At 37.5% G+C, this 144,179-nt stretch overlaps 1 protein-coding gene across 1 annotated transcript; it reads left to right on the top strand.

Annotated features, from left to right (window-relative positions):
* Positions 1-35,683: 35,683 nt before the first annotated feature.
* SDHAF3 (succinate dehydrogenase complex assembly factor 3) lies at positions 35,684-100,944 on the top strand. Its single transcript, XM_025930018.2, has 2 exons — positions 35,684-35,986; positions 99,757-100,944. The coding sequence occupies exons 1-2, from the start codon at positions 35,693-35,695 to the stop codon at positions 99,958-99,960; spliced, it is 498 nt and encodes a 165-aa protein (XP_025785803.2). The 5' UTR covers positions 35,684-35,692; the 3' UTR covers positions 99,961-100,944.
* Positions 100,945-144,179: the final 43,235 nt, after the last annotated feature.

Raw genomic sequence — 144,179 nt, 5'->3', positions numbered from 1 at the left:
TTACATTAATGTCCACCACACCAGCCCAATGAAGGAATGGTTTTCACCAAAAGTCTTACAAAGATGCACAGAAGCATAAATACAAAGGAGGAAAGACAATTACCCATTTCTATACCATCTTGGCTCATTCTTTCACAGCATTAACCCAAAAAATAAGTTTTCTCTTAAAATAATAAAACTAAAACTGTCAATGCCCTTTGTTCCTGGGTTAAATATGATAATTGTATTAAGTGACAACAGGACTGATAGACCTTTAGGTACAGATAAGTCCAGCGTGAATGCAATGATGACAGATTGGAAGAAAATATAATATATATGAAAATAATCAAAATTGGTATGTGATTTATTTTTATTGCTTGCTATTTACTCACTATTTTCTTAACCTCCTACTTCACTTAGAAGGTCAGAGTTATCAAACTTTAGTGCTTTGTGTGCATTCTATTCTATGCCATTTGCGTCTAGATCCATTTCCTTTCTGCACAATTCTAGTTCTAAACCTCCATTTCTCCATTCCTTCCTTTTCTCAACATGTGTGTATTGTTACCCAGTGTTTGACCAGGAACTAGGTTAGTGCTTTTAGCCAGTTTCACTCAATCACTCTCTCAATTGTTTATTTAACAAATATTTGTTAAATGCCTTCCATATCCTGGGCACTATGATAAACACTCTGGCTACAGCTGAAGACAGGACATAGTTTGTTCCTGCCTTCATGGAGCACACAGTGTTGACACAGACACACACACACTGAATGTGTGATGTGTGTTGAGAAGGGAAGTAGAGAGTACTGTGGGGCAAATAGCTGGGGAATCTAAGCTAGTGTAGGGAAAACTGCCTTCCAAAGGAAGTGACATCTGAAATACAAATAAAAGTTAGCAGGTACATGTGGGGGGAGGAGATGAGGCAGATATTCCAGGTAGAGGGAATAACATGTGCCAAATTTCAGAGAGGAGAATGAGAGAGCAGTTGTGTTTATGAATTTACATGTTTTAGGAAACTACCTTAACAGGCCTTTTTTTAAAAACCAGGATTTGGGGCACCTGGGTGATTCATTCAGTTAAGTGTCCAACTATTGATTTCAGCTCAGGTCATGATCTCACGGTTTGTAAGTTCAAGCCCCTCATCAGGCTCTGTGCTGACTGTGGATCCTGCTTGGTATTCTCTCCTTCTCCCCCTCTCCCCCTCTCTGTGACCCTCCCCTGCTTGTGTGCTTACTTTCACACACGTGCTCTCTCTCTCTCAAAAATAAACACTTAAAAATTTTTTTAAAGTGGGATTGGACAGGGGTGCCTGGGGGCTCAGTTGGTTAAGTGTGTGACTCTTGATTTCTGCTCAAGTCACGATCTTATGGTTCAGGAGATCAAGCCCTGCCTTGGGCTCTGAGTTGACCATGTGGATCCTGTTTAGGAATCTCTGTCTCCCTCTCTCTCTCTGCCCCTCCCCTTTCCCCAGCCACCCCATGTGTTCTCCCTCTCTCTCAAAATAAATAAATAAACTTAAAAACATAAAATGAAAATAAAAAATGGGATTGGACAGTGTTTCCACACAGCCCCTTACCATTTGTAACACTTGCCCCAGAGACACAGACTTCCACAGGAGAGAGATCTACATCTACAGAAAAAAACCTATTCATAGCTACATGCACCCCATAAGTGTTATCTACTTGTTTTTTTTACAAGCTTTTTATTATTACATTACATCGATACATGTAGAAAGATTGCTGTTATGAATTCATCACCTAGTTTCAGTGGGTATCAACATGTCTAATCTGTTTTATCTATGCACCCCAGTCCCCTTACCCCCCACCATGTCATAATTATTTGGAAGTAAATAAGTGGCTTTGTTTTTTTTAATTTGAAATAGTGTTTTGTGAGCCTGTTCTGGAGTAGATGTTAAGAGATTATTCTGCGTAATATATATTAGAATTATTGAGTTTAGGTTACAGATAAGAACTTGGGAGAGAGGATCTGCCCTCTTAGGCCTGAAAGAGGAAGAAATTGGAAAAAGATGTATGCATCAAAGAGAAATACTCCAAAATATGGTGGAGTGTGGAGCCCAGGAAGAAAAAACTAACTTTGGGAAATTCCCTGAGTCCGGGTTGGGGAAGAATATTTAAGTTTTAAAAAATTCCATTGAATGTTATTTATTATTTGGTGCTGATCTGTAATTTGTTTCCATTTTCCTCAAATTCTAGTAAAAATGTGAAGGTTCATAGAGTAAGTATGCAAGTAGCAAACAAAAACCTACTCTGGATAATTTAAACAGAAAAGGAAATTAGTAAAAGGATATTGATGCCAGAACTAAAAAGCCATGGCCTCCAAAAGGATGGGAGTTGGAATATATGTAGCAAGGATCAGTGGACAGTTCTCAAGGCCCCTGCCATAGGGTGAATAACTTGAATTTATTTTTGTCTTTGTGATTTGCTCAGGATTCAGATTCCCGCAAGAGAGTTTCAGATTGGGCTAGCTTGGATCACATGCTCATTGCTTTGATGTAAGTCCTGTCAAGACATATCCAATGGATGAGGCTTGGTATCCCAAAGAAGAACAGTTAGTGGCTGCTGAGCTGGCAAAAACCACAGATGTGTGCTTCTCAAAAGCATTTTCTTTTACAAAAATATAAAATGCCACATAAGTAGCATTTCTGTTGTACCGTGCACAGTGATTCTTGAGCTTGAGATTTTGATTAAGATTCATGAATGTGAAGCTATGATCTTTGTGGCTTTCCTTTTTAATGCATCAGAACCTGGTTCTAGATTCTAATTAATATGGCCTAGAATGCAGACACCAAAGACAAAGGCACTTCTATATCAAACAATAGTCTTATATAAATGCAAGTCATATGCCTACCTTGAAAACCAAAATAAGCCAACAGTTTTCTAGAGTCACATACTAAAATCTTTTTTAAAAGATAAATCCCAGTTGTAGTCAAGTTACATATAGGGCTAAAAGAGGAAACAATCATCTTTTTGGAACTTGGGGTCAGCCTTCAGAAGAAAGGAGGGGAGGGCGGAGGCAGTCTTGATATGAGATCATGTCTTTTTAGATTACGGTAACGATGATGGAAATGAAGACAAATATGTGGACTCAAGAGATACTTTGGAAGTCGATTTGTATGATTCTACATCATAAGTACTTTTAGAAGTGAGAGTCTGAAATGACTGTAATACTACTGCTGTTTGCTTTTCAAGTCCTCTTCCCTGGTAACCACAAAACGTCCCTCGGAAAGTGACATTATTATCATTCCAACTCTACAAATACAAAAAGAAGACCTGCACATGTTTAGTGATTTATCCAAGATGAAAAACAAATCCTGTCACTTCGTTGATTCCCAACTTGTTTTATATCACATTATGGCATATGTGGCATCTCATTTTTCTTAACTATAGGTTTTCAAGGCACTTCCAGGTACCTCGATATCTTCCAAATCAAGATATCTTCTATCTGTCTAAAAGGCCCCATTTTTTAATGTTGTTCATTTTGGAATGGATGACAACTGTGTGTGTGTTTTGAATAAGGAAACGGACAACATATCACAGAAATCAGGACCTTTTCAAAAACCTACTTGGAAATTCTACTCCTTTTATATCTATTTTGTCATATTTTGTTCACTCTGACAGTAGTTAAGATGATGACAATTTCCATGAAGAATGTTTGTTAGGGAAGAAACCAATCATGATTTCTTTTTACCACATCTACTATGTGGAGACTGTACAATTGCAAAAAGACAGATGGCAAAAACCATGTCTGCTCCACTGAAAACATGAGGTTTCTTAGCATTTGTTTAATTAAATACGGCTGCTTCCACAGCTTCTGAACTGATGTTTTGAAGAAATAAACTCTCTAAGAAGAAAAACTTATTCATTTCATTTTATTTGCGCAGTTCATGCCAAGTTTTCCAACCAACTCACTTTGCAGAGCTATAATAATATCCAGGAGAGCTCAGGAGAATATGTGAAAAACGGATTGACTCCAGAGTGTTTAGAGTAGGGATTTGGGGTCAGCTCTGGGTGCTCACTAGTTCATATTTAGCACTTACTGGCTGCATTTACAGTTTGCTTGGTTTCTAGCCATTGGAATGTACACCCAGAAAAATCCAGTTGCTGAGGTTATGATGCTTGTTGGAAGGATTTAGGGATTAGACTGGAGGAAACAGGATTCTGGTTTCTGGCTCTGCTCGTGATTGTCTCTGTGTGACTTCAGACCAGCTCCTCAGCTTCTTTGTGCATCCTGCCTCCGGTGCCCTGCACCTTCCACTCCCCACCCCCCCAGCAATGAAAGGAGCAGTGAAACATAGAGGTGAAGACACTTCAGGGCCAACATAAGTAAATCTGAACTCATGCTTTATGATACTTGGTCTCTTTGTGATCAAAATGTGAGTGGAAAAGAGTATGATTAAGAAGATCTAGGGCACCTGGTTGGCCCGGTCGGGTAAGTATTTGATTCTTGATATCAGCTCAAGTCACGATCTCATGGTTGGTGAGATCGAGCCCCACATCAGACTCCGCACTGACAGCGTGGAGCTTGCTTGGAGTCTCTCTCCTCTCTCTCTGCCCCTCCCCCTGCTCTCTCGTGCTCTCTTTCTCTCTCAAAATAAATAAATAAACTTAAAAAAAAAAAAAGACCAAATAAGTAAGAAGTAATCGTATGTAATAGGGTTCTTTTGTTTACACTTTCAGAGAATCTGTTTTGTTTTTATTTTGACACACAATATTAAAGGTTCAGGTGTACAACATAGTGATTTGACATTATATACCTTGGGAAAAATGGTCACCACAATAAGTCTCGTTACCATCTGTGTCCATACAAAGTTGATACAATGCTAGTGACTACATCCCCATGACTTATTTCTTTTATAACTTAAAGTTTGTACTTCTTGATCCCTTCACCATTTTGCTCCCTCCCTCAACCCCCCTCCACTCTGGCAACCACCAATCTGTTCTCTGTGTCTATGAGTCTGGATTTTGTTTTGTACTGTTCTTCTAGATTCCACATATAAGTGAAATCATTCACTTTCTATGTCTTTCTCTGTCAGACTTATTTCATTTAGCATAATACCCCCAAGGTCCATCTATGTTGGTGCAAAAGGCAAGATTTTTTATGGCTGAGTAGTATTCCTTTGTCTATAGTGTGTGTGTGTGTGTGTGTGTGTGTGTGTGTGTGTGTATCACATCTTCTTTATACATTCATCCACGGATGGACACTGTGGTTGTTTCTATCTCTTGGGTATTGTAAATAATGCCGTAATGAAAATAGGGGTGCGTATATCTTTTCACATTAGTATTTTTGTTTTCTTCAGATAGATACTCAAAAGTGGGGTTACTGGATCCTCTGATAGCTCTGTTATTAATTTTTTGAGGAACTTCCATGCTCTTTTCCAGAGTGGCTGCACCAAAGTACATTCCCACCAACAGTGCAGTAGGGTTCTCTTTTCTTCACATCCTTACCAACATTTGTTATTTCTTGCCGTTTTGATAATTGCCATTCTGACAGGTTTAAGGTGATATCTCACTGTGGTTTTGATTTGCATTTTCCTGTTGATGAGTGATGTTGAGCATCCTTTCATATGCCTGTTGGCCACCTGTATGTCTTCTTTGGGAAAATGTCTATTCAGAACCACTGCCCATTTTTTAAATTGGATTGTTTGTTTCCTGGTTGTTTAATTGTATGAGTTCTTGAATATTTTTTATATTCCTCTTATAGGATATATGATTTGCCCTCTCTCATTCAGTAGATTGCCTTTTCCTTTTGTTGATGGTTTCATTCATTTTTCAGAAACTTTTAATTTTGGTGTAGCCCCAATAGTTTATTTTTGCTTTTGTTTCCCTTGCCTTTGGAGTCAAATCCAAAAAAATATCACTAAGACTAATAAGGAGCTTATCGCCTATGTTTTCTTCTAGGATTTTTATAGTTTCAGGTCTCACATTTAGATCTTTAATCAATTTTGAGTTGATTTTTGTGTACAGTGTAAGAAACTGGTTTAGTTTTATTTTTTAAAGTTTATTTATTTATTTATTTTTAATTATTATTAATAATTTTTACACCCAACTTGGGTGGGGCTTGACCTCACTAGCCTGAGATCAAGAGTCACGTGATGACTGAGCCAGCCAGGTGCCCTGGTCCAGTTCCATTCTTTTGCATGTAGCTGTCCAGTGTTCCCAGCACATTTATTGAAGAGACGGTCCTTTCTCCATTGTATATCCTTGCATCCTTTGTTGTAAATTAATGGACCATATACACTTGGGTTTATTTCTGGTCTCTCTATTCTGTCCCATTGATTTATGTGTCTCTTTTTATACCAATACCATACTGTTTTGATTACTATATATTTGTAGATAGTGTGAAACCAGGGAGTATGATACCATCAGCTTTGTTCTGTCTTTCTCAGAATTGTTTTTGCTATTTGGAATCTTTTGTGGTTCCATATAAATTTTAGAATTATTTGTTCTAATTTTATGAAAAATGCCATTGGAATTTTGATAGGGATTGCATTAAATCTGTAGATTACTTTGGGTAGTATGGACATTTTAACAATATTAATTCTTCCAATCCATGAATATCTTTTTTTTTTAACTTGGGTCTTCTTCAGTTTTTTTCATCAGTGTCTTACAGTTTTCAGAGTACAGGTCTGTAACCTTCTTGGTTAGTTAACTTTATTCCTAGGTATTTTGTATTCACAGAAGTCTTTCATTGTATACTTCCCTGCATCGTTGAAATTCTAGATTTCAAAATTCATTTCAATCAGCTTCTCATGTTTTGTATCTATCTGAACGTGACAAGCTGAAAATGTATCTCTAAAAAGATATACTTTTCCATTATTATTTTTTACAAAGGTTTTTATTGTTCTATTTCACTCTAGACAGATTTTACTCAGAGGAAAAGATAATAATGACTGATGTGTCAAGGGAAGGTTTGTTTAGATGTGCATTAAGGATACAACTTGATGTTTTCATAATATACTGTGTACAGTAGATCTAGCCCAATTCTTGCTTTTAGCAGATGCCTAGTTCTAAAAGGGAGCATTAGTTTTGTCTGTGGGAAGTTAAGTACTTGATAATTGATTACCTGCAAGTACATTCTGCCTTTTACAAATGATCACTTTGTGATTATTTATTCTTCAATTCACTTTAGCCCAGGAGAATTTACACCCAGTTGAAGCATAGCGATACACTAACACCATATGCCGTGATATGTCTAAAGTTAGGGACTGTGTAGTTTTCCTTGGTCTGACTCAGGGGCTTGTGCTGGGCAGTGGTATCTGTTGCTCCCAGCTCAACTGGGCTGGCTCCATCCCCTGGCGTCGTGGTTGGCACATGAGCTGGGCCTCACAAATGAAAGTCCTACTCTATCCCTTGCCTACAGTGACAGGTTCAGGATCATATGTCTTATCCTGTCCAGGCCAGTGATAATTTGGGAAAGAGAAGTTATTTTGGCACTGCTATGCTGGTAGGATGTAAACCCAGAGCTATCTGGCCATCGTTGCCATCATAGCTTCTTCATTCTCATAGGAAGACATAAAGACAATTTGCTAAAAAGGTAGTAAAGGTGAGTAATATTGGTCTTATTAGTAATCAAAGCAATGGAAATTAAAACAACGATTAGGCATGATTTACTTTTTGAATTGGAGGGTGATTCATTGACTAATTAGATGATAAATCAAAGTGTAAGAAGGGATGCTGTAAATGCTAAAGGTTGTAGGGGTAGAAATTTCTGTGATGTTTTTTAGAAGCAATTTGAATGTGTATCAATATGAAGCCACTTAATATCTAAAGGTAGGAAAATGGTAAGTAAATTATAGCAGATATACTTGGGGTATGTTAAGGTCAAGTGAATCAAACAGAGTACAAAATTGTAGGTTCATAGTCTTTTAACACCATCTATAATATAATTATAATTGATTTGTTATATATGTTTTGTCTCTATGATATTTCCCTTTAAAATATGTATATTAACCAATCATTATTGAGCACTTTTAATATCTTTCCCCCTCTGCTCCAAGTACTGTTGTATTCTCTCAGCTGGTAAGACCTAGTAAAGTCTCTTAGGCCAAATGGAACTAGCCTCACCTCTTCCACACTGAGTGTATCATGCAGCGGGTGCTATTTATTCTTCTAGGGTTTCTCTTCATATACTTTGTACTTCGTGAATAGTTTTGCCTCAAAACGGTTGACACAATGCATGCAAGTAGTAGTGGAATAACCATTTCCCAGCATCAGATATTAAAACTCAACATTACTGGAAGTTTGAGGAGTCTTCAAGGAAATGGCAGAGGAAATAAAATAAATAAATAAAGTAAAATGAAATAAAGTAAATAAAGAGGATCAGGAGGTTAGCGATTGGTGGAAATCCTTCAACTTTCTGAAAACGTATGAACATCACTGCCAATCAGCAAACTTTTTCAGGACAGAATTCCTCTTTTTCTTTGTGGGAAAACAATTCTTTCTTACTACAAAATTTACAACACATGAGAAAAACATAATAAAAACTCTACATAATACATACATAATACTCAACATAATAAAAACTCTTTCTGCCTATGTAATTTGTAAGTCTCAGTGCAAAATAAAAATGTGGAGCCTTTGTTTAAAAGGCAGGGGAAAAATGAATAAAAAACAAGGGGAAAAGTGCTGTTAAAGGTACATATAAAGCTTTTCCCTTTTTGCTGGGGTCTCTGTCTCGGCCTGATTGTCAATGTTTTTTTTCTTTGTTATTTAATGTCATTCTAAGTAAAGAAAATTTTGAAATTTCCCATTTATTTTTATATGATGCAATGCCAATTTTAAATGAAAATATCAGAACACAATATAAAAATGAAAGGGAAATGTTCTGCCTCCAGGGATCCAGTAGAGAAATATAAGCCCTAATCAGGCAGGGTGGAAGAAGTAAGAGAGGACCCCCCCCACCCCAGGCAGGAGCAGGACATGCTTTTGGGGTGAGTGCAGACCCTCACAACTGTCCAAGGGCATGGGTGCTCATGTGCATGGGCCTGATGGTTACCAACTTCTGCTCCTGCCAATACTGAACCCAGGCAAGGAACCTCAGCATTGGGGCACCGGGGGAGATCTAGGTAAGTCCACAGTAGATGGCTGATCCCCAAGGTTCTTTAAACCTCAGGGCCAGATATGCTGACAATCTGGATGGGAAAAGGGAAGAGGCATGCCTCTGCCCAGACGCAGCCTCTTGGCTGGCTGCCCAGCAGATGTGTGTTGGTGCTTTCAGCCCAGGCTGGGTGCTGACCACCACTCATCCCTTCCCTCTGCTTACACCCATGCTTCTGCCAGCAGTGGAAGATGGAAGCTGTCATGGGGCAAAGGAGAGGGAGAATGGCTTGTGTGCCGTGCCTAGGAGTAGAGAAGCAAGCCACTGAGAGCCCATGCATCCTGTGGGGAGTTGGGAGGAGGCGGGATCTCACCAAGCTGAGGCTCCAAGATCCTGGTGCATGCTCCATTGTCCCATTGGACTTCACTCACAAAATTCAAATCCAAACATAACATTATTAAGAACTTCAGGACAGTGACCACAGAGCACAAAACTCCAGTATGGGGCCCTTCTGAGCACCTGGCCCCACGTGACTGCCCTGGTTTCACCTCACAGCCCTATATGAAGGACACACCTAGACTTGCTGTCGTCTCCCAGTTTCAGGATATGTGACTCCAGTCTAGGTCATATTTCTTTCTCTGTGTGTGCTTATTGAGCTTAAGATTATGTAACTGAATTCAGTGCTTATTTAAAAAAAAAATTACCCAAATAAAACCACTGGACACTAATTAATCCCTTAGTGTGACAAGACTGATGTGAACCTTACTTACTTTCTTACATGAGGGTTCTGTCTCCCCAGATGATTTGTGAAAACCCTAGAGGGCAGAGACCCTGTTTGTACCTCTTGAATCCCTTTGCCCACCATCATCACTCCCTCATTGCCTAACATGCAACTTGAGTCTTCTATTTATGATGGTGATAACTTGGCGTGTTAAGTTTGCTCTCTCCAAATGAAGTAATTACCTTGTTTAGAATAATAAACACGTGCCTAGTCCTAGGTACTGTGCTATAAGTGTTTGCAAACTCATTAAGAAAGCATATTGAATCATCTGATCTTAAAGCTGGAAGGAAGAAGGCGTTCACCAGTGGGCTTGCACTCCTGGTCTAAAGTCACACAGCTCATTACTGACAAACCTGGGACTAGAAACCACGTCACCAAATTTTCAGTTCAAATGCTTTTTGTAATACATGGTACTCCTGCTAAAATTTTAATTAGCAACATACATTTTTTAAATGTTTGTTTTATTTTTGAGACAGAGAGAGCACAAGTGATCACAAACCATGAAATCATGACTTAAGCCGAAGTCAGAGGCTCAACCAATGGAGCCACCCAGGCGCCCCGTAAGCAACATATTTGAATACTGATGGGGTGCCTGGGTGGCTCCATTGGTTAAGCCTCTGATCTTAACCAATGACTGGTTCAGGTCATGATCTCACGGTTCGTGAGTTTGAGCCCCACGTCGGACTCTGTGCTGACAGCTCAGAGCCTGGAGCCTGCTTTGGAATCTGGGTCTCCCTCTGTTTCCCTTCCCCTCCCTCACTCATTCTCTCTCTCTCTCTGAAAAATAAATAAACATTAAAAAAATTTGAATACTGGGAGCCCATTGCATTACACACAATGGAGAGATGGCTTGTATCTGACAATAAGAACAAATTGTGAGAATTGTGAGAATAATTCTCATTCTCAACTTGAGAAGAATGATGAGAAAAAAGGAACGGCTTATTCACATGATTTAAAAAATTCCACTGTTTGTATTTTCCTGTTAGGTCTCTATTGCTTCCACGTAGTTTATTTATTCTCGACCACCATCTTTGTGGTGGAGAAATGGAAAATACAAACTCCAGACCAGCTCCCCAATCATTCTGCACTTGTCTCACAGCCTTTCTTCACTGTACACAGCACCAATATTAACCTTAATCTGCTGTTCCTCAAAAGACACATCAGTTGATTTCCTGCAGTTATTCAGTGCATTTAACTCAACACATTTTTGCTGCAAGTCTATGCTGTGTTAGAGAACTGCAGAGGTTATAAAGGTAATTAAATAAACAATAAAACAAACCGATCCTATTTTCAAGGAGCTCAGAAACAAGGAAAGGAGACACCAGTTTTCTTTGCTATTTTGTTTAATCCAAGTCACTGCTACCTGTTATTATGACTAATCAAAAGTTGAGGTGTATTAGAAAAAACAAACACCAGATGGGGAAGCTGGAGGCCTTGAATCTAGTTCTTACTCAGCTTTTAATTAGCTGTGTGACTTTGGGCAGGTCACTTAATCACACTGGATCTCCATTTTTGTTTTTTCATCTCTAAAATGAGAGGTTTAGATGGGAAATAATTTCAAAGCTCCCTTCGAAGTCTAAAATCCCAATTTATGATTACAATATATTTATGTGAACTAGCAATCACCTAATTTATTCCAGATTATGCCAAAATTAACTTATAATTAACTGATGTTACCCTCACTTTAATTCAGAGTACTGAATAAAACTGAAGTTACAAATTGAAATCAAAATGAAACAAAGCTTTTTAGTGTTGGTGATGTTGGCAAGGAAGGCAGTAGTGAAGGTTTAAATGGCTATATTCTTTTTGTTTAGCTTTTGCCTAATTCAGAGTTGCTGGTGGGAAAGCCCTACTGTGTCTTGTCTTTTTATTTTAAGGTTCAAACGTGCGTGCGCGCGCACACACACACACACACACACACACACACATCTTATTGAAGTGCAAAGGAAGGTGAAAGAAGGTATTTTGGCTCAGGGCTTACAATTCACCTATTCTTTGCGCCAAAGGGGGGTTTCCTCTTTCAGCTGTGGTTAGTCTTGATTTCTGTGTGAAGCATTGGGCAGACTGGTACATACGCATATACAACTTTGCCACAGATCATGCCCAGAAGTACTGACAGTTAAAAACTGTACATTGGTGGTCCTGACCCCTAAGACCCTTGTTTGACAGGGTGCAGTATAGAACTCACATTCTTGTAAGTGTCCTCAAGGTTGGCTTTTTTTTTTCTTAACATTTCAGCATATCTTTGCTTTCCTTTGATTCTTCTGAGGTTTAAGGGTGGTCACTGGCAGAATTACACAAATAGAGTGTTCACAGCTCAGCAGCCCTTGGATCCACATTTGGAGTTCTACGTGGGTGGCATAGGAATAAATGCCAATAAGAATCCAGGACAGATCTTTTAACAGAAATTAAATCACTCAGGATACAGCTCTGAAAGCTTCCACTAAAAGGCCTGCAACACTTAAAAATTATAACAGTAGAAAAAAGCCAAATTAAAAATTGCTAATAGTGTGAATTTACTGACCTTTTACAAATATCTCTTTTCATATGTCTACCAATTAGTAGTTTTAATAGTTTTAAAATTAAGAGGCCAGGTAGCCTTTAGAATTGAGTTTAGCTTCACATTAGATTCTTAAAAATTGAAGCTAGCAACAAAATTTCTTTGTGTTTCTACTCTGGCAAAAAATAGGGTTGTGGAAACAGATTGGAAGACGAGGAAAATATCACCTAAAGTATTGCCTATTTTTCTACGTTTATATCTCCTATAGGATGTCATCAGTTATTCTGATGCAATCAAAATCAATTTCACTGAATTCAACATTAATTATACTTCCAAAATTCTAATAACTGTAATATCAATGATGTGTGCTCATCTTTCTTTTTTAAGATTAATGATCTTATTACTATTAATGACTAGCATGCTCAAGATTTTCGCTCAAAAATTACTATGATTGAGCAATTCATATTGCATATATGTAAAAGTATAGACGTATTTTTTTTTCCCAGAAAACAATCTCAATTTTAGCTTTTAGGGTAGCAGCTATTTCAGGTTCTGGTTTTGTTTGTTTAGAGGCGGGACCAGTATCTGAATACACAGTGAAATAATTAACTTTCATTATTTTCCTTTAACTATTGAACATTAGAAGTAACCTAGGTTAAGAACTGTCCCTGTAATTCCTTCCTGCCTGGTTGTTGGGCCACCCATGCTGAGCAGCCGCGGAGCCTGATTTTTGCATCAGAGCAATATTTTCCTCCAGTAGTCACTATACTGTGCTAGGACTGGCATTAAATAATGGCCTCAGACAAGGCTTTCCTGGGACACAGTTATATGTTCTTCCCTGCCTCATTGCCAGGGCGGTTATTCTCAGGGAAAAGGTATTTCCAAAGAAGATTATGAAAGACTGCTGGCTGCCAAGCGAGGAATTTTGAAAAGAGCTGTGGGGTTGGAAGAAATGATTGTGATTGCATATGTTCCCTGGGATCTCACAGAGAGCAAAAGCTTGTAAAAGGAGAAGACTACTGCTTCTACCAACCTGAAAAGCAAAGGGGCCTGCCCCTGTGGAGTTGTAAAATACAGATATAGGATTGGAAGCAGCATTCCCCTCTACTGTTACAGAAGGGCTAGTGCCTTTATTCTGTAATATAACAAGCCAGAAGGTAACTGACATTTAATTGGAGCCAGTTGACACTATTGAGTCTGTTAGAGTTGCAGAGGAGGAAAGTCTATCCACCAAATTGTTGCCAATTTCATCCAGCTTTGGCTTCTTATAAGACTTTCATGAAGATGAATGGGCAGGAGGAAATCAAACCCCAGGTAACATTTCTTGAATGCTTTCCTTGGGAGGATTGTTCCTATGGTCTCCTGTTGACCCTTATACTCTTCCTAAGAGCCACATAGGCTCTTGGTAGATGTGGAATCTGAAAAACTCAAGCGAATTACTTAGTTATTGTTTATAAGCAAGTGGGAGCAAAGAATAAAGACCAAGACTCTTGAATCCAAACTCTGTGGTCTCTATGCCAAAAATCTCAGGCTGCAGGGGTTCTGGTCAGCAATACAGTTTTTTCCTCACAGCTGCAGAAAAATTGGGTCGTGAGTTCTATACTTTTGGTGACTATTGTAGTTATTGATGCTGTGTAACAAACTATCCCAAAATTAGTGGCTTAAAACACCGACATATTTTATAATAGTCATGTTTTTTATGGGATAGCAATTTAAGAAGGGCTCAGCTGGGTAGTTCTGGCTCAGAATTGCTCATCTGATTGTTGTCAGACAGTAGTTGGAGCTGGAATAGCAGATGGCCAGAACATCTGAAAACTAGCCAGTCATCTCTCTCTTAATATCGTATCTGAGGCCTCTCCCCATGGACTCTCTGTGTAGCTTTAGTTTGGGCTTCCTCGCAGCATGGCAGCCTCAGAGTAGGCCTTCTTAACATGGGATCTCAGGGCTCTAGCACAAGTGCTTCAGCAAACTGGGTGGAATTATATCTGCGATTGAGAGTGAAGAGATAAGCAGCTATGCATATGCAGATATGCTGGTTTCTGTGATTGGAACTCTCCTTCTTGGACCCACATTTTTTTCCATTTTTTAAAATTTTTATTTAATTCATTTTTTAAATTTACATCCAAGTTAGTTAGCATATAGTACAACAATGATTTCAGGAGTAGATTCTCTAATGCCCCTTACCCATTTAGCCCATCCCCCCTTCCACAAACCCTCCAGTAACCCTTTGTTTGTTCTCCATATTTGAGTCTCTTATGTTTTTGTCCCCCTCCATGCTTTTATATTATTTTTGCTTTCCTTCCCTTATGTTCATCTGTTTTGTATCGTAAAGTCCTCATATGAGTGAAGTCATATGATATTTGTCTTTCTTTGACTGACTAATTTTGCTTAGCATAATACCCTCTAGTTCTATCCAGGTAGTTGCAGATGGCAAGATTTCATTCTTCTTGATTGCCGAGTAATACTCCGTTGTATGTATGTGTATATATATATATATATATATATATATATATATATATATATACACACACACCGCATCTTCTTTATCCATTCATCCATCGATGGACATTTGGGCTCTTTCCATAATTTGGCTATTGTTGATAGTGCTGCTACAAATTGGACCCCAGTTTTTAAGACATTATGTGTTACTAGAGAATATGCTATATGGTAGAATTCTTCCTTGAACTACTAGGGCATTAGTGAAAAAATCAAATGTGTGCATTCATGTAGCAAAAAGTGATACTTAAGTCTGTGTTTGGCAAAAGAAAGACAAAATGAGAAAAGGCCAAAATTTGGTGGACTCATCCTATAGAAACCACACTCTGTAACTCAAATAAAGCAATAGCTGGTGAAGGTGATGCGTGCGCCATGTCTATATTATTATGACATCCTTAAATGGCTTTGTATATTGAAATAAATCCAGACAGAAGCATGGAGCCTGTGCATAAGCTTCTGGAAAGTAAAGTATATGGCATAATCAAGGGACAGAGGTTGATCTTAACAAGCCTTATTTATCTGGAAAATATCCATATTAATTAGGGTAAAGGCTAAGTGATTCTCATAAAGAGATTTGAAAATGCCATGGTTCAAATGAGATAGAATGTTCTATTTCCTTTATATATCAGTCCAGAATTAATTGGCAACTTAGGGTACGTAGGTGGTTCTGTTTCATGAAGCAATTCAGGGACTCAGGGTTCCTTCTCTCTTGTTGTTATGCCATCCTTTAGGTGTTGTTATCTTCAAACTTGGCTCATTAGCTTTATGCTGTGCACTTGAGCCTGGACAAGGGGAAGGAGTGATCAATTAGATAGAAAAGAATTCACACATTACTTTTGTTCACACCCCACCAGGTGGCATTTAGTCCTATGCCTTTGCCTAGACACAAGGAAGACTGGACAATATGATGTCAGCTTGGCAGCCATGTGTTCAGTTAAAATGTGAGCTTTCTGTCTTGAGAAGGGAGTAGTAAGGATAGTAACAGGGGGCAGTGAACAGTCTTTGCCACAAAATTCTCATGGAATTATAGAGCCTGCATGGAAATGCTGGTAGAAAAGATAATTATGCTGAAGACATTATTCTCTCTTTATTCTCACTTTACTCATCTGAGCCACTGCAACCATATCTAGTTTGAGTACTGCTGGAGAATACTCAGTCTGTAAGAGGGATCTGGCTGAGCGTCCAAAAGGAATGGAGCCAGAGAACTGATCAGCTCCAGATTACAAAGCAAGTTTTTTACTTGTGGCATCTCTATGGAGCCACTTTGTCACTGATAGTGTGGAATAAGAAATCAAGAAACAGATATCTGTGGAGCACCTACTATGTGCAAACTGTTGTTTTGGGAGCTCTGTTAGATAAAAGGAGTATGAGATGACCCTTGCCTCTACAGACCACAACGTCTACTTGGGTAGACACAGTCTTGAAAAGTTGAAGAGCAATGAGATCATAAAATAATGGTTTAATATTTATTTGATTACTCATTGTGTGTTCTATAACCCAAAAGGACCATATGGCCCATTGAAGATCCATCTAGCTTCTCTATTAGGTAGGCTGTCTTATGAAGGCAGGAGACAAGCAAAGCAAAAACAACAACAGTACTGAATTGTAAGGAGCTATAGAGAGAAGATACTCTAAGAGTGTGTGGACTGGGGACTGACAGTCCCACTCAGTCCAAACCACCTAGCCCCTTATGTCCACTCATGGCCTAGTGAGTTCTATAGAGAGAAGCACAATCGAGTCCAAGGATAAAGGGCATTCTGGGGGTTAAAGTCCTCTTAGGGAATTTCCTGAAGAAGTAAATGTCATCTTTCATTGGGAATGGATAAAATGGAGAAAAGAAAGGGAGGTTTGGGGATAAAGAGACAAAAATTAAAAAGTGTGAGGCATGTTCTGGAACTATCTAGTTGTGCCAGTTGCCTAGAGTGGAAGGTACAGAAACAGATTGGGGAGGAACCGGAGCTGGGATCAGTTTATGAAGGACTTTAAATGCCTAGGCAAGAAATCTTTTTAATGTGCTGTCTTTTGTGGAAAGCAACAGGGTGGGCTTGGCAGCAGATGTTTTTAAATAACACGCTACACCTAGACAGTGAAGGAACATGACTTAGCTACATTAGAATTTAAATGTTAGCTGGAAGTTGCTAATCACAGTGGTTTCTTCTGGAACCTGGGGCAAACACAAAAGTTCCATTTTGGAGATCTATATTTAACTAGCTAAGCATCTTTTACAGACTTTGGTCTTCGGGTGTTTAATCAGTTTTTGTTTATTGTGTTTAATGAGCCTGGTCTCAGACAGCCTCCTTTGGGGCTTCCTAAATATGAGTGTCTTCAGGAGGGAGAGGAGCAGGGGTTCACTGAGGCCTCTCCAGGTTTGCCTGTCCCTCAGAGGAGTATGAAGGCTTCAGTATCATTACTGGTTCTGGGCACACAGCCATGAAAAGATGGACGTGAGACTATATATTTGTGCTTTCATGGCTGAAGGCAGGTACTCCTGTAACATCAGGTGACATCACTGTAAAGATCAAAACAAAGTGATAAAAAAGCTTGCTTGGAGTAATTCTATTCTCACTGACAATAAGGAAATGAAAATAAAGAGAAATTTAGTAGAGGAGCCTGCATTTCTAGCACCCTTCCATAGGACAATGGAGAGCATTTGGTTAGATATTTGTTTCATGAAAACACGTAATGTACGTATATTAGCACATTCCCCATGCCAAGCACAGTGCCTGGTACCTAGGAGATTTTTAATCAGTTATGTTGAATGATGGAATTAAGTAATCATGTAAAATAGTTGTGGAACAAGTACCAACAAGAAAAATTGTTAATTATGCATCTGCTTGTAGGATAGCCTTTTTGTTTGTTTTGTTTTAAAAGGTTCAGAAATTATGGGGGGAAGGAGAAGTAAAGCACAAAGAAAATAATGAAAAATCACTTCTTGTTTCACTTTACCAAGATAATCACTTTAACATTTAGGTGTATTTCTTACATTCTTCTTTCTTTGTATGTCTTTGTTCATATATAAAATTTAGTTTATTTAAACCAAGTACATAACCTGGAAAACAGAAGCATAGATTAAAGAATACTGTGTGTACTTAGGTTTTTTTCTCTGCTGTTGTAAGACATGAAAAAGATATGCAGATATATACCTACATCTTCTATGAGTCATCATTAGTTTTTTTTGTGAAACAAATCTTACTTAACATATCAGAAAATCACTTAGACATTAATTAATATTAAAACAATGATTGAGATCCTTATACCCTTTTTAATTTTATTGTGTTAAATCTTGGCTATCTGATGTGTACAGCTGACCCCTGAACAACATGGGTTTGAACTGTGTGGATCCACTTAAACACAGATTCTTTTTGATGAACACAGTCCAGTACTGTAAACATGTTTTCTCTTCCTTATGATTTTCTTTAGAACATTTTCTTTTCTCTAGCTTTACTTTACTGTAAGAATACAGATACAATACATATAACATGCAGAATAGGTGTTAACCAACTGTTTATTTTATTGGGATGGTCAACAGTAGGCTACAAGTAGTTAACTTTGTGAGGGGCAAAAGTTATACATGAATTTTTGACTGTGCAGGGGTATGCTCCTTTTTGCTCTAGATTTTTAGCAGCATTCAACTGAGGTCTAATTAATATTAAACTAAAAGGAAACAAAATTTAAAAAATAGACCAAAATTTGAAAGGTTTTGAAGCCATTCAGCTGTGTGTGTCCATTACTCAGAACTTAGCTTCTTCGCTGAGGCTTTAACAAAAGGAAAAGAGAAGTTAGAGGCATATTTATGATTGCCCCCATATTGGTTATTTTGCCAAGACATGATTGCAGCCTCTAAAACTGGCTTCTAGAGGAGCCTCCAGTCAAGAGATCTATGGTGAAGATAGCACTTAGGCCAGGGAAATATTTTAATATATTGGTATTATATAATTGGATACTATCCTTGTTTTCCATAAGCCCTGAAAGGCTATCCACATACTTGAAGTTTAATGTTTTGAGTATCCTCTACTGTATCAGTATGCCAGGAAAATAATGGGCTTTTCTTAAGTAGAGTAGAAGGGGGCTTCTATGGAAGGCATTTATTGTGCAGTTGGGATGTTTTCCCCTCCTTTTTTCTTCTGCTTTCGTATTTAGCTGCACAGGAGGTACGATTAGGCGCCTGGGAGGGGCAAGGAGAGGCTGGTATGTGCTCTCCCAAACCTTTACCACAAACCCGGCTGCCTAAGCTGAAGCAGCCACACAGAGAGCTAAGGAAACTTTAAAAAGTTAATTAAGGGAAAAAAAGCAAACAAAATAATACTATAGTGGATTTACTGAGTGCTGTAGCCTTGCCAGGGAAACCGCAGAGCCTGCATTTATATGTTTCTTATATAAGACATATCTAATTAAAACAGGAGACGAGACAACAAGCTTTCTTCTAAGTTCATTTAAATACATGTTTATGTTTGTGTTTAAATTCCCTGTGGGTTAATGTAACGCTGATCCAAAGGCATAAAAGCAATTTGATTAGGCAACTGTAGGCCTTCGTGAATACTTTTAGCCTTGAGTACTTAAGACTTAATCCCTCCCATACCCCATACAAAAGCTATCTACTGAGGCTGGGCAAGCCCTGAACCTGAAGATAGTGCTTCCTTGTTTGGACTGATTCATCTTCACGTTCATAGTATCCTTTCTCTCCTGCCATGGCCTTATTAATTCAAAGATTATTATACTTGAGCCTTATTTTTGCTCTTTTCTGTTCTTGATTATTTATGCTACCCTTTCAGATGATATTTGACTCTTTTTACATATCATACCACTTATTTTTTTAAGCAATGAAAGTACTTTAGGTTGGACTTCAATTTGGAAAAATTGTAGATAGTTGCAAGTTATCCAAAGTATCCACATATACATATCTGAGTAAGAAGATGCAGTTTGGGGAAGTAAAATGTCATTCTCTATTAGCTGATGATACAGATTATGTGTTAGCACCTCATTTCTTCAAGTGTGGCTCATGGTCCAGCAACATCAACATCACCTGGGAGCTTGTTAGAGCTACAGAATCTCAGGGCCCTCACCAGACCAACTGGATCAGAATTTGCTTCTCAGCAAGATACCCAGATGATTAGTGAGAAGCACCAGTGTAGGATAAATGTTCTTTCTGGACAATTCATTCTTCCCTCAGGCTCATCTTCTTGAGACATTAGTTTTCTCCAGTAGGAGGACTTTGGAAAACGTTGTGTGTGCTCAGGTCAGAGTCATCCTTAGGCCATCTTGAATGGCCTTTTATGGACCCATGAGGAGTCTGTTAAGTAGAGTAAAAATGAAAATTACTGCATAAGATTTCAAGCCTCCCCTTTAATTATGTGTGAATTTAATTTTTAATGGTGCTGGACTATAATTATTTTAAAAACTGATTTGTTTTACATTTGTGAACACATTTAAATTGGGTACTTTTGAGCAAAAATTTTTCTTTATTTTTAAATTTTTCTTTATTTTTTAAAATTTCTTTTCAAAGATTGTAGTTTTAAGTAATCTCTACACCCAGTGTGGGACTTGAACCTACAGTCCCGAGATCAAGAGTTCTATACCCTACTGACTAAATCAGCCAGGTGCCCTCCCAAAATTTTCTTTAATATCATGCACCTATACATGGCAAAATAAGTTCTCTGTAAAATATTTCTTCTCTGCTTGAGAAAGTCTGTAATTCCATCATATATCCATAAAGGAAGATTGAACTTATGTTCTTTTAAAAATTTTTGTTAATAATGACTCTATTTGATCTAACTTTGAAATGTGTGTTTCATAACCGGTCGCATATGTTGTGACATTCTTGAGAAAGGCTATAATTCCATGATATATCTATCTTAAAATAATCTCCTCTGCTTAAGAATATTATTGTACTATCCAAAAGGCCAGTTGAGGTCCAATTAAATAAAGCAATAAAACAAATTATGATTTGTTCTACAGTTGAGCCTAATTCTTAGACATCTGTGATATTTGCTATTATATTTTTAAAGAAATCCTGTAAACATTCACTGCCAAAGTCTTATTTTATGAAGGAAGAACAAATGTTACTTTGCTTAAGCACTCTTAATGAAACCTTGAAAAGAATTTCTAAGAAGTTACTGGTTCAGAATAATGTAGTGTCCAGAATTATCCAGCTCCTACTCTTCATTCTGTAGATAAATGATCCTCCTTCATCATCATGACTATAGAATGGTAGGTAGAGACTAACCACTAATTTTCACCTAATTTGTCATTCTCAGCCAGCATGAATAGTAGCAATTCAAGTGAATTCACAACACAAGTCCAAGACTAAAACGTTCTGTTCCTATCATTGATGCTGAGAGTCTGTCAGATATTGCAGTATTTATCTTGAATCAGTAAACTCAGTGCAGATTTATAAGAGATTATCTCTTCAAGAGCAACCATCCTTGTTTCTCAATGGAAGGTCATTGGGAAATAACCTTGCGTATGGTAGGCGCTCACGTGTAAACTCTGGTTTAAGAATTTAGGTCGTCACCTACATTGCATTATCTTATTTCAGTTAATTTAAGTTTCATACATCTAAGATGTTATGTCTAAAGTGGGAAAAGTTAAAAAAGACTTCTTAAAGTAAGAAGTGCAGCTTCTATTGGCTATCAATTTACATCACCATCATCATTGCTAACACTAATCAGCGCTTCCTATGTGCTGAGATCCTTTTTACATATTAAATCATTAAAGCATGCAAGAGGCTTTGAGGTACAAAATACCACTCTCATCTTTAGAGGAGAAAACTGAGACCCAGAGAGCTTCAACGTTAGTCCAGGATCATGTAATCAACAAATGGCAGAGCAGGAATCTAAGCTAAATATAAACATGATTTAGTCACCTTGAATTTGTGAGGATGAAGAACACATATTGTGAACTTACTCTAATGTGGTGGTTGAGGGAAAAGAAATGACTTCCCTTTTCAGACAATTATTTTTTGCATTTGTTTATATACTTAATTACTTTTGCTTTCTGTAGGTTAAAAGCATAATGGCATTATGAAATGGAAATATTTGAATTTATCATTTAGAATTTTCCCCTTCAATTTTAAGAAAATTGTACAATATATAATTGTACATTATAATGTTTAATATAATAAAAAATATATTTTATATTATCATAAAAATACTTTTATACATGTATAATGAGAAAGTAGATTAATAATAGCTCAGCTGCAAGTTTGCCTTTGGTTTCCGTGTGATTTAAAATTTTTTTAATGTTTATTTATTTTTGAGAGAGTGAGAGAGACAGAGTGCAAGCAGGGAAGGGGCAGAGAGAGAGGGAGACACAGAATCCAAAGTAGGCTCCAGGCTTTGAGCTGTCAGCACAGAGCCCGACTCGGGGCTTGAACTCACAAACCATGAGATCATGACCGGAGCTGAAGTAGGACCCTTAAGTGACTGAGCCACCCAGGTGCCCCTCAGTGTGATTTTTTTTAATCTACTTTTATATTCTGCAGGCACAGACTTTTACCTTGAAGACAATGGGAAAGGTTTGAAGGCTTTGAAGGAAGGAAATCCAGTTAGATCCAATTGTGTAATCATTTAAATGAGGGCAAGAGTCTAGGCAGGTGGGTCAATAAGGTAGGGGAAAAGTGACTGATTTACAAAAGAAGTCTCAACAAAAATTCCTCAATTACAAGATAGATGAGGAGAGTGAAAGACGTTACGGGTGTCTCTTGAGTAAACTGAAGAATGGTAGAGAAAGAGGTCTTTGGAGAAAAATGTTGAGTTTAGTTTGGGACATAGACTCTAAGGAGATGAAGGGACATCTAATTTGAACTTAACCCATGGTTAGATAGGAGGGCTGAAGCTATAGAGAGGTCACAGGTGTGTGTGATTTGATAAGGTATCCTGGCACTTTTCCAGGTAAGGGTACAGCGAGAGCTTCCAGAGTGGTTACAATGGGCTTGGCCAGGTGGGGGCAGCAGAGCATCACCAATTGCTGGAGACAGCTGGACATGACAAGGGCACTCAAGTAAAGGTGATGTTTGACTGAGCCTTTGGATGTGTTCACATTTGGGGATGGGAAGAAGAACTGCAGGTAGTTAAGGACGCACAGGAAATAGGGCCCTAGAGGTGGGATCACCTGGACGGTACAAATGTATGGCAGTCAAAAGATTTGATTTTGAGAAAGATTTCTAGAAGGTCAAGAGAGAGTAGGTATAAAAACTGAAGGCAAATGACTTGTGACTTTGAAGAAAGTGATCTTAGAAGAGTAATGGAGCCAGGAATAGATTAAAAGGGATTAAGTGGGGGATAGGAATGGAGACAGAAAAATATGTAATTTTTTTCAAGTTTGCCAATGAAGGAAGCAGAGTGATAGGATGGTAGTTTGAGGGTGAGGTAGAATAGATGGAGAGGTTTATTTTCTTCTTCTTCTTCTTCTTCTTTTTTTTAATGTGAAGTATTCTTGTAAATGTTTATGAGCTGAATGGGACAATCTCATGAAGAGAATAATTGAAGATGCCAGTGAGAGAAAGAATGAGTGGATAATTATGAAGCCACATCTCAGAAGGATTAGGATATAATCAAGAATACCGGTGGAAGTCTCGGGTTGGAGGAGAGTAGGAAGGAAGAAGATACAGTTAATGGAGATTTTGTGGATCTTTATTAACAGTGCCAACTTTGTATAAGTAAGCTGTGTTCTTTTTCTTTTTTTTTGTAAGTTTGTTTGTTTGTTTGTTTGTTTATTTATTTATTTATTTATTTATTTATAGCACACCTGCACATGTGGGAGCAGGAGAAGGCAGAGAAAGGGAGAGACAGAATCCCAAGCAGACTCTAAGCTGCCAGCATACAGCCTGACTCTGGGCTTGAACTCACAAACTCTGAGATCATGACCTGAGCCGAGATCAAGAGTCAGACATTTAACTGACTGAGCCACGGTGCCCCAAGTAAGTTGTGTTCTGAATGTTCATTAGTTACTTGGAAAGCTTACACCATGTCCTGAGAGAAACACTCTGGTATCGTGGATGTGGCAAATGGGAAGTGGGACAATTCTGGAGTGAGCTCCTTGGGCAGCCCTGAGGTTATAAATCACCTCCTGCTGTATAATTGTGGATGCAACCTAGAGTTATATCACTCTCCTTTCACTCTTACATCCTCTTCCTAAAAGACAATTTTTGCTTTCATGGTTTAGAATATTGTTAGCTATATAAAGTCTCTATTCCCATGATTGCAGAAACTCCTTAGTATTGAAGTACAGGATATTTAGTAACCAGTTTTGAACAGTGTCTTAATATCTTAGGCACTTTTCCCAGAACCTAAGTGTCTCCAAGTTGGAAATTTAGACCATTGGTTCTTAAGCCTGCCTGCACATTAGAATCAATGGAGGAGGTTTTAAGCAATATCAATGCCTCATCCCACTCTCAGAGATTCTGATTCAGGTGGTTTGGAGTGGGCTTGATTATTAGTATCTTTTTTATACTGGTTTCCCAAGTAATTGTAATATACAGCCAAAGCTGAGAACCATTGACACAGACCAATAGTAAATTCTACTGATACTATTAGCATCTTTTCAGTGCATCCTGTAGCATAGGCTGTCCCTTCAAACTCAACGTGACTAAAGTACAGTGTATTTCCAAAAGTAGTTTTCCCTCCTGACTTTTCTGTCTTTATCAGTTGTATTACCGAAGGGAAACCAGGGATACTCTTTCATTCAGGCAATTGTCCCATTTCCCCCATCTGGTTTGCCCCTAAATCAAGTGTCATTCAGAGTCCCATGACTACTCCTACTCCTACCTCAGGCCATCAACTCCTGGCAAACTCAAGCACAGACTCATGTGTAGACAGTTGAGTTCATCATATTCTTCTGTAAGTGGCACATTGTAGTCATGGGTTCAATACAAGGCCCCTTTTTTTTTTTTACATCTGAATGAAACCTTTCTTTCTTTCTTTCTTTCTTTCTTTCTTTCTTTCTTTCTTTCTTTCTTTCTTTCTTTCTTTCTTTCTTTTTTAGACATTTGCTTATTTTGAGAGAAAGAGAGCAAGCATGTATGAGCAGAGGAAGGACAGAGAGAGAGAGTCCCAAGAAGGCTCCCTGCTATCAGCACAGACCCTGACGCAGGGCTCCATCCCATGAACTGTGAGATCATGACCTGGGCTGAAATGAAGAATCAGACGCTTAACCGACTGAGCCACCTGGGCACCCCTCATTTATTCTTTTAGCAGAGTATTTTGCACATGGCTGCCAGCTTTTCCTTTTTTAAGCACTGCTCTCACCATGTCCTCCTGGCTCAAAATTTCTAGTAATTTTTTATTTCTTACCCTCTAAATGGTGAACTGTGGGGGCAACTGGCTGGCTCAGTTGGTAGAGCACTTGACTCTTGATCTCAGGTTTGGGGTTCAAGCCCCACTTTGGACACTGAGCTTACTTTAAAAATTTTTTTTTTCAACGTTTATTTATTTTTGGGACAGAGAGAGACAGAGCATGAACGGGGGAGGGGCAGAGAGAGAGGGAAACACAGAATCGGAAACAGGCTCCAGGCTCTGAGCCATCAGCCCAGAGCCCGACGCGGGGCTCGAACTCACGGATCGCGAGATCGTGACCTGGCTGAAGTCGGACGCTTAACCGACTGCGCCACCCAGGCGCCCCGAGCTTACTTTAAAAAAATGGTGCATGAGTTGCCTTTTAAGGCTATCCATATTCTAATCATTTTATTTTTTTTTAATTTTTTTAACTTTACTTATTTTTGAAGGAGAGACAGAGCGTGAGTGGGGGAGGGGCAGAGAGAGAGGGAGACACTGAATCCGAGGCAGGCTCCAGGCTCTGAGCTGTCAGGACAGAGCCCAATGTGGGGCTCCAGGTCACAGCCATGAGATCATGACCTAAGCTGAAGTTGGATGCTCAATCAATGAGCCAGGTGTCCCTCTCTATATTCTAAATCTATTCAATTGCAAAGTCACTTCTTTGGTCCCAGTTTCACCAATTGTTTAAAATGAGACATTAAGAAATACATATGTATAACTATATATATAATTATAATTATGTATAAAATATATGTATAAAATACAGGTATTATAGGTATATATTAAAACATATGGATATTCTTTAAGCTCCACATGTTTTATTTTTTAAGACAATTTTCTTCTACCATCCAGATAATTCACAACTCTAATCAGCTTGGTTTCTTCACTGTTTTTATGACACAAGTTCAGTGCTGCTTCTCATGTTGTTTTTCTCTTTCAAAGAGCACTCCATCTTTCCTTAACCCTTCCATATTGTATCTGTCATTCCAGGCCTGGCTTAAATTCCACTCATCTATAATCTCTTCTTAGAAGAGCAACTGAGTATATGCATCATGAAAATGATACATGCAAAATGAAATTCATGTTGTTTCATGTCCTTCCCAGTCCTTCAGTGCCTCTTCTTGATATTTTTTAAATACTCTGTTACGTTCCTTTTCTTTGCTCTAACATTTACATGAGAGAATATTTTTAAACTTCCAAATGGTTGTATTTTTCTCATGTAAACTTTTGTTATGATTTTCTAATTTCATGTGTGGTGTGGTCAGAGAACAAGGTCTGTGAATTTCCTGCTGTTTAAAAAAATTCTTTGAAGATTTTCTTTACGATACGATCTAGTTTTTGATCAGTTTTTGTAGAGATTTCATGCAAACTTGAAAATAATATAAACTCTCTTTTCAACTGCTTTTATCATTTATTATTATTCTTTAAAGTTTAGCAGAGCGAGAGAGTGAGTGCACGCACGGGGGAGGGGGCAGAGAGACAGAAAGGGAGAGAGAGAATCCCAAGCAGAGTCTGCACTGTCAGTGCAGAGCCTGATGTGGGGCTCTATTCCACAACCATGAGATCAAACCGCCTGAGCCAAAATCAAGAGTCAGACGTTCAACTGACCAAGCCACTCAGGTGCCTCTCAACAGCTTTTAAAACAGTAATGTAAAATGTATTTTTTATATAAAAGAGATAGAGCTTGTTCAAAATTGGAAAGTACGTCAATAATCCTACCAGAAACAACAGCACTGTTAATATTTTAAGTATTAATTTCTAGGTTTCCTTTTAGTTAAAAAAAATTACTATCTTATCTATCTATGTATCTACCCATCAATCTAATCTCCTGCTTTTGATGCCTAACAACAATTAAGATGTACTTTCTCACACTAAATATCAACATGGGCACTGTTTTTAAAAGCATATTAAACATTCCATTGTGTAAGTATATCATAATTTACTTAATCAGTTTCCTGATGTCAGACATTTAGATTTGATTCCGTTTTTTTACAATTATAAATAATGCTTTGTACTTCAAATGTTAAGATAAAGACCAGAAAAACAGTATAGTCATTTGTTCCTGTTAATCCTTAGAAATGTGATAAAAGATATATTTTTTTTATAAATTTTTTTTTCAATGTTTATTTATTTTTGGGACAGAGAGAGACAGAGCATGAACGGGGGAGGGGCAGAGAGAGAGGGAGACACAGAATCGGAAACAGGCTCCAGGCTCTGAGCCATCAGCCCAGAGCCTGACGCGGGGCTCGAACTCCCGGACCGCAAGATCGTGACCTGGCTGAAGTCGGACGCTTAACCGACTGCGCCACCCAGGTGCCCCAAAAGATATATTTTAAAAAGCTTCGAGGGGAGGGTGGGTGATGGGCTTTGAGGAGGGCACCTGTTGGAATGAGCACTGGGTGTTGTATGGAAACCAATTTGACAATAAATTTCATATTTAAAAAAAAAGCTGCAACTGGATTAGAAAAATAAAGGGATGCATGATGTTCTAGAAACTGTGAGGAATCCCTGAGAAAAGGAGAGTAGCTGGAATCTCCTTTAAAAAGAAAATTCAGCCCAAAAGGTATGCAGAAGAGTAGTGCCAGCAACAGATGAGAGTGATTCCAGGAATGGCCACTCCTGGGGAGATACAAGGCATGCAGGGAGGGTCCCGGCAGCTAAGAGGGTGATTAGTTAGGGTGCTACAGCAGGAACAGCCAGGTGTCTATCTGCAGGTGAGGGCAGTGAGTACGAGAGCTTGGATCACAGAGAGAGGTGAGTGCCCTTCTGTGGCTTGACAAGGACCCAAGGAGAAAGGAATTTCTACAAGTTGAAGACTGCCCACTGAGATACACAAACTGGCATGACAGCCTAGTGGCACATCCTTTCCACGCGCCGACTCCTACCGAAAATAGGTGGGCATTCAGTACTTAGTAGCTTATCTGGCTTTTCCCTTGAATAAAGCAGAAGGAATAGAAACACTAATAAGGCATCTGAATATGAAAGTAAATCCCCAGTCAGAATCATCCACATTTGAGGAGAACCAACATCAGGAAAGATAATGAACTTTAACTGAAGGACCTACACCTCAGGAAACAGTTAACAGACAAGCAGAACAGAGCTTTAGAATAAGTAGACTTTTGGATAGGAGTATTCAAGAAGAGAAGAGAGGATAGTGCATCATTAACCAAGAATAGTGAATGGGACAAAAAACTTAATGAATGAGCTGAAGGCAGATGAACACATCTGGAAAGTCAAGAAATTCTTCTAGAACAGAGAACCAGGGGCTATAAATATGGAAAGTAGAGATAAGTAACATTTTGGCATCCATCCAGTATAAATTCCAGAAGGCAATAGTGGAGATAAGAGAGGGGAGGTAAATTTTAAAGAAAAACAATAGTGTAGACTGTCCCAGAGTTAAAAAAAAGTCATGTGCCCTCATTTTGAAATGAATCAAAATTAAACCAAAGCAAATCAAATAAACCCAAACTACCAAAAGCTTATTCCCAGATCCTGAAAGGAACTGAGGAAGAAGAAATGAAGTACAAAAGTGGTGGTGAGGCAAGAAACTATAAAAATTAATGTTAAATTTAAATATGTATTGATTGTTAAGAAAAAGTACGTTTAAGAGTACTTTTAATTGAACCCACAATTCCAGCTGATAACAACAGAGGACTTTGCAGAAGGTAGGCAGGGAGAGAAATAGAATCATGCCAATGTTCTGATCTTATTTAGAGGAGGACATAGCTACTGATTAACTTTACATGTTGTTGGAACAATGTAACATTATGGGTATGGGTTAAAAATTCAAGAGTCATAACCAGAAACACAGATATAGAATGTAAATCTTTCCAGTTAGTAGTTCAATAAAAAGAAACACAGTAGAAAAGGACCATTAAACACAATCAATATGAATAGGCTAAACTCATCTACTGAGAGTGGATTATAAACGTAAAATCTAGCTACAAATAATGAAGAGGGGACAAAAGAAAATGACAGATGATGGTTGACAATAAAAAGGTACCTGAAGCAAATGGTAACAAAAGGAAAGCAATTGTAACTATACATTAATATCAGACAAAATAGAATTAAGACAAAAATATTTAAAGGGTCCAGAGGAACTCATTTCTAAAAGGTACAAGAAGATATGACAATCATAAATCTTAGTATGTCAGACATAACTGACTTTAAAACTAACTTTTTTTAAAAGTTTATTTGTTTATTTTGAGAGAGAGCAAGGGCAGGGGAGTGGCAGAGAGAGAGAGGGAGAGAGTGAATCCCAAGCAGGCTCTGTGCTGCCAGTGCAGAGTCCAACACGGGGCACGATCCCATGAACCCTGAGATGGTGACCTGAGCCGAAATCAAGAGTTGGACAGTTAATCAACTGAGCCATCCAGGTGTCTCTCAAACCAACTGTTATATGTAATCTAACATTTAAAATATAGAAAGGAAAAACAGATATAACCAGATAGACAAACCAACAAATCCACAATCATACTGGGCAACTCCGATGCTCTGCTTTTTGAAACTGAAAGATAAAGTAGGCAAAAATTTAAAAAATAGAGAATTCAAATAATGTAATTAAGCTTGTTCTGAAATATATTTCACATATACATTTTGTACCTACAAAATAGAAACAACATATTCTCTTTTCAATTTACTTTTTATTTTTTTATTAAGTTTTTAATTTTACTTCCAGTATGGTTAACATACAGTGTTCTATCAGGTTCAGGAGTACAATATAGTGATTCAGCGATTCTGTATATTTCTCAGTGCTCATCATGATAAGTGTACTCTTTAGTTCTCTTCATCTATTTCACTCATCCCGCACTCCCCTCCCACTTCTGGTAACCACCCGTTTATTCTCTTTAGTTAAGAGTCTGTCTCTTGGTTTGTCTCTCTCTTCTTTTCCTTTGCTCATTTTTTTTTTCTTAAATTCCACATATGAGTGAAATCATATGGTATTTGTCTTTCTCTGATTGTCTTAGTTTGCTTAGAATTTTACTCTCCAGTTTCATCTGTGTTGTTGCAAAGTTTCATTCTTTTTTTTTTTTTTTAAGTTTATTTATTTATTTTGAGAGAGTGAAAGAGAGAAAGAGAAAGAGAGAGAATCCACTGTCAGTGCAGAACCTGATGCCAGGCTTGAACTCACGAACTGGGAGATCATGACTTGAACAAAACCAAGAGCTGGACATTCAATTGACTGAGCCATCCGGGTGCCCCAAGATTTCATTCTTTTTTAATGGCTAGGTAATATTCCAGTGTGTGTGTGTGTGTGTGTGTGTGTGTACCACATCTTCTTTTTTTTTTATTTATTTATTTATTTTTTTTATAAAAAATTTTTTTTTTAACGTTTTTATTTATTTTTGAGACAGGGAGAGACAGAGCATGAACGGGGGAGGGTCAGAGAGAGAGGGAGACACAGAATCGGAAACAGGCTCCAGGCTCTGAGCCATCAGCCCAGAGCCTGACGCGGGGCTCGAACTCACGGACCGCGAGATCGTGACCTGGCCGAAGTCGGACGCTTAACCGACTGAGCCACCCAGGCGCCCCTACATCTTCTTTATTAATCTATTGATAGACACTGGGGCTGCTTTCATAATTTGGTTCTTGTTAAACAAGACTGCAATAAACAGGGCTGTGCATATCCCTTTGAATTAGTGTTTTTGTATTCTTTGGGTAGATACCCAGTAGTGGGACTACTGAATTATAGGGTAGATCGATTTTTAACTTTTTGAGGAACCTCCATACTGTTTTCCACAGTGGCTGCATCAGTTTGCATTCCCACCAACAGTGTATGAGAGTTATCTCCACATCCTCGCCAACACTTATTATTTCTTGTGAAAACAACATATTGTTTTAAGCATACTCAGAACCTCAAAAAATTGTGTGGAAGGCCCCCAGGAAATTTGAAGAAATTCCTTTTCTCTATAAGTTGATAAATTACAACTGATTCATTGACTATAATGCAGTAAAATTAGACAACAGTTATGAAAGAGAGGCAAAAATCAATTTTTACATCAACTAAATAGCTTTTAGGAAAGGAGGAAATATGTGTAAGTGATGAACTATTGCATATGAAACTCACAGTGTATGGCCAAAGCAGCAATCATTCTTAAGGTTTGCTTTCTATATTAGCATTAGCTTTTAAAAAATTTCATGTGGGGCACCTGGGTGGCTTAGTCTGTTAAGCGTCCGACTTCGGCTGAGGTCATGGTCTCACAGTTTGTGGGTTCAAGCCCTGCATCAGGCTCTGTGCTGGCAGCTCAGAGCCTGGGGCCTGCTTTGGATTCTGTGTTTCCCTCTCTCTCTGCCCCTTCCTTGCTCATGCTCTGTGTCTCTCTCAAAAGTAAATAAACTCAAAAGTTTACTCAAAAGTAAATAAACATTAAAAAAATAAAATAAAAAGTTTATTATTATTTTTTTTCTGTGTAAGATATTTTCACTGCTCAAAACAATAGCAAAGTATAAACTTAGGAACATGTCACTTCCATTCCTATCTCTCTGCCTGCTCCTCACCCAAACTCATCCCTGTAGGTAACTTAAAAAAAAAAAAAAAATCAGTCTTTGGTTTATCTTTTTGCACAATGAGGGAAATATTATATATGTTCTTTTTCCATTCTCTTTTATGCAAAAATCTTGCCTACTGTATCAGATGTTTTCCTATTAGCTAAGGTATTGGATTTTGTGTTGAGAAATCCATTGATTTCTTTTTTTATTATTATTTTAAAATCAGAAATGGGTGTTGAATTTGTCAAATTTTTTCCAGCTTCTGTGGCAATGGTCAGTTTTTTTCTCCTTAGAAAAAATTAGTATCGTTAGTACCTTAAATTATTAAACATGACAATTTATCTCAACTTTGGTTGATTTTCCATCCTTATTTATCAATAATTGTAAACATTTAAAACATTCCTTATAGTTAGATCTTTCTCTCTAGGTATAAACACATTTAGTTCCTCTTTGATATTTCTTGTGTAACATGTTTCAGAAACTTAGAAATATACCAAATGAAGACTAATATGTTTTCCAAAGTGACTTTCAAAGAATAGACTTTCCATGAATTTATTTGCTTCTCTCATTCCTGAACTGTTATGTTTAAGTTTGAAAGTTTGGCTTTCAAGATGATCTGCTTCGTTACCATTGCATTTCAGTAGTTAGAGATACTCAGCTACCAAGTAAAAATGTTTAAAGAAGTCTTTCCTCTTACATTTTCTCCTCCACGTAGTGATGTTCCTATTAGGGACTCGAAGGTAAAGCAGAAAATGAGAGAACATTTCTGATGTTGTTTGGGGGACTATAGGTAATTACCACTGTTAAATCTAGGTTGTTCATCTCTCCAGGCCTCTAAGCATATGAAAGTTGTTTGGACCAAAGATATATCTTGTTCCAGGCATTTAACTTTTCATTATTTTTGAAGATTGAAAATTTGGCATTTAGTAGCCATAAATTAAAAACTGAGCCACATGTGCAACCAAATCCAAGCCTGAGGTCGTGTTTCCACACCTAATGGCATAAAGCAGTTTCCAAATCTTTTCTCACTAGCCTCTCCGATTCACCAACCCTTTCTCATTCTGCTGTAGAGGAAAAGGGTTTAACATTATTTGCAAGTAAGAATTATTTTCAACATGTCAAGGTAAAGACTGGGGCATACTACAAAGTAATAATGCAGTATGCTCCTCACAGGTGTTTTCTTTCTCCTTCTTTCAGTTAATTTTTTCTTATTCATTGATTTTTCCCTACCTCCTTTGTCCTCACAGTTGTCTGTTTGTCAAAAAACTTCTCTAGCAGCTTCTTCTATCTTTTTTTGTGTGGGAGTTCTGTACAAATTCCACACTGCATACTTCAATTGCTGGGTATACTGTGGTTGTTATAGTTTGTGTACCCTGGAAGGCTTAGGGGATGTGTTCCACATAGAGTTTTGAGGAGTTTCCCCTTTCTCTTAAAAGTCTTTTCAAAGCAATTATTCCAGAATGGATTATGTGTCTACTTCTACCTGCACAAAAAAATTTTGAAGGGAATCTGGGAGAAATCATGATTAGGTCATAGATTTGGAAAGTACTGAAAATTGCCTAACCTAGCATTTGACATGTAAGAAAATCCAGGCACAGAGTGGTTGTGTGACTTGCTTAAAAACACACAGGAAATGGGGCGCCTGGGTGGCTCAGGCAGTTGAGCGGCCAACTTCGGCTCAGGTCACGATCTCGCGGTCCGTGAGTTTGAGCCCCGCGTCGGGCTCTGTGCTGACAGTCTGGAGCCTGTTTCGGATTCTGTGTCTCCCTCTCTCTGACCCTCCCCCGTTCATACTGTCTCTCTCTGTCTCAAAAATAAATAAACGTTAAAAAAAAATTAAAAAAAAAAACACACAGGAAAAAGAAACACATGGAGAAAGGATAAAGGAAAGGCCTGCATGTGTTCTGATCTGGATTAGTGACCAGGAATACAACTCAGATCTTACTTTCAATTCATGGCTATTTCGACCACAAGAGGAAAACTGGTCAGCCTAAATTGGAAGGTCAAGGAAACAGAGAAAGTTTTGTCCTCAAAACATACCTCACTGTCCAGCTCTTTGTAGAAAAATAATAATAATAAAAAAAAGGTCCTCTATCATTATAGATGTTATTGCTTGATTCCTCTTCCCAAGGCCTAACCACTATGTCTTGGCTTCTTTTTCACCCATCATTTGCCATTTCTGAGTATTGATTGCCCAATGTTCTGTGGACCTTTTCCGCTCCCTTTAGGCTGAATTAAATCTTTTATTGTTATTTTTTATTAATTCATTGGCAGAATGTTTTTTCCACACTCTAATAAGAGCTTTGGCTCTGAAAGAAGTATTTATTATACATGTAATTTAGCCCCAAAGGAAACCAGAAAAAAAGCAAACTGGAACAAGAAATTAATTTTCAATTTATAGGGATATTAACAGATGAAGTATGGTTAAAAAAAATTCCTGAAGTAAAATAACCACACTGCCATTCAATCCTTGCCATTAATGTGGTTTGTCATAATACCAAATTAAATCCATTTTTTAAAAATGTTCTGTGCTCTTTTAAACAAATATTTTTTTTCTAAATTTTAAGCAGAAGGAAAACGTCCATTCAAGGTAATCAATATTAGAGTACTTACTATTCGTCAGGCACTGTGGTCGGCCCTGAAAAGGATTCTAAAATGAATAAGTCCTTGCCATTGTTAGCCTGTGCATGTCTTCTTTGTCTTTCAAAATGTCTTTGCACAGAAAAAAGTCTGTGAGGGAATCACACAAATTCCTACACTGCCCCTTCATCACTAGGTCATATGAGTCCCTTGACACCCTCAAAATCAGAAAATGCCTGCCCTCATGGAATTTGTATTCTGGGGTATGTGTAGGGGGGAAAAGACAATAAGCAAATAAGCAAAATTTGTGTTTTAGAGAAAAACAGAGAGGGGCTTAGGGAGTTCTTGGCATGGTAATGTTGCAATTTCAAATACAGACGCCAGGGAGGGTCTTAGAAGGGGACCTGAAGTAATGAGCTGAGTGAAATGAAGATGTTAGACAAGAAGACATCTATAGGGGAGAGCATTTCTGGCACAGGAAACACCAAGTGCCAAGGCCCTCAGTTAGGCATGTGCCTGGCCTATTCAAAGATGAACTAGGAGGTAAATGACCAGTATGGCTGGAACTGGCCAACTAGGGAGAGAGCAGTAGGAGAAAATTTAGAGAGCTAAGAAGCGGAGAGACTTTGGGTTTTTCTGGAGTATTTTGTTGAGCAGAGGAGTAACATGATCTAATTTACAGTTTAGGTGGATCATGACCAAAGTTGATAATGGCCAGAAGCAGGAATACAAGAAGCTACCACAATGTTAGGAGGTATTGACTGGAGAGAGAGACGGTTGTAATGGAGAGTATTGTGAGAAATGGTCGAATTTGGCACACATTTTGTTGGTGGAGTTACCAGGATTTGCTGAAGAATCAAAGGTGTGATGGGTCTGAATGAGGCCAAGTTGCTGCCAGCTTTGGAAACCAGTCACATTCTCAGTATCATCTTTGCAAAAGGTGGAGATTTTTAAACGTCCTGATTTTATGTTTTCATCTCAGACTATCTATTCAGCATCTCCAGGATCGTGGCCCTGTAATTAATACACTTAAATGTTTTTCTGTGATTTTTCAGCCAATTTGACTGGAGCTAATGAAACCTGGTGGTTTAGGGCTCACTTGAAAGAGGCTACATTCAGGGCACAAATTGCGAGCACATTGCTGTGCAAAGTATGTGGGTAGGTGGTCTCGTGAATGTACATATCCCTCTCTGATCCCTCTCAGAGAAGAGAAACACTCGAAGACACCTGAAGTGGGTCGATCCAACCACGGAAGGCTTCCTGGAGGGGCCCGACTTTGAAAAAAGCTTTCCCAGGCCTGTATCCGAGGGTAAGAAGAATAGAAAAGAGAGTGTGGCGTGACTGAGGGGTAACAAAAGGCCCACGCCAGAACTCCGGTTGGCTGCCATTCTCCCGGGAACAAATTGGGCTTCAGTAACCGCGCCAAAGGTGTAGCTCCACTAAGGCCACGCCTCCTCCAGGCAAGGACCCGCCCATTTCCCCGTCCGCCACTGCGGCTCAGGTTTCCGGAAGGTCCTGATTTTAGAGCGGACCAAACCGGATGAAGGTCGCGCGCCCTCTTCCGCCCGTGTTCCGGTTCACAAAGACCCCTCTTCTAAGTGGGGTGGGTACGCGTCGTCCTTTTGCGCAGGCGCGCGGTGTGAGGTCCACGCTCGCCTCTATGCCGGCAGGGCACGTCTCGCGGGTCCGCGCCTTGTATCGGCGCATCTTGCTGCTGCACCGGGGTCTGCCCCCAGACCTTAAAGCCCTTGGTGACCAGTACGTGAAGGACGAGTTTAGGAGGCATAAGACCGTTGGTTCTGACGAGGCCCAGCGTTTCTTGCAGGAATGGGAGGCAAGTGAATGCCACCTTTTCTTTGCCCCAGACCCTCAAAGGTGTCCCGGTTTGTCCCCGTGAGAGACCTCCTGTCCCTGCTGGTTTCCCGCGGGCTCCACGCAGGATCGAACAGCGGCAGCCTGTTGCGTTTGAATTAAACAGCGCAAAGCTGTTCAAACAGTACTTCCCAAAGTTACATCACCTGCGGGTCTATTTCTGCCACCGGTTCCTGGCAGGAGCAGATCCCGTTATATCAGCGTCTCCAAAACAATTCGTCTTGAGCTCATTCCCATGCCAGGCTCTGGAGGAATGAGGATGGGAGGTTACAAAATTGAATAAATCACCGTCAAGCAGCTTGTTGCCTCTCCAGTACCTTGCACGTAGCAAGCGCCTATTAATAAATTAATGTTTTCTCGTAACGTAGTTTTCAGACTTAGAGGCTTGTTTCCATACTGTTTTCTAAATGTCCGTGCCCTTTCTCGGGTCTTAATAATGTTCTCAGTTGACTGATAGCAGATACCGGATACAACTGCAAGCAGTGGAGGAGAAAAATGCTCAGAGTTAAGTCAGGTGAAAGTTGATTTCTCGGGAATTTCAAGTTTCGTTACTTTGTTGCATGCTGTACTGTACCATTGCATTAAATCTCAGACACGTGCATTGGGGATTAGCCCTTTGACTTCCCATCCCTTTTTTAGAGTAAGGCTATTTAGAATATTTCGTGGAGTTAGGGGCCTAGCATAACTGCCTTAGTTATGATTTGCAAATATCAATAAATGAATGGATTGGGAGTTAGAGTGTCATCTCAGGTATTTGAAAGCATGAAACAGTGTTAGTAAAAGAACAGAGGTAAGTGATTCTTTGAAAGCTTAAAAAGTTGATGGCCAAATTGATGTCGGGTTTTTTTTTTTTTAATTATAAAGATTATGGTTTGAGTGAACACAGAACGTTTTCACTGAATCTCAGAATTCTTGATTGTAGTTTGCAAGATGGTTATTTAGACAATGGTGAAATTTAGAACTTTTATAAAAATCATGTGTGTTGGAGGTAATTAGACTGCATGGAGCCAGGGAAGTTGACTCTTAAATGCAAATTGCTTTCTTTTAATATGGTAACTTGGTCTTGGAGCCAGAACTGGATTCAGATTCAGGTTCTGGAATTTATTAAATTTCACATCGCTTAATTTTTCCTAGTCTTATTTTCTTATCTGTAAAATAATAACAGTATTTATGCGCCTCTAAATTAATGTCTGTAAATTTATTTATAAGCACTTTTTAAATTGCTAATTGCAGTGAATCTGTAAGAAATTAGGGTGTTTAAGTGACATTTTAAAAGCTAAGTCAGTTTGTGACAGGACAGAAAGGAGAATCTAACACTGTGCTGAGAAGATATAAGGGCACTTTGAGAGGTCCTAAAGTGTAAGAACTTGGAAGTTTTTTAGCAAGAGTAAAAACTCAGAATAAATTGATAATAGGCTGGAGGAGAGAGGCATAAAAATAGAAACAACCAGGTAAATAAAAAATGTGTTGATCAACCTACGAGGCTTGGTATCAGGAATTCAGCCTTTTTTTTTAAAAAAAACCTGTCGAAATAATCTTAGGCTTACAGAAGAGTTTCAGAGACAGTACTGAGTTCCCATATATTCTGTATCCAGCTTCCCCTTACATTAAATTAACATTGTACATAACCATGGTGCAGTTATCAAAAATAAGAATGTAACGTTAAAAAAATAAGGAAATTAACATTGCCACAGTGATGTTAACTACAGGCCTTATTCACATTTTGCCAGTATATCCCCTAATGCTCTTGTTCTGTTGCAGGATCCAATCCAGGATCCCACATTGCATTTAGTCATCCTGTCTCCTTAATTTTCTCTCGTCTGTGACAGTTCTTCAATCTTTTATCTTTCATGTGTTTGACACTTTTTTGAAAAATGTTGGTAAGTTGTTTTGTAGAATATCTCTCAGTCTGGGTTTGCCTGATTTTTTTCCCCCTCATGATTAGATTGATGTTGTGCATTAGTGGGAGGGTGATACCATAACAGTGATGAGTTTTCCTCAACACATCATATCAGAGGGCACGTCATACCAACATGACTTATTGTTTGTGATGTTAACTGTGGTCGCTTGGTTAAAGTGATTATCTGCCAAGTTTCTCCACTGTAAAGTTATTATTTTCCCTTTTGAAATTACTGTATCTATTGGGGGATACTCTGAAGATATACAAATATTTTGTTTCTCCTTAAAGTTTGCCAGTTAGTTTAGCATTCATCGATGGATCTTGCCATTGAGTTCTCGTTGTGATTTTCTATTGCCCTCATTCCCTCTGAATTTATTTCTTGGAATGTTTCTGTGGGTAAGCCTTGTCCCTTCTTCCCCATTATTGATCTAGCATTTTCATTTATTTTTTTGGAATGAAGAAAAGTGTATTTTAATGTGGCTAGGGCCCTGTAATTAATGAGTTCGCAGCTGGGTAAAGATTAGTTTAAACCTAGTGATCTAACTATTTGGGTAAAGTAATAATTCTCACAGTTTCAAGGCAGCTCAGTCTTTCTCAAGTCTGGGAGTTAGAAGGGGGGTAGGGTGGATTCTGCCAAGAGAGGTAGTTTTTCTTTTCCAAGGATGAAGACTAGAGAAGATTCTAATGACTTGGAGGGGAATAGAACTTGGCTAGCACAGTGATACCAACAAGTGATATCCTTCAGCCTTCTGGGCTTTTTTTCTCTCCTATGTGTTCTTCAAAATATCTGATTTATGATTATGTTATATATGATGCTACTATTTATGGCATGGGTTTCTGTTGTTTTGGTTAATGATGATTACATATTTGGCACGCATAAGTATTACTAGCTTGATGCTTATGTTTATGTCAAGCTAATTAAGAGTAACACAGTTGTAGACTTACTATTCTTTGTGGACTTTGGATTTTGATATTCTCTCATATATTTCTAAAATTACTTAAGAACTTGAATGTATTCTGAATTTGCTTTACTTTAAAGGGTAAACTTGGGTATGGGTACCACTGGGGAAAAGAGAAAGGAAGGATCAGGCATATTAGAGGTCCCAGCATCAGGAGGAAAGTTCTCTGTTCCTTTCGTTTGTAATCATGGAAAACTGGCAAATGATAGAGCGAATTCAGCTGGGGAACTTTCTGTTCAAGGACCACTTAGGGGAAGGTAGGAGGAAAGTACTTCATGTTTTCTAAGGATAAAAATATATATGCTTACATACAGAGAAAATAGTGAATTTATATAATATCTTACCATAAGAGAAAAAAAAATGTAGGTTCAGGAAGAGTTGTTGGGAATCTGTTAGGGAGAATGTGTGTTGTAATCTTACCTCAGATCTTTTATTTTTTTTTTTATTTTTTATTTTTTTAAAATTTTTTTTTTTTCAACATTTATTTATTTTTGGGACAGAGAGAGACAGAGCATGAATGGGGGAGGGGCAGAGAGAGAGGGAGACACAGAATCGGAAACAGGCTCCAGGCTCTGAGCCATCAGCCCAGAGCCTGACGCGGGGCTCGAACTCACGGACTGCGAGATCGTGACCTGGCTGAAGTCGGTCGCTTAACCGACTGCGCCACCCAGGCGCCCCAACCTCAGATCTTTTAGGAGGCAACTCTTAGCAGTGGAATTGGGGCTGGGTAGATGAGGGGTCTTACTTATTATTGCATTTTTAAAGTTCTAACTGCTCAGTTTTGAAGAATAACTGATTTAGGTAATACTTTCCTTTTTTCCCCCCCTCTCTGTCTGCCCTGTTGTGGCGAGAAGGACTATTCACCACTTATTTTCTGGGAAATCAGAATAAACGTTGAAGATTAAATAGCAAGTAAAACATGGTTGTTATAGAATGTGAGATGAAGAGTGATAAACTGCTGTCAGGACTCACTCTGAACAGACTCTGTGTGTTTAATTTTTCCTTTTCTGCCCCATTTGTTTATGTACATTGTTTTCTTGTCAGGTTTCTTTGTTTTTCCTAAGTAGCTGTTTTGCTCTGAGTCTGTTGGGATATGTTTATAGTAGAGGTTATTTCTGGAAAGAAGTTGTTTCTTTTTGCTTACACATTCTATAAGTAGTTATCGATCACATTATCGATCATAATATCCATCTTATTATTGCCAGGCAAAGTGCTAGGCATTGTGGCACACAAAAATGAATAATAATTGTATTTTATTTTCATGGTGTCCAAAATTTAGTAGCGTATATTAGACAATTGTAATACAGTAGAGGGGCGCCTCAGTGGCTCAGTCGGTTGAGCATCTGACTTTAGCTCAGGTCACGAGCTAAAGTGGGTTCGAGCCCTGCATCAGGCTCACTGCTGTAAACACAGAATGCGCTTCAGATCCTCTGTCTCCCCCTTCTCTGCCCCTCCCCTGCTCACTCTGTCTCTCAAAAATAAATAAACATTAAAAAAATTCTAATACAGTATGAAAGTGTTAAATGCGATGGGAGCAAGTAGGGAGTGGAGACGGTTGAGGGCCACATATAATGTCTAGTTGAGTCTTGAGCAAGTCAAAGTTACCATGTCAAGAAAAAGACTTTCTCAAAAGTGGGAATAACATATACAGAGGTATTGAGGTCAGAAACAGTGTGACTTTTTCTAGGATTTGCAGCGATGTATTTAGAATTTAGTGTCGTATATGAGAGATTAGGAAGAGATAAAGTTAGAGAGGTAGCAAGAGCCAGGATATTCTCCTAAGGATTTTAGGAGTCCCTGAATTTTAGGATTATTTGGAATTCCTGAAAGATTTTAAGCAGTGGTGAAATGATTCGAATTATATTCTAGAAAGATCACGTTAGCAGCAATATAAAGGAATGATGAAGGATGAGTAGATTGAAGGTAGGGAGTATTATTAGGAGAGATGTTGTAATCCCAAATATATATGTGCCCGAACAAAGACAGGTGTTGAGAATGGGGAGTATGGATTTAAGTGTTATCCTTTATAATGTAGAATGGGACTTGACTTGGTGACTGATGGAGGATTAATGAAAGAAGAGGAAATAGAATGGATAACTCTCAGGTTTTCGAACATGATACCAGTAACCAGAGTAGGTCTGTAGAAAGGGCAGATGAAGAATGAGTACAGTATGGTACATTTTGTGTTAAGCATTTTGGTGGGACAGTCAGGTGGAAATGTTCTGAGGTATAAGTCTCATACTTAGCAGACAGGTTGTGGCTGGAGATAGAGAATTGGAATTCATTATCTGTAGTTAGCTGGTCGTTCAAAGGTATGGTTGAAAGTGCCCAGGTTGGGTAAAACCTGGGCGAAGGTAGGCAGAAATAGACCACTAACATTTAGGAGTTAAGAGAAAGAAGGTAGTAGTATAGTGCTGGAACTGTTTAGTTCTTTTCTTCTGCAGTTGGTTGGTTCTGGCCTCTTCTGCACAGGAATGTACTTTTGTCCTTATGTTTAATTGTGTAGATTTGTATGATGGTCTAGATATTATGTAACATTTGCTTTTTTGTTTTATTTTGTTCTATTTGAGAAGAGGATGTGCTTCAGAGTTCATGTAACCATCCATTTGGAACTCACAATATCCTTGTCTTAAAACTTTGAAGTAGATCATCAGATAAAAAATGTATGATTAAGTTGCATGTCACCTATATTTAGAGTTTCCCTAACTTAGGATAATTAGGCTTGAATGGGTATTTTGCAGTTTTTATAATTGTATGCCTTTCTTACCTGATTTGGGGACCTCATTTTGTCGCTTATTAACATCCCGATTTGTGGTTTGTGTTTGAGCTTGCAGAAGAAAAGGAATCCTCTGTTCCATAGATGGATCGTAGATGTTGGGGGATGCATCTACGAAGTAAGAGAGAGTCATTTGTGAACTTCTCAGTTGTGCTGTTCATTCAGCAAGTTCCTCAATATAGTGTTTTTGTGATGGTTTATTGGATGGTGATGGTTTATTGAACGGTGATGTATGTTTTCTTCATTAAGCTTTACCTTTTAAAAATTTTTAGCCATATTGTGATCCTTATCTAATGTGGAAGAGGGGATAAAGGAGAGGATATGAAACTGTCTATCTTTGGAACATAAATTTTTTTCCCCTTTCTGAGGTATTTGGCTTTGTAGTGATGCTTTTAAGATGTTGTTTTTATTTAGGAATATTTAACTTTTATTGATGTCACGAGATGTGTTATAACAATGCTTGTGTTATAAATAGCTAAAAGTATTTTAAAAATCCCAATTTGATCAATATTGCATGTATTGACATTACTGAAACATAGAGGTGTATTTCTTTTATTTAAATGACTTAAAATTTATTTGATTTTTCAGGCTTAAAATAATGGTAGTATAATAATATTAATATGCTAGTGGTTATGGTTCTAAAATACATTTCTACACCCAATGTGGAGCTTGAGCTCATGACCCCAAGATCAAGAGTCAGGTGTTTTACTGGGTGAGCCAGTCAGGCACCCTAAAAAAATAAAGAAAAGAAAATAGATCTGTATGTGTGTGTGTATACATAACACACAGTCTTAAAAATTTAAAATAAATGTTTGCACAGAATTTAAGAAGATAAAGGATTGTATATGCATAGGTTTACTGGTTTAACATACTATTTTTTTTTTTGAAATATATTTTACAGTTGCTTAAGAAGAATAAATGTCTGAAATTTTACATAGAGAGTATTAGAATTGACTGAAAGGGAGCTTTGGATTGCTAAAATAAATTCATTTTTTATTTTCAGTTAATGCACTTAAAAAAAGTCAAGGTAATGTACGCACATGGTTAAAAATTAGTATAGTACGGTTATAATAAAAAGCAATATTTTTTTATTCCTTATTTATCTCTGTAATTGAACTTTTTTTATTTTATTTCATTATTATGTCTCAAATACCTTGTGAATTTTGGTCATCTGTCCTTATTTACAAATAAAGCAGTAAGAAACAGAATTCTGCATACAGATAGGCTTGTTGATTGGAAACTTACTTTCAGGGTTAGACTTTCAATTAATCTCCCTTAGATTTGCTTCTCACTCCTAGTTTCTTTACCTACCTGTATTTGTGTTCAGTTGGTTCTGGTGGTTTGGCTTCATGTTCAGCTATATTCTCTGCTCTGTATTCTAAGCTTTGGCTCCCTGTATCTGCACTGTTTTATGAGCTATACTCTGCTACCTGCTTTCTGTCATGAGAAATGTACTGAAATCTCTTGGCTGGTAATGGCTCCATTGTTCTTTAGTCATTATGGATTACTCCTTCTAGAAATTCTTTACTATCAGGTTAAGGAGGTTTTGAAGGGGAGGAAATAAGAAATAACGCTGCTGCTGCTGCTGCTGCTAGGATTTCTCCAGTCTGCCATCTTAAACTGGAACCTCCATTCTTTCATTTTTAAAGATAAAGTAACTAAGGCTTACAGAAGTAAAATGACCTATTTGGTATCACACAGCTAGATAGGACAAAAATCTTGTGCTCTTACCTCATGAAATTAATGTTTCGAAAAAATATTAAACTTTTGCAACATAAAATGTTTATTGGTGTTTTTCCTTTGAATTTTGCTTGTTTGCTTGCAACAGTTTATTTGTATATTTGATTCTTCCTCCAGTTTTTGTATTTTTCCTAAGGGAAAGAGAAGCTTCTTAATCATATTTTTATCTTCTACACCTCTAGCATAATAAATAAAAGTTTAATTATTGTTACATAATGATTTATTTTTAAGTTTATTAGCCCAAGATGCTAGTTGCCACACATTTCTTTCTCAAAATTTTTTTCAGTAATGAAATGAGAATGGAAGTTGCTACGATACATCTGTTAAACTGTTGTTAAAGTTAGGCACATACATTTTTCTGTAATTTTTGGAAGGTTTATTTAGGCCTCAGTGGTCTCAGTAAGAATAGTATTTTATCCTTGAAGATAGGGATGGACCAATACATTTTTTTACCTCTAAGATATGCTTATATTAGATGAGTTAAAACTGTATCAAATTGGCTTAACTTATTTACACTTTTATGGTAACACTGATTTTTCTGTCTAATCTTTTCTGTTGGTTTTAGGGTAATATGTTTTTATAGTAATAGAATGGGTAAGAAAAAAACAAAACAAAAACATTGTATTTGTTTTTTTTAAGATTTAATGTTTTTAATTTTTTTAAATTATTTTTTAATTTACATCCAAGTTAGTTAACATATAGTGCAACAGTGATTTCAGGAGTAGATTCCTTAATGCTCCTCACCCATTTAGCCCATCCCCACTCCTCCAACCCCTCCAGCAATCTTTGTTTGTTCCCTATATTTAAGAGTCTCTTATGTTTTGTCCTCCCTGTGTTTATATTATTTTTGCTTCCCTTCCCTTATGTTCATCTGTTTTGTATCTTAAATTCCTCAGATGAGTGAAGTCATATGATACTTGTCTTTCTCTGACTAATTTTGTTTAGCATAATACCCTCTAGTTCCATCCATGTAGTTGCAAATGGTACATTTTGTTTTTGTAATACAGTTAAAATTAATATAAAATTAAGAACTTCTTAATTTTAGAAAGTTAAAAAGGCAAATGGAATATATTTGGAATTAATGTGATATATGATTAACAGCATTAATATAAAACACTTATTAGCTTGGATAGTGAAAACACTAACAGCTTTAATAAAATAATGGGTAAAAGGGACTCTAATATGAGATCATTCTATGATTTATATACAAGGATGTCAATTGTGCTGCATGTATATGGTAATAATGAAAAATCTAAAGCAGTGTAGATATTCAATGATGGAGGAAGAATGAAATGATAGCATAGCCATATGATGGATGGGTTAGTATGCAGCTAGCAATAGCATTTCAGAAGCATTAACGGCATGGAAACCTGTTCATGATATAATTAACCAGAAACAGTGTTTATCTTTTGGTGTCATGGTTAAGGATGATTATACTTTTCTTCCTTGAACCTCATATTTTCCAGATTCCAGATCCAGTTTTGTAAATGCAATGAAAAAAACTATTCAACATTGTAAATGGCCAATGAAATAAGATAGAAGAAATAAAAGGTATCTGGATTGGAAAAAAGGAAGAAAACTGTGTTTATTCACAGACAATATGATTATGTAGAAAGTCTGATGGAATCTACAAAAAAAATCTGGAATTAGTAAGTCAGTTTAACAAGATTGTATGATAACATGATCAATACACAAAAATTAACTGTATATTTATATACTAGCAGTGCAAACTTGGAAATTAAGATTTAAAAATACTGCTTACCATAAAAAATATTAAATACTCAGAGATAATTCAGACAAAGGATATACAAACCTGTACACTGAAAACTATCAAATATTGTAAAAAAAAAAATATGTAGGCTCAAAATTAAACCTTATCTAGTTACTAACCACTAGAAGACCTATTTTAGAATTGTTAGTGGTCTAAACTGAGATCAGAAAAGAATCATCAGGGCCATTTTCTGGCATAAAGTTTTTTTTTTTTTTTTTTTAAAACAACATGAAGAATATTCTCCTGCTTAATTTCCTAGAGATCATACTTAACTATTCATTGATTCTCCAGTAACTTAATTTGATCAAAATTCAGTTGCTACTTAATAACTGTTAAAAATCTATTGTATTTTAATTTTTCACATTTTCTTTTTTCCAAGTATTGTAGAAGTTGTACCAGGCTGACAGGACTGAGAGGAGAGATTGGTTAACTGTTGGTTTGTCTGCTAGTAGGTCAGTCAGAGAGGATGAAGACTGGTGAGTGGGCTAACTTGGTGGCTTGGAAGCCAGTAAGTAGGTTTAGGACAGAGATTCCAGGTAGGAATGTGCTCCCCAAGATTGTGATTATAATTCCTGGTGATTGATCTTGTAGGTCTGGAATTGGACTTTGTGTACCAACATACCAATATACCCAGAGACGATCAGAGATGTTGGCATCAGACTCATACTAACTAAATTTATAAATATTGAAGTATGAATCAGAATGATGATTGAAGTATAAACCAGAATATTCATTTCTGTGGGTGGGGGAATGGGGACTGGTGAAGGGGGCTCTTCTTTTCCAGGAGTCAGAATATTTATATTTAGACCCAGGGATCTCTCTCTTTTTTATTTATTTTTTATTTTTTTTTTTAACGTTTATTTATTTTTAGGACAGAGAGAGACAGAGCATGAACGGGGGAGGGTCAGAGAGAGAGGGAGACACAGAATCTGAAAGAGGCTCCAGGCTCTGAGCTGTCACCACAAGCACAGAGCCTGACGCGGGGCTCGAACTCACATAGCGCGAGATCGTGACCGAGCCGAAGTCGGACGCTTAACCGACTGAGCCACCCAGGTGCCCCGACCCAGGGATCTCTTTTACAGAGATCTCAGAATTCAGAATTTTTTAGATTTTTTAGAAAGGTAAAAAGGAGTATGACTGAATTTTATGAAATACTCCAGTGGAATCTGGGATCGTACCTGTAATCAAATATGTTAATATTTCTATAGTAAAATATTTGACAGTTAATATTAAATAGAATAAATAAAGGGCTCATGTCCATTTAGGTTAAGATTTGTTGCCTGATAAGTTCTGAAAAAGCTTTTGTTTTTTTGAAACTTTTTTGACATCAGAATTGTAAGTGCAGGATTGTGGACCTCTATTAAGCTTTCTGGGAAACTGAATTAGTATTTAGAAGGTTGCCTGGTAAACATGGAATTAAAATAATGGGAAGTGGGTAGGCATGAGAAATTTTTCATCAGGCCTCACTGTATCTGCAGCAGAAAACATCGTGGGTTCTATTGCTTCACTGCTTTTTTTTTTCCTGGATAGTGCTGAACGCATATCAGCAAGTTTGCCCCCTCTGAATAGTTTATTATTTTATTATTTTCATTGTAAGCACTTTATTTCTGTCAAAGCTTTATTATTATTATTGCTATTAATGTGCTAATAGATTCAGCTACCTAATTTGTCATCTGGGCCTGAGAGAATGCAGATATTTCCCATTGTGTGTTGATTTAATTAGCTTGATTCCCAAGGGAGGATCATATTTATCTTATTTACAAGTTTTTGCTCTTCTCAACTTGTAAATCACTAGAGCTTGGAAGCATTTCCAAAATAAACTGCATTTTGACTTCTGTGCTCTCAAAAAATAAGTATTTATGCTTTATTTGAATAGAACTTAAATACACACATAAATGTTTTATTTTCCTTCAAAAAGATTTCATTATTATAAACAAATAAAAATAGAGTATTATATACTGTATGTTTAAGTAACAAAGGTTTCTGGACTTTGATGCAGTGACTCTTCATTTTGCTGAAGGTGAGGAGACCTACAGCTTGTTTAAAAACTATCGCATTGAATAAAAAAATACATACACTTCTCATAGAGACTTTCCCTCTTCCAAACTAAGACTGGCAGTAGATGGCAAGGCAAATACATATATACATTTACCCCAAAACAACCACAACAACGTCAGCATGTAGCATCAGTGGGCCTAGTTTCATAGCACACATTCTAAACCATGACTCCTCCAAAAGGCATCTTGTTCACTGCCTCACACTTCCCAGCATGGGCCGTGATAGTTTGTGTATGTTACTTAGCCATTTCATAAGCAATGGATACATACATTGATAGCTCAGGATTCCTAGCCAATGACCCCAGTTAATACTGCTTATAAAAAAATACCATGAACATCTTTAAATGCCTTTACAAAGCTAAGAGCAAGATGTGCAGAGTGAGAAAAACTTATTTTAAAAAATTTGGAAACATGTATAACTTTGATAATAGTGTCTGAGTGCTCTAAAACCCTTGGCTACTTCATTCATGTAAATCAGTTAATACTTCCAGGATGCTTTTAGAAAGTGCAGTATGATTCTGTTCTAATTTTGTAATTAAATCTAATGAGGGTAGAGACAGAGGTCTATACCACGTTTTCTTCACTCTGGAATTCATGTGGAGATACTCAGTTTTCTCTATCCTCCGCTCATCCTCAAACCCCTCCATCTCCCCCTCCTCCTGTCATCCTCTTCACTTTCTTCCTCTTCCTCTTTTTTTCTTTTTTAGGCAACAAGCTATCTCCTTTGTACCATCAAGTTTTCCCTACTGGCTAAATTCTTTTTCTTTTTTTAGCCTCACTACCTTATTGTGAGGCTGTTTTTTTTTTTTTTTTTTTTTTTTCAGATTACTCAACATCTGTTTGGTCTTCAGTGGAGATGCTAGGGCTTTTGGCTTTGATCTTAGGGTGCACTCTGAACAGAACAGAAGAAATTAGCCAGTAATGGCCATTTGGGGGCGTTAGGATCTTTCCTGCTTCCCCAAGTGGTCCAAAATGCTCCATTTTTGGATCATCAAATTTGGATTTCCTTTCCCTACATATTGTCTTCTATATCTCAGGGCACTTAGAACACTGCAAAGGAAAACAAAGCAAAAACTACGATGCTTATTGGGACCTCTGGATTTTTCTTCTTTTGTACAGATGCTGCTTTACCTGCATAAAGTAGGCAGCTGGACTGTTTGCTCTGGGCCACCTTTAGCCATATTAACTATGCCAGCCTCTGCGTATAGTTTTAAAGAAGAATTTGGTAGTTTAATGATTATTATTAGGATAGTTACAAAAGTATATAATTAAGAACTATTTAAAAATATATATTTCTATGCCATTTTCAGCTATTGTATTTAATCTATCAGTTTCATCTAGATTTGTCAAGCTTTGGGGACAAAGATTGTAGTGATAGAAGTTTCTGAAGCTTGATACTTTTGTAACTACTTTTATACTATATTTTTGAAAAGTTGTTTATAAATCGATTTTTTTTTTTAATGTAACTATACTTTAAATATACTGGCAAACTTACTATTAAGTAAGGGAATTCTTTGTGAATCCTTTTGGGGTGAATAATCAGCCCATAATTTGTTTCTTTGTGTAAACCTGCATTTGCATACATCAAATGTGTTTTAAATAGGGTGTGTCTACACATGTCGATGGCGTGTGTCTAAAAAGAATAAAATTTAATTTCTGTTTGATGTGAAGAACAAATTCAGATTTGGCACTTTTGATGAGTGAGACACACCAGATTATTTTAGTTCTATTCTTTTCAACTAAATGCTATCAAAATGTGCTCTACACCCTAAATTAAGGAGGTGGCAGTGTTCATATAGTAAGATTGAACTACAGTATATTTTTAAACTATATTTTCTTAAATATTCACTGGGCTAGTGTGAAGTTATCCAAAGTTTAAAAAGTTATTTAGTTTTTTTCTATCTTAAAAGCAAACTTTATCCCAAATCCTAATATTTTGTTTTTCTTTTTGTTTTATCTTTGTAGTCATAGTAGTAGATGTATACGTTGCTTTTTAGTTATGTTTGTTAGCTTTCTACTCTCTGTAGTTTGATTCCCAGTAGTTTATTGCTCTGCTTAATACTTGGAAGATACTAATGATAATGTGTCCTCCTTTTGTGGATTTTAAAATGGTGTTAACCAGAATTAGCCGTAAACATCTCTTTAGTCCATAATATAGCATAAACATGGTATATTTATAGTGAAAACATAAAATGTATTTGCTGTTGTGTAATATTCTAACTGCTCTGTGGTTAAATAGACTTTTTCTGCAAGGCTGTCTGGGGAGCCTAACTACTATTTGTTACATTGTTTCTCTGGGAAAGTTATACACAAATCAAAGCTGAGAGCGTTGGGAACTTGGCTGCATCTTTTAGATCCTTTGCACAGCCTACTGGATAGTCAGTCAAAGGAAAATCCTCTCTCGATTGAACATGGGTACTGTTGGGTCCCTTGGAAAGTAAAGCCTTTCCTTGACAACTGGAGGAGTAGTCAGTGGGTTAGGGAACCTTTGGAAATGTCCTGGGATTTAGGAGAAAAGCCTTTTGTACAAAAATAGAGCCAAACATTTGTTTTTCTATGGTCTTTACAAATTGAGTGTATTGAGGGATAGTCCAGAGGACATTATTAAGGTCAAAAACTGGAAGGGAAGTAAAGAATCAGAAATTGTTCCAAATATGGGCCTTGAATTGCGTGAGGATGTTGGTCACACGATGTCAGGGAGGACTAGATGGAAGCAGCCCATCTGAGTTTATTGGTTCACTCATTCATTCAATGCCTACTCATTTTCAGGGGATTCAGAGATTAATACATGGTCAGTATCTTTAGGGAGTTTATTAAGTTGGCTACAAGACTGTGTAAGATAGTATGCGACACATTGTACCTTAAAGAATAGCAGCTGGAAATGTTGGTCTTTGGGCAGTAGGGCAAAAACCTGTATGAGTACAGGAGGAAAACTCCTTCAGCTAATTGCATCAATGATTAGGCAGTTTTCTACTCAGTGTATCTACCTTGTCTCTTGATGTTCCTTCATAGGGATCCATTCTGTTGTATTCTAAAGATCTTTTTATCTTTGAGTTTCTTTTACCCCGGGGCACCTGGGTGGCTCAGTAGGTTAAGTGTCCGACTTTGCTCAGGTCACAATCTGGTGGTCCGTGAGTTGGAGCCCTGTGTTGGTCTCTGTGCTGACAGTTCAGAGCCTGGTGTCTGCTTTGGGTTCTGTGTCTCCCTCTCTCTGCCCTTCCCCTGCTTGCTCTGTCTCTCTCTCACAAACATTAAAAATCTCCCTGTGGGAGATTCCATTGTAAACTGTTATCAGTAACACTTTAATGATTATCTGACATTGACTAGTCCAGTCACATACCCTGTGACCTTGGATAATTTGATTAACCACTCCAAGCCTGTTTCCTCATCAGTAAAATGGGAATACCAGCAGTAGTTACCTCTGAGGTTAAGGAGTCAGTAAGATAATGTATTCACAACGGTTGCCTTGAGCCAGAATTAGTTCTCAATAAATGCTAGCTACTTAACCTCTGGTGTGGGGTAGGAAGGAGGCAAGATTTGTTGACGGTGCTAAAAACAAATTTTGTGATTTCATTTTTCTTAATTCTTCTTTCTCTCTTATCTTCTATATCCAATTAGTTGGTAAATTCTGTTGATTTTGTTTCCTATTACCATATCAGAACCCTGACCTATTTGCATTCTCATTACCTCTAGATGTTTATAGCAATATCATAAATAATCTTGCCTCATCTCTTTTAATTGTCAGCTTATAAAACACAACTTTGACCGTATCATTGCTTTTGTCAAAAATCATCATTGTTTTCCCATTGGCCTCTCTTTAACCTAGAGTTTGAAACTCTGCAAAATCTGGCTTGAATATATTTTTCCTTCCATCTCAATATTCTCTACCATGTAGCCTACGATCCAGTCACATTTGACTGACTGTTGTTCTCTAAATGTGACTTGAAGTTGTTTTGACTTTCACTATTCATTTGGTCTAAATGTTTTCCTTTTTCCATATGGCCAAATCCTAAAATATCTTTTACAACAGCTTCAGTACTTTCATATCTACTCTTTCTTAATTAATTCTTCAGTATATAGCAAAACTCTATCTTCTAATTTCCTAAAACATTCTTTTTTTGGCATTTTTGTTTTGACAATGTTTCAACATTGTAGTATAGTTATTTATGCACGTTCTTTTGGCACTAGTAGATGGTAAATCCCTTGAGGACAAAAATTCTGTTTTACCTATCTTTGTGTACTTTTTAAAGCTCCTGGGACAGTGTTTTGCTTATAAAAGATGTTCAGTGAATCTTGTCTTTTTTTTCCCAAAAGAAAATTTGTGTGATTATATTTCAGATGAAGACCAAACATACTAATAGCCATAGTTAGATTAAAAAATTAATCAGTCGAATGTGTGTAGCCTTTATAAAGATTAAGAGTTATGCAAAGTTTTTTACCCTGATACGAGAATTCTTAAATTGTATTTCATAAATACATAAGAATTCAGTGTTAAATTTCATAGGGTACTAGGCTTAGTCCAAGCAGTTTAATTCATGTTTTTGTCTAGATATATTGATCAGTCACTAGGCATATGAATGTAGGTACAGTTTATAATTGTGTTGTTGTTGTTGCTGTGTAGCTGTTACTAAGCTTTTGGTCTTTATAAAATTTATAACCAACATGTGTGGTTCTTAATTACTCAGGACAAGTTAAAGTAGTTTTATATTCCTGTTTCCTTTTCCATTGAAGATAGTTTTTAAAGTGCCTAAAGTGGGGAAGAGGTGAGGAACAAATATTTAAGGAATTTAAGATCATGAACTGCAAGAGACCTAGGATAGCCATAATTGCTAAGAATCTTGGAAACAAAAAAGAGGTTGAGTGTCCGTCATGCAGTTTCCTTAAGCTGCAGTCAACACCATCTTCTCTCAGGAAGAAGAGAGGAGCTAAGAGCAACTGTGCATAATCATTTTCACTAAATTCTTCTAAGAATATGTATCTTGTTTATAACTGGATTCTAATATTGGGAAACAAATCCTCTACCGAGACACTGGAATTTTCCAGTATCAGAAGAGATACTGGTATTTTTTGTGAAGTGTAATTTCAGAAGTTTCCACATGATGGCAGAAGATCCTTATATCTGGAAAGGCTGTTGAATGAATTTCAGAAAAGTTTATTTCAATTTTATCAGAAATAGGGGCGCCTGGGTGGCTCAGTCAGTTAAGCATCCGACTTCGGCTCGGGTCATGATCTCATGGCTCCTGAGTTCAAGCCCCTTGTCGGTGTGTCGGGTGGCCGTGTTGGGCCGTGTTGGGCCGTGTTGGGCCGTGTCGGGCCGTGTCGGGTTCTGTTCTGACAGCTCAGAGCCGGGAGCCTGCTTCGGATTCTGTGTCTCCCTCTCTCTCTGCCCCTGCCCTGCTCACACACTGTCTCTGTCTCTCAAAAAGTGAATAAACGTTAAAAAAAATATATATTAAAAAAACTAAAAAAAAATTTTTATCTGAAATAGTGTTTTGTCTTTTCATGTTGCAGCTAGTAATTTTCCTGTTTGTATTGTCTCATATAAATATGTATATCTATATCAAATGTTCTTGCCATTTAAAGGATTTTAAATGTTTTCACTAATTTTAAAGTAGAACTTTTTTTCTCTTTTCTTGTATACAGGTTTAATCCATTTTTGAAGGTTTTATGGGTTTCCCCTGAATAGTGTTTAAAATAATTTTTTTGGTAAGTGTATTTTTTCTTGATTAGTCAGTTTAGGGGAAATTTCGCTTGGTTGTTTACTATTTATAAATGTATCAAACCCAGTATGTGGACTTTTATTTGACTTTATTTTAGAAATTAAGGAATTGATGCAACATACATTCTTTTATGTTAACTTGCTTAGAATTTTGAATGGTTGTCTCAGGCTTACTGTTTTCACTATCATTGTCAGATCTTCTGTGCAAGTGCCCTTGTCTTAATTTAAGAAATTCATTTCATTCTGTAAATATTAATGCTTGCCATGTTTCATATACCACTGTAGACACTGATAATTCATAATCATAAAAAATTTCACCAGGTATAATCTTTGTTTTCTGGAGTTGACAATCTTTCAAGGCAGATAGCTACCAAAATACATTATTGTTTTTGAGTTAATATTTGTGATTCTTACTAAAACAGTGTACTTTTAATAAAAATTTAAAGGTCATCATTTGACCTGAAAAAGATCAAAGTAAAAATTTGGAAAGTTTGTGGAAATTTTGTTTTGAACATTAGATGATTATCTAGTTTGAAAAAAGGGAATGGCATGGCATTTTTTACCTGTGGCTGGAAACATTATGGCCTTTTTCAATGTGCAAGTGTTTTTTTTTGTATTGTATAATTTGTCAAAAGTGAGATACCTGGGTGTAAAGCATTAAAGTAAAATTGTACAACACACATACACATATATAAAAGGTATATTTATTGACCTACAAATTTGGCTTTTATTGATAGACCTGTACAATAGTTCTTTATGAAAACTTTCCAAAAATAAATTTTCAAAATATAAAAATTATATGTATCTGTTTACTTTAAGGCACCTCCCCCCTTTATAGTGATTATATGAACAATACAAAAAGAACATAAGTAGGATAATAACTCTTGGGATATAGTAATATCCTTTCTTTTTAGCTGTTTCTGTCTATAATACTGTGTCACTTTTTTCCTGAAGAACACAATTTTGTCAATATTGTTTTGTTATTTAAAATTTTTCCTTAAAATTGCCTGCAAGCCTTTTCAAAGTTACATTTTATCATTAACAGCTTTGAATTGTTGACTTCTTTGAGAAAAACATCTTTCTGTAGGTACTGAGATATCAAAGGAGCTAAAGGTAATTCTGCTCAATGGAGGATTTCTCAAATTAACCTTTTTTTTTTTTTGTACTTTAAGGTATCACTATTTAAGCCCAAATATTTTAACAGGTACTATCTTTTAATCTCCATTTAGAGTAACTTTCTTTGACAAATATTTTTACAAGACAGACCTTGTCAGATAAGTTGTCTTTATGATTATTTTGAATGTTTTGCCAAATTTAGATGCTCGAAAATCATAGGCCTTTTCAATTTTTATCCATTTTAGTGTGAGTATAAATATATCCATTTATAAATAGCTCCTTTAAAAGATGGCTGTCAAAAGTTGTAATAGATATGTAATGGTTGGAATTTCAGAATTAAATCTTATATGCTGTTTGTGCTTTTAAAATTTAATGTTTCTTTTAGTAGCAACGAATTTCAATCTTCTTGTTTACAAACTTTGTTTTTTAAAAATGCCATTTGTTGTAAGTTAAAAGCTTAAACTTTTTGCTTCTTTGTCTCATAAAGAATTCCTACTGATTTGAACAAAATGCAACCAGAATTTAAAAACTTGTTTACAAAAATGTTCAATATTATTGTAGAACTCTTACGTTGATGTACAAGTTAGTTTTTTTAAAGTTCCAATATTTTTAAAATTTTTAATGTTTATCTCTGAGAGAGACAGAGTGTGAGCAGGGGAGGGGCAGAGAGAGAGGAAGACAGAATCCAAAGCACACTCCAGGCTCTGAGTTGTCAGCACAGAGCCCGACGCGGGGCTCAAACTCAGGGACCCCAAGATCATGACTGAGCTGAAGTCGGGCGCTTAACCGACTGTGCCACCCAGGCACGCCTTTACATCTGTAGATAATAGGCAGCACAAACAGAAAGTTGATACAACTGTGCTGAAGCATTGCATTCAGTGTCAGCCTTGTTACAGAATTTTGTGGATTACTTTTACTGTGAAACTACAGATTCGTAAGAAGTGTTAGTTTTAACAACAGGTACTGTTCTGATTAGAATATCACAGTTTGGGCACAGTTATAAATTACATACGCACCACAACTAATTACAAATACCGTACATTCCTTCTCTAAGAGTCTCTAAATTTAATAATCTCTGTTTCTTTGGCACTACACCAAAACATACTTGTATTATCACTGTAAAAATGATGTTGAGCTTTTTAACAGAATTTGAGTAGCACTGACAATAATGTCAGATATTTTACCTCCAAGAGAGTGAATTTCGGTCTACTCTGGACCAGGAAGTTATGAATCTGGAGCGTTTGTGTCTGAGTGCACTTGCTTATCAGTCAGGCCTTGCATGCCATCTTCAAAAAGAATATGTTACTTATACTGCATCAGGAAAGGGTTAGGCAAGAGTTGTGAATTATTAATAGTCATCTTCCAGATTTAACCACTTAAACTGAGAGCTTATCTTTGTTGCATCTCTGTCACTACTAGACTCGACTGGCTGAAGTCGGAAGTACAAAATGGAGGTATGCCAATACCACCCCAGCTGTCTTAATGCAACTGCTAATATTTTGGTAAAAAGTGACAAAATTCAGGACACATTTTAAACTGGATGAAATGTGAGAACAGTGGTAATGAACCAGGATGATCCTCTAACCAACCAGAATGTGTGGTTGTTATACTTTTATCCACTTAAAGTTTATCAGGTGATGGTTTTGGTAGGGAAGTGGTATACTGTAGTTTTATGAATAAAGTACTGAATTTAGTCAAGATTTTTTTAGTTTTGGACTCTGTCCACTGATTTGCTCTATCACCTTTGTTATGTTTCATAGTTTATTCTTTACTTTCTCCATCTTCCAAATAAAAAGAATATTTGCTTTAGACCCATTTTGCTAGAAAGTACACATTAGACCTGGCAAGATATTTGGATCTTATAGAAATCTAAACCTAAAAGAATTATTGGCCACATAACGTGAAAAGTTAGGGCTGCCAACAGCACTCCTAAGAAGTACCCATGAAAATGTTCCACTAAGCTTAAGTAAGAGCTTAGATCCAGACCTTGCTGGAGGGGGCAACAGCTATAACTCACTGGATGACAGAGAAGTTGCCGTGGTGCCGTGCTGGCAGACCTTGCTAGAAATCTGTCATTTGGAACTTGCCGGAAATTAGCACCCAAGCTGTATACAGGGAGATGCCTCACTGAAGAGGGGAGCTGTTGGCTACTGGTGGTTTGGCCACCAGGCACTGTGTGAGCTGAGAGTTCTGGAGGCGCCCTGCTAGATCAAGCGCCAGGAGGCAGAGCCCTTTACCCAGGCAGTATCTCCCCTGTGCCCTCTACTGACAAAGTGTAGCACTGCGCCAGCAGGCAGAAGGAAAGTATTTAAAGGGCCCAGGTCCGTTTCACAAAGTAGGCTTTTGGTGAATTTGGAGCAGAGCGGCTATAAATTAATAATTGGCACAAAACCAAACAGCTTTCTCATTTTGCTCTGCTCTAGTAAATTACATTTTCCATTCATCATGAAATTTGTAATAGCTTCTTCCAGTTCTTCTGGCTTTTGGATCTATTCAATTCTGTATAATTCTGCATTAATATGTCTTTCTTTTAAATTTAAAGTTGTCCATACTAGAGTTTTAAGCTGAAACAAATGTAATTATATATAATTTTTAAAAGAGGTATTTTGACTTAATTACCAATCGATAGTTATACTGTAAGTCATGCTGTCTTGCATCAAGTATTCTAATGTGCATGACATTAGAGATCACTTGAACTGAATCGGTCTGTGGACACTAACTAGATTAGCTGTGTGCCTGTGTGTAGTGCTACAAGTAATGCTTGCACTTTCCTCCCCTAGTACAACACAGTAATATCTTACACAATGCAGTTGTTAAAGTAAAATGTTTCCTATCAAAACAAGAAGTTTGTGTTTACTGGGAAAATATTTTTTGCTGGTTCAGGTTTTTTTTTTTTTTAACTTTATTTTGAATTCGTTATAGATTTATAAGAAGTTGCAGAGATACGTACGGGGGGAGGGGGTGTTAAGCTACCTTTGCCCAGTGTTAACATTTGTATAACTGTAGTACATTATCAGATCTAATTGACATTGTTTATACCCCAGATGGTTTATTTTTATTTCTGCAGTTATAAATGCACTTGTGGCTGTGTATGTTGATCTATGCAATTTTATATGGGAAGTCTGTGTAAGCACCACCACAATGATGATACAGATCTGTACTATCATCACAAGGTTTGGGCCACCCCTTTGTAGCCACACTCGCCCCATCCCTTCCCCATCCCTAATCCCTGGGGACTACTAATCTCTTCTAGATTAGTAGTGTAATTTTGTATTCAGGAATGTTGTATAAATAATCATAAAGTGTGGAACTTTTTGAGATTTGCTTTTTCACATAGCATAATTCCCTTGAGGTTCATCCAAATTGCTTTGTGTATCAATAATTTGTTCTTTTTAATTGCTGAGTAGTATTCTGTGGTACACATGGTTCCACAGATGGCTTAACCATTGTGAAACCATTGTCCATTGAAGGACATTTGCATAATTTGCATTTCTTGGCTATTACGAATAAAACTGTTGTGAACATTTGCATATAAGCTCCTGTATGAAAATGTTGTAATTTTTCTGGGAGGAATCCCCAAGAGAGCAGTTGCTGGACTTGCAGTGCAAACCCATTTGAAAGGAATTGTCAAACTATATTCCAGAGTGACTGTACCATTTTATATACCTACCTGTAATGTATAATTGGCTAGTTTGTGTGTGTGTGTGTGTGTGTGTGTGTGTGTGTGTGTGGCCATTTTGATAGTTGTGTAGTGATCTCTCACTGTGTTTTAATTTGCATTTTTCTAGTGACTTAACGATGGTGAACATCTTTTCATGTGCTTATTTGCCACCTGTATATTGTCCTTGAAATGTCTGTGCATGCCTTTTGCCCATTTTCTAATCGGATTTTTTTTGTGTTGTGTTTTGAGAATTCTTTATATGTATTCTAGATACCAGTCTTTTGTCAGATATGTGGTTTGCAAAAATTTCCTCTAGTCTATAATTTGTTGTTCATTCTTGTAACAGTCTTTTTCAGAGCAGAGATTGTTTTTTGTTTTTTAATTTTTTATAACATTTATTTTTGAGAGAGAGAGAGAGACAGTATGCTTGCATGTGAGTTAGGGAGGGGAGGAGAGAGGGAGACAGACTATCTGAAGCAGGCCCTGGAGCTGTAAGCACAGAGCCGGATGTGGGGCTCAAACTCACAAACCTGTGAGATCATGACCTCAGCCGAAGTCAAGAGTTGGCCGCTTAACTAACTGAGCCATCCAGGTGCCCCCAGAGCAGAGGTTTTAAATTTTGAAGTCTAGTTTATCATTTTTTCCTTTTATGGACTATATTTTTCGAGTCAAGTCAAAAAGTCTTCACCTACTCCTAGGTCCTGAAGATTTGCTCCTATGTTTGTTTGTTTGTTTGTTTTCTGGAAGTTTTATGGTTATGTTTAACATTTAAGCCAGTGATCCATCTTGAATTATACATGCACTGTAAGGTTTAGCTCAGGGTTCATATTTTTTTGGCCTATGGATGTCCAATTGCTTCAGCACCATTTGTTGAAAAGACTATTTCTCTTCCATTGAATTGCTTTTGCACCTTGTTAAAAAATCATTTAGGCATGTTTGGGTGAGTCTGTTCCTTGGTTCTCTAATTTGTTCCATTGATCTGTATGGCTGTCCCTCCATCACACTGTCTTGTTTGCTGTAGCGATATAGTAAGTCTTAACATCAAGAAGGGTGACTCCTCCCATTTTATTTTTCTTTTCCAAAATTGTTTTAACTATTCTAAGACCCTTTTTTCCATATATACATTTTAGGATAAGCTTGTCTATGCCTACAAAAAGCATTTCTGGGATTTTGATAGGAATTGTGTTAAACTTGGAGAATTGATCTCTTTACTATGTTGAACTGCTTCAGTCTTAAATAAAATTAAGAATTCAGGTTCTCAGTAGTCCTATTTCAAGCGTTCAATACTCATGTTGGCTTATGGCTATACTCTTGGACAACATAGCTCTAGACTTCTGTACATGCTCGTCCCTCTTTCTGGGACAACTTCCTCCTATTTAGCTGACCACCTTCTTATCCCTTGAGTGTCATCTTAGATGGCACCTTGTTCCGGGCACATTCTCTGCCTCATGTCTCATTTCTCAGCCCAAGTGCTCCCATTGAACTCTGTATTCATTTCTATTTTTGGCAGGTGTTTTCTTACTGTTTTTTATTACATTGTGTGCTAATTACCTTTTCACTTGTCTGTTTGATCACTAAATTATAAGCTGCTTTGAATCAAATTGTATGATTGTCCTTGTATCTCTAGCACCCGATGTTTAATGTGTATCACATCTAATTACTCATAATTTTCTAGAATTGTGGTTTTTATGCTTTTGGGGCATAGATTTATATATACTTACTGTTTTATAAATTCTGAGTATGTCTTACCATTAGCTAACATTTAAATCACAATATGCATTTAAGGCAAAGTGTTCATCATTAACAGTTGTGAATGTAAATTTGTATTTCAAGTCTTGTTGCTTTTGAAAATTTTGGGCTGAGTTTTTTAGACTTGATTATATTGCCATTTTTCAAAACGTATGGCGTATTTGTCACAACCAATGAACCAGTATTGTTACACTGTTACTAACAAAGTTCATCCTTTATTCATATTTGCCTAATTTTTACCTAATGACCTTTTTCTGTTTCAAGATTCCACCTAGGAGACCACATTGCATTTAGTTGTCATGTTTCCTTAGCCTCTTCTAGACTAGGAAAGTTTCTCCGATTTTCTCAGTTTTTGATGACCTTAACAGTTTTGAGGGGTGCAAGTTGGGTATTTTGTAGAATGTCTTCCAACTTGGACTTGTCTGATGTTTTCCTCATGAATAAACTGGGGTTATCAGTTTTGGGGAGGAAGACCACAGAAGCAAATTCGATTCTCATCACATATCAAGGGTACATTTTTACCATTATTTTTACTTCATTAATCTGGTCGAGATACTAGTAGTACATGTACTATTAGCATGATGTACTGGCATGGTTACAGCAAGGCAATCCCCCAGGGTAAGGCAAGAAGATAGTCAGAATTTCTATAAGGTTCTCATTGAAAAAATAAGGGACATTTTGTTCTATTGGTATTTAAATTACAGGTTGTCACTGGCATCCTCCTAACTGTGTGACAGGATCTTGTAGGATTCACTCAGTAAATGAGGTTAGTTCTCCAGTACTTCCAGGCCACCCAAACTGACAGAGACCTCTCCCTATAACCTCTACATCTGTTTCTGGTGTATGGTGTTTGGAGTATATGTTTGGTATATGGTATAGCAGTAGGAAAAGTGTCTCTTCTCTCTTATTTTCTTTGCTGGTGCATGTGTTATTAATACTGTGTTCAACCAGAAGATTCTTTATAGGCATCTTTTAAAGCCACCTGTCCATTTTATGGATGAGTTTAATTAAACTTGATAATATAAATGGAAAACCTATTTAATTGGCTTACCAAGCCAACACATCCAAATACCAAATAAGATATTTTCCAAATAAGGAAAAGAAATTCATGATACTTTTAAATATGGCATATGGCAACATGCTCAAGGAAGTTAGTATTTTATGTGTATATGATATTTTTTGAGATGCAGTTTCTGAAATTTTTTCTGTGTATTTTTGGAGCATTTTATAAAACTATTGTTACTTTTTTGTTAAAAATATGAATTCAAGATGAATACAGGTTTGGGGCTTTGGTCATTCCAGGTAAACCGTGCACAATTGCATGTTTTTCATTTGTTTCTTTGCCGTCCACAGCTTCAAGTGATTCTCTTATTATTCACAGCTATTCTTTGTCATATATTTCTCATCTGAAGCATTATTATTCATAAGAATAATTGCATTGATTTGAATACAATTTGAATAGATTTGTATTGACTCTATTACTTTTCATTTTTAGCTTGAAAGTAGTTCATAGTTGTTATTTTCAGTTCTTGGTCCCAGATGTTAATGCTAAAATTCTCTGAATGTGGTGAAACTCACCTTATAAAATAGATGTATTCTAGCAAAGTTAAATTTGAGTGTATGTAATTCCATTTACATAACAATATGTTTTATGTAATTTAAGATATGGTGGGGGGGTAGCTGCCATGCGCTTATAGAAGAATACGCCTATATACACATAGGAAAGCAGCCTATTTTTACGTTTTTCTTGTTAATGTTTTTGTTAGTAATTCAGCAATATAAAGAAAATATATTTGTTGATAGCCAAAGTGAACAGAACGTAGTATAAAAAGTCACTTTTCTTTAAGCAAATTCTTCACTTTACAGCAAAATAACACACGTCTTCTAGGTTCCTTAGATTCTAGGTCTGTATTATTCATATAATTAATGCCAATTTCTGTAACAAATAATCCCAAAGTCTCAGTGGCTTAAGATAAAAATTTATGTCTTGCTCTTGAAAAGTGTGTGTGGATGTACCTGTTCAGGCAGCCCTCCCCAAGGGCTCTCTTCTAAGCAGTGGCACAGAGTCTAAACTTCTTCAACATTTTAGATATATGGCCCTGCATGTGACCTTTTAAATTCCCAAAAATATGTGGGTGCTTTTTAAAACCTTTACTTTGCAAAGCATCTCATTCATTAGCCTTTATTCCAGGTTCTTTGGTTAGTCTGTTGTTTGTCTTAACTGTTATCTCTTGCCCCAGGCATCAATAACCTGCCTTACAGGTTTTTGACAAATGTCCCTGGGTGGTCCCCTAGCACTGGGGGCGTTCTGAGAGGAGGAATTAAAGCAAGGCCTTTGAGCTTCTCCTGTAAGGAGTCACCAAACAGATCTCAACAACAACAAAAAAAATCCCAATTGTTTCAGAATAAGGTCTGTTCTGTTCCCTCTGATACTGGATACCTGTATTGGGAACATGAACTTTTGTCCTCAACCACTGCCCAGTTGGAGAACATGGGACGGGACCAGAATGAGTTAAAATACCACAGAGCTCTCTGACCAAGATTTGACTGTTTTTCTTGGCTAACCATTTACTTGATTGCTACAAGCTTTCCATTAATTTCCAGAGTTCTGAAAAAGTTGGTTTTGACCATTTTTGCTAGGAAATTTATTGCTTTTGTGGGGGGATGAACTGTTGGAGTTTCCTACTCTGCCATGTTTGGTGACATCTCTTTGTATGATTTATAATGTTTGTGAATGGTTCGATTCTGAGGATGTTGGGAAAGACAAGGACATGTTACCCACTGAGTGCTGATGGAAAAGTATCAAATGGAGATGAGCTCTAGGCAGTTGTAAATACAGGATTATAGTGAAAGGCAGAGGTGTCAAGGTTTGAGATTAGATTTTGGATTTGGTAATGTTGAACCTCTGGAATTTAGAAGTGAATTTGTAGAAAAAATAGCCAAGGGCTGCTGAGGCTTTTGTTTTGGAGAACTGTACACAGTCATTGTATAAAAGGAAACCTGTGTAACTGGTATAGTAGAACTTTTTTTTGAATGGGAAAATTATTTTTGGAATTTGGTATAAACTAACACCGTTTGTCATCTTTATTATTTATTTTTGAAATTTATTTATTGAAATATCATTTATTCATTATCCTATTAGTTTCAGGTTTAACATCCCAATGATTCAATATTTTTATATATTATGAAATCCCCACAATAAGTATAGTTACCATCTGTCACCATACATAGTTATTACAATATTATTGACTGTATTTCCTATGCTTTACATTACATCCCCATGACTTATTTATTTTATAACTGGAAGTTTATCTCTTTAACGCCCTTCAACTGATTTAACCCTCCCAACCTCTCCCTGCTCTGGTAACCAATAGTTTGTCTCCTGGATCTTCGAGTATGTTTCTATTTTGTTTGGTTGGTTTTTTTTAGATTCCACATCGAAGTGAAATCATATAATGTGTTTTTGTCTGACTTATTTCACTTAGCACGGTACTCTCTAGGTGGATTCATGTTGTCATAAATGGCAGGATTTCATTATTTTTTAATGGCTGAGTAATATTTCATTATCATCCTCCCTCCCCCCACTTCTTTATCCATTCGTCTGTCATTGGACACTTAAGCTGCTTTCACCTCTTGGCTACTGTAAACAATGCTGCAGTGAATGTAGGGCCTTTGTCATCTCTTAAAAGAATAACTAGAGTGTGGTCTCCAGTTAATAATTAGCTGCTGTTGGTTGGGATTGGAAGAAGAAATGATTACAATAGCAGTGTTTCTCTGCTTAGTTTCTAATCAGAGGATCACTAATTTGTACTAAATAAGAAAGACCTAAATAGTGCCTTTATTTTTGTTACCTTTTTTTCACTTTGCCAAATTCCTTCTTCCTTCCAAAATTCAGGTAGCTTATTTCTAGTTACTATTGATACAAGGGCTTTTAAATCTCTGCTGAATCTACTTTGAACAACCAATTTAACAAATACTTTCTACCATCCTGTCTTTCAAGTAATCAAACTGATCTTATCCTGTTTTATTCTTCTCCCTCCCCTTTTCTCATATTTAACACTGTTACAAGCCTGCAGGCATTTAAGAAAAGGCAATGAGACGAAATCTGTCAAAAATTCCAATATACTTTGCCAATTTCCAGGGTGGAATAAATACCAGAGGTTTTAATTATTTGGAGCTGCCAAAAAAAAACCCATTAAATTTCAAAAGTGTAGTTCATAAATATAATATTGACTGAATCATAGCCTCTTGGGAATTTCAAAATAATTTCTCTCTAGTGACTTGTAGGTTATTTGTCTTTTAAAAATCAATCCATAATTAGACTGGAAAGGGAAGAATCTATCATGAAAGTTTTAATTGCTCCCTTAGTGTATTTTACCAAAGTAGTAACATTTTTTTTTTTTTTTTTAATTGGGAAAGGAGGACAGTATACTATAGACTGTGTTATTGAAAGTAGAAGCATCAGGGCGCCTGGGTGGCTCAGTCGGTTAAGCGGCCAACTTCAGCTCAGGTCGTGATCTCGCAGTCTGTGAGTTCGAGCCCCGTGTTGGGCTCTGTGCTGACAGCTCAGAGCCTGGAGCCTGCTTCAGATTCTGTGTCTTCCTCTCTCTGACCCTCCCCGTTCATGCTCTGTCTCTCTCTGTCTCAAAAATAAACGTTAAAAAAAAAAAAATTAAAAAAAAAAAGAAAGTAGAAACATCAAAAGCATTTTCCCTAGCATAATGGTTTAGATAACAATTTGTGTATCTACCATTGAAATGTAGAGATTTTAAGGAGATTCTGTTTAGGGTTGAATATTCAATTTTGTGAAAATGTATTCTTTAAAATATTCTTGTTCTATCATTGTATGAATTTAGCATAAAAACTTATTTTTGTACATTGGAGATTATGTACACGCTTTGGAAGCTGGTCTCATTATAAGGCCAGGGCCTAGCTCTGTGAAATGAGGAAACTTGTTAAGAGAGATAGGAGCATAAATCCCACGGAGTGCAGCATCTCCATTTCTTTGCATTTTCTGACTGTTTGAATATGACCTTACCAGAAGTAGAGCATGCTGGCCGAGTTCCCCTTTACTCAGTAGGCAGTGTGGGAGAAGGGTCTAATGTACTCAGTCACTGTCTCATTCCTGGAAACCTGCAGTGATTAAGGTTCTTAGTAACTGCAGTGTCTGATACCCGCTTGTTTAAAACTATAGTCAGGCAGGTCACAGTGTTTTTGGAAAAATTGTCTAAAGTCCAGTTCAGCTGAGTGGAGTATACATCAAATTTAACCATGCGTGACTTGTATTATCTTCATTATTTTATCTCTTCACTCTTATGACTGTTAAGACTATTTGCTATGGAAATTAATAATTTTTTTCATTTTATTGATTTTGTGGTTGTATTTAAGAGCCTTTTAAAAATTGACTCCTATTTCTGTTTGAGGAGTTATTTTATTTAAAAAGAGTGGGTAAGATTGTATTTGAAATGATAAATTTGTTTTGTAAAAGAGAATTATTTTTCTTAAGGTGATTCTACTATGGTGTAACATTGAGAAATAAACCAGAGTTTACAGTTGGACTTACTACAATAGGTATAATATATAAGAGAAATATGCCAGAGCTTAGAGTTGGACATACTATGTAGCCAGATGCATTATAAGTGATCAGAAATTATATCTTCATAGTTTGCATTTTGAGTCATTTTAGGGATTGGCCATCATAGAAATGTGTCTAAGTTTTCTTTATTTTGATTACAGTCTAGAATTCTTAAGGTGAAATTATTTGCCATATGTAACACAATATGGATCTCTTGTCTCTGGTAAATACAGGATTAACATGTTTAGGTAGATGAAATTTCCCAGAAACTTTACATTGCTAACTATGTGATATGTATAAAACTGTTTTTTTTTTTTTTTTTTGCATAATATTTTTCTTAAGTTAATCAATTGTATGTCTGTTATTTTCATCCTGAGATCAAATTGAATACAGTAAATTTCCATTTTAATATAATGAATAAAGGTTTTATTGAGGAAAGTAACCCTCCTCCAGGCTCATACGACCTGAATATATTATTTGTGTTTATTTAAAATTGCTTGAAGTTTAAGATATACCAAAGTAGAATAAAATAACAAAAAATCTTGCTAAGACTCTGACCTTTATAGTCACTTTAATTTTAATACTGATTAATTTTTACAGAAACTAAAACTAGCTACAAATTATGATTGCTTCCATTGAAATTTACTTTGGTACTAAGCTAAGCTCCATTTAACCATATTACTTTCTTCTCTAACAGACATTCAGTTGATTTCAGTTTTGTTCTAGGGTCCATGTTAGCTTTTCATCATTAGAATCACAATAACAATTGCAATTTATATATTGCTATGAAGAATTGAACACACTATATAACATTAAAAAATACTAGTACTTTTATTTGAATCCTTTATTAAATCTTAAGATGTCTTCCTGGCTACTAAAAATTGTTTAAAATTTAATTTAAAAATAGTCCTTAGAAGCTTTGTTTGGTTTATTAGCATTTATGGACATGTGCTATAGAACACATTCTGTGGTTTTGATTAAGAATTAAGAGAGGATGGGGCACCTGGGTGGTGCAGTCGGTTAAGCGTCCGACTTAGCTCAGGTCACGATCTTGCGGTCCGTGAGTTCGAGCCCCGCGTCAGGCTCTGGGCTGATGGCTCAGAGCCTGGAGTCTGCTTCCGATTCTGTGTCTCCTTCTCTCTCTGCCCCTCCCCCCTTCATGCTCTGTCTCTCTCTGTCTCAAAAATAAATAAACGTTTAAAAAAAAAAGAGAGGATGAGTCAAAGTGGTAAACAGTGTGATATTGTAAAGTACTTTTTTTTTTTAAAGTTACTTATTTTGAGAGGGAGGAAGGGAGAGAGAGAGGGAGAGCATGAGTGGGGAAGGGGCAGAGATGGAGAGAGAGAATCCCAAGCCGGCTCCATGCTGTCAGTGCAGAGCCCCACTGGGGCTTGATGTTATCAACTGTGAGATCATGACCTGAGCTGAAGTCAAGAGTCAGATGTTCAGCTGACTGAGCCACCCAGTACATCTTTCTCTTTTTAATGTTATAATATTTATTTTGTTGTAATTTATAGTTAAGAAAGAGACTTTTATTTGGTGAAAAGGTCTTCAGGGCATCTCTTCCATACTATTTCCTTTCATTAACACTTAAAACATTTCAAATTTGTTATTAAACATCTATCATACCAGCTTCTGGATATTAGAGGGCTGAATAAAAAGCAGTGTTTATGATAATTGTCCCCTATTCCCTGGATGTTTATGTTAAGTAGAACCAATTTTTTGCATGGGCTGTGTGTGTGTGTGTGTGTGTGTGTGTGTATACATATATATATATATATATATGTATACACACATATATATGTATATATATTTGTATGGAAATTGATAGGATGCAGCCTTTGTTAAGGAAGGAGTCAGGAAAAGAGAATGTTAAACCATTAATAGTAGTGGTTCTCAAACTTCAGCGTACATAAGAATCATCTGGAGGGCTTCTTAAAACACAGATTGTTGGATCCTACTTGAAGTTTCTGATTCTGTAGATCTAGGATGAGACTAGAAATTTACATATTTAACAAGTTTCAGATGATGCTAATGCTGACTCTTTCTGTCTTAGAGATTTAAGACAAATGAGGCTGACCGAAAAATCAGAAGAAAGACTTCGCTTTAGGAAATGAAGGCAGGTTGGAAATCTAAGAAGCAATTAGGGTATAGGGTCATGGAAAAACTGGATCTAGTTAAGCAACACCTATATCACCTGCCAAAAGAACATAATCATCATTCTTTTTATTTTTTCAAAGCTGTAAGTTTACACAGTTTCAAAATTCAAGTGGCACCAAAACATTTATAATAAAAACATTACTGCCCTATGCCATTTCTCCCCATTCTTGCTTTTTTTTTTTTTTTTTGCTTCCTACAGGTAATCGCTTTTTTTTTTTTTTTTTTTTTTTTTGGAGGGGGAGGGTAGGGGCAGAGAAAGAGGGAGAGAGAATCCCAAGCAGGCTCCATGCTGTCAGCGTGGAGCCCAGAGCTGATGTGGGGCTTGATCTCACTATCCTGAGATCGTGATCTGAGCCAAAATCAAGAGTTGGATGCTTAATGGACTGAGCCACCCAGGTGCCCCAGGGCAATCACTTATTCTTAAGTCACGTGATTTGATGTGCAACTGATCTCACACAAACATGCCTTTTTAGTGTATGCATTTTACCTATACAAAACAAATTTATATGCATCTACTTGAAGTACAGGAAAGGGAAAGCATAAACATTTCTAATGTGCAAGTAAGTAGAATTGAGTAAACTATATTGATATGTAAAATATCACTGATACTGACTTTACTCAGTCTGTTGTAATTTTTTTTATGCAAATCTTAAGCTATAAAGAGCTTCTATAGCTATAGTTTCAATGTTGGTTTTAGACTGATAAATGAGAAAAGGGAGGGCATTTCAAATGGTAAGAATAGCTGGAGTAGAAGTTTAGAAGCAGGAAAAAGTGGACTTAGAAATGGATCTAATGAGAAAGGTGATTTGATATTTATTTTCTTAATTCATCTTTCATTGTCTATTATAGAATAAAACATCTTCGTTCCAAATAGCTTTAGATCTAGTGGCTGTGATAGATATATAAATAAGAAATTTAAAAAACTGGTACATGCCGGTGTAGAGTTGGAGATACATATATGTGTGTATAGATAGATAGGCACATATACATACACAGTAGGATATACCTACTAGGAGTAGGGAATACCTATTTAAGTTGAAAATAATTTGGTTGGTTGATAGAATTTAAATTTGATCCAGTGAGAAATAGGACACCGATGTGGTTTCTAATGTAAGAGAATGACTGTATTTAATGTCATTGTTTCTGAATGTATAGTGGCAAGGTGATAATTATCCCCAAACTAAACTTAAGGTGTGCTGATTCATGGTTCTTTTATATAGCTGTGACAGTTATGCTGGTAGTCCTTTTGATGAATTGTTTGAATTAACTAAGAGTGAAGTTTTGGAGTAAAACCAGTCTACCAATTTGCGGATGGAGGGAGGACAGACTAACATAATTTCTCATAATTTTCTGCACACTGAAGCCATATACTATTGTCATATAAAGCAATTGTGTAGTGAACTTAAACTACAATAAGAGTGGCAAAATAAATATATTAGGAACATAGTTGAAATGTTACCATGGCTATGAGGAAACTCTAATGGAAAACAGTAGCTTGGAGTCCTTTGATCAGTGAAGGAGTAACTCACTTTTTAAAAGATTAAGCTGTAGCTGGTTGAAAAGCAAAGAGATGGTATCTCAATGAGAATCATCCTCTGAAAACTGTTTTTTGTTAAGCAGGTTTAAAATCTATCATCATTTGAGAAAGTTTATACATATATAATGGCTACATTTTAGCCTTTAAATAAAAATTAAAAGCTAAAGGAAACTGATGTGAGTATCTACTGAGACTATTATGTTTAGTGATGCAGGTTTTACATAGAGAGAGGAGGGAAGAGAGGAAGGCATGGACATCCTTGGAACTGCTTTGAAGTTTAGTTTTAAGAAACCAGGGTATACTTGTATTTATATACTGGTAAAATAAATTTCTTGACTTAAGATTAGCATATCTGAAATAAATTTTCCTGTTTTTGTTTTGTTGCTTTTCTTCATTTTTGTTACTATTTAGTATTTCTTTATATGGTTTTTAAAGTATTTTGTTTATTTAAAAATTAACATTTGACTCAAATATAGGATTAAAGAGACTTTCCTGCCTTTTACTATTTTTTTGAATTAAAAAAACTACAAAAAATCTTAGAGGAGATTTTGTGAAACACAATAAAGGAGAAATGAAAACCACGCCCAGATAATCACATTTTTATTAATACGAAGTATCTTCATTTCATTGGGAGAAATCAGGATCTGAATTCTGGTACTTAGATTTGCAAGTTCATCCATTTAAATTTGTCAAGTTGTGTGTTTTGTGAAATGTAAGAGGTAATATACAGACTGTAATGCTAAATTAGTGATTTCCCTTGTGAGACAAAGTTTGTCAGGTGAATTGAGAACGTGGGTTTTAGTTGGCCAGCACATTTTATTCCTTTTCCCTGCTTGTTTTCTTTAATAAACATATATTAAAACTGTGTAATGCTGGACTCTGGAGGCGTGAGTGTCTAGGCCTGCTCCTTTGCCTCCAGGTCTTTGCCTTTGAAGTCTTACATGAAGAACATAACATAAATAACCTGCTGTAAGATATGTGCTCTAAAGAATGTATGCAGAGTGTCAGGGGAGCACCAGAGGCAAATGGGGTATGGGTACAGATGTAATGGAGAAGAAAGTGACACATGAGCTGAATCTTGAAGTCTTGTGCCAAATGAGTAAGGACATTCCAAATAGAGGCAATATATGCCTGCTGTTGATGCAGGAATGAGAATGGGATGTATTTGGGAACTGTAGGGAGTTTGTAATGAGGCTGGTGACATAAGCGGGGGCCAGATGATGAAGGATCTTGTAGAATAGTAGAAATAATAGTCACCATCCTTGGAATTTGAAGAAATGGCAAGTCCAAAAATAATTACACGTACTGAGTGACGTGTATGGGCTTTTATAACTAAGTTTTTGTAATGGTAGAACTTTCTCCACCATAACGTCACACTTAGGGGATCAAAATACTCATTTGATCCAGTTACTCTGTCACTTGAAAATGCTTGATAACATTTTATAAAATGTAGTGCTGTTTTTCATGCCAAGGCATTTAAAGAGGAGTGTTAAGGATGGTTATACACTTCAGCTTTGTGTTTTCCTCATGCCTTTTAGTCTTTTATTGTGTTGTTTTATAAACAAATTTTTGTTTTCTCTTCCTGTTATTTCTTTTTGAACCTACCAGTAAATATCCTAAGTTCATATTTAAAAAAAAATTTTTTTTTAACGTTTATTTATTTTTGAGACAGAGAGAGACAGAGCATGCATGAACGGGGGAGGGTCAGAGAAAGAGAGGGAGACACAGAATCTGAAACAGGCTCCAGGCTCTGAGCTGTCAGCACAGAGCCCGACGCGGGGCTTGAACTCACGAACCGCGAGATCATGACCTGAGCCGAAGTTGGACGCTCAACCGACTGAGCCACCCAGGCGCCCCCTAAGTTCATTTTTTATACGCTTAATCATATAGTCTCTTTTAGTGATAATTTGTTTTTTTTTTGGTTATAGATAAGTGGTTTCTGGGTAGTTCATATAATATCATTGTGACAATGATAATGCTACACTTTCTTACTTGGTTCATTAGAATAATGTTTAGGGGTGCTTGGGTGGCTCGGTTGACTATCTGACTTCAGCTCAGATCATGATCTCATGGTTCGTGAGTTTGAGCCCCACATCGGACTCTGTGCTGACAGCTCAGAGCCTGGAACCTGCTTCAGATTCTGTGTATCCCTCTCTCTCTGCCCCTCTCCTGCTCACCCTCTGTCCCTCTCTCTTTCAAAAATAAATAAACATTAGAAAACATTAAAAAAATAAAAGTGCAACTAATGGTTCAGAACTAGTGATGGGTAAAATTAATGGCACTTGGGCACAAATTGAGGCCAGGGCACAGGTAAAATTGTATTCCTTACTGCTTTGCACTTGCAGTTTTCTTTTCCTCACTTAAAAAAAAAATTATTCTGAGAGAGAGAGCAAGCAAGCAAGCAAGCAGGGGAGGGACAGAGAGTGAGGGAGAGAGAGAGAATCCCAGTCTCTGCACTGTCAAAGAAGAGCCTGACACAGGACTTGAGCTCAAGAACCAAACAATGAGATCATGACCTGAGCTGAAATCAAGAGTGGGACACTTAACCCACTAAGCCACCCAGGCGCCCCTGCAGGTTTTTTTTTTTTTTTAATTTTTCAGAGAGAGAGAGCATAGTGAGGGAGGAGCAGAGAGAGAGGGAGACACAAAGCAGGGTCCAGGCTCTGAGCTGTCAGCACAGAGCCCGATGAAGGGCTCGAACCCATGAACCGTGACATCATGACCTGAGCCAAAGTCGGACGCTTAACTGACTGAGCCACACAGGGTCCCCTGCAGTTTTCTTTTTTTATTGAAGTATATAGTTAATAATGTCATATTGGTTTCCGGTGTACAGCACTGATTTGACAGTTCTATACATTACTTAGTGCTTACCACAATAGTGTAGTCACCATCTGTCACCGTGTAACATTATTACAATATTATTGACTATATTCCCTATGCTGTACTTTTAATCTCATGACTTATTTCATAACTAAGTTTGTACCTCTTAATCCCCTTGATCAGTTCACCCATTTCTATCCCTCCCCACCCTACCCCCATCTCCCATTTGGCAACTATAAGTTCTTTGTATTTAAGAAGTTTTTTTTCCCCTTTGTTCGTTTTGTTCTCTAGATTCCAAATAAAAGTGAAATCATATGGGATTTGTCTTTCCCTATATGACTTATTTCACTTAGTGTAATACCCCCTCTGTCCATTCATGTAGTTGAAAATGGCAAGATCTCATTCTTTTTCGTGGCCCAGAAATATTACATTGTGTGTGTATATGTGTGTGTGTGTGTGTGTGTTGCATTTGCGTGTGTGTATGTGTATCCTGTCTCCATTCTTTCATCTATCAGTGGACACTTGAGTTGCTTTTGTATCTTGGCTGTTGTAAATATGGGGTTATGTATGTTTTTGAATTAGAGTTTTTGTTTTCTTTGCATAAATACCCAGTAGTGGAATTACTGGATCACATGGTATTTCTATTTTTAATTTTTTTAGGAACCTCCATACTGTTTTCCACACTGGTTGCACCAGTTTACATTCCCACCAACAGTGCATAAGTATTCCCTTTCTCCACGTCTTTACCAACACTTTTTTTTTTTTTTTTGATACTAGCCATTCTGATTGATGTGAGGTGATATTTCACTGTGATTTTGGTTTGCATTTCCCTGATGATTAGTGATGTTGAGCAGTTTTTCATGTGCCTAATGGCCATCTGTATGTCTTCTTTGGAGAAATGTCTGTTCAGGTCCTCTGCCCATTTTTGAATTGGATTGTTTGTTTGTTTATTTGTTTGGTGTTGAGTTGTAGGGGTTTTTTAATATATTTTGGATATTAGACCCTAATCAGGTATATCATTTGCAAATATGACTTCTTCCATTCACTGGATTGCTTTTTTGCTTTGTTGATGGTTTCCTTTCCTGTGCAAAAGCATTTTATTGTGGTGTAGTTCCAGTGGCTTATTTTTTGCTTTGTTTCCCTTGCCAAAGGAGACCTCTCCATAAATACATTGTTAGGGGTAATGTCCAAGAGATTACTGCCTATGTTTTCTTTAGGAGTTTTAGGATTTCAGGTTTCACATTTAGGTTTTTAATTAATTTTGAGTTTATTTTTGTATATGGTATAAGAAAGGGGTTTGGTTTCATTTTTTTTCCATATAGCTGTCCAGTTTTCCCAGCACCATTTATTGAAAATACTATTGGGGCGCATGGGTGGTTCAGTCAGTTAAGTGTCCGACTTCGGCTCGGGTCATGATCTCACAGTCCATAGGTGCGAGCCCCATGTCAGTCTCTGTGCTGTCTGTTCAAAGCCTGGAGCCTGCTTCAGATTCTGTGTCTCCCTCTCTCTCTGCCCCTCCTCCGCTTGTGCTCTCTCCCTCTCTCTCAAAAAATGAGTAAATGTTAAAAAAAAATCTTTTTTCCACTGTATAGTCTTGACTCTTTTGTCATAGATTAATTGGTGATATAGCCATGGATTTATTTCTGGGCTCTCTCTACTGCTCTGTTGACCTATATGTCTTTTTTTTTTGTCAGTAACATACTGTTTTGATTACTGTAGTTTGTAGTATATCATGAAATCTTGCATTGTTATATCCCCAGTTTTGTTTTCCTCTTTCAAAATTACTGTGGCTATTCAGGGTCTTCTGTGGTTCCATACAAGTTTTAGTATTATTTGATCCAGTTCTGTGAAGAACATTGGTATTTTGAAAACACTGGTATTTTTATAGGGATTACATTGAATGTGTAGATTGCTTTGGGTAGTTTGGACATTTTAACAATATTCCTCCAGTCTATGAACATGGTATACATTTCCTTTTGTCATCTTCAATTTCTTTTATAAATGTCTTGCAAATTTCAGAGTATAGGTCTTTAACCTCCTCAGTTAAATTTATTTCTAGTTATGTTCTTTTTGGTGCAGTTGTAATTAGGATTGTTTTTTTTTTTTTTTATTTTCTCTTTCTGCTACTTCATTATTACTTTATAGAAATGCAACTGGTTTCTGTATGTTAATTTTGTATCTTGCAACTTTACTGAATTCATTCATTCTAATAACTATATAGTATGTCATCTGCAAATAGTGACAGTTTTGCTTCTTCCTAACCAATTTGGATGCCTTTTATTTCTTTTTCTTATTTGCTGATTGCTATAGCCAGGACTTCCAGTACTATGTTAAATAGAAGTGGTGAGAGTGGACATCCTTGCCTTGTTTCTGATCTTAGAGGAAAAGCTTTCTGTTTTTCACCACTGAGTATGATGTTAGCTGTGAGTTATTCATATATGACTTTTATTATGTTGAGGTATGTTCCCTTTAAATCCACTTTGCTTAGGGCTTTTATCATGAATGGATGGTTGTGCTTTTTCTGCTGTCACGTGCTTTTTCTGCATCTATTGAGATGATCGTATGGTTTTATACTTGTGATTTTGGTGTATCACACTGAATGTGAATATTAAACCACCCTTGCATCCCTGGAATAAATCCTACTTGATCATAGTGAATGGTATTTTAAATGTATTTTTGAATTTGGTTTGTTTAGTTGAGGATTTCTGCATCTACACACACCAGGGGTATTGGCCTACGGTTTTCTTTTTTTATAGTGTCTTTGTTGGGTTTTGGTACAGGGTAATGCTGGTCTTGTAGAAGTTTTCCTTTCCCTTTTTCTTTTTTCTTTTTATATTTAAAAAAATTTTAATGTTTTTATTTATTTGTGTGTGTGTGTGTGAGAGAGAGAGAGAGAGAGAGAGAGAGAGATTGTAAGCAGGAGGGGGAAGAGAGAGGGAACACAGTATCTGAAGTGGGTTCCAGCCTCTGAGCTGTCAGTGCAGAGCCTGTCGCAGGGCTCAAACTCACGAACTGTGAGATCATGACCTGAACCAAAGTTGGACACTTAACTGACTGAGCCACCCAGGTGCCCCTTTTTATTTTTTGGAATAGTTTGAGAAGAGTAGGTATTAACTCTTCTTTAAATATTTGGTAGAATTCATCTGTGAAGTCATCTGGTCCTGGACTTCTGTTTGGAGTTTCGTGATTTGTGATTCAGTTTTGTTACTAGCAATTGATTTGTTCAGATTTTATTTTTTTCCTAATTTAGTTTTTGAAGGATGTATATTTCTAGGAATTTACCCATTTCTCCTAAATTGTCCAATTTGTTGGCATATTCATTTTCATAATATTTTCTTATAGTTCTTTGTATTTCTATGGTGTCAATTATTATTTCTCTTTCTTCATTTCTGATTTTGAGTCCTCTTTTTCTTGATGAGTCTGGCTAAAGGTTTATCAATTTTATCTTTTCAGAGAACCAGCTCTTGGTTTCATTAATCTTTTCGTGTGTGTGTGTGTGTGTGTGTGTGTGTGTGTGTGTGTGTGTGTTGTGCGTATTAGTCTCTTTCATTTATTTATGCTTTAATCTCTATTATAATTTCCTTTCTTCTACTAGTTTAGGCTTTGTTTTATTCTTTTTCTTTAAGATTTTTTATTTTGTTGAGGTGGTCTGTATTGCTATGAACTGTTTTTGCTGTGTCCCAAAAATTTTGGATTGTGTGTTTTCATTTTTACTTGTCTCCATGTATTTTTTTTATTTCTTCCTTGCTTTCTTGGTTAACCCATTCATTATTTAGTAGCATGTTGCTTACCCTCTAGGCATTTGTGTCCTTTCTAGATTTTTTAAACTTCTAATTTTATATCATTGTGGTTGGAAAAGATGCATGACATTTCAATCTTCTTAACTCTACTTTCCCCTCTACGTTTTATGTATATGACTTCGTATTTTATATCTTTTCGTGTCTCTTGAGTAATTTATTGAGAGTTATTTTGTGGCCTAACATATGATCTATCCTGGAGAATAGTCCATTTGTACTTGAAAATAATGTATATTCTGCTGTTTTGTGATGGAATGTTCTATATATCTGGTTCATCTGGTCTGTTGTGTTGTTCAGAGCCATTGTTTCCTTTTGACTTTCTGTCTGATCTATTTATTGATGTAAGTGGATGTTAAAATTCCCTACTATTGTTATATTGTTGTCAATTTCTCCCTCTATGTTAATGGTTGCTTTATCTATCTACATGTTGCAATGTTGGGTGCTTAGATATTGACACTTGTTATGTCTTTTTGTTTGATAGTTCCCTCTATTGCATAGTACACTTCGTTGACTTTTTATAGTCTTTGTTTTAAAATCTATTTTGTCTGGGGTGCCTGGGTGGCTCAGTTGGTTAAGCGTCTGACTTCAGCTCAGGTCATGATCTCATGGTTCATGAGTTTGAGCCCCATGTTGGGCTCTGTGCTGACAGCTCGGAGCCTGGAGCCTGCTTCAGATTCTGTGTCTCCCTCTTTGCCCCTTCCCCACTTGAGCTCTCTCTCTCTCTCAAAAATAAATAAACATTAAAAAAATAATAAAATAAAATGTATTTTGTCTGATATAATTATTGCTACCAAGTTTTTTTTTTTTTTTTTTTTTTTCATTTGCATGATCTATGTTTTCCATTTTTTTCCCCCTTTTAACCTGTATGTATCTTCAGGTCCAAAGCAAGTCTCTTATAGACAGCATATAGATGGATTTTTTTTTTTTTTTAATCTATTCAGTCTCATATGTCTTATTAGTGGAGCATTTAGTCCATTTACACTTAGAGTAATTTTTGTTAGGTATGTACTTATTGCCATTTTGTTAACTGTTTTCTGGTTGTTTTTATAGTTCTTTTGGTTCCTCTTTTTTTGCTCTCTTTGCCTGTGTTTGATGGCTTTGTTTGTGTGTATAATAGGTTTTTTATTTGTTGTTACATTGGAGTGGTATACATGTGTATATCTGTCTATATTAAGTTGATGGTCACTTAAGTTCAAATACATTCTAAAAGTGCTCCATTTACACCTCCCCTCCATATTTTGTGTATATGATTGCATATTTTACATCTTTTTATTTAGTGTCTCTTGACTAATTTTATCGACACAATTCATTTTACTACTTTTGTATTTTAATCTCCATACCAGCTTTATAAGTGATTAATCTACTACATTTCCTTTACTATATATTTGCTTTTATAATTTCCTTTTGGTTATAGACTTTTCACTTTAAGCCCCTCTAACATTTCTTAGGCTGGTTTAGTGGTGATGAACTCCTTTAACTCTTGTTTGTCTGGGAAACTCTTTATTTTTCATTCTATTCTTAGTGATAACTTTGCTGGGTAGAGTATTCTTTGTTGCAGGTTTTTTTCCTCTTAGGAATTTGAATATACCAGCAAAGTTTCTGCTGATAAATCAGCTGACAGTCTTACGATAATCTTATGAAGTTTCTTTGTAACTCTTCTATATACCTCTTTTATTTTCTCTTGCTGCTCTTAGAATTTTTTATCATTACTTTTTGCCATCTCAATTATTATATGTCTTGGTGTGGACCTCCTGGGGTTAATCTTGGTTTAGGGGATTTCTGTGCTTCCTGAATCTGGTCGTCTGTTTTCTTCCCCAAATTGGGGAAGTTTTCAGCTATTATTTCTTCAAACACATTTCTGTCTCCTCTCTCACTTCTCTTTTAGGAATCCCTATAATACAAATATTATTACACTTGATAGTGGCACTGAATTCCCTTAACCTATTCTTATTTTTTATTACTATTTTTTTTCTTTTTGCTGTTCATCTTAGTTGCTTTCCATTATCCTGTCTTCCAAATTGCTGATCCCTTCTTCTGCATCCTCTAATCTGTGGATTCCCTCTAGTGTATTTCTTTCATTTCTTGAATTCTTCAGCTCTATGGATTTTTTATATTCTCTGAGTTCTCAGTTCTTAACACTCCTTTCTCAAGTCCAGTGGGTATCTATGATTATTACTTTGCATTATTTATCAGACATTTTGCTTGTCTCCATTTTATTTCATCCATTGTTTTTTTGTCATTTTGTCCTCTTTTTTCATTTAGGACATATTCCTCTGTCTCCTGATTTTGTCTAACTCTTGTGTTTGTTCCTATGTATTAGAGAAGTCGGTTCCATCTCCTGGTCTTGACAGCAGAGGCTTTGTGTACAGAAGATCCTGTGGTGCCCTGAAGCCCAGTCCCCTTTGGTCATCAGAACCAGGTGCTCCAGGGTATCTTCTGTGTGGACTGCATGCACCCTACTGTTGTGACTGTGTTTGGTTTCAGCCCAGCCAGCTGCAATGACCTGCTTAGCTTGCTGTGGGTGTACCTGGCAAGGTTTGGTCCCTGTGCTATTGAGAGGCTTCTCTGGGCCACCACAAGCCTGCAGGTGGGTGGGGCCAGCAGTCAGACTAGGTACCTGCAGTTAACCCCTCAGCCGCACTTGAAGGTGCATTGAAAGGCAGGGCTTTCTCCCTGTGCAACCAGACCAGCTGAGAGGCCCAGCTACACAAGAACTGCGGGCATGCTGGTGTGTATGGTTACCTACCCCTCTCCTCAGAGCAGTAGTCACTTTGGAGTGATGGTCCCTGCTGAGGCTGCTTGCAGGGTGTGGTGGGGCTGGAGCTGCTTTGGACAGAAGTCAGCCAAGGCAGGCAGGCTGGATGGGCGGGTCCTCAGGGAAATGTAGGGGCCAGGCATATGGTACTAGCAAGGTAGATACAGTTAGTGCTGGTTTCCACAAATGTCTGGCTATCTAGGTTGGGACCTGCTACCACTTTGTTTTTGGAGAAACTTCCTGAAGATCCCTGCCCTTTCAGCATAGGTTCTGAGATTAGTAAATAAACTTCATTCACATATTTCCTAGGCACTTTTCAAAGTGCTGCTTCTGTGCTGTGTCTCCAGCCCAGTTTATTATCATGCTGACTCTTTAAGGTCAGGGACTCAGTTTCCTATCAATGTTGACTTTCCGTGGTATTAAGCCCAATGAATTCTAAAGTGCCTGGAATTAAGTCCCACTTATTTGAAAAGCTCCTGAAGTTAAGACTCACTTGTTTTCAAAGCCAGGTGTTATGGGGACTGATCTTCTCAATGTGGGTCACCATTGCCAGTGTGTGTCTGATTTTCTGACTTTTCTGTGCTTGGGGTGTCCTCCCATTTATATTTAGTCTTGCTGGAGTCTCCACCCCTCCTGTCTTTTCAGTGTGGGCTCCTATCTCTGATTACTTGCAGAAGGTCTCTTCTGCTAGTCTTCAGGTCATTTTCAGAGCTAGCTGTATACATGTAGCTGTTATCTTGTTGTGTCTGGGATGAAGGGAGCTCAGGATCCTCTTCTGGATCTTCCCTGAAATCCTTTGCATTTTTTTAAAAGCGAATTTTGGGGCGCCTGGGTGGCGCAGTCGGTTAAGCGTCCGACTTCAGCCAGGTCACGATCTCGCGGTCCGTGAGTTCGAGCCCCGCGTCGGGCTCTGGGCTGATGGCTCAGAGCCTGGAGCCTGTTTCCGATTCTGTGTCTCCCTCTCTCTCTGCCCCTCCCCCGTTCATGCTCTGTCTCTCTCTGTCCCAAAAATAAATAAACGTTGAAAAAAAAAATTAAAAAAAAAAATAAAAGCGAATTTTGTTTAAGAATGTGCCTAACGAAACAGTAAATGTTACTTTATTAAACCTTTACCTTTGAGTACATGTCCTTTAATATTCTGTGTGAAGAAACAGGAAGTACTTATGAAACAGTTTGGCTTCATGCCAAAGTATAATGATTGTCTTGAGTCAAAGCACTGATAAAGATATTTGAGTTGCAAGTTAAATTACTCATTTTTTAAATTGTATACAATTTTTACCTAAAAGAACTGGCAGGTAATCATTATTTGGACTTGGGTATTTGCAGACATTTTTTCAAAAGTGAGTGGAGTGAGCCTATTACTTCATGGAAAATTACTGATATTGATTGCCAAAGATAAAATTTGACCTTTTAGGTAAAAAATTAGGATTTTGGAAAACTTGTATCTACCACTGTAAGCTTGACAGTTCCCAAGACAAAGATTTGTCTCATTTTATCACTGGTGACATTAATAAATGTAATTTAAAAATATTGTGTAGTAAAAATGTCAGCATTTGGGAGATTGGCATAACTTAGCACTATTTTACAAATGACCAGTGCATGGTATTACAGAATCACGTTGGGATAAAAACTTCATTCAAAGGGTGAAATGGGATGATGAATTTCAATGTAATAGAGTAGGGAAAATTCATTGATATATGGTATATTACAACCTTTCAGAAACTACCATTTGTTTAGTTTTGGGGTAGTCTCAATATTATCCACAATTATCAGAAAAAGTACTAAAAATGGATCCCTTTTCCAACTATTAATCAATGTGAGGTTAGAAATTCTTCAAATACTTCAATCCAAATTACATAGTACAACAGAAAAGAGTCTGTAGCTGCCTTTTGAGTAAACCAGTCATCAGATTTGCAGAAGTATAAAACAGCATTACTCTTCTAAGAGGTTTTGTTTTTGAAAAGTTATTTTTCATAAAAATGTGCTGTTACATTGAGTTTATTGATAATACATTTTAATGAATAATTTAAAAATGTTTTAATTTCCAATATGGTGAATATTGGTAGATATAATCTACATAAGCAAAAACTTTTACCTTGTATTTAAGAGTATAAAGTTCTGAGACCAAAATGTTTAACAACCGTTGAGCAAAGATAACCTTTGAAAATGTCATCAGTGAGAAATAAGATATTGGGGTTGGATGTTTCCATACACTGAAGATATCAAATCTTAAGTTATGAATCTTTAAAAAAAACTAGCTAAAGTAGGTGTATTTGAAGACTAGGCATTAACTTTGTATCTCTAATACCCTGAAAGCAGTTTCTGGTAGATATTTAGACAACATTCATTATTTATCATTAATATGGTAATGACTGAGCACTTTCTTTGATATAGGCACCGTGTTAGATGAAGGGAATATAGTGAAAAAGATAAGTGTGTCCCTGTTTTCATGGACTTCTCATTCTAGTGGGGGAAATGAAAAGGTCAGATTCGGATCAGTACTGAGCAGGAAATGTAGGGTACCGAGGAAAAGAGTGCCAGGGTTATATAGGAAGGGGTAAGGAAGGCCTTTCTGAGGAAGAGACATTTATGGTGTGACTTGAGGGTAAGAAGCTGGCTGTGAGAACATTCTAGGCAAGAGTGTTCACAAAGACACATAACCAACAAAGAGAATTCTGCAGTATTTTATACACTGAATACAAATGCCTTTTAAAAATATCAACTGTTAATCATTTAATTCTCACAATAATCCTGTACTATACGTATTTGGTACTTCTGATTAATAAAGATGTCCAGGTTATTAGCTTGATAATAGTTTTTATCATTTTAAAATTTCCTGTGTTAATGGACATTGTAGTATTATACATTTAATTCTATATCTAGAACATAATAAAGTATTATAAAACTTACCAAAGCAAATCATGGTATGAAAGAATAAAGTTCCTAAATAAAGCATAAAAGGTACAAACAATATTTACCTTCATAGTTTTTTTTTTCCTTAAATTTTCTTTTAACATGGAGCTTGATCTCACAAACCATGAGATCATAACCTGAGCCTAAGTCCAGAGTTAGATACTCAATCAACTGAGCCCCTTACCTTCGTAGTTTTAAAAAATGATCAGGGTAATGTATTTTTTGAAATGTTATGTGTATGTTTTTAGGCGGTAGAGAGTTGCCTTTTAAGTAAGGTACCTTGTGTAAAAATATTCATCTTAAGTACGATGCTAGTATTAAGCTTCCAGGAGCTTTTGAATGAAACATAAACAGAAATGTATTTAGTTTTTACTGATTTCTCATTTCTGCTATTGTGAAATATTTGATTTGTATGTGTCTAATGTCAAAGACATACAGAATTCATCGTAAACAAGTATAAAGAACATTTGTGAACCAGACCTTCTCTACGTTTCCTTACTACATCCTTAGCCAGGAAGGAACCTTCCATGTTAATGTGTTTAGTGTCTCTCTCTCTCTCTCTTTTTTTTTTTTTTTTTTGCTGTGCTGTAACAGCTACCACCTTTTTTTTTTTCTTTTTTCTTTTTTTTTTTTTTTTTGCTAATCCCTGGAGTCACAAGTGAATCCTGAGATTATTTCCCTTCACTGGGCAGAGGAACCTGGGGAACTTGATTCCAGAGGGGCCCAGCTTCATGGCCACCTGAGAAATAGTTATTCATGACACTGATGCTACTTTCTTTTCTTGTTGTTTGTATTCCGTGAATCAGTGTGATGATTATAACAATTTGGGTGTTAGGAAATCACACAGGTGGTATTTGATATGTTTTGTGCCATAAAAATGATCTGTCATCACTGACATGAAAATAATAAAATCTGTCAGAGAACCAAAAAATCAAATTTATTACTGACAACATAGATTCCTTTTTTCTGTAATATTAAATATTCTGTATTAATGACTTGGGCAGCTGTGCTTCAAATCTCTAAGGTGTCTTTGAATTATTGTAATTCAGGTAACTTTCAGGTTTCTTATGGGGGGGGGTGTTTTTGTTGTTTTTGTTCCTTCAGGAGGCATGGCATTTTTAATCAGTTCTCCGGGGAAAGCTTGACTAAATGTTCTAAACTTTTTTGGTTTGATGTTGCTGAATAAAGCTTTACAGTAATTAAATAATTTTTGGGAGGGATCTAGTAGGTGTCTTTCTCTTTTGGAGTTTACATTGAAGGAGTACAAATAATTTAATTTAGCAAAACTCTGAAAAATTACTTATTTTAGCTTTCCAGGAAATTGTGGGCATGGCAACACCATATATGCCTACCTTATAAATAAGGGGAATTAATAATACATATAATATGTAGTTCAAATTTTTTTTTTTTTTCAACCTTTATTTATTTTTGGGACAGAGAGAGACAGAGCATGAACGGGGGAGGGTCAGAGAGAGAGGGAGACACAGAATCGGAAACAGGCTCCAGGCTCCGAGCCATCAGCCCAGAGCCTGACGCGGGGCTCGAACTCACGGACCGCGAGATCGTGACCTGGCTGAAGTCGGACGCTCAACCGACTGCGCCACCCAGGCGCCCCATATAATATGTAGTTCAAAAGAAAGATAGGCTTCTTAAACCACTTGTTATCACTTTTAGAAGGGGCCTATGAAAAATGCTTTTCTAAATTTAGCTTTTCTAAAACTGTTCTGTGAAACAGTTTTTTTTTTTTTTAATTTAGAGTTCGACAATTTGGATTATCATATTATGATTTCTTACAGAATTAAAACATTTCTGACTATCTTTTGGGTTGTTCAGTTGCAATTTTGTTTTAAACAACAAGGGCCAAGTAGTAAATCTGTGATTAAACAAAATGTGAGAATTTGAGTTTTCGCTAATGTTTATGGCAAATTGATTTGGTTTCTGCTGTTAGGGCAAATCATGAAAAACCAGAGCTGTAACTTCCTCCACTCCAGAATGTCTCCTATAAAGCTTCTCTTTGTTTTGTTTTCCTTCCATTTAATTGTTTTATAATATATATTAAATAATATTTAAAGATCAAAACATGACAGAGGTGAAATGTTCAGAACAAAATATGAAAGACCACCCCTCAAACTTTTGTGGGCATCCTTTCAGTTTCATTTTCATGTATAAATATATAAATATTCTATTACATATATAAATTTGTACATATTTAAAAACATACACAAATGACATTTACATAATATTCTGCAAGTTGCTTTTTTCACATGTCTTGGGGAGCTTTTTTGTTGTTGTTGAGTTACAGAGAGAGAGAGAGAGAGAGAGAGCGCGCGTGTGCCGGGGAGGAACAGAGAGGAGAGAGAGAATCCCAAGTGGGCTCCATGCTGTCAGCATAGAGCCCAGCGTGGGGCTCAGTCCCAGGAACAGTGAGATCATGATCTTAACCCATACCAAGAGTCAGACTCCTAACCAGCTGAGCCACCCAAGTGCTCCTTGGGGGGCTTTTTTTTTAAACTGTTGCATGCTATAGTACAGGTGTAGCATATTTAATTTGACCAACCCTTATATCTCTTTCTATATACATATAAGACTTTTTAAAGATATGAATGGGTCTAATAGCTCTTCTGTCCTGGTATTCCTATCACTCACAATAGTCTCTGCTGTCAACAGTCCATAGATTTTTGTACTTGATTCCTGGCTTTCTGTGACTCTATCACTGTCCTGTGTTCAAATGTTACTCTCTTACTAACAGTGTTTGTTATTGGCATCTTAAAAAATTGTGGCCCAGATTTGTTCATAAGAACCAACCAGTCTTAATTTTTTTATGCCAGGTGTAAAAGGAATCGTATTCCACTTTGATGCTAGTTTGTGGGGCAGGTGGTGCAAATCCAGTGATTCACATTGTGAATACAAGTCATAATTTAATGGTACACTAAGTGAATTTAATCAGGGTTCACAAGCATATGCTAAAGTATCAAGTTGAAATCCTATTCTTTTGGTAAGGAAACTGTGAAACCTATTTAAAAATTATTTTGGTATGTTATGCTTAGATTTAAAAAAATATGTATGGCTTAGAAATTATTGTAATGGTAAGGTATTTAAGAAATATTTCCAGAAACAGAGAGAAGAAAAACTGATAAATGTAGGCTTTTTTTTTTTTTTTCCATTAAAGAACCTTAGTGTGTTCTCTAATGAACACTTACTAGTGAGGAAGGAGAAACTTAAAGAAATGGTTAATTGGCAGTAGGAGAGAGTGAGGATAAAACAACATGAATTAACAATAGGAACTAAAAGGGAGAAAACTTTGTTACCTAGGCAATTATCATGACCTCATTAGAAATAAAGATCTCAGGATTAAGAAAGGACAGTGTCAAAGCAAACTAGTTTTCTTCTTTGAACGCTGATGACTCTTATGAGAAAAAAAAAGTTTATTTTAGAAGTTGACATGGCAAAGAACAGATAATATTGAAATTAATTTAAATTTGGCATTAAAGACACCATGTCCCTCATTCATTGAAAGAAAAAGCATTGTGAGCTATGGTTTTTGGTTAGAGAAGTTAAAGCAATATGAGAGGAGACTCTAGAGTCACAGGCTTGTGCTTAGATTAGGCTGAAGGTAGCTTTCGAGTGCTTGGGAAGCTTTGTAGCCAAGTTGAACTTCAAATGCATAATTGAAATTTAGGAGTGATTGAAATAGTTTTAGTTGAATGGTATTTATACATGGCTAATTCTGTTTATTTAAATTTGCCTCTGATTTTATTCTTTTAAGTTATATGTATATATGTATATATATATACATATATACACACACACATTTTTTTAGTTAATGGAAAAAATTTCAAACATACACATGTGGAGAGGATATAACAAACTACCATGTGTCTTTCAGCATTTATCAACTATGGCCAATCTTGTTTCATTTGTACCTTCATCGACTTTCTTCCCTCACCCTCAGATTATTTTAAAGCAAATCACAAGTATATAATTTTATTCACAAGTATTTTAACATTTATCTCTAAAAGAAACTCTAAAATTGTGATAATACCATTATTATAACTCCAAAATTAGCAGTAATTCTTAATATCCTCAAACATCCAATCAGGTGTTAAAATTTCCTAGTCATCTCTGTTAGTGTTTTTATTTGAATAAGAATCCAAATAAATTGATACATTGTAATTGATGTATCTGTTAAATCTCCCTTTTTTTGAAACTAAAAAAAAACTTAACTTTTGGAGTTAACTTGGGAGACTTGGGAGTGGCAAAAATAGTACAGCTTCCCTACATGTTAACATCTGGCATAATTATAGTGTAATTATAAGAACTAAGAAATTAATATTGGTACAATATCATTAACTACTTAGTATATTTTGCTTCACCAGTTTTTATACTAATGTTTTTTTTCTATTCCTGGGCCTAATCCAGTACTCCACAGTGCATTTGGCTATCATGTTGCCATGGTTTCCTCTGGTCTATGACAGTTCTTTAGTCTTTGCCTTCATGACATTAAAATGTTTGAAAACTACCGGTATCTTGTGACGAGTCCCTTAATTGTGCTTTGTCTGATGCTTTCTTATGATTATATTGAGGTTGTACGTTAATAGGAGAAATACTACAGAGGTGGTATACCCTTCTCAGGGCAGTATTATCAGGTAGGTGGTACCAAGCTGTCAATATCACATATTACTGGTGATGTTAACCTTGATCATTTGATTAAGGTGGTGTCTTCTTGGTTTCTCTCTTTAAAATTAATTTTCCTTTATTAGCTCTTAGATTGGGGTGCGTTTTGTAGTTTTTTGTTGTTTGGATTTTGCCGATTGAATTTCCATAGTGATGTTTAAACACATTCTGTAAGTTGGGTTAGATGTATAGGCTTATTAGGTATAGGTTGATTTTTGGTATAGGTGATAAGTATTTCTATTAAGGGGTACATCTTGTGGTTTCTCTTCTTAGATTATCCTTTTAGTTTTATTAATTTCCAAAGCTGATAAAAAATCTCATACATTTCACTTTTATTCTTTAAAACAAAAAACCCTGTGCAATAGAAGTCAGTTTACTAATACTTTAGAGGTAATTTTATTAAACTGACAATGTATTTTTATCTTTTATGTACATTAAAGTCATAATCTAACAGATTCTCTTCACTTTGTTGCCAGTATTTAGTGGTATCAGCTGGATTCACGTTTCATACACAGGAAGAGAAGTAGAAAGTATAGTGAAAGCAGAACTAGTCTCAGAAAATTTTGTTTTATCACTGATAAACTGGTACTGTAGGTCCTTTGCTTTTTCAGAAACTCTAGTGAGAAATGGAATTAGCAAACTGCACCGAATTTTCCTTTTGGTTATACCCTAAGTTGTTATCATAGCATGAAGGGTAGTTTTTTCTGTAGAAGACCTTTCCCAACGTGTTTCAGTAGTTTACTGCTGTATTAGTTTCCTGGGGCTGCTGTAACAGCACAACATGATGGTTTAACACCCTGAGGAAACACAGTGCATTTCTTTTCTTTCCTTTTTCTTTTCTTTTCATTCCTTTTCCTCTTTCTTTTCCTTTTCCTCTTTTCTTTCATCGACAGACCATAAGTCTTCTAATTTAAGGAAAATTCTGGGATAGCTTTATTTTTAGAGACTAGTATGACCAAACTTGAAACCAAGGAATGCTGTAGCTCATGTGGTGTATTTTTCTATTGAGTTTCTTCCCTCCCTGGAGGTAGATTTCCTTGGCAGGGGACCTCGTTAGAAAATTCTTATTTTATTGCTGCTGCTTCTTCCTGTATCTGGATACCCCATATTATGGTCCCAAAGTTGATATGTCTATTATCTGTATATTTTTTACTTTCTTCTTGTATCCTGCCAGTAAAGGAATGTTGAAAATACATGGGGCAGACTAGTAAGCAATGCTGGGAGAAGGGGTGTTCTTTTTTCTGTTTGTGATAGTCTTTCCACCCAAAATGTGTATTGATCATTCCTCAGGAATGATCATTTTTTCTTTTCATTTCACTAAACAAACATGAGTTTGAGTCATCAGATTTTTTTAAAAAGGAGATTTGACATATAATATTGTGTTAGTTTCATATGTACAACAGATTTGAATATGTAGTACTTTTTCTTTATCCATTTATCTGTCCATTGACAAATAGGTTATTTCCATGTCTTGACTACTGTAAATAGTGTTTCAATGAACTTGGGAGTACAGATATCTTTTCAAGTTAATGTTTTCTTGACCTTTGAATAAACATCTAGTAGTGAAATTGCTGGATCATATGGTAGTTCTATTTTTAATTTTTTGAGGAAACTTGATACTGTTTTCCACAGTGGCCGCACCACTTTACATTCCCACCAACAGTGCAGTAGAGTTCCCTTTTCTCTCTACATCCTCCTCGACACTGATCTTTTCATTGTCAGCTGTTCTATCAGGTATGAGGTGAATATCTCACTGTAGTTTTGTTTTGCATTTCCCTGATGATTAGTGATGCTGAGTACATTTTCATGAACCAGTTGATCACTTGTATGTCTTATTTGGAACAATGTCTATTTAGGCCCTCTGCCCATTTTTAATCAGATTTTTTTTTTTTTATTGGGTTGTATTCCTTTATATTGGATAAAGGATTTTGGATATTAATCCCTGAGCAGATATGATTTGTAAATATTTTCTTTTTCCATAGGTGGCCTTTTCGTTTGGTTGATGGTTCCCTTTACTATGCAGAAGATTCTTGTTTTGCTACAGTCCCACTTGTGTATTTTTGCTTTTGTTGCCTTTGCTTTTGGTATCAAATTCAAAAAATCATTGCCATGACTGATGTCAAGGAGTTATCCCCTGTTTTCTTCTAGGAGTTTTATGGTTTCTGATCTTACATTCAAGTCTTTAATCCATTTTGAGTTGATTTTTGTGTGTATGGAGTAAGGTAGGGGTACGGTTTTTTCAGCGCCACTTATTGAAGAGACTGTCCTTGCTCCATTGTATGGTCTTGGCTCCCTTGTTGTAAGTTGACCATAAAGGCATGGTTTTATTTCTGGGCTCTCTATTTTGTTCTTTTGATCTATGTGTCTTTTTTTTTTTTTTTTTTTTTTAAACACTGTACTGTTTTGATTACTGTAGCTCTGCAGTATAGTTTGAAATCAGGAAGTGTAATGCCTCCTGCTTTGTTTTTTCTCAAGTTTATTTGAGCTATTTGGGATACTTTGTGGTTCTATACACATCTTCTCTGAAAGTACCACAGAAATTTTGATAGGGATTGCATTGAAAATGTAGATTTCTTTGGGTAGTATGAACATATTAGCAATATTAATTCTTGTCCATGAGCATGGAATACCTTTCCATTTATTTGTGTCTTTGGTTTCTATCATCAGGGTCTTATTGTTGTCAGTATACAGGTCTTTCACATCTTTGGTTAAATTTATTCCTGAGAATTTTATTCCTTTTGATGCATTTGTAAATAGGATTGTCTTCTTACTTTCTCTGATAGTTCATTATTAGTGTATAGAAATACAACTAATTTTTGTATATTGATTTTGTATCCTGCAATTTTACTGTATTAGTACTAACAGTTTCTGCTGGAGTCTTCATTATATTTATTATAATGTTATGTCACCTGCCAGAAGAGACAGTTTTACTTCTTTTTTTCCTATTTAAATGCCTTTTATTTTTCCTGCCTGATTGCTCTGTCTAGGACTGTCAGTAGTGTTGAATAAGTGGTGAGAATGGGCATCCTTGTTTTGTTTCTTAGTGGAAAAGATTTCAGGTTTTTATCAATGAGTCTGATGTTAGCTGTGGTTTTGTTCTTTATGGGCTTTATTAGGGTGAGGTACATTCCTTCTATGCTCAGTTTGAGAGTTTTTATCATAAATGGATATTGAATTTTGTCAAATGCTTTTTCTGTATCTACTGAGATGATAATGATTTTTATCCCTTGTTAATGTGATTTATCACACTGATTTGTGGATATTGAACCATACTATGTCCCAGGGATAAATCCCACTTGATTATGGTGTATGATCCTTTTAATGTATTGTTGAATTGAGCTTTGTAATATTTTGTTGAGGATTTTTGCAGCTGTGTTCATCAGCGATATTGACCTCTAATTTTCTGGTGGTGCAGTGTCTTTGTCTGGTTTTGGTATCAGGGTAATGCTGTTTTGTAAACTAAGTAAAACAGGAAATATTCTCTCTTCTATTTTTTAGAAGAGTTTGAATTCGATTGGTGTTTTTAAATGTTTGGTTGAATTTACCAGTGAGGCCATTGGGTCCTGGACTTTACTGATTCAGTTTCTTACTAGTAATTGGTCTGTTCACATTTTCTATTCATGATTCAGTCTTCGTAAGTTGTATGTTTCTAAAAAATTATCCATATCTTGTAGGTTGTCCCAATTTGTTGGCATATAAGTGTTCTTAGTAGTCTCTTTTATCTTTTGTATTTTCTGTGGTATTGGTTGTAATGTATTTTTTTTTCTTGGCAAATCTAGCTAAATGTTTGTTTTGTTTATCTTTAAAAAAATGCAGCTCTTAGTTATGTTGAACTTTTCTATTGTCTTTTTTTGGTCTCTACTTCATTTATTTCTGCTCTGATCTTTATTTCCCTCTTCCTATGAACTTTGGGCCTAGTATTTTCTTTGGTTCCTTCAGGTGTAAAGTTAGGTTTATTTTTTTTTTATTTGAGGTGTTTCTTAATATAGTTGCTTATCACTGTGAACTTCCCTCTTAAAACTGGCCTTTCTGCATCCCGTAAGTTTTGGTGTGTTGTATTTCCTTTTTCTCAAGAGATTTTTTGAATTTATATTTTGATTTTTTTTAATTTTTTTTATTTTTCAGAGAGACAATGCAAGCAGGGAAGGGACAGAGAGAGAAGGAGATAACAGAATCTGAAGCAGGCTCTGAGCTGTCAGCACAGAGCCTTTTGTGGGGCTCGAACCCATGGACTGTGAGATAGAGACCTGAGCCAAAGTCAGACGCTCAACCAACTGAGCCACCCAGGCGTCCCTAAATATGTAAAAGTTTTGACATTATCCCACATAACATTGATCTTAAATTTATTTAATGTTTTTTTTTCTTTCAGATTGGATAACTTCTGATGTTTTTATGTTCATTGAATCTTTCTTCTTTCAACTCCAATATGGAAAACCTTATGCTATTAAGCCCATTCAGTGAGGTTTTTGACATTTCAGACACTGCATTTTTGAGTTCTAGAGCTTTCATTTGGTTCTACTCATTCCTCATTTTGTTTTGAGATTTGTCATCTATGCATTTGTTATGACAAAATTTTTACTTACTTGCACATAGTCATAATAGCTGCTTTAAAATCCTTTTCCACTGGGTGTACCTGGCTGGCTCAGTCAGGAGAGCATGCAACTCTTGATGTTAGTGTTGTGAGTTGGAGCCCCACATTGGGTGTGGAGAAAAAAAAATCCTTTTCCAATAATGTCTGAATCATTTCAGACATTGTCTTTTCTCTCAATTATGGATCACATTTTTCTGTTTCTTCATGGTTCTAGTAATCTTGGATTTTTTTTTTTTTCTGGACACTGAATGACAGATACATTGTAGAGACATTATTCCACTATTTTTTTTAAAAAGCGTATTGATTTTATTAAGCAGTTACCTGGCAGAACTCAGATTCTAAGCTCTGTGTCTTCTTTGACAAGAAGCTGCTGAAATTTCTATTCCTCTCTTTTTATGCCTTAACTGGGCTGTTTGAGTCTTGTCTTGAGCATTCATAGTTAAGGGATTAGCCAGAGATTTTGGCAGTTTATTTACAGGGTTCCCTTTCAGTAGCTCTTTTTTCCTGAGATTTCCCCTTATAATTTTCCAATTGCTGTGCTTATCCCACAGTGTCCTCTGATTGTTCAGTTACCTCTCAGTACCAACTGGGATCTTAGACAAAAAGTCATAAAAATGGGAGCCTAATCCAGTATTCTCTGTCATTTTCTAGAGTCAACTCTTTCTTATTTTCTGTGTGGCTTTGGTTGTTCTCCAGTGTCTTGGGTTTGTTGTTTGATTATATCTGTCCAGAGTTTACGAGTTTATCTTGTGGAGTTGTTCTGATAGACACTACCTCACCATTAATTGAAGCAGAACTTCTTGCATAACCTTTTTTTAAATGTGATAAAAATATAGAACATAAAATTTCCCATTTCAACCTTTTTTGCACATATAATTCATGAACATTAATTGCATTTACAGTGTTGTGCATCGTTTACCACTATCTGTACCCAAAACCTTTTTTACCCAAGCAGAAACACTATGCATGTTAAGCAATAAATCCCATTTTCCCAACCCATGGTAACCTCTATTCTGTTTTCTGTCTCTCTATTTGCTTATACTACATATTTCGTGTAAGTGGAATCCTATAATATTCTTTTGTGTCTTGCTTATTTCACTTACTGTAATGTTTTCCAGGTTTGTCCATGTTATAGAATTACCACAACTTCATTCCTTTTTAAGGATAAATATTATTTCATTGTATATCTAGACCAGGTTTTGTTTGTCCATTCATCTCATAATGGACACTTGGATTGTTTCCACATATTACCTATTGTGAATAATGCTACTATCAACAGAGGTGTAGAAGTATCTGAATTCATGCTTTTATTTATTTTGAGTATATATGTATGAGTTGAATTGCTGGATCATGTGGTAATTCTTTAACCTTCTGAGGATCTGTCCTATTGTTTTCCACAGTGGCTATACCATTTTGTGTTCCCATTAGCAATGTCCAAGGGTTCCATTTTCTTTAGGTTCTTGCCAACACAACAGGGCTTTGATTTGCATTTCCCTAATGATGTTTAGTATCTTTGAATGTGCTTGTTGACCATTTATATATCATCATTGGAGAAATGTCTGCTTAAGTCTTTGCCCACTTTTTATTTTTTTTATTTTTTATTTTTTTCAACATTTATTTATTTTTTGGGACAGAGAGAGACAGAGCATGAACAGGGGAGGGGCAGAGAGAGAGGGAGACACAGAATCGGAAACAGGCTCCAGGCTCTGAGCCATCAGCCCAGAGCCCGACGCGGGGCTCGAACTCACGGACCGCGAGATCGTGACCTGGCTGAAGTCGGACGCTTAACCGACTGCGCCACCCAGGCGCCTCTCTTTGCCCACTTTTTAAATTGGGTTGTTGTCTTTTTGTTGTTGAGTTGTATGAATTTTTTATATAGTCTTGACATTTTTATCAACTATATAGTTTGTGAATATTTTTTCCTATTCTGTAGTTTTTCACTTTCTTAATATTTTCTGGTGCACAGAAGCTTTTAATTTTGTAGAAGCCCAGTTTATTTTTTCTTTTGTTGCTTATGTTTAGGGGTCATATTTAAAAGTCCATTTCCAGGGCACCTAGGTGGCTCAGTTGGTTAAGCTTCCAACTTCGGCTCAGGTCATGATCCCACTTTGTGGGTTCGGGCCCCATGTTGGGCTCTGTGCTGACAGCTCAGAGCCTAGAGCCTGCTTCAGATTCTGTGTGTCTCTCTCTGTCCTCGCCTGCTCATGGTCTCTCTCAAAAATAAAAATAAAAAGATTTTATTTTTAGGTCTGAAATTTCATGGATTTTGTGTTAATTTTTGTATATGATTGAAGGGTACAAATCTAGTTTTCCCAGAAGTATCTTTTTTTTTTTTTAATGTTTTATTTCTTTTTGAGACAGAGACAGCGCGAACAGGGTAGGGTCAGAGAGAGAGAGTGAGATACAGAATCCAAAGCAGGGTCCAGGCTCTGAGCTGTCAGCACAGAGCCTGACGCAGGGCTTGAACTCATGGACTGTGAAATCATTACCTGAACTAAAGTTAGACACTTAACTGAGCCACCCAGGTGCCCCCAGAAGTATCTCTTAAAAAGACTATTGTTTCCCCCCATTGAACTTGACACCCTTGTTGAAAATCAGTTGGCTATATGTGTAAGTCTTATTCCTGCATTCTCACTTCTCTTCTTTTGGTTTATATGTTTATCCTAAACCCAGTACCACACTGTTTTGATTATTTAATGTAGCTTTGTCAGTTTTGAAGCTGAATGCTGTGAATGCTCCAAATTTATTTTTTTTATGATTGTTTTGGCTGTTCATGGCCTCTGACATTTCCATGTGAATTTGAGTGTCAGTTTTCCTATTTCTACAAATGAATAACTTTCTAAAATCCACTTTTAAGATTCTGTTGTGGACATCCATTCATGCTGATACATACACATTTAGTTCATTTACTGTTAATGGGTTATAAAGTAGTATCTGAAATTCCAGTCCAAGATGGTGAGACACTAAGACCTTGCTTCCAACATAGACATACCAAATCTACAACTATTTATAGACCAATTCCTCCTGGAAAAAAAAAAAAAGAAAGAGGGATGACTGAACAGTTTCTGTACAATTTCCATCTCTCTTGCTGTTCTTTATGTGGTAGCAAAGGGAACCCCTGCCTCCAGCCACTGCAAACTATACTGGGGAGGTATAGTACTGAGGGACAGTAAGCAGATATGCTTTCTCTAGGCCCCAGAAGAAAAAGCTGTGGTTTAAAAGGGCAACTAGAGGGGTGGTTCAGTCAGTTGAGTGTCTGGCTTCTACTCAGGTCATGATCTTGCAGTTCACGAGTTCGAGCCCCGCATTGGGCTCTGTGCTGACAGCTCAGAGCCTGGAGCCTGCTTCAGATTCTGTCTCCCTCTCTCTCAGAAATAAACATTAAGATGATTAAAAATAAATAAAAGGGCAACTAGAATGTAAAGGAATGAGCCCTAGAACTCTGCCAAATGGCAGCAGAGTTGTTGGTGAGCACCAGACTTTATGCTTCCTCTACATTTTGAAAGTACAAATCAGAGGCTGGGTACCCTGACAGGACTGCTGCCTCAAGGAGCTGCAAGCCATCTAGCATACACCAGTGCCAGCTGCCCTGAGGCACAGTAAAAAAGGCTGCCATTTAAAAGAGCAACTAGAAGAAAACCAAAACTGGAGATATTACAATTCCAGACTTCAAATTATATTATAAAGTGGGAGTAATTAAAACAATATGGTATGGACGTAAAAATAGAAACATAGATCAATGGAACAGGAAACCCAGAAATGAACTCATGATTATATGGTTAATTGTTGACAAAGGAGGAATGAGTATGCGATAGGAAAATTTCTTCAACACATGGCGTCAGGAAAACTGGATAGCCACATGGAAAAGAATGGAACTTGGACCACTTTCTTTCACCATACACAAAAATGAACTGAAGATGTATTAAAGACCTAAATATAGGATCTGAAACCATAAAACTCCTTGAAGATAACACAGACAGTAATTTCTCTAACAGTGGCGGTAGCAACATTTTTCTAGATACATCTCCTGAGGCAAAGGAAATAAAAGCAAAAATAAACTATTGGGACTATAGCAAAATAAAAAGCTTTTACACAGTAAAGGAAATAATCCACAAAACAAAAAAGCAACCTACTGAATACAAGAAGATATTGCAAATAATATACCTGATAAAAGACTTGTATCCAAAATATATAAAGAACTGATAAAGCTCAACTCCCAAATAATCAAAAAATGGGCAGAACACATGAATAGACATTCCTCCAAGGAGGACATCCAGATGGCCAATAGACACATGAACAGATGCTCAACATCACTCATCATCAGGGAAATGCATATCAAAACTACAATGAGATATCAAGTCACGCCTGTCAGAATAGCTAAAATAAAAAACACAAATAACAAGTGTTGGCAAGTATCTGAAGAAAAAGGAACACTCTTGCACTGTTGGTAGGAATGCAAACTGGTGTAGCTATTGTGCAAAACAGTATGGAGTTTTCTCAAAAAGTTAAAAATAGAACTACCCTGCAGTCCCACTATTGGGTATTTGCCCCAGAAATACAAAAACACTAATTCAAAGGAATATATGCACACCTATATTTATTGAAACAATACTTATAATAGCCAAACTATGGAAGCAACCCAAGGGTCCTTTGATATATGAATGGATAGAGTATGGTATGTATATACAATGGAATATTACTCAGCCAAAAAAGGGAAAATCTCTCCTTTTGCAACAATGTGGATAGAACTAGAGAAGATAATGCTGTGTGAAATAAGTTAGAGAAAGACAAATACCATATTATTTCACTCATGTTTGGAATTTAAGAAACAAAACAAATGAGCAAATGGAGGGAACACAGACAAACCAGGAAATAGACTCAACTATAGAGAACTGATGGTTACCAGAAGGGAGGTAGGTAGGAGAATGGTGAAATAGATGAAGAAGATTAAAGAGTACACTTATCATGATGGAAAAACTTTAAAGGATCCAAACAAGAAGGGAACTGCTGGGAGGGGCTGGCAAGAGCTATGGTTATGTTTTTCTTCCACCTTGATACCATGGACAGGAGAAAGGTCTGGGTGCCCTAGCTGACCTATCACCCTAGTGAGCCCCAGGACCCTAGCCTACACCAGCCCTCGCCATCCCATCAATGCAGCCTCAGAGCGACATAACCCAGGATGCTCATGGTCAGTACTTACTGCAGTTACAGACATTGCGCCAAGGTGACACAGGTGGAAAGCACCCTGGAACACTCTAGGCCTATACCACTTTGGTTCCAGAGGGCTTGCTAGGGCACCTATAGCTGAGAGTGCTTCTGGAACTCCCAGGTCCTACCTGCACTGAGCACCCTGGGACCCCCACAGTGTGTGCCCCACCTTGGCTCCAGCCACCCACTACATGGCCATCCCCTACCCCACCAGGGCACCCTCTGCATTTAGTACCTCAGGACACCCCAGTTTTCCCTCACTTTACCTTTAGCTGTCCTGCCAGGGTGCCCTGTGCACAGACAGCTTTGGGACTCCCAGCCCACGACAGCTGTAGCTCCAGCCAGCCAAAGTCACCAGGCATACATAGCTTCCAGTTGGGATGACCATACACAAGACCTTTCCTTCAAGTTCAGGAGAATTCTAATTCATATAAGCAAACAACAAATGTTAAGCAAAATGAGACAGAAGAATATGCTCCAAATGGAGATAAGCCATATGTCTGATAGAGTTTAAAGTAATGATCATAAAGATGGACTGGAGGAAAGAGTGGAATAACTCAGTAAGAACTTGAACAAAGAGATAGAAAATACCAAAAAGAACCAATCAGAGTTGAATACAATAACTGAAATGAAAAATACACTAGAGGGAATCAACAGATTAATGGATGCAGAAGAACTGATGCAGAAGATAAGGTAATGGAAAGCACCCAAGCTGAACAGCAAAAAGAACTTTAAAAAATGAGGATAGATCAAAGGATGTCTTGGACAATATCAAGTGGACATTCACATTATAGAGATCCCAGAAGGGAAGGAGAGAGGGGAAGAAAATAGACATCCAGATTGAGCAATCACAGAGAATTCCAAACAAGATGAATCCAGAGAGGTCCACATACTTGACACATAATAACTGAAATGTCAAGGGTTAAAGATAGAGAATTATAAAGCAGCAATAGAGAAGCAAAAAGTATTACAAGTGAAACCCCATAAAGCCTCTGCTTATTTTTCAGCAGAAACTTTGAATGTATAATGTCATGCCCTTTGGGCCTGCAAAGAGCTGAAAGGAAAAAATCCTACAAGCAAGAATATTCTATCTGGCAAGGAGAGAGAGAGTTTCCCAAAGAAAAGTTAAACTAAACCAACCTTAAATGTTAAAGGGGCTACTTTAAGTGGAAAAAAAAAAAAGGCCCTAATTGCAAGTAGGGAAATTTTATGAATAAAAAGATGTAAAATATAACAACATTTACATGACCTGGGGAGGTGGGAGTAAAAAAATTCTTTTAGAATTTTTTTGAACCTAAGTGGCCACCATTTTAATATAGATTGCTTTATAATTGGGATGTTATATGTAAACCTCATGGGAACCACAAACTAAAAATTTATAAGAGATATACACAGAAAATAAAGAGAAAAGAAGCCAAGCATAACACAACAGAAAGTCACCAATCGCAAGGGAAAAGAGCAAGAGAGGAAATGAACAGAGAACTACAAAAGCAACCAGAAAACAGTTTAACAAAATGACAGTAAGTACATACCTATCAATCATTACTTCAAATGTGAATGGTCTAAATGCTCCAATTAAAAGACATTAGATGACTGAATGGATAAAAAAATAAGACCCATTTATATGCTGTCTACAAGAGACTCACTTCAGAGCGAAGACACACATAGGATGAATGTGAAAGAATGGAAAAAGACATTCCATGTAAAAGGGACAAAAAACAAAACAAACTGGGGTAGCAATACTCATATCAGATAAAATAGATTTTAAAACAAAGACTATAACAAGAGACAAAGAAGGGCCCATGTAATGATGGAAGGATCATCCAATGAAAGTATAGCAATTATAAATACACACTCAACATTGGAGACCTAAATACAATAATAGTAGGGGACTTTAGCACCCCACTTATATCAATGGATGGATCATTCAGGCAAAAAATTAATAAGGAAACAGTAGCTTTGCATTCAAGACCAGAGGGACTTTTATATTCAACATTCTATCCAGAAGAATGTATATTCTTTTCAAGTGGACATGGAATATTCTCCAGGATAGTTTACATGTTAGGCCATAAAACACGTGTCAAAAAATTTCAGAAGATTGAAATCATGCATCTTTTCTGACCATAAGGGCATAAAACTATAAATCACAAGAAGAAACTGGAAGAAACACAAACACAGAGACAAAACAACATGCTACTAAACAACCAGTGAGTCAACAAAGAAATCAAGAGGAATTTTAAAAAAATACATGGAGACAAATGAAAATGAGAGCACAACAGTCCAAAATCTTTGAGATGCAGTAAAAGCAATTTAAGAGGGAAATATATAGTCATACAGGCCTACCTCAAGAAACCAGAAAAATCTAAAGGAACCTAACCTTACGCCTATAGAAGCAAGAAAAAGAACAAAGCCCAAATCTAGTAGAAGGAAGGAAATAAATCAGAGCAGAAATAGATCAAATAGAGGCTTAAAAAAACGATGGAAAAGATCAATGAAACCAAGAGCTGGTTCTTGAAAAGATAAGTATCTTGAACAAACCTTAGTGTATTTGTCTTTTCTCTTACTGAAAAGTACAATGAGATTGTTTCCAATTTTTGCTTTAACAAGTAATACCACACTTCTTGTGCTACTCATTCACATGTTTGAAAGTTTCTTTAGGACCATAGTTCTCAACCTGGGTCAGTTTTGCCTTCCAGGGAACATTTGGTAATGTTTGGAGACATTTTTGATTATAAAGACTGAGAGGAGGTATGCTACTGGAAACTAGTGGGTAGAGACTAGAGATACTGCTAAAACATCCTACCTACAATGCAAGAACAGACTTCCATTCACCCCACTACAAAGTATTGTCCAAATTATCCAATTTGTTAATACTGGGTTGAGAAACACTGTTCTGGGGCATATACTTAAAGGTGGGATTGATAAAGCTTGGGGTATGTGCAAGTTTTTTTTCAGTTACATGAAATAGGGTTGTGTAAAACATGAAGAAAATATTTTCAATACAGGTTAAGTTTTGGAGTGTATTGAATTGAAGTTTCTGTGGTGATGATGGCAATCCAGCAATTATAATCAATTTAATTATCTTAAACCAGATAGAGTTAGTGGCATTATATAGAGTTAACTAATTTATCTACTAACCCAGAAGGTGCATATAATCTTTTAACTTCATGAACTAAAATACATTGTTACTTACTGTCTGATTAAAAGATTACGGAGTGAGAGTCTGCTTTAAAAAAGTATCATTTGTGCAAGACAATAGTAGCTGGACTATTTAGGCTGAAGATGCTAATTGAATGAGAGAAAAATTAGAGCATGAAAAATGTAGAATTTTTTCCTGACAAAGATTATTATTAAATACAGAGAAGTTAAAGGTTTGAAAGCTTTCTCTCTAGTTTGATTTAAATTCTTTTTTAATGTTTATTTTTGAGGGAGAGAGGGAGAGAGACAGAGTGTGAGCGGGGGGGAGGGGGGGTGGGCGTTGCAGAGAGGGATACAGAATCGGAAGCAGCCTCCAGGCTCCTAGCTGTCAGCACAGAGCCCAACGCAGGGCTCGAACTCACCAACCGTGAGATCATGACCCAAGCAGAAGATGGACACTCAGCCGGCTGAGCCACCCAGGTACCCCTACCTCTAGTGTGATTTAAATTAATATTTTGGGACGCCTGGGTAGTTCAGCAGGTTCAGCATCTGACTATTGATTTTGTCTCAGGTCATCATCTCATGGTTCGTGAGTTTGAGCCTTGCACCAGGCTCCACATTGATGGTGCTGGAGACTGCATGGGATTCTCTCTCCCTCTTCCTCTCTGTCACTACCCCCTCTCAAAAATAAATAAACATTTTTAAATTTAAGTCTGTAAGACCCACCTTTGAAAATTTGATAGTCCCAGATTTGAAAGCTATAACTCTGAAAAACTATAGCCCAAGAACTATCTGCAATGCTTGTGTGCATACAATTTAGTATCTGACTTTTGGGTGGTTTATGCATGTTCTTGAAGTCTATCTGCGGGCCACTCCCAGTCCCCAGATTTCCAGGTTAAGAACTTTGCTAAAAATCTATGAAAACTCTTAAAGTGCTAAAAATAAGATACATTTGAAATTATCACTGAGTAGTAAAGACACATCTATATTGTTTGCATCTTCAGTGATGGAGAAAAATAGGTGACTTGGAATTAGAATTTTTCAAGTCCTCTAACATTGAAGGAGTGAATATGTATCTTAACTTTATAACCTTCATTTTTCTTTGTCTTCTGTTAGGTGTATGCAGCAGTGCTATGGCAACAAACTAATGAAAACAGACAAAATTCAACAGAAAGAGTGTGTTTTGGAGTTGCCCTACCAGAAGAAAAACTTAATGACTTTCGTGATGAACAGATTGGACAGTTGCAGGAGCTGATGCAAGAAGCTACTAAACCTAACAGACAATTTAGTATTCCTGAATCTAGGAAACCAGAATTTTAGTCTATACAATAAAGCTTACACATTTTAAGTTCAGAACCCCTTACTGGGTTTCTAAAAATGGTTTTGTGAATGCCTGGTGTTCATGAAATATTCCTTAATTTGGGGTTGTTATTAATGTTGTCTACAATATGTAGATCAATATGGCTAGTAAAGCTTTATATGATTGAAGTAACAGTACTTGCTGGATGGGATTTGATTTTTTAAGTACATAAGAAGGAATGACTTTAAAATGGACAAAGTTGTGGAATTTTGCCAAAAGGTTTTTTTGTATGTAAATTTAATGCTGTTCTTGTTCAAGCATTAGCCTCATGGCTTTAGCTTCAACAGACAAGTATGTTATGATAATGACAGATGTGGAGTTCCAACAAGGTTATTATTTACATACATGGATTGTCATCCTGAAAGTTCCTTCCTTTCTCTTTTAATAATACATGTATGATTATTCATGTAAATATGCCTTCTCCCTGAGTCACTATTTATATACAATGAAAGATTAAAAAGAAGCTTAAAGAGTCAGTATTATACACTGTATAATCTATCATGCAAATGATAGTATAATGTTTGTACAGTGTTTGGTAGTAACAAATGACCCCTTAAATTATGTAATTTATAGTTACCTTGAGAATCTCATTTATTGCCTCATCACTGGGGACATAAAAACACTTTCATAAATTTGTCGTAAGTGATAAACTGAAATAATCAAGTGGTAATCCCATTCATGTGTTTAAAATGTTTAATTTTTTAAAAATTACACACTTGTGGGGCACCTGGGTGGGTCAGTCAGTTAAGTGTCCAACTTCGGCTCAGGTTATGATCTCACGGTTTATGGGTTCGGGCCCTGTGTCACACTCTGTGCTGACAGCTCGGAGCCTGGATTGTGTCTCCCTCTTTCTCTGTCCCCCCACCCCTTGCTCACACTCTATCTCTGTCTCTCATAAATAAGTGTTTAAAAAAGTAAATAAAAATTACACACTTATAACTTTAGTTTTGTATGTCTACTTTGAGATTCTGAAATGATCATTTTTCAGATGCTATTGCATTTATTCAACTACTTAAAAATTGACTCATACTTACTCTCTTTTGCTGGATTGGGCTTTTTCTTTGTGTATGGCTGCCAGACTCCTCAGTCCTTTTTAATATTCCTCATTGAATCAGTCTGGAGGTTGATACTTGTCTTTTTTCATTGAAAGATAGGTGGTCAATCAGTAATGAATCTAGGTTCTACATTGTAGGCTCTAGGAATACAAGAAATGAATAAGATAAAAGCTCTTGCCCTCCAGGAGTTTAAAATCTAGCTGTGCATTTAGGAACCATTTCATCATGAACAAATATATCACATCCTCAAACTCTTTCAATCTTTTTTGTCTTCCTAGCTTATAGAATCTAACACCCATAAGGACACTGCTTCTCTGTGTTTTGTGAAGTGGGGGTTATGGGTCATTTTACATTCACTGTAATGTATAATCCCCTCCTGATGTCTGTTTCAACCCATCACTGGGTTACCCTCACATAAGAATTCTTTTTCATTTGTAGTGTTTTCTTTCTGGTTATACTTCCCTATTCATTTTCTTTGGCAACTGGCTCATACTTTTCCATCTCAAGTTTTGCTATCATTTTGGTGACCTTAACACTATAATCCATATGGCTGACATATCTAGTACCTAATTGGTCTCCGATGGTTCATTATTCACCACCCATAAAAAATTTTGGGGAAATCATAGCCATATTTATTGGCCATCACACAAATTACTACCTTGAGGTATTTCACAGTTTTACTACTATATTGCAACATTCTTTTGGGTGACATATATTTGAGAAGCTGTGCTTTTAGTGATTGCTGTGGTAAAAGTATCACAAACTAGTAAAATGCTCAATATGATTACAAAGTTTGCTAAATTTTTAGGGCATAAAACCTGAGTTGTTTGGACTATGTAATAAATGAAACTGCAGTGTTTTTTGTTTGCTTCTGTTAGTTTTTGCTGTATGTATGCTGTGTAAATACTAAAACACTAAGAGTGTGTAAATTGAGAAAGTCTGGGAAGTGGTGCAAAAAGCAGTGTTAACTGTGAACTCATTAGTGTTTTGACCATTCAGTTTGTTCAATGTTCTTTTACTTCCTTCATTTCTATCTCAGTCTGACCTCATTTCTGTGATCTTTCACTTCCTTCAACCATTTAGCAGTACCCTCAATGTCATTGTCTCCTTTTTCTTTAACCTCATCTGCTCTCACCAATGTAACCACTCACTTGCTAAAATCAATAGGATACTAATCAGTAGAAGACGGATGTGTTATCCTGAGTCTTGATAGTGTTAACTATTCCCTACTGCTTTTAAATCACTCCTGCTTGGATGACATGATGATACTGTATATAGAAAACACTAAAGACTCCACCAAAAAACTATTAGAGCTGATAAGTAAATTCAGTAAAGTTGCAGAGTATAAAATCAATGTACAGAAATCTGTTGCATTTCTATATTCTAATAATGAAGCAGTAGAAAGAGAAATTAAGCAATCCCTATCAAAATGACACCAGCATTTTTCACAGAGCTAGAACAAACAATCCTAAAATTTGTATGGAGCCAGAAAAGACCCTGAACAGCCAAAGCAATCTTGAAAAAGAAATCCAAAGCTGGAGGCATCACAATCCCAAACTTCAAGCTGTGTTGCGAAGCTGTAATCATCAAGAAAGCATGGTACTGGCACAAAAATAGACACTCAGATCAATGGAACAGAATAGAGAACCCAGAAATGGAACCACAAAGGTATAGCCAACTCATCTTTGACAAAGCGGGAAAGAATATCCAGTGGAATAAAGACAGTCTCTTCAGCAAATGGTGCTGGGAAAACTGGACAGTGACATGCAGAAAAATGAACCTGGACTACTTTCTTACACCATATGCAGAAATAAACTTAAAATGGATGAAAGACCTAAACATAAGACAGGAAACCACCAAACTCCTAGAGGAGAAAGCAGGCAAAAGCCTCTTTGACCTCAGCCACAGCAACTTCTTACTCAATACGTCTCCAGAGGCAAGGGAAACAAAAGCAAAAATGAACTATTAGAACCTCATCAAAATAAAAGTCTGCTGCACAGCAAAGGAAACAATCAGCAAAACTAAAAGGCAACCGACAGAATGGGAGAAGATATGTACAAATGACATATCAGGTAAAGGGTTAGTATTCAAAATCTATAAAGAACTTACCAAATTCAACATCCAAAAAACAAATAATCCAGTGAACAAATAGGCAAAAGACATGAATAGATACTTCTCCAAAGAAGACATCCAGATGGCCAACCAACACATGAAAAAATGCTCAAGATCACTCACTCATTATCAGGGAAATACAAATCAAAACCACATTGAGATACTACCTCACACCTGTCAGAATGGCTAACATGAACAACTCAGGCAACAACAGATGTTGGCAAGGATGCAGAGAAAGAGGATCTCTTTTGCATTGCTGGTGGTAATGCAAACTGGTGCAGCCACTCTGGAAAAAAGGATGGAGGTTCCTCAAAAAATTAAAAATAAAACTATCTTACGACCCAGCCATTGCACTACTAGGTATTTATCCAAGGGATACAGGTGTGCTATTTTGAAGGGGCATATTCACCCCAATGTTTATAGCTGCACTATTGATAATAGCCAAAGTATGGAAAGGGCACAAATGTCCATCAACAGATGAATGGATAAAGAATATGTGGTGTGTGTGTGGGTGTGTGTGTGTGTACACAAGTATTACTTGGCAACCAAAAAGGATGAAATCTTGCCATTTGCCAGTGGATGGCACTTTGTGGATGGAACTAGAGGGTATTCTAAGCGAAATTAAAGACAAGTATCATATGACTTCACTCATGAGGAATTTAAGCTACAAAACAGATGAACAGGGGCGCCTGGGTGGCGCAGTCGGTTAAGCGGCCGACTTCAGCCAGGTCACGATCTCGCGGTCCGTGAGTTCGAGCCCCGCGTCAGGCTCTGGGCTGATGACTCAGAGACTGGAGCCTGTTTCCGATTCTGTGTCTCCCTCTCTCTCTGCCCCTCCCCCGTTCATGCTCTGTCTCTCTCTGTCCCAAAAATAAATAAACGTTGAAAAAAAAATTTTTAAAAAAACAAAACAGATGAACATAAGGAAAGAGAAGCAAAAATAATCTAAAAACAGGGAGGCGGACAAAACATAAGAGACTCTTAAGTATAGAGAACAGAGGGTTCCTGGAAGGGTTGTGGGGGGGGGGGGATGGGCTGAATGGGTAAGGGGCATTAAGGAATCTACTCCTGAAATTATTGTTGCACTATATGCTAACTTGGATGTAAATTTAAAAAATAAATTATTAAAAAAATAAAGCAATCCCACTTACAGCTACACCAAAAATGATAAAATACTTAGGAATAAACCTAAACAAAGAGGTGACAGACGTGTACTCTGAAAACTATAAAATACTGATAAAAGAAATTGAAGATGACACAAAGACATGCAAAGACACTCCATGCTTGGAGGAATATTGTTAAAATATTCATACTACTCAAAGCAAGCTATAGATTGAATGCAATCTCTGTCAAAATATGAACAGCGTTTTTTGTAGAAAAATATCCTAAAATTGGTATGGTGACATAGAAGACCCTGAATAGTCAAAGCAATCTTGAAAAACAAAACTATAGGTATCACAATTCTAGAATTCAAGTTGTATTATGTAATTATGCAATCAAAACAGCATGGTACTGGCACAAAAATAGACACAGATCAATGGAACAGAAAACCCAGAAAAAAACCCATGATCATATGGTCAGTTAATATATAACAAAGGAGTAAAGAATATGCAGTGGAAAAAAGATAATCTCTTCAACAAATGGTGGGGAGAAACTACAGCTACATGCAAAAGACAGACAGGTATGTGAAACTGGACCACTTTCTTACTCCATACACAACAATAAACAAAGTGGATTGAAGACCTAAGTGTAAGACCTGAAACCATAAAAATCCTTAAGGAGAGCACAGGCAGTAATTTCTCTGGCATTGGCTATAGCAACATTTTCCTAGATGTGACTCTTGAGGTAAGGGAAGCAAAGGCAAAAATAAACAATTGAGACTACCTTAAAAAAAAAAAAAAAAGCTTCTGCACAGTGAAGGAAATAACAAAACTAAAAAGCAACCTACTGAATGGGAGAAGATATTTGCAAATGACATCTGATAAAGAGCTAGTATCTAAAATCTATAAAGAACTGATAAAACTCAACACCCCCAAAATGAATAATCCAATTATAAAATGGACAGAAGACATGAACAGACATTCCTTCAAAGATGACATCCAGATGGCCAACAGACACATGAAAAGATGCTTAACATCACTCGTCATCAGGAAAATCAGAACTACAATGAGATATGATCCTCACACCTGTCAGAATGACTAAAATAAAAAATGCAAAAACCAACAAGTATTGGCAAGGATGTGGAGTAAAAGGAATGTTCTTGCACTGTTGGTGGGAATGCAAAGTAGTCCAGCCACTGTGGAAAACAGTATGGAGTTTCCTCAAAAAGTTAAAAATAGAACTATCCTACGATACAGTAATCCCACTACTGAGTATCCCCCCACCCCAATACAAAAACACTAATTCAAAGGGATACATGTACCCCTATGTTTATTGCAGCACTGTTTACAACAGCCAAAGTGGAAGCAGCCAAAGTGCCTATTGATAGATGAATGGATAAAGAAGATGTGGTTGTTAATACACACACAGGAATATTACTCAGCCATAAAAAGGAATGAAATCTTGCCTCTTGCAACAACATAGATGGAGCTAGAGAGTGATGAGGGAGCATAAGACAAGCTGGCAGGTTACAGCTCCCCCCACCCCCCACCAGGTGGGATATATGTGATATTCCTCAGACACTCCTGGCTGCCCAAGAACAAAGAAAAGGGGAAAAACAAATGGTTAACTGATAGAGATCATAGTCCTGCAGGACCTATCATCCCTCCAGAGTGATGTGGGAAACAAAGGCAGAAGGAAATGGCAGAACTAAATTTCCTTCTAACTTGCCGCCTATTGACAAACATTTGAGGCTGGCAGAGTAAAACGTTTCTCCAGGAACTCCCTAATGTCTTAATACTAATGCTTTGCTAGAGGAAAAAACAATGCTAGCTTGACAATAGCTAGGCCTCCAGTATCCTGTGAGTCTTTAGTATATGAAAGTCTCACTGGAAACTTCCCCTGGACTTTACCTCCCCCCAACACCACAGTATAAAACCAGTCTTTCCTCATGGTCTCCAGGCACCTCTTCCTACCCACGGGTCCTGTCCCCGTGCTTCAATAAAATCACCTTTTCGCACCAAAGACATCTTCAAGAATTCTTTGTTGGTCATTGACTCTGGACCTCACAAACCCCACTGTCACCCCCCCCCAAAAAAAACCTCATCAGAGAGTGCAGTGCTATGCAAAATAAGTCAAGGAAGACATACCCATATGATTTCACTCATTTGTGGAATTTAAGAAGGAAAACAAAAGAGCAAAGACAAACCAGACTCTTAACTATGGAGAACAAACTGTTACTAGAGGAGAGGTGGGTGTGGGGATGGATAAAATAAATGATGGGGATTAAAGAGTACACTTATGATGAGCACAGAGTAATGTATAGAGTTGTTGAATCACTATATTGTACACCTGAAGCTAATAACATTACATGTTAACTATACTGAAATGTAAAAACTTAATAAGCCACTCCTGCTTGGTTTGTATACTGCCTAACTCTCCTTTATGGTTGTAATTTTTCTTTCATTTTTTCTTTTCTAATAATGATGTTCTCTGAGATTTCATCTTTAGGACTCTTCACACATCCATTGCTACAAATACTAGCTGTACTCTTAAACCTATAACACCAACCTAAATCTCATTTTTGAACTTCAGATCTGTATTTGAAATTCTATTTGGCATTTCCAACTCATTTAAAGACGAACTTACTTTCAGGGAGTCTGGGTGGCTCAGTAGGTTTAGTGTCCAGCTCTTGGTTTCAGCTCGGGTCATGATCTCATGCTTCATGAGATCAAGCCCCACATTGGACTCTGCACTGACAGTGCAGAGCCTGCTTGGGATTTCTGCCCATCCCCTCCCAATCTGCCCCCATCCTTTCCCTGCTTACATGCTCTCTCAAAAATAAATAAAAATTTAAAAGAAAACAAACTTTCTTCCCTTATCAGTAAATGAATATTAATAAATAAAAAGTTTACCACTTCAAAATTCTGTAATTCAGACTAGATTTCACCATTTCTCTAGTGACCTCCTTCTCATTATACAGCAATTCTGACGGCTTCATATAGTGGATTGCAAAATGGCCATAGTTCTCTACTGCCTGGTACCCATGCCCTTTGCAATGTGACTTTGCAGTTCCTCCCATTAAGATTTCCATCTACTTTCCAATGCTTCAAACCTGGACTGGCCTTATTTCTTGATTTGCTCAGAAGAGTGTGGATAGTGACATCTTACAGTCTGGGACTCAGAGCCCTGTACACTCTACCTGCATTATTGGTAATCTACCCATCTACCATGTGAACAAGCTCGAATTGGCCTGCTAGAGATTGAGAGATCAAGTGGAGGAGGTGAACCACTCTAACTGAAGCAATCCTATATCAGCCAGCTCTTAGCCAACTGCAGATACATGAATAAGTCTAGCCAAAAACCAGAAAAAACTGCCCAGCAAATTCCAGCCCAAATTGTCAGTGATTATCTAAACAAATGGTAGTTCTTTAAAATCATTATGTTTTTTGGTGGCTTGTTGTATAATTAAAGGTGATACACTCTACCCAAAACCATTCCCTTTTCTCCACTTATTAGTCTGATATTTTACACTTATAATTTTTTTTTTTTGCCCCTATAGTAACCTATGTGCAGTTTCCTTCCTATATGTGTCATGTCTTTGGCATGTATTAAGAACTTTAAAAATTATACCTTTTGGACCCATTATCTCTATTTCTAGGATTCTATCATAAAAAAAATTTCAGAAATGTGGGCAAAATTTTTGATATAAACATGTTATTAGAATTGGTTTTTAAGACTGCTTTCCGTGTGAAGGATTCCTCAGTCTACCTGAACAACTGGCCAGCTGGACTCCTCTTCACTTCCTTAAGATTAGAAATCCTGATTTGGCTAACTGATCTGGTCAGTAATGAGCACCAAATACTGACTGGGAGACTCAGGTTACCTTGTATGGAAAACCAGACACTCTCCTCACAGAAAGATCTAAGCTGCTGAACTTCTTTGTGAACTATTATGAGGAAGATGGCGGCGTAGGAGGACGCTGGGCTCACCGCGCGTCCTGCTGATCACTTAGATTCCACCTACACCTGCCTAAATAACCCAGAAAACCACCAGAGGATTAGCAGAACGGAGTCGCCGGAGCCAAGCGCAGAGAGGCCCACGGAAGAGGGTAGGAAGGGCGGCGAGGCGGTGCCCGCTCCACAGACTGGCGGGAGGGAGCCGGGGCGGAGGGGCGGCTCCCAGGCCAAGCAGAGCCCCCAAGTCTGGCTCGCAAAAAGCGGAGGGGCCTGACAGACTGTGTTCCGACAGCAAGCGCGACTTAGCGTCTGGGAGGTCATAAGCTAACAGCTCTGCTCAGAAAGCGGGAAGGCTGGAGGACAAAGGGAAGGAGAGCTGCTGAGCCCCCGGACGACAGAGCTCAGTTTGGTGGGGAACAAAGGCGCTCGCCAGTGCCATCTTCCCCGCCCATCCCCCAGCCAAAATCCCAAAGAGCACCAGTTCCTGCCAGGGAACTTGCTCGCTCCGCGCAAACACCCAACTCTGCGCTTCTGCGGAGCCAAACCTCCGGCAGCGGATCTGACTCCCTCCTGCTGCCACAGGGCCCCTCCTGAAGTGGATCACCTAAGGAGAAGCAAGCTAAGCCTGCCCCTCCTGCCCCTGTGCACCTTGCCTACCCACCCCAGCTAAGACGCCAGATCCCCAGCATCACAAGCCAGGCAATGTGCAAGTAGGCCAGACAGACCACCCCACCCCACAGTGAATCCCGCCCCTAGGAGAGGGGAAGAGAAGGCACGCACCAGTCTGACTGTGGCCCCAGCGGTGGGCTCGGGGCAGACATCAGGTCTGACTGCGGCTCCGCCCACCAACTCCAGTTATACACCACAGCACAGGGGAAGTGCCCTGCAGGTCCTCACCACGCCAGGGACTATCCAAAATGACCAAGCGGAAGAATTCCCCTCAGAAGAATCTCCAGGAAATAACAACAGCTAATGAGCTGATCAAAAAGGATTTAAATGATATAACAGAAAGTGAATTTAGAATAATAGTCATAAAATTAATCGCTGGGCTTGAAAACAGTATAGCTGACAGCAGAGAATCTCTTGCTACAGAGATCAAGGGACTAAGGAACAGTCACGAGGAGCTGAAAAACGCTTTAAACGAAATGCATAACAAAATGGAAACCACCACGGCTCGGATTGAAGAGGCAGAGGAGAGAATAGGTGAACTAGAAGATAAAGTTATGGAAAAAGAGGAAGCTGAGAAAAAGAGGGATAAAAAAATCCAGGAATATGAGGGGAAAATTAGAGAACTAAGTGATACACTAAAAAGAAATAATCTACGCATCATTGGTATCCCAGAGGAGGAAGAGAGAGGGAAAGGTGCTGAAGGGGTACTTGAAGAAATAATAGCTGAGAACTTCCCTGAACTGGGGAAGGAAAAAGGCATTGAAATCCAAGAGGCACAGAGAACTCCCTTCAGACGGAACTTGAATCGATCTTCTGCACGACATATCATAGTGAAACTGGCAAAATACAAGGATAAAGAGAAAATTCTGAAAGCAGCAAGGGGTAAACGTGCCCTCACATATAAAGGGAGACCTATAAGACTCGTGACTGATCTCTCTTTTGAAACTTGGCAGGCCACAAAGAATTGGCACGAGATCTTCAGTGTGCTACACAGAAAAAATATGCAGCCGAGAATCCTTTATCCAGCAAGTCTGTCATTTAGAATAGAAGGAGAGATAAAGGTCTTCCCAAACAAACAAAAACTGAAGGAATTTGTCACCACTAAACCAGCCCTCCAAGAGATCCTAAGGGGGACCCTGTGAGACAAAGTACCAGAGACATCACTACAAGCATAAAACATACAGACATCACAATGACTCTAAACCCATATCTTTCTATAATAACACTGAATGTAAATGGATTAAATGCACCAACCAAAAGACATAGGGTATCAGAATGGATAAAAAAACAAGACCCATCTATTTGCTGTCTACAAGAGACTCATTTTAGACCTGAGGACACCTTTAGATTGAGAGTGAGGGGATGGAGATCTATTTATCATGCTACTGGAAGCCAAAAGAAAGCTGGAGTAGCCATCCTTATATCAGACAAACTAGACTTTAAATTAAAGGCTGTAACAAGAGATGAAGAAGGACATTATATAATAGTGACAGGGTCTATCCATCAGGAAGAGCTAACAATTATAAATGTCTATGCGCCGAATACCGGAGCGCCCAAATATATAAAACAATTACTCATAAACACAAGCAACCTTATTGATAAGAATGTGGTAATTGCAGGGGACTTTAACACCCCACTTACAGAAATGGATAGATCATCTAGACACACAGTCAATAAAGAAACAAGGGCCCTGAATGAGACATTGGATCAGATGGACTTGACAGATCTATTTAGAACTCTGCATCCCAAAGCAACAGAATATACTTTCTTCTCGAGTGCACATGGAACATTCTCCAAGATAGATCATATACTGGGTCACAAAACAGCCCTTCATAAGTTTACAAGAATTGAAATCATACCATGCATACTTTCAGACCACAATGCTATGAAGCTTGAAATCAACCACAGAAAAAAGTCTGGAAAACCTCCAAAAGCATGGAGGTTAAAGAACACCCTACTAACGAATGAGTGGGTCAACCAGGAAATTAGAGAAGAAATTAAAAAATATATGGAAACAAACGAAAATGAAAATACAACAATCCAAACGCTTTGGGACGCAGCGAAGGCAGTCCTGAGAGGAAAATACATTGCAATCCAGGCCTATCTCAAGAAACAAGAAAAATCCCAAATACAAAATCTAACAGCACACCTAAAGGAAATAGAAGCAGAACAGCAAAGGCAGCCTAAACCCAGCAGAAGAAGAGAAATCATAAAGATCAGAGCAGAAATAAACAATATAGAATCTAAAAAAACTGTAGAGCAGATCAATGAAACCAAGAGTTGGTTTTTTGAAAAAATAAACAAAATTGACAAACCTCTAGCCAGGCTTCTCAAAAAGAAAAGGGAGATGACCCAAATAGATAAAATCATGAATGAAAATGGAATTATTACAACCAATCCCTCAGAGATACAAACAATTATCAGGGAATACTATGAAAAATTATATGCCAACAAATTGGACAACCTGGAAGAAATGGACAAATTCCTGAACACCCACACTCTTCCAAAACTCAATCAGGAGGAAATAGAAAGCTTGAACAGACCCATAACCAGCGAAGAAATTGAATCGGTTATCAAAAATCTCCCAACAAATAAGAGTCCAGGACCAGATGGCTTCCCAGGAGAGTTCTACCAGACGTTTAAAGCAGAGATAATACCTATCCTTCTCAAGCTATTCCAAGAAATAGAAAGGGAAGGAAAACTTCCAGACTCATTCTATGAAGCCAGTATTACTTTGATTCCTAAACCAGACAGAGACCCAGTAAAAAAAGAGAACTACAGCCCAATATCCCTGATGAATATGGATGCAAAAATTCTCAATAAGATACTAGCAAATCGAATTCAACGGCATATAAAAGGAATTATTCACCATGATCAAGTGGGATTCATTCCTGGGATGCAGGGCTGGTTCAACATTCACAAATCAATCAACGTGATACATCACATTAACAAAAAAAAAAGAGAAGAACCATATGATCCTGTCAATCGATGCAGAAAAGGCCTTTGACAAAATCCAGCACCCTTTCTTAATAAAAACTCTTGAGAAAGTCGGGATAGAAGGAACATACTTAAAGATCATAAAAGCCATTTATGAAAAGCCCACAGCTAACATCATCCTCAACGGGGAAAAACTGAGAGCTTTTTCCCTGAGATCAGGAACACGACAGGGATGCCCACTCTCACCGCTGTTGTTTAACATAGTGCTGGAAGTTCTAGCATCAGCAATCAGACAACAAAAGGAAATCAAAGGTGTCAAAATTGGCAAAGATGAAGTCAAGCTTTCGCTCTTTGCAGATGACATGATATTATACATGGAAAATCCGATAGACTCCACCAAAAGTCTGCTAGAACTGATACATGAATTCAGCAAAGTTGCAGGATACAAAATCAATGTACAGAAATCAGTTGCATTCTTATACACTAACAATGAAGCAACAGAAAGACAAATAAAGAAACTGATCCCATTCACAATTGCACCAAGAAGCATAAAATACCTAGGAATAAATCTAACCAAAGATGTAAAGGATCTGTATGCTGAAAACTATAGAAAGCTTATGAAGGTAATTGAAGAAGATTTAAAGAAATGGAAAGACATTCCCTGCTCATGGATTGGAAGAATAAATATTATCAAAATGTCAATACTACCCAAAGCTATCTACACATTCAATGCAATCCCAATCAAAATTGCACCAGCATTCTTCTCGAAACTAGAACAAGCAATCCTAAAATTCATATGGAACCACAAAAGGCCCTGAATAGCCAAAGTAATTTTGAAGAAGAAGACCAAAGCAGGAGGCATCACAATCCCAGACTTTAGCCTCTACTACAAAGCTGTCACCATCAAGACAGCATGGTATTGGCAGAAAAACAGACACATAGACCAATGGAATAGAATAGAAACCCCAGAACTAGACCCACAAACATATGGCCAACTCATCTTTGACAAAGCAGGAAAGAACATCCAATGGAAAAAAGACAGTCTCTTTAACAAATGGTGCTGGGAGAACTGGACAGCAACATGCAGAAGGTTGAAACTAGACCACTTTCTCACACCATTCACAAAAATAAACTCAAAATGGATAAAGGACCTGAATGTGAGACAGGAAACCATCAAAACCTTAGAGGAGAAAGCAGGAAAAGACCTCTCTGACCTCAGCCGTAGCAATCTCTTCCTCGACACATCCCCAAAGGCAAGGGAATTAAAAGCAAAAGTGAATTACTGGGACCTTATGAAATAAAAAGCTTCTGCACCGCAAAGGAAACAACCAACAAAACTAAAAGGCAACCAACGGAATGGGAAAAGATATTTGCAAATGACATATCGGACAAAGGGCTAGTATCCAAAATCTATAAAGAGCTCACCAAACTCCACACCCGAAAAGCAAATAACCCAGTGAAGAAATGGGCAGAAAACATGAATAGACACTTCTCTAAAGAAGACATGCGGATGGCCAACAGGCACATGAAAAGATGTTCAGCGTCGCTCCTTATCAGGGAAATACAAATCAAAACCACACTCAGGTATCACCTCACGCCAGTCAGAGTGGCCAAAATGAACAAATCAGGAGACTATAGATGCTGGAGAGGATGTGGAGAAACGGGAACCCTCTTGCACTGTTGGTGGGAATGCAAATTGGTGCAGCCGCTCTGGAAAGCAGTGTGGAGGTTCCTCAGAAAATTAAAAATAGACCTACCCTATGACCCAGCAATAGCACTGCTAGGAATTTATCCAAGGGACACAGGAGTACTGATGCATAGGGGCACTTGTACCCCAATGTTCATAGCAGCACTCTCAACAATAGCCAAATTATGGCAAGAGCCTAAATGTCCATCAACTGATGAATGGATAAAGAAATTGTGGTTTATATACACAATGGAATACTACGTGGCAATGAGAAAAAATGAAATATGGCCTTTTGTAGCAACGTGGATGGAACTGGAGAGTGTGATGCTAAGTGAAATAAGCCATACAGAGAAAGACAGATACCATATGGTTTCACTCTTATGTGGATCCTGAGAAACTTAAGAGAAACCCATGGGGGAGGGGAACAAAAAAAAAAAAAAAAAAAAAGAGGTTAGAGTGGGAGAGAGCCAAAGCATAAGAGACTGTTGAGAACTGAGAACAAACTAAGGGTTGATGGGGGGTGGGAGGGAGGAGAGGGTGGGTAATGGGTACTGAGGAGGGCACCTTTTGGGATGAGCACTGGGTGTTGTATGGAAACCAATTTGACAATAAATTTCATATATAAATTAAAAAAAAAAATTGTCAAAAAAAAAAAAGAATTGGTTTTTAAGAGTGACAACTTAAGAACAGAAAAATTCCATAAACATCAGAAAGATTAAAGTGATTTGTGATAATATGTATAACTCAGAAATTTAAATTTAGGTTTACAAAGAATTTTTAATGACATGAGAAATGTCCTGATATTGATAACTGAGAAAACAATGCTACACAATATACCAACACTTTTACAAAGATGTTAGATTGCCTTTTCTGTAATGTGGCATAGTATATTAATCTGAGCAATTCTCTCACTGAAAACAAAAACTTAGAATACAAAACAAAAAATTTTTGAGAAGCATCTAGAAATTGGCAATGTCTTATGAGATTAAATAATTCCAAGGTTAATAACTAAGTGAAATTGCTGAAGACTCTTTGGCCTGTGGGTGAATTTCAGCTCTGGTTTTAATGGTCCTTTGGAACCCAGTGTGCAGCAAACAAAGCAGAGAGCCCACCTGAGGTGAAGAGCGAGCCAGAAACAAACCTGCCCCAATATTTGTGCAAAGTTGCAGGCTACCCCAAATTCAAGCCATCTGAGTGGTAAAACACATAAGTGAATACAAGTGAATTTAGTAGCTCCAGAATGAATGCCTGGTTGATGTAAAATCTTTGGGGAATGCTACAGTCACAAATTTTTTTCCTTGAACATCTCAAGCTTAAATAAACAAACTCCACCAGTAAGACTAACACTGTGAATGAAAGTCAACAAAGACCATCAGAAAACAACTTTGGAATTAGTACATGTATAATATCAGACATCTATGTTTATATTAGTTTTTTAAAATTAAAAGTTTGAAGATATCTACAGAAAACACGGCAACATAAAAAAACTCACTAGTGTATTTGAAAAAGAAGTTCTAGAAATGGAGAATAGGATGACTAAAATTAAAAATCAGTGGGAGGCTTAACAGAAGATCGGATGGGCCTGAAAAGAGAATGACTACAAAATAGGACAGAATAACAATTCAGAATGTAGCATAGAAAAGGAGCGTGAAAATATGAAAGAGTGGAGGATCAACCAGAAGGATCTAATGTATAGCTAATAATAGTTTCAAATAGATAACAGAGCAGAAGCAATATTTGAAGTGAAATTTGCTGAGATTTTTTTCAAATCAATGAAAAATCCCAGTCTACAGATTTATCCCTAGCAGGATAATATAAAATCCTTATTTGGATAAACCATCGTGAAGCCATGGACTACTAAAGACAGAAATGTATCAAAGCAGCCAAAACCAAAGTCACAGTTAACCTAGACTTTTCTTTAGCTGATTTCTTAACATTAATAACGGAAGTCAGAAACCTGTTGAATGACTATCACTGATGTGTGAGAGAAAATAACTTCCAACTTAAAATTCTATACTCAGCAAATATGTTTCAAAAATCATGGTGGAATAAAGATAGTTTCAGGCAACAGAATGTGAGCAAGGTTGCCACCTGCAGGTTTTTACTAAAGGAAATTCTAAGGGTGTGCTTTATATAGTAGGAAAGTGATAAAAGAGAGTATAAGAAAAACCAAGATGGTTGTAAATATGAATTCACATCACAATAGTGATCTTTCATACGGTTAAAAAAATGAGAGATTTAAAATACCCAAGAATAAGTTGGTAGGTTAGTGATTGCTGTATGTGCTCTAAGTGTGGGTGGTCTGATGGAGAGAGGGGAAGATGGCAGAGAGGAGGATCCTGAGCTCACATCTTCCCACAGGCACACTGAGGCAACTACATGTAATTCAACTCCTTGAAAATGACCTGACACTAGCAGAACAGATCTTCCACAGCTAAAGGCATAAAGAGAGAGGTACATCAGGAAGAGCAGGCAGGGAAAACACAAGGTATGGAACCAAACTTCTGGTGCAGTGGTGACCCATGAAAGAGAGGAATATCGTAGGTGTAGATGAGTGAAGGGGTCAAGCTTTAAATTGGACACCCCTGGCCCTGGGGACCTGCACCAAGAAGATGAGCCCCCATAATGTCTGACTTTGAAACGCAGTGGGGCTTAACTCTGGGAGAATCAGAGGGCCACAGGAGTATATCACTTGGCCTGAAACCTAGCATTAAAGCAGCAATTTGAAAAGCACCTGGGGTATACATGAAGATTTATTGACTAATTTTAGGACATGTGCTGGAGAGGCAGAGGACCTTTAAGAGCTTTCTCCAGGAATGAAGGTGTTGGCTGGCACCATTTTCCTTGCCCTCCTTTGGCTAGCTAGCCACATGTTTGCGGAACCCAATTCTAACACTGTCTATCTACCTTGTTAGCACCACTTGCCCCACACCAGCAATTCACTGAGGGTCCACCACACCCAACCCACCAGGCCTGGCAGTTACCTCTCCTGCCACGCGCAGTGGGCAGCCTGCAGTGTTCTCCCAGAGCAACTGCCATGCTGCCACACCTGGCAGGCAGCCCCATTTGGGATAAGCACTGCTCTAAAGCGACTCCTGCTCCAGGGAGGGGAGAGCTAGCCCCACAATCTGCACATGCAGTAGGTACAACTGGACCTCTCACTGAGCTGTGCCAGGAGTGAGCCTAACCCCCACCAGCAAGCCTGAAGTTGCTGCAGTCGAGCCTCTCGGGCAGCCATGCCAGGGCAAGCCCTGCCCACAAGTATACCAGCAGTAGTCATAGCTTGTTACTAACAGCTGGGCTGAAGGCCAGCTTTGCCCACTGGCCACCTGCAGCAGCGTAGGCCCAGCCACAACAGGAAGGCACATATAGCCTATGCAGAGGACACCCCCGGAATGTTTGGTTCTAGTGAACGGGGTGAGACTGCAATCCTGGACACCACAGGATGGTTTCTACATAAGATTACTGCTTTCAAGACCAGGAGATGAGGCTGACCTACCTAAAACGTAGTGACAAACACAGAAAGTCAGACACAATTAGCATAAAGAGGAATGTAACCCAAACAAAATAGCAAGACAAAACTCTAGAAAGAGAGCTAATGAAATGGAAATAAGTCTACCTAATTAAGAGTTCAAAGGAATGGTCATAAAGATACTCATTGAACTTTAGAGTAGATGAACTCTATGAGAACTTCAACAGAGAGAACATATTAAAATGACCAAGTCAGAGTTTAAATATACAATAACTGGGGTGCCTGGGTGGCTCAGTTGGTTAAGTGTCTGACTTCAGCTCAGGTCATGATCTCACAGCTTGGGAGTTTGAGCCTTGTGTTGGGCTCTGTGCTGACAGCTCAGAGCCTGGAGACTCCTTTGGATTCTGTGTCTCCCTCTCTCTCTGCCCCTCCCCCACTTGCTCATGCTCTCTCTCTCTCTCTCTCTCTCTCTCTCTCAAAAGTAAATAAACATTAAAAAAATTAAAAATAAAATAAAAAATACAATAACTGAAATAAAGAAGATGCTAGAGGGAATCAACAGCAAATTACAGGATGAAGCATGGATCACTAATCTGTAAAACAGGATAGTGCACAGCAACCAAACTGAGCAGCAAAATAACAAATAAGTAAATAAGTACCTAAATGACACTTACATACATACATACACACACACGTACATACATACAAATGAGGGTAGGTTAAGGAACCTCTACAATAGCATCAATTGTAATAACATTTGCATTACAGGCACTGCAGAAGGAGAAGAGAGAGAGAAAGGGACAGAAAACGTATTTGAAGAAATAATAGTCAAAAAAGCTTCCCTAACCTGAGAAAGGAAATAGATAATTTACGTGCAGGGAGCAAAGAGAGCTCAAGCTAGATGAGCCCATGGTGGTCCACACCAAGACACATAACAACTAAAATGGCAAAATTAAAGATAAAGAGAGAATCTTAAAAGCAGCAAGAAAAAAAGCAAACAGTTAAGTACAAGGGGAACCCCATTTTTCAGTAGAAACTTTGCAGACCAGAAGGGCTGAAAGAAAAAAGCCTGTAATAAAGAATACTCCACCCAGTAAGATTAGCATTAAGAATTGAAGAAGAGAGAGAGTTTCCCAGACAAGCAAAAGTTTAAGAAGTTCATCACCACTAAACTGGCTTTACAAGAAATGTTAAAGCACCCTCTTTAAGGGGAAAATAAAAGGCCGTAACAAGAAGAAAATTAAAAAAAGGAAAAAGTTTTTACTGTATAATTAAACTTACAGTAAATGTAGTAGATCAATCACTTATAAAGCTTGTCTGAAAGTTAAAACACAAAAATAGAAAACCCATTTCATCTATAAAAATCAGTCAAGGAATATACAAAATAAAAAGATGTAATACATGCATCATATGCATAAAAAGTAGAGGGGGGAGTAAAAATGTAGTGCTTTCAGAATGTGTTCCAACTTAAGCACCATCAACTTAATATAGACTGCTATATACGTGGGAGGTTTTACATGAACTTCCTGGTAACAGACTAAAAATCTATAATTGATACACAAAAAATAAAGAGAAAGGAAAACAAGCATAACACTAAATAAAATCATCGAATCACAAGGGAAGAGAGCAAAAGAAGAAGAGAGAAAAACTACAAAAACAACCAGAAAACTGTTAACAAAATGGCAAACACCTGTTAGAAATTAAAATGTAAATGGTCTAAATGCACCAAAAGACATAGGATGATTGAATGGTTAAAAAAACAAGACCTGTCTATATGCTGCCTAAAAAAGACTCACTTCAGAGCTGAAGACACATAAGGACTGAAAGTGAAAGGATAAAAAAAGATATTCCACACAAAAGCAAACAAAAACAAAAGTCTGGGGTAGCAATAATTATATTAGACGAAATAGACTTTAAAGCTGAGGCTGTAACAAGAGACAAGGGCACCACATAATGATACAACAATCATCCAACAACAGGATCTAACCATCATAAATATGCACACAAAATAAGAGCACCTAAATACATAAAGCAAATATTGAAAGACATCAAGGGACAAATTGAGAATAATACAATTATAGTAGAGGACTTTAACACTGTACTTACATCAACGAATAGGTCATCCAGACAGAAGTCAGTAAGAAAACAATGGCTTTGAATGACACATTACACTAGATGGACTTAACCAATATACACAGAACATTCCACCCCCAAGCCAGCAGAATACAGTTTTTCAAGGGCCCATGGAACATTCTGCAGGATGGATCATATGTTAGGCCACAAAACAAGTCTCAACAAATTTTAGAAGACTAAAATCATATGCATTTTTTTTCCAATCACCCTGATATATAACTAAAAATAAATTTCAAGAAGGAAACTGGAAAAACCACAAATACATGGAGGCTAAACAGCATGCTATAAAACAACCAATGGTCAATGAAGAAAACAAGGAGAATATAAAAAATAACTGTAGACAAACGGAAATGGAAACACAATAGTCTAAAATGTTTTGGACACAACAAAAGTGTTTTTAGAGGGAAGTTTATAGTAATGGGCCTACCTCAAGAAAGAAAAATCTCAAATAAACAATGTAACCTTACATCTAAAGGAACTAGAAAAAGAAAATCAAAGCCCAAAGTTAGAAGTTAGGAAATTATAAAGATTGTAGTGGTTATCAATATGAGACTAAAAAAAATCAACAGAAAGGATCAACAAAATGAAGAGCTGATTTTTTGAAAAGATCAACAAAATTGATAAACCTTTCACTAGACTCATTAGGAAAAAAGAGAAGACTCAAAGAAGATCAAAATGAAATGGAGGTTACAACAGAAACCACAAAAATACAAATGAGTATAAGAGACTACTACTACAAAACAAACAAACGAAAACAATATGCCAACAAATTGAACAATTTAGAAGAAATGGGTAAATTTCTAAAAACATACGGTCTTCCAAAAATGAATCAGGAAAAAATAACAAACCCTAATAGATCAATTACTGCTAACAAAATGGAATCAATCAACTCCCAACAAACAAAAGTCCAGGACCTAAAAGCATTACTGCTGAATGTTACCTTAAAGAAGAGTTAATACATATCCTCAACTTATTCCGAAAATAGAAGTGATAGGAATGCTTCCAAATTCATTCCAAGAGGTTAGGATTACCCTGACACCAAAGCCAGATAAAAATACTACCAAAAAAAAAAAAAAAAAAATTACAGACTAATATCCCAGATGAACACAGCTGCAATAATCTTCAACAAAATGTTAGCAAACCAAATTTAAAAATATATTAAGAGGATCATTCACCATGATGAAGTGAGATTTATTTCAGGAATACAGGATGGTTGAATATCTGTAAATCAATCAACATAATATATCACTTGGACAAAAGGAAGGATAAAAATCATATGATCATTTCAATAGATGCAGAAAAAGCATGTGACAAAATCCAATGTTTATTCGTGATAAAATTCTCAACTAAGTGGGTTTAGAGGGAACCTACCTCAACATAATAAAGGCCATGTATAAAAAACCCATAGCTAATATCATATGCAATGGTCAAAAAAAAAAAAAAAAAAAGCTGAAAGTTGTTTTTTCTGAGAGCAGGATCAAAACAAGGATGTCTATTCTCACCACTTTTATTTAACACAGAACTAAAAGTCCCAGACAGGGGACTTTTCAGGCAAGAAAAAAATAATAAAAGGCATCCAAAGTGATAATGAGGAAGCAAAACCATCTCTATTTGCAGATGACTTAATTTTATATATACAAAACCCTAAAGAGGCCAACAAAAACTATTAGAACCAATAAATGAATTCAGTAAAGTTGCAGTATACAAAATTTATAGACAGAAATCTCTTGCATTTTTATAAACTAAAATTGAGCTGGCAGAAAGTGAAATTAAGAAACCGATCCCATTTACAATCACGTGAGAAAAAACAAAATACCTAGAAATAAATTTAACCAAGGACATGAAAGACCTGTACTCTGAAAACTATAAGACATTGACTAAATAAACTAAAAACAACACAAATAAATGAAATAAATGGAAAGATACATACTACCCAAAGTAATCTACAGATTCAATGTAATCCCTATCAACATATCAATAGTATTTTTCACAGAACTAGAACAAATAATATAAATATATATAATGGAATATTACTCAGCCATAAAAGAATGAAATTTTGCCATTTGCAATGAAGTGGATGGAGCTAGAATGTATTATGTTAAGTGAAATAAGTCAACCAGAGAAAGACGAATACCATATGATTTCACTCATACGTGAAATTTGAGAAACAAAACCGTTCAACATATAGGAAGAGGGGAAAACAGAGAAAAGAGGAAAACAAAGCGTAAGAGTCTCCTAACAATAGAGAACAAACCGAAGGTTTACAGAGGGATGCTGGTGGGGGATGAGCTAGATGGGTGATGGGCATTAACGAGGGCACTTGTTATGATGAGCACTGGGTTTGAATGGAAGTGATGACTCCCTGAAGTCTACTCCTGAAACCAATATTGCACCGCATGTTAAGTAACTACAATTTAAATAAATAAATAAATAAATTAATTAAAAAAATAAATAAATAAAAGAAATTCTAATGGATCTTAAAATATATGTGGAACTGAACACTAGTGAAATACTTGATAAAACTATAGTCTGTAGTAGAAACAGTAGCTGGAGGAAAGTGATAGCTTTAAATGTGTCTAGCAGAAAGAAAGACTGAATATTAATGCGAAGCATCTAGCATCTATTTTAGTAAGTTAGAAAAACAGCACAAAATAATCTCAAAGGATCTAAAGATTAGAGTGGAAAGTAATAAAAAAAATCAAGTTTATTCTTTGAGAAAAACTTTCTTCAGTGACAAGTCTCTGGAAAAGTGGATTGAGAAAGAAAGAGGAGTGATACCAGGTGTGAATAAGAGGACATAACCATTTCTTTTGTGACATTAAATAGACGTGGCATTCTGAACAACCCAAAGCAAATAAATTAGTAACAGAGAAGAAATGGGTTAATTTTTAGAAATATATAGTTACCAAAATAGACAAAAAAAAAAAAAAAAAAAGTGGTTCTATAGCTCTTAAATTAATTGTATCAATATTCATTGAAAGAAAATTCCAGGCCAGAACACCTTCTTTGGTGAGCATAGACAAATATTTCAGAAATAAATAATTCTTTGGTGAGTACTGCCAAATATTCAAGGACCTAAACGAGCTTTTCCGGAGAAGAGAAAGAGAGGGATAGCTTGCAACTCATGAGACCAGCAAATATCTGACACCAGATGATGGCATGACAAAGGGAATTACAGGCCTTTTTCATTTGTGATACAGGTGCACAATTCTAAACTAAGTATTAGTAAAACAAATACAGCAAAGGATGACGCAGCATGATCTGGTCAGATTTGTCAGAGAAATACAAAGTTGTTTTTACATTAAAAAAATCAATTACTATGATCCACCACATAATTAAATTTAAGGAGATTGTATTGTGATCATCTCATTAGATGTATGAAAGAAATTTGCAGGGTGCCTGGATGGCTCCATCCGTTAAGCGTCCAATTCTTGATTTTGGCTCAGGTCATTTTTTTGCAGTCTGGAAGTTCACGCCCTGCATCAGCCTCTAGGCTGAAGTGCAGAGTCTGTCTGGGATTCTTTCCCCCTCTCGGCCCTTTCTCTGTTCCCTCCCTCTCTCTCTCTCTCTCTCTCTCTCTCAAAATAAATAAACTTAAAAAAAAAAAAAACCCAGCATTTGCCAAGCATTCAACATCTATTCATGATAAAGATGCTCTTAACAAACTAGAGATGAAGGGCACTTTATCAATCTAATTAAAGGGTTTCTACCAAACATCTGCAGCAAACATAAATGATGAATCCCTGAAAGCTTTCTCTTTGAGATTAGGAAAAAGACAAGAATGTCTGTCATCACTGCTTTTCAAGTCAAAACTTAGTCCGAGATAATATTAATGTATATGTTGAACATCCAAAAGAAACTACAAATAATTAAAATGAGTAAGAGTTTTACAAGTTTGTTGGATGCCAAAATTGCTATTCAAAAATCAATTGCATTTCTATATAGCGGCAACAGAATATGAAAAATTATGAAAATATTATCAAAATAATACCAACAAATATTAAACATTTACAAAGCCATTTCACAGAAGATGTTCAAAACTCTCTAGAGAAAATTCTGAAATTTAACTTAAACACACTGAAGATGTGGACCTCTCTTGTGGTATTCTCTTGTTCACTTGTTTACATTTGTATAAAGTTCCGATTGCCAGGTTCTCAGGTAACAAGTGACAAGGCAGGGGCGCCTGGGTGGCGCAGTCGGTTAAGCGTCCGACTTCAGCCAGGTCACGATCTCGCGGTCCGTGAGTTCGAGCCCCGCGTCAGGCTCTGGGCTGATGGCTCAGAGCCTGGAGCCTGTTTCCGATTCTGTGTCTCCCTCTCTCTCTGCCCCTCCCCTGTTCATGCTCTGTCTCTCTCTGTCCCAAAAATAAATAAATGTTGAAAAAAAAAAAAAAAAAAAACAAGTGACAAGGCAGAATTCTTTAAAACATTGAAGTTCCTTTTCCTAAGGCTAAATCTTGAATACATTATTGAATTCATTAATAAATATCCTGATGGGTAGCATATCAACATCTTCACATTGGCATACTTCATTACTTCTTTTAAAATTTCTCATTGCAGATTTATTTAGAAATATACAGTAAATTTTGTAAACTTGTATCACGTTTATGAATAAAGAACTATTAAAAAAGTGGCACTCCATGCTCAAAGATTGGCAGATTTTTGAATTGTATCATAATTATTCCCAAATGCTTTATAGTTTCAATGCAATCTTCATCCAAATTCCAAATGGTTTTTTTTTTTGAGGTTTACTTATTTTCAGAGAGAGAGAGAAAGTGAGCGAGAATGGGGGAGGGACAGAGAGAGAAGGAGAGAAAGAATCCTAAGCAGGGTCCACATCGGCAGAACAAAGCCCCACGTGGGTCACGATCCCACCAACCATGAGATCGTGACCTCAGCCAAAACCAAGAGTCGGATGCTTAACTGACTAAGCCACCCAGATACCCCGAAATGGTTTTTTAATTGAAAAGCATATTTTAAAATTTATATGGAAGTGCAAACAATAGCCAATGCACTAAGAAGAATGTAATAGAACTCACCCTGCCTGCCAAATATTGAAATACATTATAACTACAGTTATGAAGATAATGCAGCATTTTATTACATGGCTTATATACATTAGCTTATGGCAATGGTGGTACCATCCTACAGGGCAGAAAGGACTGCTTTTCAACAAATGGCTCTGGGACATTTAGCGGGAAAAGAATCTTGGGTACCTAGAATTGGTTGTATGTTTCTTCAAGATCAAAATGTTGAAGACAAAATTATAGCACTATAAGAACACAATATAAAGAATATCTTCAAAATATTGGAGATGATTTTTTAAAGACACAACCAGCTCTGGCTATAAAGGAAAACTGTGAATATATCTAAATACATTAACAAGTTACTTTTTCCATCAAAAGCAATAAAGAGTGCAAATGCAAACCTCAGAGTATGAAGAGACAGTTCCATCACGGACAATGCTCAAAAAATAGTATACAGAACATCTAAAGAACTCCATATAGCAATAAGAAAGATGTAAAATACAATAGAAAATGAGGGAAAACCTGAACGAGAAATTCACAAATAAGGAAATTCACATGGTCAGTAAACAAAACTAAAAAATCCTTTGCTTCATTTGTAAGAGAGAAATGCAAGTATAAATCACAGTGAGGTTGCATCACACAGGTTTCAGATTGACTAACATAAGGAAGCTGACAATAACAGGCGTTGCAAAAGATAGGAAGTAATGGAAACTCTCTCATTCTGCTAATGAGAGTGTTACTTAGTATAACTTCTTTGGAAAACAGTTTGACCTTCTCTAACAACTTTGAAGATGTTTCTACTGTATAAATACTATTGCATTATGACGTAGTGCTGCCAAGTACATGGATCGGAATCCCATCTTTTTATTTCTATGACCTGGAGTATACGACTTCACAAATAAAAAGAGTAAGATTTTTTTCTGTCTTACCCTTAACTCCTGCCCCAAGAGCTAAATTTTGCCCTCATGGGATTTATTTTGTGAGGGTTACATGGGTTAATCTATCTGAAATGCTCAGAACAGTATCTGGAATGTAATAAATAATATAAAGTGTTTTTTATCATTGTTATTGCTATTACTGTTAGTAATATTATTTTACAACCCACACAACGCTCCAATGTATGTACACTAGATAATCTTGTGCATTTGTAGATTGGGTTTCTATACAAGACTGCTCATATAAGAATTATTTTAGCAGCCCCAAACCAGAAACAATCCTAATGTCCCTCAAACTGTAGAATGTATAAAAAGGTATCGTATAATCATGCAGCAAAGAAACTGAGTGAACTAGAGTTCTTCATAACTGTAATACCAATGGAAAGAAATAAGTCAAATCCAAACATGGGCAGTATGAATCCATTGGCACCAAGTTCAAAACCAGGCAAAGTGAAACAATATTATAAGGAATGCTGCTATTAGTGGTAAAACTATAAAGAAAATCAAGAAAATAATAGTCACAAAAATTAGGAGGATGGTTATGTCTAGGGGAGTAGAAAAGTTAGGATTGGGAATGGATACGTGAGGTCTTCAGGGATCCTGGGTGGCAAGATTGTATATTTTGATTGGGTAAGGTTTATATGAATGTATACCATCATTCTTGACCTCTCCGCCCCCAACATATGGTTTATTGGGCCTTGTTTAAAAAAAAAAAAAAGGTCATTTCACTTTTAAGTATGATGTTGGATTTTACAAAATACAACAGGTGCCCACTCCAAATATTCAATAAAGTAAGAAAATAATAATTTTATTTTATTAAGGATCAACCACAGGTTTTCTTTCATTTAATGTAAGTAGCTCCCCCCTTTCAGTGTAATCCAACTCTCTACAGTTTTGATTTATTCATAACATTTCTATGAATGTGTTCAATATGTAACAGAGGAACACACTGGTTTGAGACAGAAAATAAAGAGAAGGGCTACGTTTGTATTTGCACTTGTTGCTTTTATTTTTTATAAAGCTCTTTACATTCTAGACCTTGGCACTATTTTATGTTGATGTGTTTCAAGTAAACTTTGTTTTGCAGTGAACACTTGAGGACTGTTTGCATTTTCTCTTTGGTCTTTAATTTACTCTTTAGCAAGACACCTAATAGAGAAAAGGCTATAGGACCTTTGTAACGTCAATTAGATTCATACAAAACTACTGAATTTGAAGACATTGATAAGTTTAGCTAGTCTAACCCTAGTTAGACTAGTCTAGTTTTACCCTTTCATTTTTAGAATTTCTTTGATCAAGAAATGCATTCTAACTCTCAAGATTAGTGAATTTCAAACACAAATTTACTTATTCCAACTAGTTTTGTGCTTTGGATATCTCTAATTCTCATAGAAACATGTAGAAATGCTGGTTCAATTAGCAATTATTATTAGCTCTAATAAACGTATAATTTCTATACAAACTTTAAGACTGTGCTATTTTAGCAAAGAAGTAATGGAGTTGAATGCTAAATACCTGAAATAGTACACCCTTTTCAGGGTTTCAAAACATCTCAGTGCAAAAGCTGATAGGAGCTGAATGTTAAATAATTGTTGCTAGGCAACTTTAAAATAATAACTATGCGCAGAGTAACAGCATATCTACTGAATGCTGCCCCTCACACTAGAGGACTAAAAAGAGAAGCGAGCACTAGGAAAAAAAAATGGTAAAATTGTAAGTTTAAAATGTATGTTACAATGAACTTGTAAGACAAGCTCACTCAAAATAATGTGATTTTTAAATGGTTAAAAAAAGATCACGGTAAAAACACTTGAATGAACTGGATTTGTACTAGTTGGTATTTTACACCAACTTTTCTAAAGTAGGGAGGAGATGTGAATTTGATCTCCAAGCTTCATGAAACATGTGAGGGTTATCTTCTGCCTTCTAGAGACAAGGAGACGTCTCACATCATTTAACTGTTGCTCCAATTTGTCTTCCTATAAAGAATGCAAATTCCTTAAGTGCAGGAATTTCATCTTCTGTATTGCTGTTTCATCGGGACTTATTATCTATTATTAATTTTTTTAATGTTTATTTAATTTTGAGAGAGAGAGAAAGACAGAATGGAAGCAGGGAGGGGGGCAGAGAGGGAGACACAGAATCCGAAGCAGGCTCCACGCTCGGAGCTGGCAGCACAGAACCCAACGTGAGTCTTGAATCCACCAACCATGAGATCATGACGTGAGTTGAAGTTGGATGCTCAACCGACTGAGCCAACCAGGCGCTCCATGTTTCATCAGTATTTAGAACAGCGCCAAGCATGCAGCAAGAATTCAATATATGTGTTCAATAAAATAATGACATCTAAAAATTGTGCATCAGTCAAGATCTATTCTGGAAACCAAAATCACCATTACTTTGAATGTAGAAGGTTTAATGTAAAAAAGTATTAAATACAATCGAGAAGCAACTAAAAAGATCTAAGGAAAACTCTAAAGGAAACACTAGGGCTGATGGAGAATATCCAAGGAAGGACACAGTTGGAATGGGGGGCCCTCCCCAAGGCTGGGATTCAGAACTCACTGGAGAAAGTATGGTTGTAGCCGATGGGACAGCAGAGATATTTGTTGTTTTTCCCAGGCTAGAAGTAGTCTATGTTTGCCGGGCAAGCAGGAAGCTACCCTCTGGTGGGTGTGCTGGGGCTGGGAGGTGGGCTTGCAGAGAAAGTGGGGTATCTGCATACTGTTCATTGGCAGGGCAGTGTGCGGCCTGGGGTATGCACTGTTCATATCAGGAGGAGCTGGGGAAATAACATAGGGAGTGCAGGAGGGCCGAGGCTGGCAGCAGGCACACAGAGTGAGTGAGGGCATCAAAAGCCTATTTGTGGGCAAGGTGCCATGAGGCCTGGGATGCCCAGGGTCTATGTCAGGAGGGCCATGTGAAGTGTTCACCAGCCCAGGCCAGGCTGCAAGCTTGTTAAGAGGCTATATATCCTGGGTGTGCAGCTGGAGCAAAGTATCTCTGGATATCTCAAACTCTGTCTCGCTGACATCTATACAGCAGGAGCAAGAAGCAAAAATGGCACACTGCAATCAGGGAGAGAAGTCCCTCCTCTTGCAGTAACCCTCCATCGACAAAGCTTAATACTATGCTCACTGCAAAGAAGAATTATTTAAATCTCCATTAGCACAGAGCTGGTATTGAGGATGACTTTGGAAAGGAGAGGCAATAAACTGATTTCTAGCACATACAGCTAACACAAAATGTTTATTTTATGCCGGGCACTGAGCTTTACATGGATTCTCTCATTTAAATGCCAACTCTTCTGTAATTTGGGTTGCTATTATTTTCTATATTTTATAGATGAATCATCTGAAATTCAAGAAATGAAATAACTCGCTTGAGGTCAGATAGCTGCTAAGCGCAAGGACTGGGATCATATGTTTTAGTTTGCTAGCACCTGTGACTTTAACCACCATACTGTTACACTTCCTCCCAAAGGGAAATGTAATTGAGTTGGTAAAGGTGATAGACGGGTCCCCTGTTGGGTCAGCACTTATTGGTCATGTCCTCATCCAGTGACACTTTACTCACTTGCTTTTCAGTGGTCTTACTCTCTCAGAGGGTCTTATTCGCTCTCAAAGTTCTCAGCATGCTTTGAGGCACCTCTGCATCAATTCCTCCTGATGAGCGCCCCACGCTGGCCAACTAGTAGTCATGCCAACAAATAGGGCTGTCCTCACTAGAGTCCCCGATGCCAGGAGACACTGATGGCGTGGCAGTAAACACTAGATGATAGCAGCTATCTCAAAAGGAGGAGACTGTGTGGCAAATTTCTGAGGTCCAAGGGTCACACAAATGGGCCCTAAATCTGAACAGAGTTGTTAGTATCTTTCAAATTCAGGAATGGAGAGAAATACACCTGTTTACTCTGAGAACCACATGAAACATCTTCATATTCGTTAAGATTTTAGCCTTAGATGTATTTTCACTCCATTTTCTCTCTGGGTGCTCCATCAACTCCTTTGGCTCTCTGTACTGTGTATTTTGCTAATTCCCAAATCTCTCTGTTTCTCTTGATCTCCAGATCTGTGAATCTAACTACTAGATGTCCGAAGGCCCAAAGACCACAATTCAAAACTAAATTCATTTGATTGCGTTAAACCTGATTAACCCTCAGTGTTTGAGCTTCTTTTCTATGAATAAAATTACCCAGCTGTCATAACCAGAGACTATCAACCTTGCTGACTTCCTCATTGTCACTTCTTTTCTTTTTATTATTATTATTTTTTAAATTTGCATTCAAGTTAGTTAGCATATAATGCAACAATGATTTCAGGAGTAGATTCCTTGATGCCCCTTACCCATTTAGCCCATGCCCTCTCCCACAGTCCTTCCAGTAACCCTCTGTTTGTTCTCCATATTTAAGAGTCTCTTATGTTTCATCCCTCTCCCTGTTTTTATATTATTGTTGCTTCCCTTACCTTATATTCATCTCTTTTGTCTCTTAAAGTCCTCATATGAGTGAAGTCATATATTTGTCTTTCTCTAATTTTGCTTAGCATAATACCCTCTAGTTCCATCCACATAATTGTGAATGGCAAGATTTCATTCCTTTTGATTGCCGGGTAATAATCCATTGTATGTATGTATGTGTATATATATATATGTGTGTGTGTGTGTGTGTGTGTATGTATATATATATGTATGTATTTGTATATATCTCATCCTCTTTATCCATTCATCCATCGATGGACATTTGGGCTCTATCCATACTCTGGCTATTGTTGATAGTGCTGCTATAAACATTGGGGTGCATGTGCCCTTTCAAAACAGCACACCTATATCCTTTGGATAAATACCTAGTAGTGCAATTACTGGGTCATAGGGTAGTTCTTTTTAAAATTTTTTGAGAAACCTCCATCCTTTTTTCCGGAGTGGCTGCACTAGTTTGCATTCCCACCAGCAGTGCAAAAGAGATCCTCTTTCTCTGCATCCTCGACAACATCTCTTGTTGCCTGAGTTGTTCATGTTAGCCATTGTGACAGGTGTGAGGTGGTATCTCATTGTGGTTTTGATTTGTATTTCCCTGATGATGAGTGATGTGGAGCATTGTTTCATGTGTCGGTTGCCCATCGGGATGTCTGCTTTGGAGAAATGTCTATTCATGTCTTTTGCCCATTTCTTCACTGGATTATTTGTTGTCCTGGTGTTGAGTTTGATACGTTCTTGAGAGATTTTGGATACTAACCCTTTATCTGTCATGTCGTTTGCAAATATCTCCTCCCATTCCGTCATTGCTTTTTAGTTTTGCTGATTGTTTCCTTCTCTGTGCAGAAGCTTTTTATTTTCACCTCTGTCACTTCCAAATGAAATAAACTTCTTGCCCTCCTTCCCTACCTTTATCCAATCCAACACCAAGTTCTGTTGGTCCTAACTATTTAATAGCTACTACTTCATTTTTTTAAAGAATTTTTATTTATTTTATTATTTATTATTTTTTTAATATGAAAATTATTTTCAAATTGGTTTCTGTATGACACCCAGTGTTCATCCCTAAAGGTGCCCTTCTCAATGCCCATTGCCCACTTTCCCCTCCCCCCATCCCCTATCAACTCTCAGTTTATTCTCAGTATTTAAGAGTCTCTTATGGTTTGCCTCCTTCCCTCTCTGTAACCTCCCCCTCTTCTCCTCCCCCCTGGTCTTCTGTTGAGTTTCTCAGGATCCACATATGAGTGAAAACATATGGTATCTGTCTTTCTCTGCTTGACTTATTTCACTTAGAATAACGTTCTACAGTTCCAACCACATTGCTACAAAAGGCCAGATTTCATTCTTTCTCATTGCCACGTAGTATTCCATTGTATATATAAACCACAACTTCCTATCCATTCATCAGTTGATGGACATTTGGGCTCTTCCCATAATTTGGCTATTGTTGAAAGTGCTGCTATAAACATTGGGGTACGAGTGCCTCTATGCATCAGCACTCCTGTATCCCTTGGGTAAGTTCCTAGCAGTGCTATTGCTGGGTCATAGGGTAGATTTATTTTTAATTCTTTGAGGAACCTTCACACTGTTATTCAGAGCAGCCACACCAGTTTGCATGCCCACCAACAGTGCAAGAGGGTTCCTGTTTCTCCACATCCTCGCCAGCATCTATAGTCTCCTGATTTGTTCATTTTAGCCACTCTGACCAGTGTGAGGTGATATCTCAGTGTGGTTTTGATTTGTATCTCCCTGATGAGGAGTGACATTGAACATCGTTTCATGTGCCTGTTGGCCATCTGGATGTCTTCTTTAAAGAAGTGTCTATTCATGTTTTCTGCCCATTTCATCACTGTATTATTTGTTTTTTGGGTGTGGAGTTTGGTGAGTTCTTTACAGATTTTGGATACTAGCCCTGTGTCTGATATGCCATTTGCAAATATCTTTTCCCATTCCTTGGGTTGCCTTTTACTTTGGTGATTGTTTCCTTTGCAGTGCAGAAGCTTTTTATTGTCATGAGGTCCCAATCATTCATTTTTGCTTTTAATTCCCTTGCCTTTGGAGATGTGTCAAGTAAGAAATTGCTGTGGCTGAGGTCAGAGAGTTTTTTTTCCTGCTTTCTATTCTAGGGTTTTGATGGTTTCCTGTCTCACACTCAGGTCCTTCATCCATTTTGAGTTTATCTTTGTGAATGGTGTAAGAAAGTGGTCTAGTTTCATCCTTCTGCATGTTGCTGTCCATTTCTCCCAGCACCATTTGTTAAAGAGACTGTCTTTTTTCCACTGGATATTCTTTCCTGCTTTGTCAAAGATTAGTTGGCCATATGTTTGTGGGTCCAATTCTGGAGTCTCTATTCTATTCCATTGGTCTATGTGTCTGTTTTTGTGCCAATACCATGCTGTCTTGATGATGACAGCTTTGTAGTAGAGGCTAAAGTCTGGGATTGTGATGCCTCCTGCTTTGGTCTTCCTCTTCAAAATTACTTTGGCTATTCGGGGCCTTTTGTGGTTCCATATGAATTTTAGGATTGCTTGTTCTAGCTTTGAGAAGAATGCTGGTGCAATTTTGATTGGGATTGCATTGAATGTGCAGATAGCTTTGGGTAGTATTGACATTTTAACAATATTTATTCTTTCAACCCATGAGCATGGAATGTTTTTCCATTTCTTTATATCTTCTTCAATTTCCTTCATAAGCTTTGTATAGCTTTCAGCATACAGATCTTGTACATCTTTGGTAGATTTATTCCTAGGTATTTTATGCTTCTTGGTGCAATTGTGAATGGGATCAGTTTCTTTATTTGTCTTTCTGTTGCTTCATTATTAGTATATAAGAATGCAACTGATTTCTGTACATTGATTTTGTATCCTGCAACTTTGTTGAATTCATGTATCAGTTCTAGCAGACTTTTGGCGGAGTCTATCAGGTTTTCCATGTATAATATCATGTCATCTGCAAAAACTGAAAGCTTGACTTCATCTTTGCCAATTTTGATACCTTTAATTTCCTTTTGCTGTGATTGCTGATGCTAGAACTTCCAACATTATGTTAAACAACAGTGGTGAGAGTGGACATCCCTGTCGTGTTCCTGATCTCCGTGGGAAAGCTCTCAGTTTTTCCCCATTGAGGATGATATCAGCTGTGGGCTTTTCACAAATGGCTTTTATGATCTTTAAGTATGTTCCGTCTATCCTGACTTTCTTGAGGGTTTTTATTAAGAAAGGATGCTGAATTTTGTCAAATGTTTTTTCTGCATCAATTGACAGGATCATATGGTTCTTATCTTTTATTAATTTGATGTATCACATTGATTGATTTGTGAATGTTGAACCAGCCCTGCATCCCAGGAATGAATCCCACTTGATCATCCATTCTTTTTATATGCTGTTGAATTTGATTTGCTAGTATCTTGTTGAGAATTTTTGCATCCATAGTCATCGGGGATATTGGCCTGTAGTTCTCTTTTTTTGCTGGGTCTCTGTCTGCTTTGGGAATCAAAGTAATGCTGGCTTCATAGAATGAGTCTGGAAGTTTTCCTTCCCTTTCTTTTTTTGGAATAGCTTGAGACGGATAGGTATTATCTCTGCTTTAAACGTCTGGTAGAACTCCCCTGGGAAGCCATCTGGTCCTGGACTCTTATTTGTTGGGAGATTTTTGATAACTGATACAATTTCTGAAGCAATGCTGCATTGCTTCTCGGTAGTAGCTGTCTGCAGGGTCTGTGCTGCTCTGGTGGAAATGCAGTTACCCATCGCAAAGGGGCGTGGTTTGGTGAAATCTGAACCCACCTCCACTATGGGCCCTGGGAGTGATCCCTGAAGCCCTGCCTTGGTGGTGGTGGTGCGGGGGAATGGTGATCCTCCAGTCTCTTCTCCACGGAGCCTGACCAGTGGACTCAGTTTGAATCATCCTCACTGTGCCGCGGGTGCAGACGGGGCGGTCCTTCTCTCTCCCAACAACTCCCCTGACCCTGCGCTTGGCTAGGATTCAAAGTCCCGCTCCATGCGCTCTGGCCCTGAGGAAGCACCTCTCAGTGCCACGATATGTGGTCCTGACTGGCTGGCTTTGTCTGTGCTGCAGCACTTCAGGGAGGACCGCCTTTTCCTACAGAGGACTGGGCTTCGACCCTCCATGCAAGCCTCCCCGGGGTGGTGGATGCAGGCAGCCTTTGTCTTTTCCCACAGCATTCCAGGGAAATGGTGGCCTTATCCTCCCGCAGACTGAGCCTTGGCCCAACCACTGGGCCCTGGGGTGGCGGACGCAGGCAGGTTCTGTACTATCGTGCAGCCCTCCAGGGAGGGAACCACTTTGTCCAGCTGCAGACTGAGCCTCTGACCTAACACCGCACCCAGGCCTGGCTCCCCTCCTCCCCAGGTGCGCGAACAGGTAGCTGGCCCCAGTCCAAAGAAAGCCCTGCAGTTACAGATCGGATCCCTCTCAGTCTCAGTCTGCGGACTTTCTCCCATCCAGATAAGGTCCTGCACTTCCCTAGCCACTCTCCCTTCGTCTCTCTGCAGAAGGGGGTCCCTCCCCTCCGTGCCCATGTGGTCTTTTTTATCTCCCCCAGTTCGCAGTTACCCACCTATCTTTTCCCCAGCTTTCCCATTTTCTTCCTAGTAGATTCGGTCTCTTTTCCTCCCAGGCTCTGGTGTTCAAAGTCATTGGGCTTCTACACTTCTTTGTTTGGAGATGCAGGACGTATGGATTCCTCCCACTTCTCTGCCATGTTGGCCGCCAGAGGAGTATGTGATTTTTTAAAAACAAATAACTAAGAAAGATTACAAAGATGTTTCACTTTAAAAAGTAACTAAGAAAGATCACAAAGATGCTTCACTTTACCACAAACTGATTCTGAAACTCTCTTTAATATTGATTTTGCAATCAGAGTAGAGGCAGCTCAGAGCCAGTGCACCTCCCTGTGACAGGAGTCTCCGAAGGAGAAGAATGAGATCCCCTACTTCATTTTTAAAATCAGTTTCACTTCTTCACTTCAAGCCACCATCTCATCTGGATTTCTGTGATCCCTTCCTAAATGCCTCTAGGATTGACCCCTCCAATGTATTTTCCAGAGTGCAGCCGGGGCACTTTTTCTCAAGTCCAAATCTGATTGCTACTTTCTTGGTTTAAAAATTCTTCAATGCCATTTTACTGAGAATAAGTCCAAACTTCTTAATGGGTATCGTAAGATGCTTTGTAATCCAGCCTGTGTGTGTGTGTGTGTGTGTGTGTGTATTTATGCATGCATGTATGTATGTATGTATATATGTATTAGTCAGTGGCCATTCAGGAGACTGAAACTGCACCAGTCTTTGTTACTAAGAGAACTGAATATAAAGAATTGTTAACTAGTTATTGAAGAGCTGTCAAAGCAAAAAGAGAATGCTAAGATAGCGTAGAGCAAAGAATGAAAGAAGTGGTTATTAATCCTAGGGATGGAGGAATAAGGGAAGAAGTTGAATTGATAAAAGTTTAGAAGTTTAGAGGTGGTATCCTGAGTGGCTGAAGCTTAGACCTCTGCAGACACTGGTGCTGGTGTCTCTGAGATGGAGTAGGAGGACGCTAGTCTGCAATTGTTGGACATTGGGCTGCCACTTCTTGAGGAAAGAGGTGAGGCTGGGGTATCACTGACAGAAACAGAGCAAGTAAGAAGCAAACAGTAAGTAACAGGAAGGACCAGCCTCTTCTCCCTCCTATGTAGTTTTCTTGGCATTCCTATTGGCAGGATCTAACAAAGCCTTTTGGCAGAGCAGAAATGTGATTTGTAGAGCCCCAGCCTCATTGTCACAAACAGGGTAAAGAGGGGTGGGTTTTTTATTTTTTATTTATTTTTTAATACGAAATTTATTGCCAAATTGGTTTCCAACGTTTTTGTTTTTTTTTTTTTTTTTTTATTTTATTTTATTTTTGGGACAGAGAGAGACAGAGCATGAACGGGGGAGGGGCAGAGAGAGAGGGAGACACAGAATCGGAAACAGGCTCCAGGCTCTGAGCCATCAGCCCAGAGCCTGACGCGGGGCTCGAACTCACAGACCGCGAGATCGTGACCTGGCTGAAGTCGGACGCTTAACCGACTGCGCCACCCAGGCGCCCCGCCAAATTGGTTTCCATACAACACCCAGTGCTAATCCCAACAGGTGCCTCCTCAATGCCCATTACCCACTTTCCCCTCTCTCCCATTCCCCATCAACCCTCAGTTTATTCTCAGTTTTTAAGAGTCTCTTATGGTCTGACTCCCTCTAGAGGGGTGGGTTTGAAGATAACCAACAGTAACTTAATAACTGGCAAAACCCATCCCTTTGGCTAGTTAGCACACGCACGCACACCCTCTCTATGCCTATTTGTATCTCAAACAACAAAAATAGGTCTCTTATTTCAACCAACAAGGTAACCATCCTTTTATTACAAATGAAGATGTTCTCATCCTTTTCTCAAAATGAGAATCAAAATCTCAACAACAAATGCAACCAACTTCATTAGTAATCACACCTTTTATCTCTGAACTATAATACTTATTCCTCAATTTCAGTCACAATTCCACTCGAATACTTAATTGCCTAACGACTAAATTGTAAACTTAGCTGCCAACAAAACTTGTATAAATAAAAGAAATGTGAGAGAAAAATAAATTTGTATTTACAAATACACAAACATACATCCATTCCTATAATCAGCAAAGAAGAAAAAAATGTATGGCCATTAGTCATTGTTTCTATAATGAGCCACCGGACCATTGTTTATATTCTAACTTCCTTCTTCCTCTACACATCCCACGTTTCCTGTGCTCACAGCTATAACTTCAGAAGGTCAAAGTATTTTAATTGGTGACTAAATCTTCATTCCTGTTGGGTCTGCCTCTCCAAAGAACCTGCCTTTTTTGGGCAGACCAATCCCTGGATTTCACATATAGTCCTCCCTGTTTTAATGTATAGCCGCAGACCAGTTTCCTTCTAGTAATCAGGGATAATCATCTCAGCCAGTGGATTAAACCCACCTTCACCTATTGACTCAGTAGTCCGAGGAGCTCTAAATGGTCAAGTTGTAGTCTCAATTTCTAATTCAACAGAACTGTCATTGTGTCTCCTAATAGAAATATTTCCCCCTTCTAAACTGGAAAACCTCAAAGTTGTAGGGACAGAAAGCAGAAATTCTGCATGTGGATTATTAATAGTGGGGGGAACCACATGCAATTCCATATGCTGATTTCTAGACCCATGTAGTCTAACTGTGGGAGAGACTGTTTTACTTATTGGTCACTGATTCCAATTATGAACTGCATCCTGTAAAATAGAATCCTGTCCTTTCAGGATATCATTTCCCAGACGGAACCAGAGCTGAGTCTTCAGTAGGGTATTTCCCCATTCTACTGGGTTAATTCTTTCTAGGTGATAGGTACTGGAAGACTCATGAGCTCCATTGGCATGAGCCCATTGTGCACCTCTTTTGCTCTGGAATGAACTCCCTGACTAGAAATGATATTTGCATAATACCGTGATGACAAATGAAGCATTTCAGAGGTTCACAAATTGTGGTGCTGGCAGGACATTATAAATAGGGATGTCAATTCATGTCCAGAATATGTCTATTTGAATAAAGATAAATTCTTGTCTCTTCCGTGTAACCAATGTAATCAATCTGCCACTAGATATCTATCTTGTCCCTGTAGGGAATACTGGCAGACCAGAGGGCTTAATCTCTGGTGTTTGCAGATTAGACACTAACAACAGTGGTAGCCAAGTCAGCTTCGGTGAGGGGAAGTCAATGTTACTGAGTTCATTGATAGCCTCTGTTCCTGCCACCATGGCCACTTTGTACATGGGCCCATTGAGCAAGACCCGGGATGACTGGGGAGGGATTGACTGACATCTACATTCCATGTCATTTCACTTGATTACTGAGAACTTCCCCTGAAACAGATGTTTTCTGATGACCAATAGCATGGCATAAAAATATTTTCACAGTCTCTACCCATTCTGAATGGTTAATCCTCGTATTTCTTCCCCAGACCTCACTGTCAGGTGTCTTCCAATATTGTTCTTTCCAAGTCCTTGATCATCCAGATCAACTGTTAACAACTGCCCATAAATCAATGTAGATACATACATTGGCCCATCATCTGGTGCACAGTGAACAATCAAATAAACTTCCCACTGGGAAAATCTTCCCTTAAGCTACCCTTCATTGCCAGTGCTGAGAAGGATTGTGATGCTGCAGCCATTTACCTCTGGTTGGTGCTAGAATATTGTGCAGAAACACCTGTAAACCACGACTGAGTTTTTCTCTCTTCAACCTACCGTCATAGGAATTCCTATGGTGCTGTAAGTATGGACTAGGGGAAAATAGGTAATGCAATCAAAGTAGGTATCAAAGAAGTCTGAACCATCTACTCATGGAACGTGCTGATAGATGGCTGTTGTATACACTCAATTTATGGCTCAGTGAGTCAGCACCCAGGTTTGGCTCCGTTCACATGGTCACTTGATATCTCATGGTGAGGCATTTAATCTATTGGTACCTGTAGCAGGCCAAAAACTGTTTCTCAAAAGGGTAGTTTTCTGCAGAAGAGGATGTGAGTTTGCTTCAAAACCCCCTAGCTCTATGCTGTGATTCTCCTTTTGTTGCTTATCATAGACTCGTACACCATCCCTATTTATCACAGGTATCTTGTGTCTCATTGGATCCGCTGAGTTATAAGGCCCAAAAGCAGCTTGCATTACAGTGTTGACTTGCCGTAGAGCCTTCTGTTGCTTTGGACCCTACTCAAAAGTGGCAGTAATATGGGTTACATGGTATGGGTAAAAGTAGAAACCTCATCTTAGCCTTTCCCTTTTCCAACTTGAATTTTCTTGTGAAGTTTGTGAACGTCATGCAGTTTCATTAATGTGGCATGCTTTATTTCTCAACCCTAGGACTTTACACATAATGCTCCACATTTCTGGAATGCCTGCTATCCCTCTTCTAGCCCTCACTTGTCATTTTGGCCTCAGTGGAGATGTTGTCTGCAGAGTAGTCTTCCCGTCTCCTTGAGCCCAGGTTAGGCGTCTCTATTTTGTGCTCACAGTCCACTTAGTTTATTACAGCATTTGTCACACTGTGTTGAAAATTCTTGTTAAATTTTCTTGTGTTTCTTGACCCATTTTTAATACCACTTCTCCCCAAAAACCTTTCTAGGCATTTTGTTCATAAGCACTATCCCTCCCATAAAATTTTAACACCACATACATAGTGTGTATTTGTTTATTTATTGCATGTATGTCTGTGCTTTATAGGTTTAAAAACAGATTTTTTTCACTCTTCCAAGAACCAATTTTCACCCACTTGTAGGTGATATTACCTCTTCCTTCCCTCCCTCCTCCCTCCTGAGAATGCCTGGTCTATAAGCACGAACCCCACCAAGGCAAAAGCTGTGTCTTGTTCTTCATTGAATTACCAGACTCAATATTCGGGAATCCACAGAGTTCAGAATCCCTGAACCTAAACACTTTGCTAATCACCCAGCACCCCAAAGGTCATGTGCCGAGCTCCCACTCTCTATTGCAGCTACAGTCCGTGTCCATGAAGTGTAAGTTCTAGAGCAAACAATCTTCCCAACTAAGTACAACATACTCCGGAGCATTTTTGGCTCCCTCAACTGACCACAGTGCATATTTCCAAGAAGTTTAACTAAAGATCTAAACATGGTCAAGTATCTCTGAGGCTGGAGGAAGATTTACAGTTCAGCTATTAATTCTTTCCTTTCACCAGGTCACATGTAGAATCCTGGTTGAAAGGGAGTTTGGGAACAGCTTTCCTATCATCTATGGCCCAGGAATCCAGACAAGAAGAAAGTTAGGGCAGACTTTGTGTGGACCAGAGCACGGTAGTGCACATATTGCCTAAGTGCTAAAGGCCTGGGGGTCTGGCGATGGGCCTCTAAACCATCTGTCCTAAGTGAGGACTCTGGACAAGTCACATACTCACTTGGGTTTTCAGCTTCCTTATCTGTCGCAAGAGACTTTTGGAGACTATATTGCTTTTGCAATTAGTCTTGCTGTAACATTATACGATTCCATAATTTGGGGCAGATCTATTCCAAATTCACTGAGCTTTAGCGCCACAGAGGACACATAAATAGGCCATGCGTAATTAAGGCCTTTAAATGAAAACTCCATCCCACGTCAGAACCTTAGCTCTTATGCATCGTTGTGCTATTTTCAGATTTTTAAAGTATTTTTCCTGTTCTTATGCTAATGGGGCTTATATAAAAGTCAGTTGGGTTTAATTCATGTTCATAATATTCAATTTCATAACGTTAAAATCTCTAACTATTTTTAATTGTTCTGGACACATTTGATTTCCAGAAAAAGAATACTTTTTTGTAAAGAAAATAGCACTACATACTATTGTGTATATATTTTATATACACAAAATATTGTGTGTCAGGTGGCATTCATCAGCTTTTAAGGTAAAAATGAAACTGCCTCAATGTGACCTAAAGTCATAGTAAGGAGAAGCATCATTTTATTACCTGCTAACTCAAAACCCCTAAAGGAACTACCTTGGAATCTCTCTGTCTGGCTTGGCTTTCCTCACAAATTTGTTTAAATCCTTGCCAGAAGAATAGTAAAGTTCTATTCATTTCATTGCTTCTTTAGAATGACATAAACTTTAGAAAGACATTGAAAGAGCATAATGATTACAGAAGCAGAACTGAGAGAGGTTCTATGATAAAATTAATTTAGAAATGAAAAACCTTCTGACAGGTGATATTCACCTGAGTGCAGTGGCTAACAAAAAGCCCCAAAGTTGGTTAAGCGCATTTTTACAACCTTAATGAATTGGGATTGTGTTGTGTCATGTCATTTAGTCCAGATTACAGGGCTAACTGAGATTAAAAACATAAACTTACTTTGGCAAGTTCTTTAGGATAGTTCTCAGGGGCAGCTTACCTTCTGCCTTTGAGGGTGGGATTGAGTTTGGAAAATGGGTGTAGCAAACACCGTGGATGATTAATCTGACAGCACACAGCTATTATACAAAACATTCATGATAAATAGATTGATTTCCTGTTCAGATGAAACCCAGTTCTGTTGAGGAGCTGGACACACAGCTGATAAAGCTTGTACGTTGAGAATTTTGTGGTCCGACTTTTGCTTTCACAGTTCTTCATGCTCCCCCTAATCCCTAACCTTCACAGTTGCAAAACTAATATACGTTTAGGTCTTGAATTATTTAGTTCTCAGTATGACCACCAGCTCTTTTGGCTTTTTCCTCTTAGTTTTAGAACAATACGATGATAGAAGAGACCAGTACATGCTTTTACCTGAAAACGTCTGAGAGCCATTATTGGCAGGGGATGGAAAAGATGGGGGGAAGCCAGAAAAGCCACATGAAACCTTAGCAACCTCTGGGGAAAACAATTACAAAAATCATCTCTTAATGTGTCAACCTCCATGACATAAAAAAAAAAAATCCCCAAACCTTCTAGAGGTCCACAGGCCTATTCATGTTACCCTCAGAAAGTGACCAGAGGTTGGACTGTGATGACTTCATCAAGCCCGAGGCTGCGCAAATATTTCATATTTTATGATTTTGGCTTGAAAAATGTTGTAACAAAAGTTCTAACACAGAAAAGATGGCAAGTTTGTCATCACATAGTGTCTGGTTTGTAATGAATTAAAGGAAGGACCAAAAAAGGGTGCTTCAAGATTTTGATTCAAATCAAAAGAGTGGGAGTGCATCTGGGTGATTCAGTCGGTTGAGTGACCAACTCTTGATTCCAGCTCAGGTCATGATCCCAGGGTCATGGGATCGAGCCCCGTGTCAGGCTCTGCACTGAGCATGGAGCCTGTTTAAGATTCTCTCTCTCCCCCTCTGCCCCTCTTCCTGGCTCGTGCTCTCTCTAAAATATAAAAAGAGTGAGGTTTTATTATTTATTTATTTTGAAGCAAATAAAAATAGCAAAATAAAAAGAGCTGGAGAAGACTTCTAAGTATAGCTGTTAAAAGGTAAGGCTGTGTCCTGGAAGATGATGGTGCTTCTATCATCACATTGTTCTACAACTAACTAGGAAGAACATTCCTTCACTAAGTTATTTCTGTTTGAGGATTGTCCTGATGTGTTCCTTGGTGACAGGAGAGACAGTAAAAATTAGTAGAGGTCTGTGATTTCTGTTATCCCAGAAAAAAAATGGACAGACATTTCATTTGTCAACTATGGAATTAGAGTGAAAATAGGGACAGTCACTCAAGAGAGTGGGTCCATTTGGGAAAGAACACTGAGCAGGTCCTAGCAAAAGATGAAACACTTGGTCTCTGGGGTGATATTTGAGCAGGTGGGAAGAGATCTTAGAGGTAGGGTTGCCAGATTTAGTAAAAACAACAACAACAACAACAACAACAACAACAACAACCCAAAACATACAGCACAACAACACACACACACACAGGACAGTCAGTCAAATTTGAATTTCACATAAAAATAATTGTGTGTGTGTGGTATTTTTAGTCAGCCCCAAAGGACATACTAAATGAATCCAATGAATATACACAATTCAAATTTAACAGGGTATGCTGTATTTTATACCAGAGAAAGCCAAGCCAGCCCCAGGAGAGCATGGAAGCAAAACCAGACTGTGCAGGAGGGACTGGACACTATGGTACTATTTTTAGCAAGGAGGGGAGCAGCAGTTGAAAAGGGATAAGAGGAGGAGCTAGAATTGGGTGCTTTGGAAAATGCTAGGTTTCCTGCAATCCTGAAGTGTCCTGTCCTCCTTTATGGCAGCCATCCTACCTGGCTGGACACATAAAGGACAAACTTCAGGAGAAAGGAGTTCTATCTGAAGCATCTCAAACTAAAAAAAAAAAAAAAAAAATGGGACTGGGCAGTCAACAAACATGTCATCCACTTTTCTGGAAACATGAAGCTTTTTCTGGTCTGTACTTCATTTTCTCCCTTTTGATAGAGGTAGGAGTATTCCCCCCCAAATTTTTTTTTCATAAGAAAAACAAAAGAGCTCACATGATGATAAATGGTAGATGCTGGGGAGACAGAAAGATCTGGTGAGGACCGTGGAGATCTCCAGCATAGGAGTCCTGTCTGAAGGTGCTGGTATCATAACCCATACATAGGATGTACAACACAAAAAGTAACCCTAATGCAAACTGTTGACTTTTACTTAATGATAATCAATATTGGCTCCTCGACTGTAACAAATGCACCATACAAATACAAGATATTAACCATAAGGGGAAAAACTATGTGTTGTGGGAAAGGGTATGTATGGGATTCTATACTTTTTTGTGAAATTATTCTGTTAAGTGAAAAACTGTTCTAAAACGTAAAGTGTATTTGTTTAAAAAAATGAATTTCATGCTAGAAATCAGCTGGAGCTTGTTGGAAATACAGAATCATGGGTCCCTGATGAAGCACGCTGAATCAGAATGTATTTCAAGATCTTTGGTATCTATGAACGGCAAGTTTAAGAAACTAGCACAGCTGTCAGAAACCCGGGTTATGACGTCAGATGGACCTGGTTTTGCATTCTATCATACCCTTTCTTCTAACTGGGCCCCTGTGGGCAAGTTACCTAACATCTTTAAACCTAGGGTTTTTAAAAATTTCCAACATAGAAGAGTGAGAATAACCTATCCCAAAGAAATATTAAGGGGAAAAAGTGAGATCCTGTTTACGAAGCTCTTACTATGGTGCTTGGCAAATCAGAAGTAGTTGATAAAGATTAAGGATCGATATCCCTAACAATGTCAATGGTAGAAAACACCTAGGAAGAATTTGAACTTATGTTAGAGCTTTGCCTTTTACCTTCCAAGACACTTCTTTTTCGTAAGGAAGTAAGGAAGAAGGGAGTAGAATAAAGGAAAGAAAGAAGAAATGTCTTATTCCTTAAAGGAATAAGCATGCTAAAGTCACTCCTCAGATAGCTGGATTCTTCCTTTCTATTTGTGGAAATAATTGGCATTGTTCTCTTGGAGCTCTGCATGAAAAGCAAATGAATCAGTCTGCTGGATTGACACGACATAAATGAACTCATTTAGTCCAAGTGACTCGTTAGCTACTCATTTAGTCCAAGTGACTCCTTAGCTACTCATTTTGACTTGCCTTTTACATGGAAAGAAACACAAGGGTCCTCTTCTAGTCCTATTAGCACTCGAAGTCCCAGTGTGTCTCAGCAATGGAAACTGTTAGCTGGCACCCATCAATCTTTGGGATCCTATTATTTCTAGAAGATATTTAATGCTACAATAATTTCTTTCAGGTGGCAAGTTTAGGAAGTAGACTCGCACCTTATCTACACTGAACTCAGTTATAAGAAAGGTATTTGGATTAATCGTGCCTTTTTATTTTCTGTATTTCTGATGCTTTGACATCTTGAGGACTTGTTGACCCTGGGGAGTCTATCCCTTTCAGGGCTGGCCAATTCCTACAGACAGTAAACTCAGTAAACCCAGGAGTGTGCCCTTCACGTGCAAACTAATCCAGAGCCTCCCCACACCTCACCTCCTCTCGCTGGCTCTCCCTCTGGACCATTATCTACCTGCTCTAATCACCCCACAGACAGGTATTAGGGACAGCCCATACACCACAGAGCCCACTGAAATTATCCAAACTAGTCAATCCTAAACCTGCTTAC

The sequence above is a fragment of the Puma concolor genome, chromosome A2 (genome assembly GCF_028749965.1).
Source record: "Puma concolor isolate L17-30 chromosome A2, mPumCon1.1.hap2, whole genome shotgun sequence".
NCBI lineage: Eukaryota > Metazoa > Chordata > Mammalia > Carnivora > Felidae > Puma > Puma concolor.
Note: the sequence above shows the minus strand (reverse complement) of the source record. Positions and strands in the feature narration are given on the sequence as shown.

Bases quoted from the DNA above. Each gene is read 5' to 3' on its own strand.
- SDHAF3 (XM_025930018.2), top strand. From the start codon at position 35,693: ATGAAGGTCGCGCGCCCTCTTCCGCCCGTGTTCCGGTTCACAAAGACC. The intron at 35,987-99,756 runs GCAAGTGAATGC...GTCTTCTGTTAG, and splicing joins GTTTCTTGCAGGAATGGGAG to GTGTATGCAGCAGTGCTATG.